The 118890-nt window shown below is 42.3% G+C and overlaps 1 protein-coding gene across 2 annotated transcripts; it reads right to left on the bottom strand.

The window, feature by feature from the left end:
* Positions 1 to 7439: 7439 nt before the first annotated feature.
* Positions 7440 to 63147, bottom strand: ELOVL2 (ELOVL fatty acid elongase 2). Of its 2 annotated transcripts, XM_073332061.2 has the most exons (8): positions 63083 to 63147; positions 57965 to 58129; positions 55222 to 55409; positions 33161 to 33238; positions 31617 to 31788; positions 23332 to 23456; positions 18735 to 18869; positions 7440 to 11298 (listed from the first exon to the last, which is right to left on the bottom strand). In XM_073332061.2, exons 3-8 carry the CDS (start codon positions 55309 to 55311, stop codon positions 11170 to 11172), a joined length of 729 nt encoding a protein of 242 aa, XP_073188162.1. In that variant the 5' UTR covers positions 55312 to 55409; positions 57965 to 58129; positions 63083 to 63147; the 3' UTR covers positions 7440 to 11169. The 2 variants fall into 2 exon arrangements, with proteins under 2 accessions (XP_073188162.1, XP_078707748.1); XM_078851622.1 differs by lacking the exon at positions 57965 to 58129 and having other exon boundaries at positions 63083 to 63142.
* Positions 63148 to 118890: the final 55743 nt, after the last annotated feature.

The following is a 118890-nucleotide window of genomic DNA, read 5'->3' as shown; positions in this document are numbered from 1 at the left end:
CTGCATTTTCTGTCTTTGTTGTTCTTTTCTTTCCCCTTTTGTGTGTGTTTGTCTTGTTTTGTCTGCTAGAAGGGACTGGCCTCTTACAACAACAGCCCATCTCTGCTATATTCTTCCTCAAAAGGACAGTTATTACCATCTTGAATGCCATTTAAGAGACTGTCAGGCAATGGGGACAGGGGCGAGAAGGAAGGGCTCTTTTTAAAAAACCTCTGTCCAGCAAAAGGGAAAGGGAACAAGGGTTGAGCAAACAAAAGCCTTATTCAATACTTGACATTTCAAATGCTTGAACTGATTTTCCTTCTTTATCTTTAATACAAGGTTTACAAGATTTTTTTTTTTAATGGTGTAATTGCCATGGTAGTAAGCAGGCTGAGGTCTCTCTCTACAAAACCCTGAACCTTCTTTTCAACTGTTTTAACGTTGGACAGTGACTAGGTCGCATTAACACCTTTCAATCTTATCCCATCCAAATTAATACAACATATTCTGTTGGAATGTTTCTGCTTCCGTTCCCCTAGAGACTTTAAGAAATTTGGGAGTGGCCCTCAGTGGGATACCAAGTTATCCTCTGGCTTTACTGACAGCAGCTAGTGTGAGGGTTTCAGCTGGCATAGAGACAAAGCGGGAGGTTGATATTAAGAAAATTGCCTCCAATCTATCTTAATATTTTGTGTTTCACTAACAAGAGAGCTAGACCTGCAATGGTCTTGTGTGTTTATACAGCTTAAGTTTTCACAACTTCTGCCAAATGACTGCACGCACATTAAGTTCAGCACTTTTCATTTTCAAAATGACCGCACATCGAATATCTCTTGAGCAGTTTCAATGAGACATTTTGAATATGCACCCAATGCCGTGGAATTTGGCTTGTCATGTGCAGCTCAATACAAGCACCTATTTAAAATAATCGCCTTGTTCTTATGTATAGAAAGCTCCTCAGTTGAGTTTGTCAATATTTTCATTCTAAATGGAGTAATGTTCTCATGAATCGCTACGATTTAAACTTTGAAACTAAAAAAATGTATTTGCATCAGATCACCTTCAAATGTATCTTCACAAAAACATTAAATGAGCTTGATTTGGGGCCTAAATAGTAATAAAACTGCTAGAATTTTATATGAATTGAACAATTCTCATGGCTAGTTTTCATGTTTAATTTAATTTAGTGCTGATTTATAAATGATTTATATGAAGTTCAAAGCTTTATAAAACAGATCCTGGCTAACTGTGAGCGTTAGAATCAAGGGAATATTTCGCTGTAAATTACATAAAAAGTTCATAACAAACTACTTTTGGTATGACTCAAATCTGTCAGTGTCTAATTTCATCATAGTTTGCCTCCTTGGAGATCATGCTATTCCTGCCTATGAAGATCATGTAACATAGCGTCAAAGAGCAGGGCAGTGTGTAGTCTGTGTCTCTTTGCACATGATCATTTGCTGAAGATCATGCCTACATTTTGATAGCTTTAGCTGATGCTCTGGAAGCATGATTTCTGTTCCAGCAGGAAGGGGGGTGGAGGGGAAGAGGAAGCAGCTACAGATAAGCACTGTACTTGCTGTTACGGTAAAGGTTGATTGGAAAAATTAAAACCAAAAATGCCCCTTTTCCACCTGGGGGAATGTCAGTGCAGCTTTGTAAGTTCTGGTATTGTATTTTCTGGCAGACACACAGCGCCCAATATATTGTGCAGTAACGCTTCTGTTTGCGCATAAATGCTGTGATATCTCTTTTAGAATCATTATCCAATGGTCCAATTTCATATGTATAATAGAACAATTTGGAGATGGGTTTAATCAAACAGAGCAGACCTCTGAGAATAGATAAGATGTTGGTAACGAGCTTTTGTTTGCCAGAAGGATGGAGTAGATTGTTGATCATTTGTACCATCAAGTGCTTGACCACGCTCTCTAGTTTATTATGGAATATACTGGATACGAAATAATCAGTGTCAGTCAGGTTTATTTCTATAGCCCAGTAATAATATGGTACAGGAAAATGGTTTTATGTGATACCAGTCTCTGGGAAGCTGTCTCATGAAGCGATGTTGCATTCACCTTACACAGAAGTTGCACTTCCAAAGTTACACCTCACAAGTAAAAGGTACCATGCATATCTGCTGAAGCTAGGTTCAACGAATCGGCTCTCTCTCTTGTTTTTCTGGTACGATGGGTTACCCCTTACCTCTTTGTTCTGAACACAGGCATTTCAGGTGCCAAAGGATATGAAGACCCCTCCTAGGTTTGTTCTAGGGTAGAACAATCATATGCCTTGTCCTCTTTCTTTGGGACATTCCAGTACAGGCCTGTGAGGGTAGCTCTCTTTGTTGCTATGGTAAAGAATTGATCTATCCTGATCTTGACAGATTCCCTATTTCCTTAAGCCAAAATTTACTTCAGTGAGTGCAAGGGATTATGGGATACTTAGCATAAGTGAGCAGGGTTATATAAAAATCAAAGGCCAATTTAGGCTATATAACTGCTATAATTGTGCTTAATGCTACTTATGCTTAATAAATGCTAATATATATAGTGTGAATAATATTATATATATTATATGTATCTATGCTAGCCTGAATATATTCGTCAACAAGATGTAACTTGCACTTTCCATAACTTTTCATGTGATCTATATTTTTAAATGTCTGGTACTAAAAATAATCCTGGTCAAGAGGTGAACTTTATTTAAGGAACCAGCATTCGTGTGATTCAATGAGGAGAATAGCACTTCTGCTAGTATCTAGGCATAGTTGAACTTCATGTAGTCTGAGGGGTTGTTGCCCTGACAAAACTGAGCATGGGAACTTGATTCTTTCTGTGTGTTTGCACAGACCTGACTGCCTGAGCATCACATTTAAAAAAAAAAATAGATGCGTTAGTTTTTAAAGGAAAGTACAACTAGAGGGGAAGAAATCCTTCATGTGACTGAAGGAGCAAAAAGAGCAGTAAATGCAACTGCGTGCAATGAAATATGTACATTCTGATGTGAACAGAGTTGCTCTAGAACCGTGTAACCCACTTAAAAAGATCCCTTTCCCTTGAATCATCGTTTGATATTTCTGTTGCCCGTTTACATGGAATATGGGGGATGATAATGATGGTAGTGGCAAAATTGGGGGAATAGAATATGGTGACTATAAACCACTATGAACTATATCTTTTGTCCTAAGAAAAGTAATCCAGTGGTGGTCAGTCTTTAATCTGCTGCTCACGGGCGCATCGGGACCTCTCCTATTGGAACTAGAACTAGGCTGTCTTCCACCCCACCCCCAAAACAATCATTACCACGTTGCAATCATACAGTGCTGAGACCACTAGCTGCAATATGTGTGCCTACGAAACCCTGCAAAGCTGATCTTAAAGGAGGACGACGATCCCCTGAACAGTCTGATTTTTTTTGTGTGTTTTGTTTTCTATAGGACCCTAATAAGTGGAGGACCCTCTTCTCTCTCCTTTCTCCCTTAGCCTATCCTCACAGACTTGGCATGCAGAAGGTGAATGTGGCCTCTGGGTTGTAGTTAAATGTTAAGAAGAATTAATATTTAGAATAGAGTATCTTCAGAAATGAATGTTTTTAATTTCCCTGAAGGCTGGTAACATGTGAAAGTGATGTTATACGGGGTTTGCCTATCCACTATTTTCTCTGTCATGTCCTTTCCTTCTCTTGCTCTGCTATGCCCCCCCACGGAGAGGTTTATGCACTTCAGTGAAAGATAGGAGAGGCACTTGCATACCTGCCTCTGTTTTAATTTTGAATCTGAAGTTGTTGATTATATTTGATCTGGTTTTCTTACCAGACACCTACTGGTGGAATTCCTGGGGTGGGGGAGGAAGAATGGGAAATCAAAGCAGGAATCAAAGGATCAGCCAACAGACAAGGACCAATTTAAATAAAAAAAACTAACTAAACATTTGTAAAAACTTGTCCTCTAAACGAGGCCTATAATCAGGGAGTGTTTGGGGAATTCAAAGTTCCTGTGAGACTGAAAGTGCCTGCAGAGCTACAGTACAGTACAATGTAAACTCAGATGTTATTGAATTGTGTAGGCAGGAGGACAAGACTATCTTATAAATATTATAAATGACACTGCACCCTTTTTGGTTCAATGACTTTTTTTGATTGGGACTGTATCTGAGGCTAGAAAATGCAAACTGACCCATTCCCAAAAGTTATAGAAACCATCCTCTGATTAAAAACTTGCCTCTTAAAGGAGGATTTAGTCTTTTCAAGTACACACCTAGAAATACCAAAAGCCAGGAGTGATAAAGTTAAGACTGTGGTTCCATGTGTCTGTTTCTGGTATTAGAGGATTCTCCTTCAAACCACAGCTTTCAGCCTGCTAGGGTTCTAGTGGGTAATGCTGCCTGTCAAGAGGCAGTGACAGAAATATTTGATGTGTTGCATGAATTATTTCACAGTAGATACAGCAGGGATAGCTTAAAATAACCTCATCTATGTTTATCAGATCATATGTCCACCTTCAGAGATTGTGTTCGATTAAAGGAGCTTCAGCAGAGTTATAGCAAGCATTGTTTGTGTTCAGTTTAGTTGTGTCTTGTATTGGTGGATGAGGGTAACTTTTTTTTAAAATTTCAAGTTCCTTTACAGATGGATACATTTGGCCATTTTCCTCTGGGAGCTTAGAAGAAAAACTGGGCCAGCCAAACTTGAGGCTTTTTTTTCCCCCCAGCAATAGCTTTGTTGTTGTTTAAATTCTTCCAAGACCTTTCAAGTGTGCGAAGAGTTACACTAGAGATTAAAAATATAAGTGAATGCACACCAGGTTTGCTTGGCTTGTTTGATATGTTAGTGGATTGGAGTAATTTAACTAATTTTTGGCAATGTGTATCATAGCAGGTAACCACAAATGCAGGGGGAAATGATTGTAGTAAATGAATGGCATAGATTACAAAAGACTTATGAAGTGAGTTGAAAGACTGTCCCACTGTGGTACTTATTCCTAACTGCAATACACTGAGGTATGCTATGGCAGCTGTTTATCTAACCAGGACACTTGTCTACTCCTGAGGCTCATTCAGTCTGACAATAAAAAAGAAAAAGCAGTTTCTTAGACCCAAATCCTCTGTAGGAGGGCAGGGCCTCAGACATAGTGGGATCATGGCAGTTCCGTTGTAGAGGGAAGGCTGGATGGGAAGAGCTCATGCAGGTGGTTGGCATCCCCTGCACACCATGGGAGCTCCCAGCAAGGAAGCCCATTGTTGGATCTAGAGTTGTTCCTCCATGAGTGGAAAAGAGAGAGAGGCTGTAGAACCTTTAGGCTAGGTTAGTGACAAGAAACAACACTGTTACTGCTCTGTAGTGTGTTTGGGGGTGAGGGGAAGATCTCCTTCCTTTGTTCCCATGGAGCTGAGGAATGCACTGCCAAATTTAAATGGGTCTGGGGTCTCTTTGCTCTTGTCAGACTTCACATTCAGCTGGTCTGAGGTGGAGAACTTACTTAATTGCATATGAATTTACCATAATGGGGGTGGGGGATGGGAAGGATGTTCAGAGACTGACAAGCTTTGAGCAGATGACAACGTTGCAATATATCACCGCTTTGTGTGAAAATGGCATTGTGTGTCCCATACCGTACTAATGGAGACATGTTCCATTTTTATTGGTAAAGCCATTTTATGGTTGCTGGCAGGGGCAGTCTGCCAAACTGAATCCTCTTTGTAACCAGTGGTGGTCATGGCACTGATTTGTTTAGCTCTTTCCAGGAACACTATTGAAGTACTTCTTTCATGACCCAGTCGTCGGGGCTCTTCCTGCTTCCCATAATAATTCAGAGTCTTAGGGTAGCATTCAGAGCTGTTGTAATTAAGCTTGAGAGCACTCTCAGACTGGGTTTAATCCTAATGGGTGTTCAGCATCAATAACTGCCATGGCCTTTGAAAACTGTAACTACTCAGCATCTCTGAGCATTAGCGCCCTCTTTTTGAGTGCTCACAACTTTGACAGTTTTCCTTTGTGGCTGAAACTTCCCATGCATGACTTCATTTCAGCCACTAAATTAGAGTAGAATGAAACCGTTTGAAATGGGTGTTCAAGCCTATGTACCCTTTACCCTTCCCTAAGGAAAACCGTGACTATTGAGAGAACTGTTATTGGGTACACAAAATCCAGCTGCTTGTGTCGTAGTGGGGGGGGGGGTGGTTGGAGTTCCAGAAACTTCTGGCTGTTGGTTGGTTTGTTTTGTTTGTAAGTTAAAATTGCCTCAGCCTTAAATCGGGTAGGTAAATCTTCAAATAATGGAACTGTGGGCACAACTAATTACAAATGCAATAAAGGAAGCTGGATTGAGGCCCATCTCTGTCCAGCTCTCTCCAAATGAATGCATAAACTAGCATAACTCTCCTTTACCAGAGTATGAATTCAGGGGGAGGATCAAGTTCTGTGAATCCTATTAACCGTAAGAGAAACTGTAAAGCTATATCACCATGCTGCAAAGTTATTCCACAGCACCCTCAAATTCTAGTGCCTGGCAAAATATGCTTGTGAGCTCTGTTATTTAAATGGGCAAGGAAGATTGTAGTTAGAATAGAACTTGATTCAGAATACATTTCTCCCCCCCCCCCCCCCAAAAAAAAAAGCTACAACCCTTCAAATAGGTGCTAGAATAAGCTTGAACAATATGAACTGGATTGTGGTGGTTCACCTTCTCCCTCCTGTGCAATACATAATGTAATTCTCACTGAGACCATCTCAAGGCTGTTCATTTTTTGTGTGTGTCATGTCATCTGGGTCAGATAGGTCCCACTATCTCCAACTTGAGAGAATGCAAGGTGGGGAATCTATAAAGCAGGGAGACGGGTTAGGGAACGTGAGACAGCAGGGAATCGAATGGAAAAAATTCTGGAAGCAGTCCAGTTTGGGTGGAAGTTCAGCCTAAGAAAAGGGAAAACTCCAGGACAGGGCTGCTGGGGCAATTTTTATAGTGGGAGTGCTGAGAGCCATTGAACCAAACTGCAAACCCTGTATATAATGGAAACCACTTCAAACCAAGGGGTTCAGCATCACCCCTAGTTCCAGCACTTATGCCCCAGCAAAGGCTTAACTCGGAATGCAGGGTGTTGAGATGCACTCTCCCTCTGTTTGGACACTCGCGTGCGTGTGCTTAGTTTGAATGCTAATTCATGTGTGCAGAGTGGGGTTGGAAACTCCACCCATTCACAGTTTCAATGGTAGCTTCCCCTGAAAAACTGACATCAAGGGGAAGCATAGCCAGCAATTGCCCTAAAACCTTTGCTCAGTGAAACTTGCTTGAGGGCAGGGGGTACTTGAAGCTGTGGAGGGTTTTTTTCAGACCATCTACACCCAGGTGAATGTCCGTCAAACGGTTCTCTCTGTCCAAGTTCCAGGAAAAGATTGCCTCAGATAGTCTGACCCCCCCCCCAAGCTATTTATGCCTCAAATAACAAAGAAAAGACTGATTGTAAAACTTTTGTTTATTTACCATGTTAAGTGTTACAGGAAAATCAGTTTAAAAAGTCGACACCTTTTTTGTTTTTCAAAGTTGCAGCATTTTGGTGTTAAAATACGTGTGAAGAACTCGGAATATACCTGATTCCAGTCTTCCTGGTGGTTTGGATTGGTAAGGTGACGCATTTATGTATATATATTTTTTCAGCCCTTTAAACATTTCAAGTAAGGTAATCCTTTTTTTTTTTTTCCCCCCCTTTTAAAATTAGGCTTCAATGAAACAAGACAACCTTTAAACTTATCTGGGTTTGGTTTTCTGAGTAGACTTTAACCATTAGAATGCTGATGTTTTCCAGACTGCCAGTCAAATGAATGTTTAGGAACATATTCCTGCTCTCTGCACCCAAAGGTTATGGATTCTATTCAGACTAAACTCGGGATTCCATGTTGGGCCACAAAACCTCTTCATTGCCCCACCTGTATATCGTGTGTCTGAGATTAACTTGCGTGACAACCCAATTAATAATTATGCCTTCTGACTCTGAAATCTTGCTCCTGATATGAGGCTAAAATGACTTCTAGTAATGTGTCTGAGAGGCAGAGTGACAACTGACTATATGAAAAATCATGGGATTTCCTGTCAGCTGCTTTGGTGACAGGTGGTGCCTAGGCACTAGCTCCTAAGTCTAATAACCCATCATTTCAATTTACTTCTAGTCATTGACCAGCTGCCTCCTCCCCCATCTAGTCAGTTGACCTGCTTTTGTCTGTGCCCGTCACAGTTGGAGACGTTTCTCATACAAAATCTACACCTGCAAGGTCTTCCAAAGTTTTACACGCATTTAAAGAACTTTCACTTCCCATTTGAGGTTTGCAGTGTTGTTGTAGCCATGTTGGTCCCAGGATATTGGAGAGACCAGATGGATGGGATGATGTCTTTCAGTGACCTGAAAAAGAGCTCTGTGTAGATTGAAAGCTTGTCTCTCCCACCAATAGAAGATATTATCTCACCCACCTTGTCTCTAACTTCCCATTTGAATCCGATTGTCTAGTTGCTCACTTCTTGGGATTCTTACAATGTTTATTGGAGAGAACTGCCAAGCAAGGTCTTTCTGAAGAGCCAACTTAAGCTATTCATCGATGCTGATTAATTCTGAGTTTAGTTTTTTTGTATTTTTTTTAAAGGTGTCTGGGAAGGGTGAGACTTGCATTGTGGACAGAATGAAGACATCAGCTCAAGGAGGAGCAAGAATGTGACTGTGTGATGCAATGAGCAGGAGTTAGAAGATATTCCAGTGTCATTTATTTAAATACTTGACTACTGCAGCTAGTTTTGGTAATCTGATGTATTAAGACATTGCACAGTAACAAGGCTGCTTAAGTGAGCTGTCTGTGCTGCAGTGGGGATTTCAATCTTCTGCTTCAGCATAATGGTTGCATTCAAGCAGTCAGTCATAACTAGAAGAGGTTCAAATCAGGGATCTGCCTCTCTTCAGACAGGTCCATGGGCTTACAGGCACGCATTCAGACTGAACTCTGAAATGACCCCTTCCCATTCTTCCCACTGATCGAAAATGTTCATCCTCTCCTGTATTATCCCATCACCTCAATCTGCTCCTATTCTTATTGCTTCCAAGTCCCTAGTGTGTCTGCCCCTTCTTCCTTCTACTAATATTTCTACTCACTTAACCTGGTGTCTGCCTGCATACGCTATTTCCTGAGGCAGTTGGCCGTCTCTTCACATGTGCTACTTCTGGGGCCATGGGCTTAGTCAGAAGAGAGAGTGGAGTCACCAGGCAGTCTGGGAGAATTTGTGGCCAGGGATTTTGAAGTTCTTTCATCCCTTCGGTACCTCTGCTCTCTCAGGTGCTCACCTCAACAAGCCAATGAGAGAGAGGGCCGGTCAATAGCAATTCTACAAAGCTTTTGGAACTTGTGGGAGCTGCTGGGATGGGATTTATGTTCATTATCTAGTAAAGGGCAGTAAAAAATTACTAGAAAGATTTTTTTGAGTTAGCAGTGTTTCCATATAAGAGGGGTTTGAAGAAGCTAGAACTACTTAGTTTGAAAAAGAGAATTAGAGGAGATGTGCTCTGCTCTGTCTCATAATGCAGGAATAGGATGGGACTAGGCAGGTAAATGCAAAAATAAATAAATGAAATGGATATGGGGAAATACTTTTTAAAAAGGAATGTCCAGTTAACCTAGGGAACTCACTGCTGCAGGATGTTACTGAGGTGAATAGTTTGGTAAGAGTAAATAAAATTGACTAATAGCATTTATTTGACTAAGAATAGTATCTGTAAGGATAAAATTACAAGGGCCAATGATCTTCTTACTTCAAGGCACAACCAGCTCAATAGCTATAGATAGGAAACAATTTCTCCTCCATCCCTCTTTACAGAATACAGTAGCACAACCTGGTACTTTTTTACATCTTCATATGGTGCACTCTCCATAAGTGACTGTTGGAAACTGGACCGATGGACTACTGATCAGTTCTGATATGGCAATTCCTATAGGATGTGTCCTGGATTCACTCCTTTTAAGGTTCAATTGCTCTTCCAGAGCCCTTTCTCATATAGCATGTGAATTTGATTCTCACATGTTGCTTGTGCATTGGTATTTTCTTTCACATGCATTTGAGACTCTTTGTGGCTTTTAAGGGCTTGTCCTCACTAGGTTATGTTTTTAAATTAAATTAAAAATCATGGGATTTCCTGTCAACTCTGCTTTGGTGACAAGTGGTCAAGAATTTACGCAGAAATTTCTCCTAGCTTTAACTGGACCAACCAGCACCCTCTAAAGTACAACTGCTTTGTCTCAACTAGAGTTCTCAAAGGAGTTAATTAAATGGAGTTAGGTAACTGCATCTAACATCACACCTTTAAATCCTAATCTAGACAAGGCCAAAGAGACTGTAAATCTGTTCCAAAACCCACCAAAGTCAACAGACTCCCGTTGTCTTCAAAGAGTTTTGGATTAGGCATAAAGCAAATATGTGTGGTGCATATTTCTGTGCATGCTGAAGTTGTAAATGTGGGGCACAGGGACTATGACAATAATTCTGCCATTAGTTGCATTATTTTCCAGAAATGAAAATAATTTTTACGATGATGGAGGGAGGATTGATGTACACAGGACTGACACATGATGGAGTGTGTTTTGAGAGATGCATTGAAGGGGCTGAACAGGGGTGCTAATGGAGTTGGGCATTGATATGAATTATCTATCCTGTTTGATTTCCATAGGTGGTCTCGGCTAAATTAGTCAAAACAGGTTGACCACTCAGCTGCCTTTTAGCTTAAGTCAGCGAAGGAATATGACACTCTGGAGACCCTCCATGTACACAGGATGTGCCAAAACCTTTTAGTCTGAATAAAACCCTACCTTTTGAAGGCTACCACAAAAATGTGACCACTCTTTGGGTTTCCCAGTGAAATGTTTTGTAAGGCATTGTGTCAGCATTAGAGACTGTTAAATGTACCTTTGCATGTGGGAAGGGGATGATGTCTCTCATGGCCTCTCTCATTTTGGACATTTTGGATCTTGGACAAAGCACTTAAAGCTACACGCTGTTAAAATCTAAATAGCAAAACATTAATAAATGTTTGGTACAAAGACCTGACAAATGTAACCAAACTGAGTCAGAGTTTACACTAAAACTGTCTTGTAACTCAGTCTCTTTTTTTTATTTAGAAAAAGTGAAAAATACTACAATGTAGTATTGAGTTACTGTACTTATTGTGCTTTCTTATTGTTCAGAACCCCATTGGCTGCAGCAACGTAGTCTTTATGGAAACCATTCCTGATTTCTGTCACAGGAGGGACCTTCTTCAGATCGGTTCTTGAAGGCCTTTTCTGGTATGTCTATAAAGAGCAAAATCCCAAGGTAAATAATTGATTTAATTTAGTAGAAGCATTCCCCTCCCCTCCCACACCAATGTACTTCTTACAGTTAATTGTAAAAGTTTGACTAGAGCTCTCAGCTGTTCTCTAGAGGCAAATATGTATCTGCTTATAGGTTGAACTAAGAAAGCTGTCCTATGTACAATATAGGATGTATTTATTGGTATTACTGTAACACCTAAAGATCTCGACTGAGACAAAGGACCCATTGTGCTAGGCGCTGTATGTACACATAGAGTAAGAAACAGCCCCTACCCCAAAGACTGAAATAAACAACACAGGCAAAGGAAGTGCTATTATCCCCATTTTCCATATGAGGAATCGAGCCACTGTCCAAGGTCTATGGCAGAGCCAGATCATCTGAGTCATAGTCCTAATACTTTACTACCTCACAAGGCTATTGTAAGGGTTAATTTAATCAATGATTGTGAGGAGCTCAGAAGCTGGAGTGATAAGAACTATATAAAAATCAAGAGGGGGGGGGAAAGTAAAACATTTCACAAAGGCCACCAAATGACTGTAACATACCACCATGATGAGTGCAGGATAGGAACCCTAATAGAACAGGATGATGGGTCACTTCTGCTTAGACCAGAACCCTTGAGCTACTGTGTTCTGAGTATTAGACAAATCACTGTGTCTTTCATTGACTGTACTTTGTGGGTCTCATTTAATTTTCTTCCCTTTTGATCTATCTAATCTATCCATCCAATCTATCTAAAGCAAACATGTATTTTAACAAGTATCAGAGGGATAGCTGTATTAGTCTGTATCCACAAAAACAACAAGGAGTCTGATGGCACCTTAAAGACTAACCGATTTATTTCGGCAAATCTCAACCTGTTTATTTTAACAGACCTCAACAGGCTCCAAATCCCATACTGTAGAGCTGATATTTTAAAATATGTGTTAACTTTCCTGTCACCTATAATTTCTAAAATTATTTTCCATTTACAAACTTGAGAAATGTAAATTGCACCTGACACTTCTTCAATTTGATGCTCGCTTTTAGAGCTAAGCACCAATGCCTGTTGACTTTTTCTAATAATGCTCTTTCTATGTGAGCCTCCCCAAAATATTAAAAATTGATAGAGGTTCCTTTTCTTTCATCCTCCTCTACAACTTCTAGCCAGAGTCCTTTACTTACAACTAGTAATGTTTGCCGATGTATGGCCATATTTCTTTGACTCACATAAAACAGTTTGTGGTCTCGCAACAGGCCTGTTCACATCCCAACTGGTAAATGAGCAACTAGACGTTAATGGGCATGCATCCTACTGAGGAAAATGCAGACAAGTTGAAGTGGGCATCTATGTTGATCAGTAGTTAATCTCTTTTCAATAATTAATAATAATTGATCAATAATCAGTCTAAATACTGATTTCAACAAGATCAGGGGTGGTTATTCTTTGACTTGCCTTACCTAATCTCTTAAAATAAGTCTAAACTGGCAGAGTTACATTGTGGGCAGTTACAGCACCACTCGGAGAGCTCTGAGGGGAAACCGCTGTGTTGTGTTCACACTGACAGCTGCCCGCACAATAGCGTGTTCACACTTGTGGCACTTGCAGCGGTATTCAGAGCAGTGCACTCTGGGCAGCTATCCCACAGAGCATCTCTTCCTCTTCCGCCACTAAGAGTTGTGGGAAGATGGAGGGGGTCGCGGGGCATCCTGGGTCCTGTCCCAATGACCCGTGATACATTGCTTCGCATCCCAGCAATCCCTGTACTTCCGTCCGCATTTGGCACCATCTTTCAACGGTTTGTGTACTGCGCGCCCTGTCTCTTCGGGCTACAGGAACGGATCCCGCACTGCAGACCAGTCTGCTGCTTGCTCTGACCAACATGTCACGAGGGGCAGTGGAGTTATTCCTTACACTACAAATGCAAGAGGAGTTCAACATTGATCTCGCCACACATAGTAGCTACAACACGAGATTGCTTGTGGCATTCACGGAGGTGCTGACCGCAATGGAACGCCGCTTCTGGGCTCGGGAAACAAGCACTGAGTGGTGGGATCACATCATGATGCACGTCTGGGATGATGAGCAGTGGCTGCAGAACTTTCATATGAGGAAAGCCACGTTCATGGGACTGTGTGAAGAGCTCACCCCAGCCCTGCGGCGCAAGGACACGAGAATGAGAGCTGCCCTGTTGCTGGAGAAGCGCGTGGTGATTGTGGAAGCTGGCTACTCCAGATTGCTACCGATCGGTTGCTAACCAGTTCGGAGTGGGAAAGTCTACCTTTGGACACGTGTTAACGGAAGTCTGTAGGGCCATTAATCATATTCTGCTCTGAAAGACCATGACTCTGGGCAAAGTGCATGACATTGTGGATGGCTTTGCACAAATGGACTTCCCTTACTGCAGAGGGGCGATAGATGGCATGCATATTCCAATTCTGGCACCAGACCATCTAGCCTCCAAGTACATTAATCGGAAGGGGTATTTCTCAATGGTTCTCCAGGCACTTGTGGATCACTGTGGGAGTTTCACAGACATTAACGCAGGCTGGTCCAGAAAGGTGCATGACACAAACATCTTTCGGAACATTGGCCTGTTCAGGAAACTGCAAGCAGGGGGTTTCTTCCCAGATCAGAAGATCGCTGTAGGGGAAGTCAAAATGCCCACTATGATCCTGGGAGACCCCGCCTACCCCTTAATGCCATGGCTTATGAAGCCATATACAGGGAACCTTGACAGCAGAAAGGAGTGGTTCAACAACAGGCTGAGCAAGCACAGAATGAATGCTGAGTGTGCTTTTGGCCATTTAAAGGCCCACTGGTGCTGCCTATATGGGAGGCTGGACCTGGCCAATGACAATATATAGCCATGTGCAGTATGCTCCATCATAATTGTGAAGGGAAGGGTGAAAGTTTCACTCAGGGCTGGACCACTGAGACTCAGCGCCTGGAGGCTGAATTTGAACAGCCAGAGACCAGGGCTATTAGAGGGGCGCAGCACGGGGCCATAAGGATCAGGGATGCCTTGAGGCAGCAATCTGAAGCTGAAGTCCACTAATATTTGTTGCTATGCTTGGGAGTGCAGTGCTTGTAATGCTAAGAGGTGATTGTGATCGGTGCAGATGATTCATTGTGAAGGTTTAAGAAAATTGCCTGTTGCTTTTCAGGTCTCTGTTTGCTTTCAGTTGATGGAATAAAGACTGCTTTCAAACCAACACAATTATTTTATTAAAAAACAACTGGAGGAGAGAGACAAACAAAAAAATACATCCCTGCTGAGGAGGATGGGGGAAGGGAAGGTCCCAAGAGGATGTGGGGTCCCGGGACGGTTAAAGATTTGTGTATGTCCAGGTATCCTATGCAACCTTGTCCTTTGGAGTACAATGCAGCGGGTACTGTTCTTCAGCAGGGCTCAACTACAGAGGGATGGGTGTTGAGTGCAGTGGGTACTGGAAGTCCACAGGGCTGGACTGTGACGGGATGGGAGTGGAATGCAGCGGGTACAGACTGGAGCCAGGAGGTTGATAAGAGTGTGTTGGCAGTGTCCAGGGGAGCATAGGAAAGTGTTTTGTGACAGCAGCTGCAGGGGTGGGCAGGCGCAGAGCTGCTAATAGCTCCTGGAATGTGTCCGCTTGGCACTCCATAATGTTTGAGCTGCTCCGTGGCTTCATTCTGGCATGCCACAACATTCTCCTTCTGTCCCACCACTCCTTCAATTCACGTTTTTTGGCCGCAGAGTGCATCATGACATCACGCAGAAAGTCCTCTTTAGTTTTTCGTGGCTGCTTTCTAATTCTGTGCAGCATTTCAGCTGGCAATAACAAAAAGGGAATATGGGCTCCCAAGGTCATCTCTGTGAAGCCAAAATGCAACGTTTTACAGAAGCAGTGTTGTTTGCAATACAGAGACCACTGATTCGGTGATTTAAAACACAGCAACTATTCACATACCTGTCACTGGCTGACCCCAGGCAAGCACACATGAGCCACAAAACCCCCAGGTGAGTAACTGCAGGGGCAGGGGAAATCACTCTTCCTGGACCCTGCTGTACACTGGGCATGTGGCTCTTGGGGAGAGCCAGCACTGTGTGTGGGGGGCCTTTTAATCATTCCTGTCCCCACATTTTCCACAGGCTATATTCCTTATGGAAGATATCTTGAGGCTGAGGGTGAGCAGGGAATCAAGGGAGGGTCTTCTCCAAGACTGTGGCTCCATGAGGGTTTTGTGGAGATCCGTGAGGCAGATTCCCATGAAGTGAGCGAGTCAATCAACACCCTGTTCCGCTGCTCAGACTAGGCATGTGGTGGTACGCACATCATACAAACACAAGACTGCTTTCTTCAACCCTCCAGTCCCCAACAACTCGCTTCAGCAATTCCCAGAATCAAAGCCACTTACCCCGGGCCTCCTCTCCTGTTTGCGCTTCACCAAGCTCCAACTGCTGTGACTGGCTAGCCTCCCCCGGGATAGAGAAGAGCTCCTGGCTGCATGCATCTCTGGCCTCCGAGTTGTCCTCTGCCTCTGGGTCCCCCTCCCCCTCCTCGTCCAAGATTTCCTCTTCCTGGCTTGGTGCACTCTTGACTGGCACATGAACCTCCGAAGTATCCACAATGGTCTTCACAGTGGAGGTAGAGTTGCTGGCAGGTATTGCATCCAGCTCTCTGTAGAACCGACAGCGCGTGGGTGCAGCACCAGAGCGGCGGTTTGCTTCTGGTGCCTTGTGGTCGGCGTTCCGCAGCTCCTTCACTGTTACCCTGCGCTGCAGTGTGTCCCGGTCATGGCCTCTTTCTGTCATGCATCGTGAAATCTGTCCGTAGGTATCTTAATTCCTATGGCTGGAGCACAGCTGGGACTGGACAGCCTCCTCTCCCCCAAATGCTGATGTCCAGAAGCTCGGCATTGCTCCAAGTGGGGGATCACCTGGCGCGTGGAGCAGGCATGGCCACCTGGAAAGATGCACTGAGACCCCTGCACGCGTCACTGAGCAAACAGGAAGGGGACTTTCAATATTCCTAAGGAATTTAAGGGGCGGGGGGCTCATGGTTGGCCACCTGAGGGCAGGGCAGTAGAGCTCAAACCGATGACCAGAGAGGTGAGAACAGGCATTGTGGGACACCTCCCGGAGGCCAATTGCAGCGCTGTCATCGATCAGGATGTCTACACTGGCACCGCAGTGCTGTAGCCCTGGTGCAGAAAGCTGCACGCCTCTCGTCGGGGGGGGGGGGGTTATAGCACCATGTGCTGCGACTGCAGTTTCTGCGCACTAAGTGGCTTGGCCGTGTGTACACCTCGGGAGTGACGCTGAAAAAAGCTGCTTTATTGCACAGAAACTTGCCAGTGTAGACAAGACCTAAACGTAAAGCTTCCAAAAACAGATACTGCTACTCGTTTGTGTTAAGACTGGGGAAACGTGTAAAATTATATCAAAATTCTACTTTCTTTTCTGGAGTTTTGTACCCTGAATCAGCATATCAAAATTTAAAAATTATATGGGAAAATGTAAGGATGGGAAAAAATAAGAAATTTATTTCAATTCACTTCTACAGTAGGATGATATTTCCAAGCATGCATTTAGAAATGAAAGTGAAATCAAAGTAATGCCTCAAAACCTGTTCAGTACACATTGAACACTGTTTAAATTGTATGGATAGGATGTGAGACCTACTAGGGAGTTGAATTCAACTATTATCTTGCATGAAAGTCTGTCCAATTTTTTTTTTATCTGATCAACTGGCTACAAGGATGTAATTTGAGACACAGCTCATTGTTGGCCCCATCTGATGCCCCATTCTTCCATGGGTATTGGATAAGGCATTTTAATATACACATCACTTACTCTGCCTGAATTTTTCTTAATTTGCAGCCATTACAACAGGGTTATCCAGTGATAAAAGGCTCATTGTATTAAAACAGCACCAAATTCAGTCTTTGAGGCTGGAACTTGCATTTTGCAGTGACTGCCTGTTTTTTTGTTTGTTTTGTTTGTTCTTTTTTATAAGCAAGGATATATTAAGCATAACTAACTCCTTTTGGCCAAACTCTGCTTTTCTGCATGGTTGAAAATGCAGAGTACCCCCCTGACCTCCGTAGAATTGCTCTGAATTTAAAATGATGATTAGTGGAATTGAGAACATAATTTGGCCTCTTGCATTTAACCTAGTTGGACAGAATACATTGAAAGAAGGTCTGGTTTAAATCCCAAACATCTGTTAAAAGTTGTGTTAACAGTTTAAAAAAAAACACAAACAAAAACAAATGCAGGGGTGAAATTCTGGCCTCACTGAAATCCATTGGGAGTTTTGCCATCGATTTGAATGGGGCCAGATTCCATGATAGATACTTAGACAATTTATCAAGGTAAATCTGACACTTTATGATTAACTGATTAACATAAATGGTTCGGTTAGGAATGCCTATATACTTTTTCTGTTTTAAAATGTATTTTGCAGTTTATTATACAGAATTCTCCATTTAATGCTACTGTTTTCACGAGAATTATCTTCTGTTCTCCATCAATAAAGTTGTATAGGGTTTTGGATATTCCTGCATATTTTCTACATCTATTCTAAATAAGTCCTACTGCTTATTTGCATGTACTTGATTTTTCTTTATATTTAAAAAAAAAAAGGTAATAAAAATGAAAAAAGGTACCACTCCACCCCAAATATAAAGTTTAAAAGAAAATCCATGACCATTATTCATTACTCTTAGAATTGCCTATGACATTTCATATTGCCTATTGCATCTGTATTTTTGGCTTGATAGTGCCTGCCTTCACTCTTGAGAATAAACCTTATGTTAGTAGTTCTGATGGAGTCAATGGGGCTAACTGCACAAGGAAGGCTGGAAGGATTAGTTCCTTCTAGCCTGATCCAGTGCCTGCTGAATTTGCTGAGGTCCTTCTACTGACTTCAGTTAGGCCCCTAATGCTCAAAAGTTAACACTTATTATCTGTCACTGTATTTCCTTTGCTATTTTTCTTGGCAGTTGAGGACAGAAAGGAGCTTGCAGAAAGTGCTCAGAACACTGTAGAATTGGGCACTTAATGAGAAAGGAAATGGCATCTCCCTGAACTCAGGATCACTTAATTTTTGAAGGTATATCTTTTTACATAGTTTACAACATCCATATTTCTCAACTGCTATAATAGCAAAAACAAAACAAAACAAGAACAACAAACACCCACCCACCAAAACCAAAAAAATCTGGCATTTTCTTTTAATAAAATGCTACCAAAACTTGATTGTATTAAGATTTCTTATATCATATATCAGTCCATTTGGCAAAACATTCCAGATCTCTGATTTCTGGTAGCACAGTGCATGGTGGTGTAAATTCACAGAAAGCTGCACTCATCAGCAAATCAGGAGCTTGATAAATAAATATAACCTGAAATCAGACCTCAGTGTATGATTTTTACGTTCCCCAACTTACCTTAATATAAAAGTTTATAAACAGAATAACCAGTGTGGCCATGTATGAAGACTGGAACATGAGGCAACCAAAAGGAAATCCACATGGCTTCACAGCTGCACTAAGAGTGTGGATAATGGTGAGCAGAAATTGAATCTGTAAAAGATAGATCAGACATTTTATTTATATAAATTTAGATGAGATTATTTTTGGGGGGGTTATTACTATTTGAGCATTTTCAGGAAAGAGGATGGTGATCATTTAATCAGGTATTTCCTATGCATTCTCCATATTATAATTTTTTTTAGTTTGTGAGCGTTATGTTGGGGGCATTGTTCTGAGGCTGTAAGAATTATTTTCATATAAGGTCTAAAGAATTAAGGGTTGGCATTTTATAGATACTTTTGAAAACACAAGTTTTCTTACAGGACTGGCTGGCAAACTGGTAGCTATTCTCTTTTAATGGGGCTGTGATGTCCCCTAGAACACTTTGTGCCACCTACAGCATCATCTTTAAAGCAGAACCTGAGAGAAACCTGAGGAATATCTGAGACCTGAGGAAGCCATTTCAGAAGACTGAGCTAAAAATGGAACATCCATTTTAAAAGCGAAACTAGAAGTCTGGGTCAGGTAAAGAACTGTGTTTGTAGGTGTAAGAAGACAGCAAATAAAGCAGAAATGAGATGGGGAGGGGAGCTGCAAAAGATCTCACTTTTTTGGATTACCAAACACGGCCTAATTAGCTGGATCATATGACCCTGTTCAACCAACTGAATTATGGGGTACTTCCTGGAACCAATGTACTGCATATAGTTTATTTAGAATGAGGCATTCTTCTGTTTTAAGTGTGCAGGAAAACAAATATTGTATGACTTGAAAAAGCTTTGCATCAGCTACTTAGACCTAAGATGCACTCCTGATTCCAAGAATACACATTTTCACAAGACCATTTTAGAGCTTTTTTGCTAGTGTCTGTTCCCAAAATAAGAATAAAGAAGCCTTCTTTAACATGCAAATGTGTAGAGAACATGCTTCTACCAGTAAGGAGCACAGCATGATATGTTTTTGAAACAGCATAATTCTCGATGTATTAATGCTGACTACAAAGGGCACATGTCTGGATCCAGTACACAAAGCCTAAAGCAGATTTTTCTAAATCAGAGAATGTTTGTCTTGTGCTCTTGCATCTTTCTGTGATTCTGCATTTTCTTCTTGTACTATGGTTACATTTCCTGCTTTGGAGAAACTTTGATGCATCTCAGTAGCTGATGCAAAGCTTTTTCAAGTCATACAATTTTAAAGCTCTATAGGAAAGTTGACTGAGCTGTATATCATCTTAATAATTAATAGCTTTTATGACTTTTTAATCAGTGGTGCATTTCCCATGATTTAGTAGTGTCCATTTTCTATGAAGAAGGCCATAAATAATGGGGGGGAGGGTTTACGACCTATTGAGTGTCTCCTAGAATCACTACTGAATACTATCTTCCCTCACTGAGTAATATGGTGTACTGTTCATGACACAGAAGCCCATTTGTGGTTCGTTATCCTGTGTTAGCAACTCTTACAGGCAAAGTAGGTGAAATAATAAATTTTTTATTGGACCAATTTCTGTTGGTGAGGCAGACAAGCTTTTGAGCTTATACAGACGAGCTCTGTGGAGCTCGAAAGCTTCTCTCTCACCAGGTAAAAAGATATTACCTCAACCACCTTGTCTGTCTAATATCCTGGGACTGACACAGCTACAATAACACTGTAGAAAGCAACACTTGTGAGGCCTGACATACTTATTACACCTCACACAATGGTATCATGATATTTATTTAAAAGGTAGCATGTAATGTATCATTCGAAATCTAATATCTTACTGATACATCATTAATATTCTTGAGTAATGTATGTGGTGTGTATTAAGTGTGATGGCTATATGCTGAAACAATGACTAAAATGTGTTTAAGCCAGGTCTGGCAGGGAGAGTTGGCAAATAGGTCTGCCCTATACAAAGGAATGCTTGGTCAACAGGCAGAGAGAGTGAAGGTCCATTTACATATTAGGTAAACAAAGCTATCAAGCTAACAATCGGGTGCAGATAGTCTCTAGAAGGAAAGAGAAACTTTATCTGAGCTATATGGACGGGGTCTGAACCTCAAGTGACCAGCAATTGAATCAACTAATTAATAATACAGTAATGTATACAAAGTTAATCAAATAAGCTGTTTTATGAAAGCCTATGACACACTGGTGCTTAATATATTTATATAAACACTGTAGGGAATTATGGATACTCCTTGATATTAGACTTCACAGTCTGTGTCCAATCAAAGGGAGAAACAGGTCTCTGCCAGACAGGTGGGATCAGCAGAGCTATTTACCTGTCTCCTATGTAAATTTAAGAATTGTAGAATCAAAACAATGGAAACTCTCTACTTCATCCTGCCTCTTGAAACTAGGTCACTGAACTTTGAAAGATCTAAGCAAAGACCGAAACCATCTTTGGCATCCATCGCTAGACAGACCCAAGCTCTCTTGCAAGCTGATTAGAAATGGGTCCTTTGACCAGCAGGGTGGTGAATTTCTGGGAACTGAATATAGGTGAGAGAGCTGCTTAGGCAAAGATCTTTCACCTGGGGAGACTACATCTTGTACTTCTGTGGAAAGTCCTGACTGAGGAAAAGTCAGCCATGGCTGGGAAGGAGGACAGTTTGGTGAGATCAACTATCTTGAATAAAGTCTATACCTAACTAAACTAAGTTCTAGAGTTTTAGATGCATGTTTTCACTATTTGCATGTAACCATTTAGATCTGTTTTATTTTTACTATAAACCAATTCAGTGATTTGTTTGAAGGGAAGGGTTATTTACCCCAGTTAAATTAATCTACAATGTGCTTTTGTCTGTCTTTAAAGGATCAACTAACTTTATTTCTCTGAGTGGTTCTGGAAAGGGCCAGACGCTAAAGGGTACATGGTTTTGGGAAAATACAGGACTGGGAGTGTGTTCGGGTCAGTCTGTTAGTAGTAACCAAGGCTGGTGGAAGCCATGGTGAGACTGTTGTGCTGCAGGCTGGCTGCGAGAGTCAGAGTTGCTGATCCAGGCATGTATGGCACACAGACGCTTAAGATGTGACCTGCATGCTTGTATGCTAGCTGCTGTCATCCAGGTTGTGAGGCACAACAGTAGGGCATTTCAGGCACCCAGGGTTACAGGACAGGTGGTGACACAGCCTCACACTGGTCTTAATTGTGCCCCCAAACATGAGACTGTCAAAGTATACTGCATTGCACTGTTGCTACATTTGAATCTTTACTGGCTCAATCCTGGAAAGTACTGCACACAGTGAACTTCTATTGATAGCAAGAATTAGGCCCATTGTATTTACTTCCAAATGAATCCTAAGATTTTTACCCTTAAACAAATACAGAATATAGGCCAGATTTTCTTTTAAATGAAAGAAGAGATTGGCAGCCAAAAAAAGTGTGCAAATCTTTCTTTTATGCTGACAAGTTAGAGTCCACTTTTAAAAAGCTTGACTCTGACAGTAATCCTACAAGGTTAAAACAATTAAAATCAGAATTAAACCATAAGTAGAATCAATGTGCTATGTTAAAAACAACAATATCAACAACAACAACAAAAAACTTGGAATGAAAATGGCTGTTAAGGTAGGTGCAAAACTCAATTTCACATCCTTAGCCTTAATAGTAAGGTTTTGTATCTCTTAAGTCAAGTTAATATGTCTGCCTTTTTGCATTTATGAACATGTTTCACTTAAAGAATGGTTCTTCTCTTAAAAGTTACTCTCTAAAAATGGCACAAGAGGAGGAGGGCACATTGACTGTTTCTCAGTGATGCCAAATAGTACCTGAAAACTTCACAAGTAAAAGGATGTTTGTTCATTTGTGTGTGTGTGTGTGTGTGTTTAACTTCTGTTAGTACAGATAGGTCAAGCTGGATTCTCACTGGCTCATGTATCACCAACAACAAGGATTCTACAGTAGAACCTAGCTAACAATCCTAGTGGTCTTGTGTGAGCCAGAGCTGTATTGACTTTGCAGCTCTAACGGGAGTAAAAAGCAATAAAAACATCATCAGTGAAGTAAGCAGTTGTAACTGAATAAACTGAGGGAGTAAGTCTAATGTATGTAGTTATTTTGCAGAGAAGAACCACACTTTAAAAGCCACAGTAATTGGATATTCTATCCTCATGCTTAAATAACTTGCTAAGTACTTCAGTCCTGTTCCACTCTGTGAGTTCAGTTCAGATGAATTAAGATAGTATTGAATAAACATATTCCTTATGAAAATTGGCTCCATAGACCCTGTTCAGATCTTGATCCACATTAAGTTTATTCTAGTGTTTGAGGCTGAATTTGGATTTGACAGCACAATTTGAATTTGATCATACTGAACCCCTCTGAGGTTTTTTCCACCAGATTGCTGCTTTTGGATCCGATCTGGAAACAAAGACTTTGGGGTTGAATTTGGGTACAGGAATTTGAATCAGAGGTCCTTCCTCTCCCACATTTCAAAAGATTTATATTCAAGGTTACAGTTTTATGCCACCTCTTTGGACAAAAAACATCTATTCGAAGTAAAGAGAAAGTGAAATATAAATGTACCAGTTGTGCCTGAGTGAGGTATTTCTTCCACCACAGATACTTGCGCATGGAAGGAATGACGGAAAATCCATAGTAGGAGTACATGAGAACATGGATAAAACTATTCAAGGTGGGTCCAAAGAAACCTGTAAGAATCCAACAAAGAAAACATTTTATTCAGTGGTATCACTGGGGGTGGGGTGAAGGACTTTCCCTCCCTGTAAATTGTAAGAACATGTTTCCTGGTAAACTTTTACTGATCACTAGCATTCTACCACTGCATCTAGTAATAATCCTCTGTACCTTTTTCTTTTTCTTTTCTCACTTCTGGTCTTGGACTTGCACTGGATTCAACACTAGGGATTGCTCACCTTCCCTTCCCCGCCCCACCACAAAAAAGTCTTACTGTGACACGTTCCATTGGTACCAGCTAGCAGAGCGTTCACTCTTCTTTGCAAGCAACTCCTGTCTCAGACATGGCACACACAGTGCTTTCATTGTAGTTATCCATGAAGTCTAGCATGTGCTATCGGTACTGAAAGCCTGTAATTTATCGATACTCATAATCATTGTGGGATGTGTGTACGGGGAATAGTTAAGGAACAATGTAACTATACTGAAAATTACACCCTTATGGTCTTGGAATGAAAGTGGTTTACAAGGAGAATGTCTCAGTGATGACTAGTTTAAGCAGGAGGGAATTGTTACCACTGTTCCCTCTAAGCTGTGCGTGTGAGCGCGCGCACACAGATCCTAAACCCTGCGCACACGGCGAAACACCACACGCACAAAAATTTGCACAGAAGCACAACAATTTGCACAGAAGACCTTTTTTGCACACACGGCCTGTCCAAAATTTGCACAGAAGAAATTTTTTGCACACACGGCCTGTCAAAAATTAGAGGGACCATTGGTTGTCACCCCTCCCAGGCTAATATGTAATGCATTGCTTCATTGTCCATCGTTGCACCAATACAGAAAAGTCAATGGAAGCCATCAAAGATAAACTATAAACATTGAAAGCACTTGGAAGTGAAAAGGAACAATGTGACAGCCTGGGGATCACATTCTCTGTGAATAAAAACTGATTGAGTATATCACAGGATGGAGAAAAATATGCTGGATCCACTCGCTGAGGAGGTACCTTTATGAGTGGGGGTGCTTCTTGAAAGATTGGGTCGTGGCTCTTTGGAACTAGCAAGCGTTGCAAAAGACTGAACTTTAGGGTGAGAATCGACTCTATTAAATAGTAAAGGGGACTATTAATAAATGTAGGTCCTAGTTTGTGTTTTATGATTTTGTGATGTGTGTAACCATTTGTTTCCATGGCTTATACTTGCTTCTGATTTGAATCTCTATCCTTTCTTAAACCAGTTTCCTTTTGTTTTACTGTAACTGAACTCAAGTGCTGTTCTTGGTACAGAAGCAGTTTTCTAAGGTAAAATGGGTAAATTGGGGCACACTGCTCCTTTGAGAATGGAGGCTCTGGGATTTCTGGGGGTATCCAGTGACTGCTTACCACAGGTGGACACTTTGAAGGGACTCAAAGGCTGGGGTACATCTATTGTCAACCTGCAGGGCTGGTATAGAGGAGAGTGCTAGAGTGGCTGACAGGCTGGTTGTGTTGGGGAGCTAATGCCTAGCTGGCACAGGCAAGTCTCCCTCATGCGGGAGGTGAGTGGGAACAAGGTGACTCAGCCATGGATGCCCTGAGAAGTGCCTCATACACCCAGCTTTTCTTCTTTCCTTAGTTTCTTTTTATTTGATGTCATAGGCTGTATATTTTACTCTGTGCTTCCTCTCTCCCTTCTTCCTTTTTATTTTCTAGATTGTAGGCCATCCCTTCTTTGTTCTAAAAATCCTTTGTCTTGTCATTCTAAGCTCTAAATACTCAGCTATTTTAGATTATTATGTTGTAATAAACAGCAGCCTAATGCCCCGGGAAGATAAAAGAAAATGCACAACTCCCATTACTAAACACAGCTGTGAGAGCTTTACTCTGTGTCTGACTACAATTCATGTACTCGAGCAAATTCTGTTGCCTTAATTGAGGAAAAACTTTCATTGACTTCAGTGAGTGCTTTGCTTACTTAAGGACTGCAGAATTTGGGTCTAAACAATATTTCACCATTACAATCAATTGCAGTAACTGAATATTATTCTAGCATTCTGTATGATGTGGATAAATTACCGTGTACGCTTTTGCCGAGATAGTTGAGCGGGAAGTAGCAATATTGCTGAGTTACATGTGTTCATTCTGTTAGTAGAATGTTCAGCAGCTACAGAACAAGTTAACATTTGGTCAGAGATCCTATCGGTCTGATTCTTGTGACACAAGGCCCTCTCAGTGCCTACTGACCACGGGTGCAGGGGCTACATAGGGTTTTACAGGAATTCCCTTAGTCATGTATGCGCATAATAATTCACTAAAGGATGACACGTAAGATCTTCACCGCGAGCCAGTAGCCCACTGGTTGACGTAATCGTTGCAAAATGCATGTAGGAGTAATATTTAAGGACTTATGTCTCTATACTGAAAATTGTGTTTTTAAGGCCTTGGAGTTAAGGCAAGTCTCCAGGAGGTGACATGCATCGGACACGTTCCTTTCAGCGAGGCGGTAACAGACACTCGCCTCCCTGTCTGGTGATGAGTGTATTGTGTGTTGTCTACCTCACAATGGAGACCTATTTGCTGACTGAGGGCTTCTCTGAGGGATGTAACTTGCGTTGCTCTGGGGGGTGTCCTGTTCACATCCCTGAGCGACACAAGTTACAGTGACATAAGCAGTGTCCACACTGCACTATGTCAGCAGCAGAGGCTCTCCTACCGACATAGCTTCCGCCTCTTGTGGCGGTGGAGTAATTATGCCGACAGAAGAGCCCTTTCCCGTTGGCATCGCATGTCACCAGACACGCTACAGCAGCACAGCTGCACCCACGTAGCATGGTAGTATAGACTTGCCTTGAGCTTAGGTTCCAGCTGTAAGTTGTAAAATCTACAAGACAGAATTTACAGGAAGAAACAAAGTACCAATAGGTGTCCTGTTTATGAATGAAAACAAAGGATGTGACTTGGATATCTTAGGAAGCAAAGAACACACTGGGTCCTTCACCTAAGAGACCTGCTGCGCTGATACATTGATATCTATGTAAGCAGGGTCTCAGTGAGCTGTCCCCTGACATCCAATGATGAACTGGGGGAAAAGCCTTGAGGAGCAGACCATATTTGCATTGACACACTCACTCTCCCTAGGTATTCAGCAGACAGCTGCTTTGCTAAAGTGATCAAGTTTGGCTGGTTTGGGGTTACAATTCACTTTACTCATACAATAAGGATAATACTAAAGGGCAGCAGAACTGTACTTCGCATGCCCTGATTAAGGGGGTCACCCTAAACTGAAACTCACTTGCTAAGCAGGGGCTAAGGATGTCAAATCCCAGTGAAAATGAGATGGGGGTGGGATGGGTGTTCCTATCTGATGGTACAGATTCTGCCTAAAAAGTCCTAGACACCTTTTGAGCCTCTCCTCTTCAGGGTCTAAGGACAGAGCTGATTGGACTCAACTGAGAGTTCTTGTTTCTGTGCAGTAGTTACTGGAGTTGAAATCACTAATGAGCAGATCTAGAGGCTAAGCCTTAGACCTGGTGTGGAGACAGTGTTGCAATGAAAGATAATGGAGAGAGAGAGCAGCTGAGTTCCCCCTACTCGGTAAGATCACTAAGAGCTGGGTTTTGTGGTGGACCCTCAGAATGCAACACTGCAGAGGTAGTGAGTGGCATGTATCAGCAAAGACAGCAGCAGCAGAGCTGAGTGGTGGCAGACGACAGCAGCAGAGGTGGGAGTGAGCGGCCAGTTGCGGCAGAGATAACAGTAGCTGACCAAAGACAACCAATTGTGAGCGGAGTGCAGTAGAGGACAAGGGGAGTAGTGTATTAAAGGGACATTTGTTTCCTGTTAGGTGGGAAACTGAGGAAAAGGACATGACCCAACATACTGCGGGGTGGGTGTTTGCTTAGGGTTAGATGCTTTCAGATTGTGGTTGCTGTGTTTTCCCAAATGAATGCTGGGTTGCCGTTCCCTTTTTAATAAGTTTTTTCTTTTGTTACACACAGACTTGGCATTTGCGAGTGGGGAAGTACTGCCTCTTAGGTGGGGTGGTTAGTTTTTCCAGGTTACTGCGTGGGGCTTGAGCATGGTTCTGGTTTGTACTGGTAAGAGGAACGCCCCTATATGTTAAACCTTGTCTTGTTACAGACTCCACTTGGCAGAAAAGTTACAGCAAAGCACTGTGGGTTAAGCGGAGAGGGGATCTCAGCTGGAAGAGTTAAGCAGTGAATCTGAATATGGTGAGTGTCCAGCGGAACGGGCTAGACATTCCAGAGAGATGCTTGGGGTGGGGGGCTCAAGGGTTGCAATGTGCCCCGTATGAACCTGTAAAGAGACAGCAGAACCTGTGAGGCTTAGAGGCAATTGCTTGTGTTGCATGTGGCCGGTGGAGCTGGGGAGCTGACTTCCAGCAGGCACGGACAAGGCATCCTCACGTGAGGGGCAGGTGGAAGTGAGGTGCCTCAAAACCTGGGGTAGCCCGGGAAGCATCACCATTCTCCTCTGTGTTGCAATTATGCTGCTGTAAAAGTGAACAGAGTGGAGAATCAGGTCCTGTGTGTTAACCATAGAAGAGAGCACAGAAGCTGGCATGTCCATTGCCTCGCCCATGAGCAGTCCTTGATACCTGTACAAAGCATGTGTAAATCACTGCCAAATCACAATTCTCCACAGGGTCTGTGGGAGCATTTTACACCTACTTCAAACAATCAAAGTGACTGCACTAGGCAGTGGAGATTTGGATCCTACACTATTAAAAATAAGAACTTAACACATTACTTTAAAAATAGAGCTGCTGAATTTTGTATAGGTTGAGATAACTTTTTCTGAGGGATGTGGGAACCAACGCTTAAAAACTAAGTTTAAAACATTAATTTTCTTTTCAACTTAGATGACAAGGCTACAGAAAAAAATCACTCAATTTACCCACTAACAAGATCGTACTTGATTTGATGCTAGAAATAATTCTCCACTTTCAACTCTAATCCAGAATGCAGAGAGAGCAGTCTAACTATCACTATTTCCCTTGGGTATGGGAGGAGACGGTGACAATTTCCAGTCAAGATGAACATGATCTGATAATAGCAGATATATTCCACAACATAATTATTATACCTGACTTTTGATGTGCAGTGAGCTAGAGAAGGCCAATTTTCTGTCACAAAGACGTCTGGTTTCACTTGGATAAAATGCACATTACTCTGCATCACTGTGACTTCCTACCAACTATGTAGTCACATTTCAGGTCTTCAAAATAGGACTTTAAAACAAGCCAAATTCATGAATGTAGGGTCTGTGATTCAAAGAGAGGAATGTTTTTAAGAGACCGTGAATGTATTAGGGCATGGCTACACTGGAAACTTCAAAGCGCTGCCATGGGAACGCTCCTGCGGCAGCACTTTGAAGTGCGAGCGCGGTCCTTTTGTTGTGTTGTTGATTGTTCATGCTCCTGAGCCAGCAAGTTAGAGCGCTATAAAATGTAAGTGTAGACAAGCCTTCACATTTACACTTCCAAGTACAGGGTGTACTCTGATACTGATTTCTCATCAGTTTCATAACAGTGTGACTCCATTGCACTTCAGTAGAGTTAATTCTGATTTACTTTTGTATAAGTGAGAGCAGACTTAGTCCCCTTCTCTCCTAACAGTCCAGACCTCATATGAGGTTAAGGCTGAATCCTCTTCCCATAGAAATGGGTGGAAATTTTTGCTACTGACTTCAAGGGGAGCAGGATCAGGCCCTTACCTATTCAAAACAAGGACTTGAGAATGATAGTTCTTGACTTGTCAAAGGTTGGGTGACAAATGCAATTACGATTCCTCAGGAGTGTGTGAAGTTGAAAAGTTAAATAACTTTTTAAAATATTCACAAGAAATAGGAACACTTGAGAGGGAAGCATAAACCTTCACTAAGGTAATAGCAGCTCCTCATCGGCAAACAAACTGGGCTTTGCCTACCCTGGATGGAGTTTGAATATTCTCTTTATTGCTATATAGTGGTTTTGAGTACACTTTTTTTTTCAGTTTGGCCTGCGTACTTCTAAATGTCTTCAAATCAGTTATGCTGGTCACAGATGCTTAGTTACACATTTATAAATGAAAGATCTTGCTAGTGCAAGAAGGCAAAAATTTATAAGCATTTGAACGTTGTGCTATACAGCAGGGGTGAAATTCCCATTGACTTCATTATTTTGCCTTAAGTATCTTATGGGACAGATTCTTCTCTCAATTATACTATTTGAGGGAGATACACTTGCATAAAACTGGTTTGAGGAGAATCGGGTCCTATCTATCAGTCTAGGCACTTTATACTGTGCTCATTACTAGGGCACCGGGTCTGTCACAGATTCTGTGCCTTTCCATGACCTCCATGACTTCTGCAGGGGCCAGTGTGGCTGAGCTCTGTGCCGCCCAGGCAGCTGGCTCCAGGGCCAGCTACTTGGGCGACCCTGGGAACAGCCTTACCAGCTGCTGCTCAGGAGGCCCTGGGCAGCTGATCCTAGGGACCACCTGAGCAGTGGTCCCAGGGGCAGCCAGAGCAGCTGCTGCTCGGCAGCCCCTAACAGTGGTCCTGGGGCAGCCTCTGACACCTGGTGCCGCTGGCCCCAGCCCCCTGCCCAAGCAGCACCCTCCTGGCCCCCCCAGCAGCGGTCCTGGGGGTGGCCAGAGCAGCCGCTGCTCAGCAGCCCCTAGCAGTGGTCCTGGGGCAGCCTCTGACAGCTGGTGCCGCTGGCCCCAGCCCCCTGCCCAAGCAGCACCCTCCTGGCCCCCCCAGCAGCGGTCCTGGGGGTGGCCAGAGCAGCTGCTGCTCAGCAGCCCCCGTCAGCTGGTGCCACTGGCCCCAGGGTGCCCCCCCCAATCAGTGGACCCCCGCAGCAGTGGCCTCCTAGGGAATCCCCCTAAGCAGTGCCTCCCCAGCAATGCCCCCCGCCAAGATTTAGTCACGGGTATTTATAGTATAAGTCACTATAAATACACTGGAGGGCAGGGATAGGATACAGAGGGACCTAGACAAATTGGAGGATTGGGCCAAAAGAAATCTGATGAGGTTCAATAAGGATAAGTGCAGGGTCCTGCACTTAGGACGGAAGAACCCAATGCACAGCTACAGACTAGGGACCGAATGGCTAGGCAGCAGTTCTGCGGAAAAGGACCTAGGGGTGACAGTGGACGAGAAGCTGGATATGAGCCAGCAGTGTGCCCTTGTTGCCAAGAAGGCCAATGGCATTTTGGGATGTATAAGTAGGGGCATAGCGAGCAGATCGAGGGACATGATCATCCCCCTCTATTCGACATCGGTGAGGCCTCATCTGGAGTACTGTGTCCAGTTTTGGGCCCCACACTACAAGAAGGATGTGGATAAATTGGAGAGAGTCCAGCGAAGGGCAACAAAAATGATTAGGGGTCTGGAACACATGAGTTATGAGGAGAGGCTCAGGGAACTGGGATTGTTTAGTCTGCAGAAGAGAAGAATGAAGGGGGATTTGATAGCTGCTTTCAACTACCTGAGAGGTGGTTCCAGAGAGGATGGTTCTAGACTATTCTCAGTGGTAGAAGAGGACAGGACAAGGAGTAATGGTCTCAAGTTGCAGTGGGGGAGGTTTAGGTTGGATATTAGGAAAAACTTTTTCACTAGGAGGGTGGTGAAACACTGGAATGCGTTGCCTAGGGAGGTGGTGGAATCTCCTTCCTTAGAAGTTTTTAAGGTCAGGCTTGACAAAGCCCTGGCTGGGATAATTTAATTGGGTATGGGTCCTGCTTTTGAGCAGGGGGTTGGACTAGATGAGCTCCTGAGGTCCCTTCCAACCCTGATATTCTATGATTCTATTCTATGATTCACGGGCAAGTCACAGGCCATGAATTTTTTTTCTTGCCCTTGACCTGTCCAGGTCTTTTACTAAAAATACCTGTCACTAAATTGTAGCCTTATTCATCACTGTAGTATCTGAGCATGGAGCAATAGTTTGGTGGCCTGGTAGTCTGTGATCCTGAGCACTCACAATTCTTTATTATTTCAATGCTCAGCACCTCTAAAAATAAGCCCATATGACTCTATACTCACCTTGACTTTTATAGGGATTTGTGAATAATTCTGCAGATAGCTATTATTACTATTAACGTGATTGACATGCATAGCTGTGTGCAAATTCCCTACATCTACCCCCTTAACATACTGATGAGAAAATGACAGAACCACTTACTTTGTCCACAAGGGATCCAGTTCAGAACACACCACCAGATGTTAAACATAGTGGCATGATGATATACATGAAGGAAAGTAATTTGACTGTTTTTCTTCCTCAGTACAAAGAAAATAGTGTCCATGAATTCAATTACTTTGGAAAAATAATACCACCACAACACCTTGGCCACCTGTATGAGCAAGAGAAAGAGAAATAAAGGTCTGTCCGTAAAGGGCTAAATTCTGCAACCCTTAATCAGTCCTTGCTCTCACAAAATTCCCACTGAAGTCATTTTCCCATTGATGAAAGATGGCAGGATTTGGCCAAAAGTTTCTTGTTCCCTAAGTACACTTAGACCTCTAATCTGTTTTGCATGTAATAAAGATTTTTCTGAACAGATGTCAGTTAAAAATACCTTCTGATCTAAACTTCCACAGTAAGGCTTTCTAATTGCTCTTCATCTGTATCAAAAAGTTACAATAGCCTTTTTCTAGGGGGCTTTACAGGCAGATACTGGAGTGGGAAGAATGTGAAGCACAATGAACTAGTGGGATACTTGGGGACTGTTGCTATTGGAATACTTTTCAAACATGATCTGAAAAAAAAATGACTATTTTAAATGTGTTGTAATATACAAGTTCTCAAAAGAGTAATTAAAGTAGGCAGTCAGCATAATCCATTATTAAAGCCCCCTGGACACAATGGAGCAGATCCTCCATAGGGAGGTATGCCAATTAATAATATTTTAGTTTCACAGGACCCTTAAAGCAGGGTATGGCAGTGAGATTCACAGAGTCTATAAAACAAGGGGGAGCAAAAAAATTTTATAGCAGTAGTATCTCCCAGTGAGGAACAGGAAAAACATCACATAGGTGGGAAAATGTGTCTGAGTGACCCTTGCAAGCCAAAATGTGGAAAGTCCTAGAGAAGGAGAAAGGGGGCCAAAATGGAGGAATGGAGTGAGTGTTGGGGTGAAAAGGAAGAGTGATTAATTATATCAGGTGAGAGAGTTCATGGAGAATTTGGAACAGTAGAAGGACAAAACTTTGAATTTTAAGGTGTGTAATAAGAGTCAAGGCTAGAGATGAACCGAAGATGCAAAATCTGGATCCAAGCATTCCCGGAGTTCAGGTTGGTTCAGGCACTGGTTTGGACCCATAAGAACCCAAATTTGCTTGGACAATTTCACCATAGGTTTTTAATTAAAGGATTTATGTTTTCCATAGAAAACATTTCCATTTTGTATTGGCATCTGTTCTGATAATTAATGATGCAACGCCAGATGAGCCAGAAATGTTGGAAATAAACTTTTGTAAAAGCCTTTCCAGACCAAAAATATACTTCTCACATTGTTCTCTACCCTATAGAGGGGAATGAGGACACATCCAACCTGGATCAGCACATACATATCCCACTGTGTAACAAACAGAAATAAAATTGTTTTAAAAAAATCCTAAAGCCTAAAATCTAAATAGGCCAGTGATGCAAGGGAATAGCACCTAAGCCTATAGAGAAATAGACCACAACATCTTTTCGTTACTGAGTTGCTGTTTCTGCCTCACCCGGATATCAGCTTCTCCTGCGCTGGCAAGGTTCTGACACTGTAAGTTATAGCCTCCTTCCCAACTGGAGAGAATAAGCTGGAACAAAACAGACAGAAAATCACTCAACAAAAGTATTCATTCATATTCCTCTGTGCTTCTGCTCAGCATTGCAGTGGAAATGGCACAGAATTTGGGCCACTGCCGATTCATCCCACGAACAGATGCTATTAAAATAGTCTATTTCCATATATCAGAATAGGGTTCTGTTCTGGAATTAAAAGGTTAGAAGGTGGTGATGGAAATACACAATGCAACAAACCCGGCCTCTCTCATTTTGTTGGACTTGAAACTTCAAACCTATCATAGATAGGCTGTCATTTCTAACAGTGCTGCTCAACCTGCAGCTCTTTAGGAAGTCATGTGCATCTTTTGTAGAGATCCTACGTTTTGAGTAGACCTGTTCTATCTGACACACGCAGGGCAGCAGGAGAAGTGCTAAACAGATTATTGGTGCAGCCAATATCTTTCCCTGTTCCTCCAAATAAACTGAAAGTGTATTTGGGCTGGGGAAGGAAGGAGAGAATATATGTTTTCCCATATCATTTATTTACATATATAATCTCCCAGGAGACGAGAGTACATATTGTACTAATGAAGTGGCAAAGAGTCTTAAAGTAATTCCATAGGAGTATCCTGATGCTGCATTAAAGTGTCACATGAATACGTGATGGGTTAACACCATGCAACGCTACAAAACAAATTCAGCAATGCAAAGGGTATCGCTGTGATTATTTTGTGGGTCTCTGGAAGTCCACGCAGGGGAAAGTAAGCACAGCTCTTCCAGAATCAAAGACCAATGGGGGTGACTAGACAAATCCACTCAGGCTGTAACACCTCCAGGGAGGTACAGCCACCTGTAGAGGCTTGCATGTACTGGTTCAAACTGGATTCTCCGGAGACTATCAAACAAAGGACTTTGGGATAAATAGCCTGAATTTAAACTGATTTAAGGCCTTCTTTCTGTTCCAGAAAATGGTCAGAACCACCTGTCAAAAGGAGGGGGTCCAATTCTTGTGGAAGGATTAGAAGGACTGTCACTGACCAGAGCCCTTGTTAGATTTACTGGGGTGATCTCTGTTAAGCTTATTAGCATGCATGTAGCGTCTTCTATTCTTACTATGTTTGCTCTGTAAAACTTTCATCTTAAGAATAAATGTACTTGTGTGGTAATTTATAACTGTGGGCAACTGTGCTGTTTATAGCCTCTGAGGAGAAAGCAAAGTGCAAACACACAAACCTGTTTAGGTGGTTTGGCTTTCTGGGGAACTCGCAGTGTTGGCAAGGAACTATGCAGTCTGGAAAAACCTTGCTCAGTGGAGAGAGAGTCTTGGGTCTGAATCCAAGAGAGGTGATGGCTGAGGAGCCAGAAACCTAGAAAGGGTGTCCTTACTGTACTGCAGAGGGGGGATACCGGTGTGGTTGCCCTGACTTGTGACACAGTCTACAAAATCTGGCCCTTGGAAAAGCATCTCTGGTTTTATTTATATATGTATTTGGAGGAGGGGAGGAAGGATGAGAAAAAAACAGTAGCTTGTCTCCTAAAGGATTGTTTTTCTTCTTTCTGAAGAGCGAGCTGAGGTAAAGTCTGCGTCTTGATGCATGTTGCCATTTACTGAAGGTCATCTCTGCCTTTGATCAGCTTTAGGTGCTGTTCAGGAACCACCGTTCCTGTACTCTAGTAGGTAGTGCAATGACAAGAACTGCTGAGTACTGTATTGACTTTTGCTGCCACACCTGACCTTGACATGCCCCATGAGAAACCCTCTACTCAATGATTGCCAGTCTCTCTTTTCCCCACCACAGAAGGCTTAAGACAATGTTTCCTACAGTGTGTATACATACAAGTGTATCATACTTATTAAACAGAAATACATATACTGTGCAGCAAACCTACAGTGGTTTCATAGTTTACAAATTAGTTTGCCATTGAAGTTTAAATAGCTATTCTATCTGCAACCCAAAGGTTGTCTGTGGATGAAATCATTGCTATTCCCATTGGACATTCAAGCAACTGTGACTTAATGTCCTCTTCAATCAATATGCAAAGAAACAAGATATCTCAACCTTTTAGCTGTACTGTTCCATGATGTTCAGTCAGAACAGATCTTTGTGTGGAGAGTGAGAATGGGTCACTTAACATCCTTCTGTAAAGAGTTGTTAGTTTGTGAAAATGTCCTTTTAAACTGTTTGTTTCATCATAACGCGCCCATTTATGCATGAGAAACGCAAGTGGCTCGTTCTGTGTACCTTACAGGGGGTTAAAAAAATACTGGAAAACATAAGGGGAAAAAGAGATGTCTTCATTCTCTGGCAAACCCTTCATTTACATTTCTTGGCTCTGCAGGCCAGTGTTCTGTATGCTACAGTTTATCCCTGAAGCAGAATAGGTGGAGCCCCAAGTTCTTCTACAAGGTACTGTTATTTCCAGTACAGAACTGTAAAAATGCCTAATTGAAGAAAACAAACCTTAGACCTTACACTACATTCACCTTCTATCTGAGAATCTAAGTTCACAACAGCTCCGGAAGGCAGATGATGAAATAGACCAAAAGGGAGATTAGTTCCTTGATTTTCAGAGGTGGCAACGAAAGACATTGGCTTAGGATAGATGGAAATGTCTTTCTTTAGTCGCAGGACCCAACAGCTAAGCAGCTTGCTACTTTTTCCCCAATTAAAGCATTTCTGCTTTAACTCAAGTGATCGCGGCTTGTCCTCCTTAAGCCACAGGTTTCATCCTCATTGTCCGCTGTGTCTGTGGTCACAGTTATGAGGTCACATTTCATTATCCTGAGTCCCTGCAGGTCCCATTGATTTCACCTCTGAAAATCTGTCCACAAATGACTTGTCTATGGTCAGAGGGAAGTCTGTGGCAGAGCATGGAATGGAACTCAAATTGATTGACTTCTGGTCCTTGGCTTAGCCACAAGCAAGCTCATCTTTTCACCTGAAAAAGAGAAAAGCACTCTCTACTGCTTTGGTTCAGGCAAACTGAACTTTTAAATCTCTTAAGGATACTCTCAGCTGTCTTAGTTCACACTTTTAGGATATTTTATTTTAAAGAGAGAGAATCGCTTTCTAAAATTATTAAAAAAATTATTGAAATATCTTAATGACTTGTCAATGAAACCAGAGTGTCCCCTGCTCCACCAACACCTTTTTGAGTTAACTAAAGCCTCCAGCAGAGTTTGCAACCCAGGCAGTGCCACCTTATGCTTTGGCTGTGAAACTCAGAGAGGGGAACTAATCCAGTTGCGTTGTTCAAACTGAGTGAAGTTCAAATGTAAACCAGTGCCATTAATGGTGAAAATTAAATTAGAATTATTTCAGTTTTAATATATCTAAAGCACTGGCAAATAGAATAGGACATATTTTTTTATAAATACATATGAAAAGAAGTCTCATGCTGTCCCTTTAATTTTAAAATGTCAGGTGCCTACAGCCAAAACAAGCCTTAGAGCATCTGCGGTGCTGCAAGGATGGGTGTTAGAGAAGTGGATTTATGAAGTGACAATAATTAAATACTTTTCCAGGTCAGTATTGTGTTTAAAAAAAGGGGGGGGGGCGGCGGCGGGAGAGAAGATTTCCCCCCCCTCCTTTAGAACAGTCCAAATACCACTGGTTTTGTTTACAATGTGTGCTACAGGTCACTAAAACTGGCAGAATGGGACCATTGCCTAGAATATTCATCTGGAGAACTCTTTGCAAATGCCTGGTGCAGCTGAGGTCACACAACATGCTCTGCCAAAGAGCTTCAGTTCCCATTTCTTGCATTCTACCATGAACCTCCAGGATTTGTGTTCTCTGGCCTGCGTGTACTCACTTCCTCTCCTGTGGAAGAGAGGGTGGAAGAAGACCCCCAGGTCTCAACAAGTTTAGTCAACCTGTGGCTTTGCATTTCCCCCTTAAAGTGGAGGGGCTGGCGGCACCATAGAAAAAGCAGGGGCATTTTCAGCACAGCTGTGATTGGGCCACGATCTGTGGGAAAACTAATACCAGTAGAAGACCTTTGACCCACCCTCTACTGCAGCGTTCCTCTCTCCCATCACAGCACTCTGCCCTGGCATGCTGCTACTGGCTGGCTTTCCACCACCTTCCTGATCCCACCCCCTCCTGGATTTTGTGCTAAACAGTACAGGGGGAGTTGCAATACAAAATGGATAGTAAATTAGAGTCCTCTGAACAGAGCATTTACTGCACTGAACGGAGGTTCCCTAACTCACCAATCATCCCCCCTGCTATGCATCACTTTGACCATGCAGAGCTGAGCTCCCCTGTGGCATTTGGCAGAGGCAATTACTTGGTGCGGGAGGGATGCTAGTGCCTAGTTGCCTTTCTGTCCAGCCTCTCTCAATGCCCTTCCTAACAGTTTCCCATAGCTTTGCCTTTCTCTGCAAAGCAGAGGGGAGCATAGGAGCCTGAATGGGTACTTCCGTTTTTTGTATAGGCAAGAAAGTCTTACTAACAAGCTTTCTTAGATCAGCTGATTAGTCATTACCTTGTCATTTCAGACATGCTGGAAGAACCTCAGTTTGTCATCTTGCCATTGACTGGCAACAGATACAGAACTGGAGTAATAGGATCTCATTTGAGCAAAGCATTTTGAATAGGATATCGCTTTACTGACGGTGACATTAGGAGTTCCAGTGAGGAATGTCTTCGGCTGGGTCAAATAAATGCAACCAGCTTTGCTAAAAGCTTCAACCACTAATATTGCTAATGAAAACAAGAAGGAAGGAAGCATTGCTATTGCTCATAATAGTAGTTTTTCTCTGCCTCTCCCTCCCCCAGCTCCTAAAATAGTGGGATCTTGCAACTAGAGTCAGAGGGTGGCCAACCAGGATCCAGTTGCAAGATTTGGCCCGAAGATAAAGCTGCAAAAGGAAGAAAGCTCCTACTGCTGCTTACATTCTTTCCCCACTTAGTTCTTCTTCTGCTTCTCCCAGTTGCTCTATTCAGACTCTGGGCAGTTTTTTCATCAGCAGATCTTTTTGTTAGAATTATGCCACTTTGGTAATGCCTATGTAGCCAACTCTTGTGACTTTATCATGAATCTTGCATTATTTGAGGTTTACTTAAATCCCCGCCTCCTGGAGACAAGTGAGAATGTGACAGTCTCAGCTTTTGTCAAATAAAAAAAAAGTAAAAGTAAATTTCTAGCCTTGTTGATGGTAGAGAAAATCTTGCAAATGTGACTCTAGTGGCTCAGAAACCACTAGGGAAAGACAAAGAACCCAAGAGTTAATTTTAAAAAAACCCTCATGATTGTTTGGGACCTAACTCATGATTTTTGAACTTTTGGCATTGATACTGTGAATCCCCACAGTTCCTAGAGGGCAAAGGGAAAGAGGGCCCTATTTCTTACTGGGCTCAGATTCAAAACCCCTCTAATATTCTGCACTATGCAGTAAGATTGTCATTCTTCATGTTCTCAGGGGCTTTTATTTGCTCTTACTGTTCCTTCTTGCAGAATTCACCATATTATCAGTTTTCTAGATTAGTGGTTCTCAACCAGGGGTATGTGTACCCCAGGGGGTATGTAGAGGCCTTCCGGGGCTACATTAACTCATCTTGATATTTGCCTAGTGTTACAGCAGGCTACATAAAAGGCACTAGCAAAGTCAGTACAAACTAAAATGTCATACAGACAAAATGAGAAAGGAAGCAATATTTCAGTAATAGTGTGCTGTGACACTTTTTTGTATTTTTGTCTGATTTTGTAAGCAAGTAGTTTTTAAGTGACGTGAAACTTGGTATGCAAAACAAATCAGACTCCTGAAAGGGGCACAGTAGTCTGGAAAGGTTGAGAACCCCTGTTCTAGATCATATCATATGCTCTTGTCTCTCCAGCTGTTTGGTTCTGGCCTAAAGTTTCAACATAGCATCACCAAGCAATCTTCCCATCCCCAAGTCCAATTTCAGCTGCACTGTCCATGTCACCTAGGTCAGCCTTTTTTAATAGCCAGCAGCTTGGAGTGAAAATTGGTTGTGAGTGCCTTAATCTCTGTTAAAAACTTTGTCATTTTAGCTTTGGTAGCAGTGATGATCTCTTCATTCTGCTTTTAGGTTGCCTGCCTGCCATCTTGTCTCCTTCAGGGAATGGACAAGAAGCCTCCTCAGCTATGGACTGTCATTCTGCTTTGTGACATAGTTTTTAAGACTGGGACTCCTTTTGGGGAGTACCTAATGGATCCTTTCTGGATATTTTAAAAGTTTGTATGGTGGGTGAGGGGGATGTGGGCTGAATCTGCAGCTGCCCACGCAGAGTTGGGGGTTCAATTAACCCTCCCACCCAGGGTTATATTTATTTGACTTATCTTATGTGCCTCGGTATCCTCCTATGTGATGTGCCCAATGTTACAAAGTGAGTCAGCAGCAGACCAGGTGTCCTCACTCCACCACTAGATCTAATCCTTTCCTTCCTGTGTAGCTGAGGCCACACATTAATATTACTCCTGCCTGTTTAAAAAGAGTAATTGTGTTGTTACAGTTTGAAGTTAGGTCTGTCAGTACAGGCTCACTGTTGAGGCAGGTCAAGCCATGCTGGAGACTGATGCTGAAATTTCTCCACTGGCTGAATGCTAGAATAAGCAACAAAGTAACTACTGGAATTTAATACATCATCGGATCCCCCTTGATGGGATTACAGCCACATAATCACAACTTTCTCGTGCATTATCCTCTAATACTAGATTAGAAGAGAGAGAATCACATGTTAATTACTGAACTACAATACTTGTGATTTTTATATGGACTTTAACACTGGATTTCTGGACCGAAACAGTTGCTTTTAGCTGTGAAAGTAAGAAGTGGAACACCTTGCAAGCCTCCCATGTGTGGCTTCGTAAGCACATGTCCAACAGCCATAGATTCATAGATATTAAGGTCAGAAGGGACCATTATGATCATCTAGTCTGACCTCCTGCACAATCCAGGCCACAGAATCCTGCGATAAACCTCTCACCTATGTCTGAGCTACTGAAGTTCTCAAATCATGGTTTAAAGACAGGTTGCTTCCCCTGGCCCAGAACATAAGGAGAGGAGAGAGGCATTACATCCAAGCACAATAATTACTGGGCCTCCCATCAGATGGATTCCCCATTGACTACTGACTCCAGATTCCATCTCCAGCACAAGTTTTCTTGTTTTCCTTGCTACAGCCCCTCTAAAAGCCCGGGCTCCTGCAGCATGTTCTCAGCTGTGATTATGAGCTAGGACAGATGTTGGATTTGGCATTTACACTGGGGACAAAAGGACATCTCAATTAGTTTAATTTAAGATGACTTTAGCACCATTCAGCTTCCTCTGAAAAGGAACATTATGCATATTTATATATATATTTGACTTTTTTAAAAAAGCCATTAGGAAACCCATGGGGGGGGAAGAGTACTGGGGAAAGTGAACAGGGATAGAGAGAAAAAAGGTTGAGCAGGAGAGGGATAGGAAGAAACAAAAAGTGGAGGAGAAAAGGGAAGGGAGTCTGGGAAGAAGGGGGTGAGAAAAGAAAGCAAAAGGTGATGGGGAAGGGGAAGAGAAGCAGATAGAACAAAGGAAAGAGAAGAAGAAGAAAATAAAGAAGCAGGGAGACAAGAAACCCTCCCTGCCCAAAGCAGCAGCTCATGTCAGTTATCAACAGGAAGTGCTGCTGCCAGCTAGTTTGATCCAAATGATGGGATCCTGCGTGTGAGGAGAGTCAGGACTCTAATGAATATAACTGTCATTCTTCATTGAGGCAAGAGGACACTGTCACTTTCCCTGGAGTGCTAGCTCCCCCAGGCTGAGCTAGCTGGTGTCACCACGCTGTCTCTAATTCCAGGTCTGGATTAAGCAGTCACAGAAGAGTGCTGTCTATTGTGACAAAGTTCCTGCTCTACCTTGGTGGGTCTTGAGCTTATTGGTGGATTTACTCGCCTTGGAGCTTCACGGCAGCCCTCAGCTTGGCCGTTTTTCTGAATTCACAGTCCAGGTCGACTCCTCCTGTGTCTGACCAGGAGTTGGGAGGATTTGGGGGGAACCCGGGCCTGCCCTCTACTCCAGGTTTGAGCCCAGGGCCCTGTGGAATGCAGCTGTCTAGCGTGCCTCCTGGAACAGATATACGACAGCTACAACTCCCTGGGCTACTTCCCCATGGCCTCCTCCCAACACCTTCTTTATCCTCACCATAGGACCTTCCTCCTGTTGTCTGATAATGCTTGTACTCCTCAGTCCTCCAACAGTCCGCGCTCTCGCTCTCACTCTCAGCTCCTAGTGCCTCTTGCTCCCAGCTCCTCACACGCACACCACAAATGGAAGTGAGCTCCTTTTTAAAACCCAGGTGCCCTGATTAGCCTTCCTTAATTGATTCTAGCAGCTTCTTGATTTGCTGCAGGTGTTCTAATCAGCCTGTCTTAATTGTCTCCAGAAGGTTCCTGCAGCATGGAACCTTCCCTGTTACCTTACCCAAGGAAAAGGACCTACTTAGCCTGGGGCTAATATATTGTTACTCTCCTATACCCATCTGGCCCAACCCTGTCACATATACCCCCGCTCGGCTCAACACTACGGGGTTGGGCAACTTGGGACATCGGGCAGTGTACTCGTGACAAGCCATCTGCATTGCCATGGTGGCTTCCAGCCCAGTGTTGTATGGTGAATTGGAAAGGTTGTAGGGACAGGAACCAGCTGGTCACTCTTGCGTTCTTCTCTTTATTTCGCTGCATCCACAGGAGGGGTGCATGGTCGGTCACAAGGGTAAACTGTCGTCCCGGAAGGTAATAACATAGTGTTTCCATGGCCCATTTCACAGCTAGACGATCTCTTTCAACCACGGCATACTTCTGCTCTCTCTGGAGGAGTTTCCTGCTGAGGTAGAGGACTGGGTGTTCTTCATCTCCAACCATCTGCGATAGGACCACTCCCAATCCTACTTCAGTTGCATCTGTTTGTAAAATGAATTCTTTGTTGAAGTCTGGGGCTATAAGCACGGGGTTACTGCAGAGGGCTGTCTGTAGATCCATGAATGCTTTCTCTGTGGCATCTGTCCACTTCACTATGTCTGGACCCTGGGCTTTTTTCAGGTCTGTCAGGGGACTTGCTCTGGTAGCAAAATGGGGAATAAATCATCGGTAGTACCCCACCACACCCAGGAATGCCCAGACTTGCTTTTTCTGATTTGGCCAAGGCCAATTTTGGATAGCCTCTAGTTTATTTAGTTGGGGCTTGACCATGCCCCTTCCTACAATGTAGCCAAGGTATTTAGCCTCGACTAGCCCTATAGCACACTTGGCTGGGTTGGCTGTGAGGCCAGCCTGTCTTAGCATGTCCAGAACCGCTTCCACCTTTCCTAAGTGGGTTTCCCAGTCGGGGGTGTGAATAATCATATCATCCAGGTATGCCGCTGCATAACTGGTATGGGGCCGAAGGAGCTTGTCCATAAGACGCTGGAAGGTGACAGGTGCCCCATGCAGTCCAAAAGGAAGAACAGTGTATTGAAACAGACCCTCTGGTGTAGAGAATGCCATCTTTTCTTTTGCATCTGTCAAGGTTCCTCCCCCACTCTGAACTCTAGGGTACAGATGTGGGGACCTGCATGAAAAACCTCCTAAGCTTATCTTTACCAGCTTAGGTCAAAACTTCCCCAAGGTACAAAATATTCCACTCTTTGTCCTTGGATTGGCCGCTACCACCACCAAACTAATACTGGTTACTGGGGAAGAGCTGTTTGGACGCGTCCTTCCCCCCCAAAATACTTCCCAAAACCTTGCACCCCACTTCCTGGACAAGGTTTGGTAAAAAGCCTCACCAATTTGCCTAGGTGACTACAGACCCAGACCCTTGGATCTTAAGAACAATGAACAATCCTCCCAACACTTGCACCCCCCCTTTCCTGGGAAATGTTGGATAAAAAGCCTCACCAATTTGCATAGGTGACCACAGACCCAAACCCTTGGATCTGAGAACAATGAAAAAGCATTCAGTTTTCTTAGAAAAAGACTTTTAATAAAAATAGAAGTAAATAGAAATAAAGAAATCCCCTTGTAAAATCAGGATGGTAGATACCTTACAGGGTAATTAGATTCAAAACATAGAGAACCCCTCTAGGCAAAAGCTTAAGTTACAAAAAAGATACACAGACAGAAATAGTTATTCTATTCAGCACAGTTCTTTTCTCAGCCATTTAAAGAAATCATAATCTAACACGTACCTAGCTAGATTACTTACTAAAAGTTCTAAGACTCCATTCCTGGTCTATCCCCGGCAAAGACAGAATATAGACAGACACACAGACCCTTTGTTTCTCTCCCTCCTCCCAGCTTTTGAAAGTATCTTGTCTCCTCATTGGTCATTTTGGTCAGGTGCCAGCGAGGTTACCTTTAGCTTCTTAACCCTTTACAGGTGAGAGGAGCTTTCCCCTGGCCAGGAGGGATTTCAAAGGGGTTTACCCTTCCCTTTATATTTATGACAGCATCTTTGGCAAGGGGAATCTGCCAGTATCCCTTTTGTTAAATCAAGGGTGGTCAAAAATCGGGCATTGCCCAGGCGGTCAACTAACCCATCGATATGGGGTATGCATCAAATTTGGATCTCTCATTCAGCCGGCGAAAGCCATTACAAAACCTAGTGGTGCCATCGGGTTTGGGCACCAACACAATCAGGCTTGACCACTGACTGTGGGACTCTTTGATGACTCCCAGCTCCCACATCCTTTTTACCTCTGCTTTGATCTCCTCCCTTTTTGCTGCTGGGACCCAATAGGGCCTTAAAGTTACCTTTGCCCCAGGGTCTGTGATAACGTGGTGATATGCTTCAGTGGTTTGGTTGAAAACACGTCCTGGTATCGGTTGATCATCTCAGTTACCTCCTTCTTCTGGTTTGGTGTCAGATCAGTGGATATCCTGATCTGCTCCTACATATTATTTCCCTGGATCGGGGTCTCTTGGGCTACACACACCTCTCGTTGGTGCCAAGGCTTTAAGAGGTTAATGTGATAAATTTGTTCTTGTTTCTGGCGTCCTGGCTGCCGCACCTTGTAGGTTACTTCCCCCACGGGTTCAACCACCTCATAGGGCCCCTGCCATTGGGCCAAAAGCTTGCTTTCTGCCGTGGGTACCAACACCATCACCCGATCCCCTGGTTGGAACTGTCAGACTTTTGCCTGGCGATGGTAATGGGTTCGCTGGGCCTCCTGCGCCTTTTCCAAATGTTCCCGTACAATAGGGGTGACCCGAGCTATCTGTTCTCGCATCTGCAACACATGGTCAATTATATTTCTCCCCTCATTGGGTTCCTCTTCCCAGATTTCTTTTGCAATATCTAGTATGCCACAGGCATGGCGTCCGTATAATAATTCAAAGGGGAAAAACCCAGTTGAGGCCTGAGGTACCTCCCGGATTGCAGACATAAGGTAGGGTAGTAGGGTGTCCCAATCCTTCTCGTCTCGACTTACCACTTTCCTTATCCTTGCCTTGAGGGTTCGATTAAAACTTTCTGCCAGCCCATCGGTCTCCGGATGATAGACTGAAGTTCTCAGGGTATGTATATGGAGCAGCGTGTGGAGCAGGTCCTTATTAGCTTCAACATAAATGGGGTACCTTGGTCTGTTAATATTTCCTTTGGTAGCCCCACTCGGGCAAAGATCCCCACCAACTCTTTAGCTATTATTTTAGAGGCCGTGTTCCGCAGGATGACGGCTTTTGGGTAGCGAGTAGCATAATCCAGAATGACAGGTATATATTGGTGGCCCTGGGCTGTCTTCTCCAGGGGTCCCACTAGATCCATGGCTATTTGCTCGAAGGGGACCTCTATGATGGGAAGGGGTACTAAAGGTGCCCTCAAGTGAGGACGGGGACTGTGCAGCTGACACTCCGGGCAGGACGCATAGTACCTCTGCATTTCTTCAGGTACTCCAGGCCAGAAGAATCGTCACAGAACCTGTGCCAGGGTCTTCTCTACCCCCAAATGCCCCCCAAAAAGATTACTACGGGCCAGACTTAGTACAGCATTGTGGTGTTTTTGAGGTACTAGGATCTGCTGTACCTTCTGCCCCTGTACTGGTGCAACCCGGTATAAGAGATTCTTCTTCATTATGAAGTAGGGTCCTGGTCTCTGGGTTTTCCCTTCCACGGGGACCCCATCTATTTTGGTCACCTCCTTCCTAATGTTGTCGTACCTTGGGGTCTTCTGCCTAGTCCCGTCCAAAATTTCCTCTCCTGGGGCTAATCTGCCCAAGATCTAGGGGGCCAGTCTCTGTTGCCTCTACTGGTTCGGAGGCATTAGGGTGTGGGTCCGACTCGGGTGCTTCTCCCTCCTGGGTGGCCTCTTTTTCAGCTGCTCGGGTCCACCTACCTACGAGAGCAACCCTCTGGCTTTGGGCAAGTATTCGGGTTCCCAAGGCCTTAGCGGCCCTTCTTTCCCTTTTCGTCTTTCTACGCTGTCTGGGAGTGAAGAACAAATTTGGGGATAGTTCAGAGAAGGTTTGGGGTTGACAGTCTACTGTGGATGCCTCACTACTTTCAGGGCTTCCCCCTTTCTCCAATTCCCCTACCGGGAGTAAGTCTCCAAATCCTGGGAAGTCCCTCCCTATGAGCACCGGGTATGGGAGTTTAGGGACTACACCTGCTGCTACCTCAGTAGTGTTCCCCTGAATCTCGATTTTTACTGAGATGGTGGGGTAATAACCAACTGTCCCATGGATGCATGTTATCCCCGTACGCTTAGCCCACAGCAGCTGACTACGCTTCATGAGCTTCCCCAAGACAAGCGTGATAGCACTCCTCGAATCAACTAGTGCTGTGGTCTCCATCCCATTTAGCTTCACTGGTCTAGTGTACATATGTGGGGTTAGTGAGACCCCCACAAGGTGGATTAGGGAGCATGGGTCTGCCCAGTTCCCCAGGTTACACTGCATAGGCTCCTCTGCATTGGGACACTGTGCAGCTATGTGTCCCCACTCCCTGCAGGCGTAACACCTGTATGGAGCTCTAGGCATTCCCCGGTCTCTTGGTTTGGGTAGTCTAACATCACGATCCTCTTCCCCCTCAGTGCTCCGACTCTTTGTGGCTACTGGTGGGCCTTCAGCCCCTCTCTCTTTCCACCTGGGCTCTCCTGGTGGCCCAGTCACCCGAGCTCTAGGGCTTGGTGCTGCTAGTTTAACTCAGGGTGCTTCTTCCTTAACTGGTCGGGTCAGCTCCCTCACTGTCCTTTGCCTTTCTACCAGCGCGACAATCTCGTCGTAAGTGGAGGGTTCGTTCTGGCTTACCCAGGCACGAAGGTCTGGCGGTAGTCCTCATGTACCGGTCGATGACCAGAACCTCTAGTATTTCCTCTGGACTCTGGGATTCAGTTCGTAACCACTTTCGTGCGAGATGGATGAGGTCTTATAATTGGGACGGTGAGGTTTTGTTTTCCTGGTACCTCCACTCATGATATCACTGGGCCCGCACTGTGGTCGTTACCCCAGATCTGGCCAGGATCTCTGCTTTCAGCTGGGGGTAGTATGCCGCAGCCTCTTCAGGCAAATCATAGCAGGCCTTTTGGGCCTCCCCAAACAGGAATAGAGCGAGGATGCCAGACCACTGTTCTCGGGGCCAAGCCTCCCGCAGGGCTGTCCTCTCAAAGGCCAGGAGGTATGCCTCTACATCATCCTCCTGCATCATTTTCTGCAGCCAATTGCTGGCCCGCATGATCTGCGTCCCATCATGGCCGTGGTTCAGCTCTGTAAGGGCCTTTACCTGGTTTACCAGTTCCCGCAACATAGCCCGGTCTTGAGCAGCCTGGTCCATCAGCAGGCAATTTGTCTCTTGCTGCAGCCGCACTGCCTCCTGTTGGGCGGCTGCCTGGACACGAGTAGCCTCCTGCTGGGCAGCTGTGGCTTGTATCAGTGCCTGCAGTACCTCCTCCATTGTGGTGAAAAAAAATAAAAATAGACGCTCTTCCCTTTTTTTCTTTTCCCCCCCTTCCAAACACCCTCCTTCTTCCACCGTGCTGTGGACACCAGATCCCACTTCCGACACCAGTTGTGACAAAGTTCCTGCTCTACCTTGGTGGGTCTTGCGCTTATTGGTGGATTTGCTCGCCTTGGAGCTTCACGGCAGCCCTCAGCTTGGCCGTTTTTCTGAATTCACAGTCCAGGTCGACTCCTCCTGTGTCTGACCAGGAGTTGGGAGGATTTGGGGGGAACCCGGGCCTGCCCTCTACTCCAGGTTCGAGCCCAGGGCCCTGTGGAATGCAGCTGTCTAGCGTGCCTCCTGGAACAGATATACGACAGCTACAACTCCCTGGGCTACTTCCCCATGGCCTCCTCCCAACACCTTCCTTATCCTCACCATAGGACCTTCCTCCTGGTGTCTGATAACGCTTGTACTCCTCAGTCCTCCAACAGTCCGCATTCTCACTCTCAGCTCCTAGTGCCTCTTGCTCCCAGCTCCTCACATGCACACCACAAACGGAAGTGAGCTCCTTTTTAAAACCCAGGTGCCCTGATTAGTCTTCCTTAATTGATTCTAGCAGCTTCTTGATTGGCTGCAGGTGTTCTAATCAGCCTGTCTTAATGGTCTCCAGAAGGTTCCTGCAGCATGGAACCTTCCCTGTTACCTTACCCAAGGAAAAGGGACCTACTTAGCCTGGGGCTAATAGATCTGCCTTCTGTTACTCTCCTATAGCCATCTGGCCCGACCCTGTCACACTATACAATTGGATCTAGCAGGTAAGGTCTGAATTATCTCAGTAGGAGTACACAGGGTCTCCAGGAGGTTCATACTTAGGTTGCTAGCCAGGGCTAAAGCTTGTGGTGCTGCATCATGTTACCATGCTAGCTAGATTAAAGCTAGCAGGAGTATGCCTATCCATACTATAGCCACACTGTATGCAGACATACTATAAGGTAGGAAAGTGACAGCTGGCACATGCTGGCTCTTTGGTGAGGAAATATCTGTTTTTCTTGTCTTCTGAACAGTAGTTTCTCATATTGGTTGTGAATACATTTTAAAAAAAAAACTTTTTTTTTTTGTGTGGTTCCTGAACAAAGAGAGAGCTCAGATGGTGTAGCCATCAGCTGATCAAAAACTACAGGAAAAATAGTTCAAAATGAGATATGTATTGTTCAACATTAATCAACACTCTTGTGAGCAGTGCCTGTATACAGGGGCTTGAGACTGACTGCGCATGGAGACTGAACTACCTTCCAACCCTGAGACATAGCATCATCAGGATGAGGTTGAGACCTGCTGGTGGGGCATGGAGGGAAGCTTACATTTTACTAATAAGCCTCTTCAGTAGATAAACAGGGAAAAGACCTTTAATCCCTCTTTTGTGATTAAGTAAATCATGAACAAAAAATGTATTTTATGGTCTTGGATATGCTTTGTGGGTGCAAAATTTACTTGTACAACACCTGCAGACTTGTGTAATAAAATCCCTGCATGTCTAGATGAAAATTTACCCTATGCTATCCATGGAAGTGTGTCTATGTAGGTTGCCTATTTTTAGACGAGTCTCAAAGAATCACACTATAATCCAAGGTTTTACATAGGCAGCTGAGAAGCAGTGCAGTCAGGACTTAAAGATTGCTGCTCATGTGTCCTGAAGACCTCAAATACTCTATTGTCAGGAGAGCTGTAAACTGTCTAGGGAGGCAACATTGTGGATCAGCCTCGGACTGGGGGACACGGATTCCTGAGTTCTAATCCCAGCACTGTCACTCACTGACTGTCTGGCCTTGACAAGTCACATAACCTTGCTGTACCTCAGTTTCCCCCCATTTAAAATGGGTTAATATTGCCTTAACTAAAACGGGGGGTGGAATGAGGATTAGTTAGCTGATGTTTGCAAGTAACCTTGAAGATGTAAAGTGCTTATATGAATGTTTACATCTTCATGGTTATAGGAGCTATTCAGAGTAGCAGATCTTACATGCAACTCTCTGGTACTGGTAAAGTAATAGCAATTCTGCATTTGAAAAGCTAATTGTATTTGATTTAATATCAAATCTGTCCTTGGATACCTGATATAATTCCCACTGAAATCAATAAGAGCTGGTCTGTAAATCTGAGCATTGCCTTATTGAGGAAAGGGGTAAATATCATGCTCTACCTAAAATATGGAGCTCAAAAGGTCAGTAGAAAAGACACAACCCATTTAATTTATTTCACATGGAACTGCGAGAGAGAGAGAAATAAGGACGGCATGTTCGGCTAGAACAACGGCTACTGAAAACAGCAAAGTCAGCCTCTGAGATCTCCTGACTCAGCTCAAGAAAGAACAGCCCCTGAGAAAGGAACCGTAACCATGCAGGGTTCTCATCCCGATAGAAACATTCGCATGTCGTTGTTTTGTGCTGTGTCCTCAGTGACCTTTCACTCACTATGGGAAATGATTTTAAATGCAGAATTTTGATTTTTTTTCCAAATTACAAAAGACTGCTCGATTGGCTTTCTCCAGGTTCCCTCTTCCCTTTCCTGCTGCTTCTCCTCTTACAAGACTGAATAAGGCCTTTCTGCATTAATTAAATGAGAAATTAGCAGCAGCTATGCTTAGCACACCTAGTAAGCTTTCAGTTTATGTGAGCGCTGGACTCAGGCACAATTGAGATACAGATCTCTCTTGGCCAGGTGTTATTACCCACTTCACTACTCCCCACCTATGTGTTAATCTGTCCTGTATCATTTAATGGAAAAGGGCAACTTTTCATAGGGTTTTTTTAAACCATCCTGTAGAACTTAATAAAGACATCTAGACCTTTGCTATAGAATTTTATAGGATTCTTGGGGGTTAAAACCGTCAAATACTCACAACTTCAATTAAAGACAATAGCAGCTGTAGCTGCTCAGCACTTCTGACAATCAGACCCCTATTGGATATTAGCTTCCTCCAAGTTCTATAGGACTGTCAATAACTTTTGTACAGCCCCATTAATTTTATCTCTTAAATTATATAGGACTCTTCCATAAGGCTCTGATCTTCTTCTAAAGTTCCAAGTACCATCAACTCCCACTTCAGTCAGTAGTGCTCAGCAGCTTGCAAGATTGGGTCCTCGCACAAAGAATTGCAGTCATGTAATGCATACTGGAATTTTCCTTTTTGTGACAATGGGACCTCCATTTCCCTTTCCTCAGACCACTCTAGAGTCCGTGAAAGCTGCTTTGGTCACCTGCTGTGGGGAAGGGATGGCCTCTCATTACTAATAAAAGAAAAGGAGTACTTGTGGCACCTTAGAGACTAACCAATTTATTTGAGCATAAGCTTTTGTGAGCTACAGCTCACTTCATCGGATGCATAAAGTGGAAAATGCAGTGGGGATGTTTTATACACACAGATCATGAAAAAATGGGTGTTTATCACTTCAAAAGGTTTTCTTTCCCCCCACCCCACTCTTTAGCTTATCTAAAGCAATCACTCTCCTTACAATGTGTATGATAAACACCCGTTTTTCATGATCTGTGTGTATAAAACATCCTCACTGCATTTTCCACTTTATGCATCCGATGAAGTGAGCTGTAGCTCACGAAAGCTTATGCTCAAATAAATTGGTTAGTCTCTAAGGTGCCACAAGTCCTCCTCTTCTTTTTGTGAATACAGACTAACATGGCTGCTACTCCGAAACCTACTAATAAAAGGTTTCACCTATTTCAGGCTCAGTGCACTTCCACAGAGATCCGAATTCTGATCTCTAGAACTGTGCTTTCACTGAAGTGCCAGGAGAGCCTGCATCGGATCTTTTATACACTAAAACCTCACAGATTTGCCCTCTTCTTAACTTGCTGTATTAAAAATGCTGTCCCCTGCCCTGCTGCTCAGCAAAGATTTAACAGGCTAGGTGGAGTAGAGGCCTCTTTACTCTTGCAAAATTTACTACAGCACGTTTTGAAGCAAATAATTAAAATTTCAGCTACCAAAATAAATGAACAAAATATATTTTGTGATGCAGTGTCCCTTTTTTGTTTTTATTTATCTTGTTCACTATTGTGCCAAATTCAAATATTTTAATGGGTTTTCTGCTCATTAGTACCAATTGGTGAGGTGTCATCGTAATTCCAAAGTTTGCTTGCAAAGACCAACACAATCCAACTAATAAGGCTTATGACTTGACTGCAATATCGTGATTGTTCTGTCTCTGCTCTGCCTCTATTGGGTAAAGTAATTGAAAAAGTGGTTAGGAGGCAACTCCTGGTGCTATTGGGAATCCTCAGTTTGTCTTTATACCTGTCAATCTGGGTTCAAGCTTGTCTGTAATACTGAACCTGCTGGTTGATGACCTCCTTCTAGAGAGGGTGCTCATAGTGCTGCTTTTAGCTATACTGGCAACCTTTTATCTTGACTTAATTGTGAAAATTGGCAAGACGTGATAGGCTTGCTCAGGTGTGTTTTTGTTCTTTCCTCTCAGATAGATCCCAAGAGGCTCTGTTAGCTGTTACTCTGAGGACAGGGTTCTCATGCATGGTGGTCTAGTCTATTACCTCCCCTCACTTAAAATTCACATGCCTCACTGGTGCAGGTGAACTAATAAGTGTATGAAGCCACAGGGTAGATAGGCTGCAATGGCAGCCATATACTGATGACACACCTCTCTGCTCTACACGTCGTCTTGATTTGACCCAGGTGGTGCAGTGTCTCGGTTTTCTCAGTGCCTGAACAAGATAGGATGTGGATAAGAGCCTGCTGGGTGAGGTTTAATCTAAACAGGAGGGAGATGGCACTGACTGCTGAAGGAAACAACTCAAGAACTTGATAGATTTCATGGCTGCTCCCATTATTAAGGAAATGTAGCTTCCAATTGTTAAAGTCACAGTTCAGGATTCTGTTTTGAGCTTCCAGGCTACTGGAGTACCAAATGTTGTCTGTAGTCAAAAGTGTCTTTGTTACTGTCTTTATGTAGCATGAGAGTTGTAACAGTTTCTTTCTGATGTGAATTTTGCTGGAGTTATCTATGTCCAGTGCAACGCCCGGGGACTTGACTACTTAATGGGATTTTCCAGAGACAGCATGTCACTGCAGTGCTCCCCAGATTGCTCTGGCGCACTATTCATTTCTGGGTACAATTTAGGATGCTGGTTAGCGTTGGGCAGAGGTTTTGCAGTTTGGTTCTCCACCGTCACCACCACCACCACCACCACCGCTGCTCCTGAAAAAAATCTTTCCATCAGCATTTGGATTTTTCTTCAAAAATCAAAATCTTTTGGGAAGAAAAAAATAAGCCAAGTGTTAGTGAACTGATGAAATTCGGACTGTGAGCCAGATATTCAAGCTGGGTTACAAGCCTTGTGCACCACTCAGCAAGCACCTCAGAGCCACAATCCAGCTGCAAAGGCCCAGCACAGAATTCTCCCGTTGGAGGGAAGCTGCCTCTGTTGCATCTCTGTACCCTCTCCACCTGGAGCAGGGAGAAGGGACAGGTGGGGAGGGGGTGCAGTGGAGCTGCTTCTGGCGTAGTATTTGTTAAGGACCCTATAGCAGTGACACAACTCAGAAGTGGCCAGGTGGAGTTCTGAGAGGCATTGGGACCAGGGTTGGCTAGAAGGTACGGGAAATGATTTAAGCGGTGTCCTCAAACTGATCCATAACAGATGTAGAACATGGAACGGTAAGCTCTGTCACTGTAATGAACAACAGAAATCATGTGTGTGAACGGGACACAAAAGCTGATGAGCCATGGGTTGCAGAAGTGAGGCCTGGCTGAATAATCAGAGGGGCATTGACAAATTAGTTTTGTGTACAGCAAAACAATCTTCAGAAAGTGAAAGATCAGGCAACCTAAAGGAAGTCTGTGCAATGCATTTACAGCAAAGATACGTGCACTTCATCTGTATAACTTACACCTGCTAAGTTCTGATATATTCAGCTGCTCAGTGGAGGGCTGAGCCTGCCTGCAGGCACAGGAGAGCAGGGTTCTGATTTTTCTGTGTATTATGCTGCATTTTCTTTGAACCTTACTATTTGGATAACATTCTGTGTGCCTCCACCACAAATTAAATGTTAACCCTGAAGTGTGACTTTTATTAAGGAGCCAAATTGTTGTGTAGAGACCAAACCATCCAGTAAGGGGGATTGTGCTCATTTCTCCCATGTTTTGGGCTTGATCCTGCATTCCTCAAGCACCCAGAAGAATTGCTGAAGCCTGTGTGAATTCTGAATGGGATGAGACTCTTCATGTGCGATTAGCCCCTTGTGTGTCTGCACAAGCCAGAACTGAGCCCATAGTTTTGATCAGGAAAATTGCCTCTTGTTAAGATCAAAAGAAATTAATTCCCCTAAAACTTGAAAGTTTTCATGAGGCCCTGCTTGACTTCTGAGCAAAGCAATGTTTTGCCATTCTGTTGAGAGAACAAACAGTATTTGTTTTTCTCTTGTCGATGACTCGATCCTGGTACCCTACATGACACTGGGAAGCCTGGAATGCTGCGCGGGTAGTCTAAACAAGGAATGTCATCTAGCACCTCCAGAAGTCACTCCAAAAACAAGCACATAATTCAGCCTGCCTGTCTCATCAGGCTAGGTTATTTATCAAACAAACATGGGAGGATTATTTTTAGCATGCTAACGCTAAGGTCAAGTAACTGGAATGATCCATAACAATTAACTAGTCGGAAACCCAACACATCTTAAATGCGGGATAGTTTAGAACTGTGGTTACTAAATAACACCAGTTTTGTTATTTCAGACTTATGACCCTTCTCCTATCCTCTATCTTTCTGATGAACTCAGGGCATAGTGTTTCTGCAGGGGCCACTATGCTGCTGTTGCCATTTCTCATCAGTTGCACATGTTCTAACCGGCAAGGGAGGACGAGTTGCTCAAAATCTATCTAATTGCTCACCCAGTAGTGTCCATTATGGGCACAAGCCTGAGCAAGCCAGGGTCAGCACTAGGTGCTAAAGCTAAGATCTTAATTTGTTCAACTGACAGACATTTGGGAATGGAACCACACATATGTTACTATGAAGTTTTCTAAACCAGTGTAGTTTCATAGGATCAGAGTGAACATGGATGCAAGAATGCAAGGCTGCACTTTCTCAAAACATCACCTAAATGGCGGAGTAAATGCCCTTGTGGATCAGGCTTACTTGGGTTCTATCCCTAGTTCTGCCACAAACTTCCTGTAAGACTCTGGGCAAGTCATTTAATCTGTAAAATAAGAAAACTAATGTACTTCACATCAGAGCTGGTTGAATTATTCATTCTGACTAAATCATCAGACAAATTGAACCCTCTTTTCTTCATTAATAGCTTATAATTTCTGAGAGTGTATTCTTTACTGATAAGTAGTCAACGAACAGTCAGCCTAGGGGTTCTTAAACTCTCACAGTAAGCTGAACTTTTGCTTTTCATAGCATATGATTGGATGCTAGAACCCTGTTAAACATGATTGTAAACAAATGACAGTGAATAGCAAATAATGAATGATTAGCACATACTCTTCTAAATAAATCTGTTCAGTCACATGCAATTATGGGTATTTGAACAAACAGCCATTCCAGAGATGTACATGCAAATAAAAAAAAAACCAATTCACGGGAATTAGAGACACATGGTGAGTGAGGTAATAATTTTTTATTGGACCAACTTCTGTTGGTCCGAGAGACAAGCTTTCAAGCTCTCTCACCAACATAAGTTGATCCAATAAAAGATATTACCTCACCCACCTTGTCCCTCTAATATCCTGGGACCAACATGGTACAACTGCACTGCATAATTCATGGGAATGTTCACAAATGGTGAACAAAAAGGCACAGACATAGTTGAACAGAGCAGTCACTGAAAATTCAAATGCATATTTGCAAAGTTTCTGTTTTAGCAGAAATTGACTAACTCTAGGTGTGAGGAATAGCTCATTAATGATGACTTTGAGATCCATGGCTAGAAGGTGCTATACGAGTCAAATTATTACATAGTCTCACAGATCAATTGTTAAATGGGCTGAAAGAGGTTGCAATTTGAAAGCCCAGATTACCTTGGAAGTATGTTTTACTAAAATATTTCTGTGGTGAAAAATGACTTAGTACTTGGCCTTCTCGGATGTGGTGCTGCATTTAAAAACAAAACAAACTTACCTCTATGAGCATGTACAAAGAAAGCACTGTAACTCCAAGGTTATACACAATGAGATGACCCCTGAGAGAGAATGCAGGCCTGTTCTTCATAAACTTGGTACCCAGCCATATGGAAAGTAGATATACTACAGTAAGGAAAAACGTGGGCAGGTAAGAATCCAACAGGAACCATCCTCTGACCCTGGAATCTGAACAGAAACAAATGCAGTGAGCAATTAAAAATGGCTTGCTCAGTACTGCTAAAAGGAGGCTGCCCATATTCAGAAGAGTGTCTGCTAAAAGCACAAGTGGGAATGTGCCAAGACTTGCCTTATCTCTGTCATATCCTGGGACCAATATGGCTACTATAACATTGCAAATGACCTGAGGTAACATTCCAAAGGATATGCTATGTATGGTAATGGGTTGACAGATGCTCTATTCATTTCAACATAGATCTGTGGTTAAAATTTAAATACAAAATGAAAATTAAATTAAATACCAAATCATAGTCTGTTCAATGGACAAATAGCCTGCATTTTTAATAGTATTATACATGCAAAAATGCACATTTGAAAAACTATTACTTCACAGACAGTAGCAACTTTCTTCACTTTTATTACACGTTTGTTATTTATTTACTTACTGGAGGGCTTTTGAAAACTTTCAAACACATTAAATCTATTCATTTGTCATTACTTTTTCAGTGTTTTGCTGATTATCAAATATATTTTTTTGTTTAAACCAAAGGCTTGCTCCTTCATTAGCTCACATGGTACACTTGCTTGATCCTGAAATAAAGCATTCAGGCCAAATCCTGCTTGCCTTATTCACACAAGTAATCTCATTTACAGTAATAAGAACACTTGTTTGAATAAGAAGAGCATGATCTAGCCTCATATGCCAAATCTGCAGCATCATTCTTTTCCAGGTCAACAAAGGGATGCCAGCAGCAAAGAATTATAATTTCCCTCCTGCCAATGGATCTGCAAATGGAGAGACTGAGTTTCCAGGGAAAGCAATCTTACTATAGCAAAATCCCTTCAGCAACAGACTTTATGGGTAAATGAAATTGCTTCATCATATATGCTATTCTCTTTCAAGTCTGTCCAATTTTCCAAAAGATATTCTCTATCTAAAACATGAGTTATGGTTTAAAAAGTCATACAGTATGTTAAAACAACCCTTAACTGCATTATTAATCATTTGGATTTGTTTAAAAAAAACTACCTCTGTTTCACCATTCATGTTTACTTTTTCTGTTTTGCTAAATTGGACAGTGAAATACTACGTGAGTTTACTGTTTCACTTTTTCACTCTTGCACAATACTTCAAAGCTGGGCTTAAATTCTTCAGGGGGATGATTAAATCAAACATTAAAAGGTTTTCTGGGTGGGGGGGGAAGATATTGTCTAATGTTTTGTTAAATGCATTTTTTCATCAGAAAATCTTATTTTTAACAACAAAATTTAAATGACTTAGAACTATCCTGTTGCGAACAGCAAGCCTATGGAAATATGTGTTCTTATTGTTCCTATCACCTTCTGCCTTCCTCCCTGCTTCCCTCTTATTATTTTATATTCATTCGTTGAATTTTGTCTTCAACTAGATTGTAAGCTCTTCAAAGCACAGACTGTGTCAGCCAGATCTATTAAAGCTGGAAGACTCTGCATCTGTCTTCCCCCACCCCCAACTGGCTCCCAAGAAGCATCTTCATTCTCACTATTGAGAGAGCTGCAGAATAAATCTGCCTAAAAAGTAATAGAGCTGCACACTTTGTGATTTCCTTGCTTTTGTCAGTTCAGATCACTCTGTGTTAGCAAGCTAGAATGCTATTTCCTTCCTTGGAATCTGAAAATGTGTTTATGATCTCTTAGATGTGGTAATTAATAAATATCCAGCATGTCTCCTGGCACTAGCATTGTCTGTTCCAAGACAGCATATTGTACGAAGACACAGTACCATCTATACAAGAACATAAGAGTCTTAACAGTTAGGACGGTATTGGAAAAAGTTCTCTGTCCTTCTGGAAGATGACCAGACATATTCAAGATGATCTTGGGCCATAATCCAATGCATGGGATGAGAGTACAAACAAGAGAGATAAGGCATAAGAAAATAAAGATAAATTAAACTCAAGCCATACAAAGCTTGACAGAATGTACCTTTAGAAAAAAGAGAAAACACCAGTCTTGCCTGCTTTGGAAGACTGATTTTGAAAGAGAGTTTACATGTGCATACAGTCTCCAGAGCAAAGGCGTTCCACAGGAGACTGTGAGAAGGTAACCAGAAACTGCCTTTGCAACTAGAGGAAAAGTAACTGGTAGAAATCCGATGATGAGCTGAGCTAAAGTGGAAAATTAGATAAGTGATGAAAACAGCTTCTACTCTAAGCACAGAAAGCAAGTTTTCCCATTGTTGCTAAAAGAGCACAGCTCATGTTCTAACACTTTAATAACTGCAAAGTGACCTATGGCTGGATTAACAGGCAACTTAAACATAATTTTTAAGTCTTACTATTGGTTTTAGGTGCTCCCTCTTGAAATTGAAACTTGTTCCTTTCTCCCACTGCCTCTCCTTATGCGCACACAGTCACACTTGTTACCTCTTAGTAAGGGGGCCCATAAATGCGGGGCTCTTGGTTTTGATTGATTTTGTTTTCTTTTTAGAAAAACAGCACAGGATTATTGGGGGGAGGGTTGGTGGGAACTGTATGGATTTGACAAAAAGAATAAGAGAAAGAGAAGTTAACATTAGTGCCTACCGTCTGTCAGACTCCCAGTGCTCCTTTATGTTCAAACAGGTTCAAATGCATCCACTTACGAGGGAAAGCGTGACATACCATTAGTTTGACAGTTCTGAATCATTCCAACGACTGAATCCCAGGTGAGAGCAGTGAGTGACACCGCACTGCGAGAACACTGGAACACTATATGTGGTGAGAGAGAGTTGTGCACAAGCTCAGATTCCATCTCAAACTAACTCACTCCCAATGAAAAATGGTGATGAACCAGAGCCATGGAGGGAAATCCTGACACCACTGAACTCAGTGGCAAAACAATGGCACTGAGACTTTACCCAGGTGGTTAGATGTTCTAACTCAGTCACTTGCAGTGGGGGCCTGTTTGTATCTGGGAAGAATCTGAATCGCTTAGTGGCTGGGGGTATGGATTTCTGGAGTGGGTTTTTGATGCTGTTAATATTTAATGGCAAAATACATATCATAAAGGGTATGTTAGTATGACTTCATCATACTTCTCCAAAATTATATCCCCTCTCAATATGTTGCCAATTTAAATTTGTTTTTGTCCATGAATAAAACAAACTAAACCACTGGCTGTAGTTCCTGCAACCAGTGTCATTCCACAACACATAGCTATGTCATGATCCTTTCTTTTTTTACTTTTCTCGTCTCCTTAACATAAAAACTAATAAATGCACCTGCAGTACTAGAGAGGCATGGTGGAATCCTGTTTAAAGGATCAAACTGAGCAAGCCCCATTTTGATCCTTATACCTGAATGATCACTGTGTCCTGAGCAAAGAGCCTTTCCTGTTTTGATATACATCAAAGAAAATCTAAAGCAAATAAGGGCAAGCACCTCACGGTAACAGTGTGGTATACAGGGATTGAACTAAGGACCTCTGGATCTAAAAGCATGGCTGTGCAGTTTAGTGGATGGGGAACACATGGCTGGGGCTGAAGATATTTGGGTTCTATGCCCAGTTCTGCTACTGGTGTTCTGGGGACCTTGGGCAAGTCACCTTTGCCTTTCTGTGCCTCAATTTCCCCCTCTGTAAAATGGGGATAATGATACTAACCCTCCTCTGAAAGTGCTTTGTGATCTGTGGATGACAAGTGCTATATAAGAGCTAAGCATTATTCTACTGCTTGAGTCAAAAGGGGGGTTAATTCAGAAGCTGCAGCCAATTTAAACTGCTTTGTGAGATGTAGCCATCAGGAGACAGAACCACACAGGAGCTTGATGGTACTCATTGCAATTAACGGCAGAGCTTCCATTGCCTTCCATTGCAGGATCACAGCCTGTGTTAGCTGAGTTTCAACGTCACCAATGGAAATTGCTTTTAGAAAGTAATGTTTGGTCTATAAAGGGCAAAAAACACTTTTGGTGCATCAATCCTGCCCCTCCAAATCCAACCAAGCAGGAGCAGAGCGGGGGGGGGGGGGAGGCTGAGTGGCACAGCAGTTCAGCACTCCCTGGAAGTTGGCATCCAGGGTGACTGCCCTGCTTGCCTGCCCCTAGAACTGCCCTGGTTGTCACCTAAATAGCTATTGTCTAAAAATAAAGCAAAATAAAAAAGATGGATTTACAGAGTAGTCGTGTATTTCAGATAGCCTGCTGTCAAACCAAGAGCAGATAATGGTGGAAAATAGCTAATAGAAAGAAATCTGTAATGCTTTGTTATTTTAGCCTTTTTAGGTAAGCTCACTAGAATTCATCAGAACTTCTCTCTCAGGGTCAGTCCAGCAACTTCTTGTGAGTCATCTGTCTATATAACCATTTTACAGGGTGCCATGTTGTTCTGCACTGTGTCATTATACATACACAGGCCACTAAAGCAAAAGTGCATGCTACTGTGTGGGACCGTAGACAAACAAGATTGTATTTTCAACGCTAGTGTTTGAGATGTGATGGAATTGATAGTATTGTCCTCTGAGTATTTTAAAACACAATTTGCCATTTGTAATTCCACTCGTTTCTAGTTGTAATTGTACTAGCATAGCTACGTCCAGTGGCTTAATTGGTCTGATGATTGCACAATTTAATGCCACAGGTAAATTCAGAAATACAGTATAAAATTGCACCACTTGGGCTGCCGTTTCACTGTTGAACACACTGCAGTTCTGTTCTTGCCAGCAGATGTAAGTAGCAGAGAGAGAGGAAAAGGAGATGAAAAGTAAGCCTGTTGCCAGCTGAGAAGAAAATAGCAACATGGAAGCATTCCTTCAGTAATATGGTGCTTCAAAATAACTTGTAACCTTACCCTCTGCTGGGTTAAACTAGTACAACAGGGAGAGATACCAGTTTTGAAGGGATTTAGAGGCAAATAATTGTTTCAACTTAGAGGTGTTCATAACTGAAGGCCTCTCAGCACATTTGTAAAAAAACAGCTAACAGCATATCTGTCGGACACAGGGTAATATGTCCAAGTCAAAGGGCTGTGTCTTTGGCTTTGGCCCTTCTGCATCCAACACAGCCAAGGCGAAGGAAGGCTGTAAACTACCTTTAAGCTTCCCTGATCGTGGTGTCTCTGGGTGCCAATCTGTGTCCAAAGATGCAATTTAGAGCAGTGGGATCAATGAAAATTGGTCATAGTAAGGACCAGGATCAGCCCCAAGAGCTAGAGTAAGATGCCACTGAGGTCCTGCTCCCAACTGATAAGAGGCGATTCAGCAATAAATGAGGGAAAAGGAAAAGTCCTGACATTTGAGCACAGGTGAACTCAGGAAAGTATTTGAAGCAACTGACATGGAAGTAGAGTGACACTAGATCCTGTCATGCTGAGGGACAGAAGTCCCATTTTATTTCTCCTCCAATACGTTCCTTGGGATGTGTATCTGTGCATGAATGTCTTTAGACCCATCTCTCTGAGCACTACACATGTTTTCAAAGGGTTTTGTTTCTCTGGTTGACTTGGGCCATTAACATTCAATTCCTTTCAAATGGCAGTCATTCCTGTGAGACTTTGCTTTTCAAATGCCAACCATGAATCTCTTTGAATGAGTTGGTACAGGCAGTACTTGTTTTACTGAAGTGCATTCTGAAGACTCAGTGGAGCTATAGTATTTGCTATGCAGTTATATTAACCGCAATTCATCCATCTCAAAGACTTGGCTCTGGAGGCACTGGAAAGAGAAGGTTGAAAAGGCATAGCCTTTATGTATGTAAAAAGGAACGAAACCTTCACACATATGGTCATTGGACTGCATTAGCTTGCTAGTATTAAAGACCTATTTTACAAGTATTTTCTAGGAAGCCATTCTATTCATTTTTAAAATAGATTCAGGTAGAAATCCAGAAATTGTGCAAGCCAAAGTTTTGCAAAGATCATATATGCTTCACAGTTGATGGAGGTGATTGCCACTCTCAGAGGAATAAAAAAATACTACTTTCCAGTTTTTAAGAATCCTGTAACGGTTTTCCCTTTAAGGAAGAAATGTTAAGATTTGAAGAATCTGATGAAATGCAAGCATGAGGCATCTGAAAACGTATTATAATATAATTTATACTTTATGATTACACTATGCTATAGGTCTTCATATTTTGATTCAGGAAGCAAGTCTGACCTCCTCAGGTGATAGTAGAGCAAGTAGCCAAAGACCAGAAAGAAGTGACCTCTGAATCTACACCAGGTTTGCTGAGATTTTGGATCTCATCCTGAGGGGTTCTGGATGCCCATAACTTTCACTGCAGTCAGCAACTCTCAGGATTCATCAGTTTGTTAATTAGGTGAACCACATGAAGATGGGATTATTATTACAGATGGTCAAAAAATGGCATTTCCTTTATGCAGAAAATTTGGAGATTTTGAAGTCTGGTTTCATACTGATTCAGGATGAAAAGTCAAAATCTTAGAATTTTTCATGAAAAACATTCCAAAAATATTTTGTTTTGACTTTATCAAAATGTTTTGAGTTATTTTATTACAAATAATATGACAAATCAAAACAAAGTGGAAATGAAACACTTTGACCGTATTGAAACCAAACATCTCATTAATTTCCATGAAACTTCAGATCAAATGCACACATTCTCACAAAACATAGTGATTTTGCCATGCTGGCATTTTCTGATGGAAAACTATTCCGTAAGAAAATTTTGGACCAGCTCATATTATTATACACATTTTTGAGGCGATATAATCTGAGTGACCAATACCATGCAAGTATTAATGAGACAGGAAAAACTCATATGTAGTGTCTGATTTGTGTTTATACGGCTTTCATTACCATAGCGTCTGAGTGCATGAAAACACAGCTACATATTATATTCTGTGAATACTTAAGGAGCGCTGTCAGTAACAGAAGTACGTTCTGTTTATTCTATAATCATTTTTTCCCTCCAGATTTAGTTATCTCTGGGCCAGGTTGGTCCTAGGATGTGTTTAGGGGTGGAAGGAAGGTGCTTTTCACGCCTGCTTACCCTAGGTATATGGCCAACGTATTAGATGGCTGAAGTGAGGGAAACTTTGTAGTGGGGTCAGTGGCCCAAATGTGATAACTGGAGAAGTGGTTTGTAGTGCAACACTTCGGATATTATTTGTGGGCTAGAATGGAAATGCAGATGATGATGACGTAATGGGATATATCTGGGTGTAAACGAGTGGTGTGTGATTAGCTAGAGGATGAGCTAAAATTAAGGCTGTTTTTGACACTGTAACTTAGAGTTCCTGAATTTAACAGATTTTTGGTTTTCTTTCTTAACTACACTATGTGCTAAAGACTTTTTTCTTAAATAACTAACTGGTGATTTTGGGAGACAATTCTGGAATGCCTCACTTGAGACACCTCACAGGGCTTGATAGGGTTGCCAGTTTTGGCCAGACGTGTTCCTGGAGGTTTTATCACATGACATAATCTAAATTCCCGGAGACTCCAGGACAATCCAGGAGACTCCAGGGCTTGATTTTCCAGAAGGTGGGTGCTTAGCACTTTCAGAAAATCCAGCCTGGCCTCTTTACAGCATTTGCAGTGAGGCATTCAAAATTTCTAGTCAGCTTTGAACATCTTGGAGACTGTCTTCAGGAAAACAACTGCTTTTCTTATTTTCAGTTATTGAATCATCTTCAGATGCAATATAAACAGCTTTTGTTTGCACATTAAAAGATCATGCATTCTGAGTCCTGAAAAGCACACTTACCTCGAGATCCAAACATATAATCCACAAATGTGTTTATTTCCCAGTCCAAAGCCTTCAGCTGCTCCTACAAAGACACATGACAAATTGTTATCTCATGCCTCACATAGAAAATAAACCTGCAGAGAGCCTTTTTACACACAAGTGTCTCAAGGTACCTGACAACAATCATCCCCATTTTAAAAAAGTGCTCTTTTGACATGAAAGGATTTAGGACTCTATTCTGCTGTGGCTACACCCACAGCTCCCATTAACCCCATTAGTGGAAGTAGCAGTACCTACCACAATCGACCCCTGAGGAAAGCAATTTAGATGGAGATTTTAGAAATGAAAATGAGCAAGTCTTTAAATGAACCTAATCTGTAGCAGGTGCCTTTTTTTGTGTAGAAAGCATACCTTGGCCTTCTTCAAACCCCAGCAATGCTTGCTTTTGTAGTTTTCCCATTAAAATCTGTATTTGAGAAAAGAGCAGTCAGTATCCCTGATCTGCTTTATGAAGCCACCTGCTGTCAGCAGCAATGTGATTGTGTACTAGTTAAATGTACTGATGCTCTGTTTTGAAGAGGGAAGATTTTTTTTCCACCTGCAAAATCTCTGTACTCCACATCCTTAGTCCCTCATCACCACAATGTGAGCATCTGAGTTTCATTATTTCTACTTTCCAGGAGAGGGACTGAGGCAAAGAGAGACTAAGTGATTTGCCAAAGGCCCAAGTTAATAGAACTACTCTGATTTATCCCAGGTGGTCCAGAAGTCTTTGGCAAAGTTGGGAATTGAAGAGTTCTCTCCTGAGTTCTAGTGCATTGCCTTAATTAGACGGCCATCCTTCTCACACCGATTGCTTCATATACTCCCATGCAGTGCAGTCCAATTCCTTGCAAGAGATCACAATCTTGAAAGAATAGGGGACCAGCCAGCCAAAATGCCCTACTGTGCCCTCTGAATTCTCCTGACTGTTGCGTAGCAATACTGTACTGCTGCGCAATTGTTTCACTCTGGAGGAGAACTTCCGAAGTTCTCTACCCGCCAATGCATTTGCACATCACCGGGCAGGATTTGGGTTACTCCAGATGTTAAAAACGAATTGGCTGGTTATTGGGAATAAATGTGTACCTCTCTGCACCCATCTTTGCACATAACTTGCTCCAGGTCTAAGGAAAATGTCTCAGAAGGGGTTAAGGGGGTGAAGAAATTAATCTCTACAGAATGCTGCGTGGTTCATCTGATCTCAGTAAAACAAAACCAGAACAAAAACCAATTTCATTTTTTAGTTTTATATTTACAAATGACGGGAAAGGTTCCAATCAAAGGGATCATTGAGATAAGGCAAATGTTGTTGCTGAAAAGTTTAGCCTTTTTGAAAGGTGCTTGATGATGGGGGGCACTAGAAACTGGCATCTCTCCCGAGAACAGATACCAATACCAGCAGCCAAAGTTTTCCCTGCACTGAGCTGGAAGCGACCTCTGAAGTTGGAGGATAGTTCCAGCCTGGGCTGGGGCTTTCTGCTAAGATTGCCAGCAAGATACCTGCTGTGCTGGTGGGTTGTGAAACAGAGAGATGTCTGCTAGAAATTTATTCTGAGACCAGCAAACTAATTTCAAACAGGCATCACTACTGAGCCACCACAGTTTAGTCAAATGACGCAGATTGGAAACTCTCGCCCATCATCGTATCTCTGAGCTATCCAGTCCCCTATTTGTTTAAAGTTTTATGAAAGGGAAGACTTGGCCCATTTTCATTTGGAAAATGCCATGCTAGCTCCCATCAGTGATCTGTACATCTGCTGTACTACCATGTCAAAAACAATGAGGAGTCCTTGTGGCACCTTAGAGACTAACACATTTATTTGGGCATAAGCTTTCGTGGGCTAAAACCCACTTCACCAGATGCATGGAGTGAAAAATACAGTAGGTAGTGTATATATATTACAGCACATGAAAAGATAGGAGTTGCCTTACCAAGTGGGGGGTCAGTGCTAACCAGGCCAATTCAATCAAGGTGGAATTGGCCTATTCTCAACAGTTGACAAGAAGGTGTGAGTATCAACAGAGGGAAAATTACTTTTTGTAGTGACCCCTCCACTCGCAGTCTTTATTCAGGCCTAATTTGACGGTGTCCAGTTTGCCAGTTAATTCCAGTTCTGCAGTTTCTTGTTGAAGTCTGTTTCTGAAATTTTTTTTTTGTTGAAGAATTGCCACTTTTAAGTCTGCTATTGAGTGCCCGGGGAGATTGAAGTGTTCTCCGCCTGGTTTTTGAATTTTACAATTCTTGATGTCTGATTTGTGTCCATTTATTCTTTTGCGTAGAGACTGTCTGGTTTGGCCAATGTACATGGCAGAAGGGCATTGCTGGCACATGGCATATATCACATTGGTAGATGTGCAGGTGAACAAGCCCCTGATGGTGTGGCTGATGTGGTTAGGTCCTATGATGGTGTCCCTTGAATAAATATGAGGACAGAATTAGCAATGGGGTTTGTTGCAGGGATTGGTTCCTGGGTTAGTGTTTTTGTCGTGTGGTGGGTAGTTGCTGGTGAGTTTTTTCTTCAGGTTGGGGGGCTGTCTGTAAGCAAGGACTGGCCTGTCTCCCAAGGTCTGTGAGAGTGAGGGACCATCCTTCAGAATAGGTTGTAGATCCTTGCTGATGCACTGGAGAGATTTTAGTTGGGGGCCATCAGTGACAGCTAGTGGCGTTCTGTTACTTTCTTTGTTGAGCCTGTCCTGTAGTAGGTGACTTCTGGGTCTCACTCTGTCAATCTGTTTCCTCACTTCCCCAGATGGGTATTGTAGTTTTAAGAATGCTTGATAGAGAGCCTGTAGGTGTTTGTCTCTGTCTGAGGGATTGGAGCAAATGTGGTTGTATCTTAGGGGTTGGCTATACACAATGGATCGTGTGATGTGGTCTGGATGAAAGCTGGAGGCATGTAGGCAAGTATAGTGGTCAGTAGGTTTCCAGTATAGGGTGGTGTTTATGTGACCATGACTTATTTGCACTGTAGTGTCTATGAAGTGGATCTCTTGTGTGGACTGTTGAGAATAGGCCTCTTCCACCTTGATTGAATTGGCCTCGTTAACACTGACCCTCCACTTGGTAAGGCAAATCCCATCATTTCATGTGCTGTAATATATATACTGTATTTTTCACTGCATGCATCTGATGAAGTGGGCGATAGCCCACAAAAGCTTATACCCAAAAAAATTTGTTAGTCTCTAAGGTGCCACAAGGACTCCTCGTTGTTTTTGCTGATACAGATTAACACGGCTACCACTCTGAAACCAACTGCCATGTCAGTGGCAAAGTAGTGCAATTCAAGAGCAGTTCCATTCAATAGAATAGATCCTACCCTTGACAATTCTGTGTTTCACAAAGGTACTACTGTCTGGAGATTAATCTGTTTTTAAACACACACACACGGATTTACATGATTTATAGCTATTGGAATTAGACTACAAAGCTGCTTGCATTCATGATCAGATTATGTAAATATGTACACATTATGAGTAATATCATTAATATAAATTCCTTATATATTTGAATTTTGTAGGCAAGTCTACTTTAGGCTGCAATTTAATGAGAATTGCTGACAGACTGAATTCTTGTAACTACTTAGATGAAAGAAGAGGAGAGTAAAAGGGAGATTTTTTTTAAAAAAAATATACCTGCCTACTTTCTGCAGAGGGTGGTAAATTCATTAATCAGAATGCACCACTACATTTAACTATCCATGCCTAAAAGAGGGGTTATCATGCATGGACGATGTATCAAATAAAGAAAAATCATAACTGATATGTGCATTGTAAATTAAATACATTTGTAGGATCATGTGTGTTTTTTGCATTCGTATGTGATACTGTGTTCTTGTACAGGTGCAAAAGTGAATGAGCTAACTATGAAAACATCAAGAAGGAGCTTGGTACCAGAAGCTAAACACGCCAGAGGCCAGCTTAATTTATGAAGGCTGTTAACAGTGGCTGTCTTCATTTACACAGACCATCGTAGTGGAAGAGGCAGAACAGGAGAATTATGCCTCTCTTTGTCTCCTGGTTTCCACACTTCTTGACCATCTTACCCCTTAGCATATCTCCAAGCTATTCAGAGACTGATGTTTTGCTGACCAAGTCCTATGCATGCATAAGTTAAACAAGAAAATACATTTATTTACCTACCACGATGACTACTTTGAAAAATTACTGAGAAATTAAAATAAAACTTTCTAAAAAGAAATTAGTAGGCCATATTATGCCACTGGCTTCTGGAAGAACTCTTCAGTGATTGCCGTGGAGATATAGTACAACATAGCCCATTGTATGTAAAAATACAAGAAAACAGAAACAGTCCGCAGCATAAACATTTTTGTTGCTTGTCTGCATTTCTGGCAAATCATTTCTCTGTCTCTTATCTGTCAAGAAGCTTGAGTTACCAGGCTCAAGATTAATATAGACTTTATTTTATTCCCTCTCTTTATAGGATACGGCTCTGGATATTGGCACCGTCATCAATTTTCTCACCCATTTCTCTCCCCTCTTCCTGCCCCTCCCCCCAAAAAAACCCCAACCCTTACTGGTGTGAACAACTGAAAGGAGGAAAAATTGCCATCATATGACAAAATGCAATGTACAGATTTCTCATAAGGTATTTATTTTTGCAACAGAAGTGGAAATGAATGAGTAGCAACAAAATGTGCTTATGTGATATGTTCATGCTGATTATATTTGAAACATTGCTTCAAGGTCAGTTGATATGGGGGAAAAAATCAGTCTTATACTTGCCTTACACTTACACCTCTGTCTCCTGGTTGCCTTGGTTTCCTGTAAAGGCAACATGAGCTATGCAAAAATAATCCATATACTGTCCATACAGTACAGGTTTTTATGTAGAAGAAGCAAAAATAGGAACAGTTTGCCAATGAACATCTGTTCCGCAAACATTTTACCATCAGATGCTCTAGATTGGAAACTCCTTCTCTGCCTCTCTGGCAGGGCAAGCGGGAGGGAAAATATATAGAAGTAACTATGTCTCGGGTAAATGTAAACACAAAGGGTTCTGTTTGCCCATGGATGCTCGGGAATAGAAGTATCCAAATTTGACCTGTCTGTCACTTCACCTGGAATGGTCCCTTAGAATATGTTTAGCATTAGTAGTTAGGACAATCTGTTTGATCTTGTATTTAGCTGTGACACTCTGAGTACCTTTCCCAGACCTGAAGAAGAGCTCTGTGTAGCTCAGAAGCTTGTGTGTCTCACCAACAGAAGTTGGTCCGTCCAATAAAAGATATTACCTCACCCATTTTGTCTCTTGAAGTTATGAGAAGCATTCTAACAGGATTGACCAGCACAGATATATTGGATAGCTTGATTATGAACTTTATTCTTAGTTCTGCTTTCTCCTTTCTCTTATGTAAGTTAAGTATTACATAAGGAAGTCAAGAAATACAATCATGAGCAGCATCTAGTGTTGCTAAGTCCTTTTCCTCTCACCCTGGCATTGGTTTAGTAGTTCTCTAATGTATGGTTTAGTTCATGTGGTTCGGTAGTTTCCTAATGCATTTACGTCCACCAAAAAATAATCCATTGCCTCCTGCTCAGCTGCATTAGATCTAAAAACATAACCTTGTAAGAATGTAGTATTTCAGATGGCCTGAATTTCAGAATATATTTGAGCTTACTTTGATTCACCTTGATTTATTGTTCAAATTTGCTGTATATGTTTTCAGAGGGTGCCATTCAGTTTTAGCTCAGAAGAGATTACACTGCCACACAACTTTTTTGCCACCAGCCAGCTGTCTTGATCAGTTTTTTAAAAATCTAAGTTAAAATGTTGATCATTTATGTCAGCTTAAATTGAGCCCTCTTACAGCAGCCTTAAAATCTTTACACTGGACCAATCCTGAGCCTAAGCAAAGGCTGAATAAACTGGCATATGCCTCTGGGAAATAGGAGGGAATTATGGAAATATATTCCTCAACCCAGCATGGAAATAAGGCCAAGGTACCTGTACAATTGGGCTGCATCCAGTTACTTCTGGATATGGAGATATGCTTATATTCCCCTGCTCTGTAGTGAGCAATAGAGACCCATGTTAGGGATACATTGTGCAGCACACTCCAAGCAGTTTGTGGAGTCTCTTTGTGGGAAGTATCTGCTGCTTTTGTCCCTTATGCAGTAGGCCCACCATTTTCAAGATGTTATTGGCCCATCAGTGGGCATCTCAGAGTAGGCTGTAAAGGAATCTGGGTTTCTATTTTTAATGGCAAATCTTAAAGCAATGCCACTAAAGGTATATTGATCTCCAGGGCTCATTTCACAGTGAAAGCAATATTCTATTAAATGCCTGGTGCTCTGGCTGGTATCACATAACCGAGAGGGATGGGATCTTTTACATGTTCTTGTTTTCAGTGTTGGTCTCATAAGGTTGGTAAACACAAGAAACTAGTGCTCAAAGCAGGCCACCAACCCTATCACATCTAGTGCAAGCAAGAAGAGATTTAGGAGCACTCTGATTCACTCACACTGGGCTCAGAACTGAGAACTGTTACTCATAGGAGTAATTCCTACCTATGTGAGAAGGTCCACTGCCTTCTCAGGGGAGTGAGGAGTACTTATGCAGCCACAGTCATGAAATATTGTGAAAGATTGCACTCCCTGCTAGGAGCACAAGCTGGAAGGGGTTTCTTAGTATAGATCTTCTGATGTGCTTTCTCTTTCTTAAATTAATTTGTATCTGCTAGTCTCTGTTCTCCAGAGCCTCTTTTTGCTGTGTGAGTTTTCTTCATTATGTCACATGGTCCCACTCTTGTGTTCCTTCCTAAAATGATCCAGGTGCTACCAAAGTCTATGGTAATGAAATAGTAGTATTCCTTCCTCTTGATAAATGTCGCCTCTTTTCCTTAGAGAATTAGAAACTTGCCTTACTATGGAAATGTGCTCCTTTGGATTAATGCGAACAAAATCATGTTATCCCTGCAGATTTTTGCTACAGGGCTCCAGTGACTGGTGCTACATTTGCAACTTCATTGTTTCAAATACCTCTTTTTAAATTAAAATTGGAGTGGCAGAACAGTAAGCATATTGGACTCACACAACCTTTCACATCTGCAAGCCAAAGTTTTAGACTGATCTGGAACAAAACTTGTGACCACAGGAAAAAATCCCTGTGCAGGGTTTCAAGGACTAATCACTGACCAGAGCCCTGGTGGGAGTGAGGGGGTGATCTCTAATACGCTTATTACCACATGTGTATGTTTTTAATATGGTTTCTCTGTAATGCCTTAAAGACTAAACATGTTTGCTTAGAAAGAGTTTGTGTGGCAACTTAGCTGTGACGAGCACACTGTGTGCCATCTCTGAGGAGAAAAGCAAAACAGACCTTCAAAAGTAGTCTGTCTTTTTCTAGGAATATCACCATAGGGTCAGGAAAATGTGTAGCCAGGAAATATCCTGGTCAGGAGGAAGAGGAATGGAGGTCTCTACACAAGCACGGTGCATGGGGGGAAGCTGGAAGCTGGAGAGCTGGGGTCCTTGCTGGACCATGAGTAGGAAACACAGGTGCAGTTGCCCTGAATGGTGACATTCAACAACTTCATCACCTAACTTGGGTCAAGTGACAGCCTCTCTTGAGAAGAGGTAAGGAATTGAAACAGGAATGTTGTTGGGAAGAGGCATGCTTCCCCCTTTTGCAGCCCAGCCCAGTTTCCACTAACCCTTGTGCCCCTCAGTCAGTGTAAGTGGAAGGGAGCACAACTCACCAGAGCTATTGGCTGTAGTCAAGTTAGTCAAATTCTGTAGCAATCACTTGATAAAGATCTCATACATTAGAGTGCAACTTCAATGGGACAAGGCCCATGTTTTCTTGAGAGTTTGGACGGTACCGAGCGCTACACGATCCCACCCTTGACTATAACTCAGTACATACATATAGCACAACTATAACACAGCATATTTGAAGAGTGAAATATAGCAGTTTCCTTTAAAACAACAGAAAAGCTCAAAGGAGTAAAAATACTAAACCAGCACCTTTACTACTAGCAACTGAATGAATGTATAAATGAGTTTAGTTTCTGAAAATGGCTCAGCATTTCTCATAAAAGCTCAACACTTCTATTTCTCCCCACCCACCCCATATGCATGAAATTGTCATAAATGTTGCGTATCTAAGAAGGTCCATGTGTTTTTCTTTTGGCAAAGGAGCAACAGTGACCGCCCTCCTTGACACAAGCCTCTTTGGCTCAAAGCGGAGCCACACAAAGACAAACAATAGTGGCTCACGCAGATCACAACCTTCCCCTCTGCTGGGGGGTTCACTGTGTGCTGTGCGGCTAAGGAAAGGGAGTCAACACGTCGGGGGGGCACGTGGGTTCACATGTCCTCCCTCCCCCCCAGATTTCTGCCAGGGTTTATATGCCCTGCCCTGAACCCCACTGCATACCACCAGCACCTTTAAACTGTGCCATCCCACTATCAACAGTTATGCGTCATCTCTGCTGGTAGGATTTCTGTGGAATGCCTTTCAGAAGCTAAGCCTCCCCTTTCCTGGAATAACCTCTGAGGAAGAGCAGCAGTTGAATACTACTGGGATGTGAATTTCCCTCTAGATGTAGCAGCCTCCACAGGTGCAGGGAACTGCAAAGCGTAGAGCTCAGTAACAGTAGAGGTCTATCTAGCCATTAAGGATGGGTGTGAGCTGCCTCCAGACTGCTAACATTTGTTCATTAATTTCACAGACCTGAATCTATCAGGAGTTAGTGATATATTTTACCTGCTTTTCTAGAACAAAATCTTATATAATGGTAGAGTGCTCTTTCTAACATTTGATTTAACCTGTCATATTTGTGAGATATACAACAGCTGATGATAACCTAATGTAAGGAAAAAACCCAAACGTTTTAAAATCTCCTTTTGAGTTTCCCCACTGTCCTCATCCTAAAAGCTTGTCTCACAAAATGAAGATCAAACTATAAGTGCTTTTGTGCTGGTTTTTTTACTCTATCAAGAGCTTTTCCTAACCTTAAACAAACACCAACAACAAGGGCACACCATACCCCTGTTGTTGCAGGACTTTTGTTTCAACAGTGCTACAGCAGAGTATCACTAACTGCCACAATTCTCGCTTCCTTTGAACTGACAGAACCACTTTAAATGTATCAATCTCCATCAGCACATGAGTGGAGCCATAAAGTCCCACCTAAATTAGTGTACCATTAATTTTATACTAGCAAATTCAAACAATGACTTGCTACTTTAACGTGGTTGAACGTGTTAAGAGACTTGTGCAGCAATTTGTGTCATGAGTAAAACACCTGAAGCCATTCCCCTTGCAGCCTGAGGTAGCTCCTCCCTGGCTTGTACTGGGGCTGACCTCCTGTTGGCTCTGTAAGGGCCCTCTCCTAGGTGGGGAAGCAAGTGAGATCAGCTTCCAGCTACAGTAAAAGGAGAAACAGGGACTTCGGGGGTGGGGTGGTCTCTGTAGCTGGGAAACGCTGTGCAATAAATTTTCGGATAATAAAAGGAGGGATTTAGGTAGGCAGAGCCACAAAACAAAAATAACCCATGAGTAGCTCTCTCCCAGTTAAAGCAGGGTAGCTCAAGCTCCTCAGCTGATCAGAAGGATATCACATGAGGAGAAAGGTGGTTTTGCAAATAACCAGGACCAAATAATTTAGTTGCCCAAGTTGGAATCTGACCAGAACTATGAGGCTAGAATCCTTGATTTAGTGTCCCTGGATCAATTATGTCATCTTTCTGTCTTATTTACCTCATCCACAAAGTGGGAACGTAACACTCACCTACCTAACTAGGGGTATTGGGACGACTAAAAGAGTTTTGTGGTCCTTTGCCCAGAAAGCGCTATAGAAATGCCAATTATTGCTAACATTTATATTACATGTTTTAAAAGTAGCACAGGCTCTTTAGTTTCTAAAAGGTGGTCAGAGCTTCAGGTTTGTGGCTCTGCTGAAAGACCAAAGCTAATAACCTGGTATAATCATTGAGACAGATTAGATAATGTGATATATTGAAAATAAAATTACAAGCTATCCATTTTAATCAGAAGGGGGGTTTCCTGGCACTGCTTGCAGCCTAGGGTACTCTGTAAGGAAGTGTGAGATCAGAGTCAGTCTGCCAAGAACCAGCCTAGGGCAAGGTGTGTTGAGTTGTGTCTCTCTGCCTTAGGTAGCGGCCTGCTTTTTCTCTCTGTGTTAACGTTATGGATTTTAAGAACTAAAATAGTGTTACTGTTTCTGGAAGGTTGCGATGCATTTATGTTTTTATGTAACTGCTCTGAGTATGCCATGAACATATCACATAAGATAGATCTCTTAAGCTTCTTCATCCACTAATTACTACCAGGTGTAAAATTCCACCCAAATCTCTGGGTTTTCCTTTTTGAGCCACAAATAGAGTTCACACACTGCAACCTGTTGGAGAGAGAAAGTGCAACGTGCTTGTCTTCTCCTGTTCTCTTAAGAAAAATGTATTTAGGTTAGTTCACTCAAACCTGCCCAATTTGTGTGAGTTATGAATCTCCAAGTTACATACCCCATGTTCATAGTCCAATACTTAATTTGCAACACCAGCACAGCTGGGAAACTGCAGGCCATGCCTGTACAGTAGGGAGTGTGCTATGTGCAGATGACTTGTGAACCACTAATTAAATCACAAATGGCAAAATTATAACTTTTCACTACAGCTATGCATCGCTACTGTCTATTAGTGGGTATGCTGATGGCAGAATTTGGCCTTTCATGTCTCATAGGTCTGAGCTACATTCTGCAAAAGAAAATCTTGATGTTGATGGCTAAAGAAGGGAGCAATATGTGAGTAAGAAAAAAATGTGTTCAAATCTTCAGGTGATAATAAGAGGCCTAATTTTACATTCCTTTGCACCTTGTGCAGCCAACCATACATGCAAAAAGTGTGTGCAAGGTGGGTGTAAGAAGCGAGCCAATCACACTGGTAGCTCTTTTACACTCACTTTGCACAGGTGTAAATAACTATACAAGAGGCAAGGCCGAGGAGAATTAGGTCCTAAGAAGTAGAGCAATATTTTTACCTATGTGGTGAATGTCCATGTGCAGATAAGCTAATTCCTGGACACAAGGTCTTTGTGTTTACAGACTTCACTCAACCAACCATGAACCATTATAAACATTTGATTGTGTTAGTTCCTCACATTCAATATATCAACCCTAAGTTTTCACTTTATTATCCATGTCATTGTCAGATCAAATTTGGTAGGAAGAGCTATTGGTTTTATAATGTGACTAGCTGACTGATTTTTTAAATGCTAGAAATAGTAAGTTAGAGGATTCTTGTGCTATTGATTCATTGAATAAATGTAAGTAGCATATGAATGAAATATTTACTGTTGTTCTCAGTATCTAATTAGACCTTAAATCCTTGTAGATATGTGCCTTAGCTGTTAACTGTTTGTATTATCTTCCTAACTGATTTTTTTCAAAGACGGATGATATTTTCTCTTTTATGTTGAAAAAGTTACTTTCCTGTTGCTTCTTGCTTTTATTGTTTCTAAATATTGTATATTTGATGCTCTCCATTCCTATTGTTTTACTGCTAAAGTTAAGAAATGGAAAATATCAATCATTAATGTTAGACATAGCAATCCCATCACCCAAAATAGAATCTCGTCTGCCTTAAATCGCAAACGTTGACAAAACGAAAGAAAAGGGATCATCGTTATGGCCTATATATGTCAAATAAGTATTTACAGCCCTCGTAGCATATCTTCATAATCTATCCACTTATTATTAGTGTTGCAAAATGAAACGGCCTCCAAAGCAGATCAATACAATCCTTTTAAAAGTAATCCTACTCTATTCTACCTACTTCATAATGGAACATCAGCTTAACTTGTAATTATAGAAGATTTCTCTGGGAAGCATCTTTGATGCGGCATGTCAGTTCTCAAGAAAATGGCAGCAATTATTAACTTAAACAAACAAACTCCGTAACCACTACTTTTGAATAACACTATAACATCAGTGATTACATATAGCTGTGTCAGTGATCGTATTGTGAGTATCACTGCATTGGGATTAAATGGGGGGGAAAACAACAGTCAAAAAATGAAAAGGCAGGTGAAAATTCTGCCTCGTCACACCTGCCTGAGTTAGTGGGTCACTTTCTCAGAGAAAGGAATAGTCCTTTGGCACTCGCCCTGGTTAGAATAAGGTTGCATGGAAACTAAGGGAACCTGTGCTACAACTGAAGAATCACAGCAATGTTTTTACAGAAAGGATAATTGTATTATATTCTCTTTTGAATGAGTATGTTCAACTCTTGTTGACTTCACTAGGAGTTATGCATGCGCACCAAAATCAGAATATACGCATACATTTGCCTTCTGAAAGTTTAACCTGTTTCCAAGCAGCTGGGCTTAACAATATGAAACTAGCTAAAATGAAGAAACAGTACTTAGAAGTTATCATTGCACAGGAGCAATATAGACAACTGTATGTAAAGAAGTATGACATGGAAACAACTCTGTCGAAGTAGTGTAGATTAATTGCTCATTCAAGGGTTGTGAATCAGATTAATTGCATTTGGAACATAATAGTACAGTATAAAATATTTCCCTATTTATGCATGTTGCACCCAAAATGTGCTTAGTCCCTTAATGATAAATAATACACACAGTCCCTGCCCCAAGGAGCTCACAGTCTACATTGTGACTTAACATGAGGAATAATAGCAATAAACAGTGTGAGAGGTGAGATGGAAGAAAAGGGCTACAGCAACTTAGATTGGTGTGTGCTTAGTTTCCTGTGTATGCTACATTGTGTCTAAGTGGTTTATTTTTTTTGTTCCCCCCCCCATACATATAGAGAGATGGCTTTCTTGCTGTTATAATTTTATCCTATAGAATCATTAAAGTACATGGAATATAATGTACTTTTTGCAAATTGACATACACGATTCCACATTTAATTTCTCACTCTCAACCTTGAAAAGCAGGGATTAGGGGAGAGAGGACACATTAGTTCTAGCATAGTGTGTATCTTTTCTCAGTCTGTCACTGCAACACATTTCAGCCATAAGAGGCATAGTAGATGCTAAGCTTGTACACAGGACCCCTATGCTAGTTAGACAATGAACCTTCAAAAACAAAAATGAACAGCTTCAGTTTTCCCACAATTCCTAGTAGTGCAATTAGACAAAGGAGACTCTGTTTAAGAACTAGGTTTTTTGGTTGCTGTCCCAGCCATCTGTAATGTAACTGTGTGTCCCCAAGACTAGGATTAATGTACAAGAGACTACCCCTCCTGTTGCAGTCGGGGAGGATCATAAAGGATTTCCTACCACATGGTCCCTGACTCTAGCTCCATAGCTAGCCCTGCATAATTTTGTTGTGGGTACAGCTCTTCTACTGCAAGCAAATGGCAATGGAGAGGACAGAAGTATTTGAATTGCTGGGGCTAGAATTTCCAAACACTCTGAACATATATCTATGTCAGGACTTGCTTCTTTCAAGTTTCTGCTACACTTAATTTATGCTGACTGTAGTTAAACAATGTTTCATTATTCGTCATCCTGTATGGCAGACAAATTGCAGCAGCCATTTAAAAAGCCCTACACAACAACTGTTCAGAGACTTAATTACTAAAATGTTAATGAGCTGAGTTCACAATAAAGCAGTCACTTTCTATGTATACAATCAGCACTGGAACACTGTGAAAGTATCACCTTGATTTGGCCATATGTCCACAAATCCAGAGAATGATGCATTAACCCTGTGCACCAACCTAAGACTTGAGTTTTAAATTTCACTTGTCTTTTTTGGAGTATTTTAATAATCCAGAAAAGCCTTTAATCACTCACACAAATTGCTAGCTGCTTCATTAACACCTACTCCTACAATGCTAATTAGCCTTAAAGACATCACTACAGGAAAGAAAACAGTGTTAATCGACTGAAAACAACCAGTGGACCATATAATAAGAATTAAAAACTGGGTGAGAGCTGTTTCAAAAACAAAATGTTGAAAACCTGGGAAATATACATGCAATTAGCACCTTGCTTTTCTGTCTCAAACCCAATAATTATTATACCTTATTCACTTCAGGATTCATGAAAAATGTATTTTAACCAAAAGTAATGCAAATAATTGTACTTATTAAAAGGCATGCAGCATGACATACTGTTTGCTATATCTATCCACTTGAAAAAATGATTGGTCACGTGTTCTGAAGTCTAGATTTTACTCAGCACTATTTATTTTCCTGGTTATAATAAAAGATTTCAAAAAATGTACATCACTTAATATGTGCACATTAGAAAGGTTTAAGGCTTATTTAATTAAACAAGGTGCTTAGCTACTATGGTGATAGGCACAATACAAAAACCTAGACGGATGCATACTGTGGCAGACAAGATTTAAATTCACAAATAATAATAATGGGCCTGATAGTACTTTCACACTGGTTTCATACTTGTGCAAATCCACTGAGGTCAACAGAATTACTCCCTCATTAAACGGTATAAATAAAACCTGAAACGCACCTAATGTGCCATACACTTGCATTACATTCTAATCACTGTCTTTTTTTTTTCTAATAACATTAAGTTTTCTAAAAAGTCACCTGTGTGGCTTGAATCTGCAAACCCTTTGTGCACAGAAACCCCACTGAAACCACTAAGAGTCCTGTGCACGTAGGTCCTAGAGGACATAGCCCTTTTTGAGCTTCCCGAGTAACCACAGTAGTACTGCCAGTCCCAAGTGTGTGAAAATGACAAGCCAAGCCCCCCAAATTCATTAGATTTTACAAAAATAATACATGGGGGGGGAAGGGGGAAGGGCGGTGTTTACTTTCTAGTTTTCATGTCTCTAATGGTCACCCAAGATCACGTGTTCAAGCTTTTCCCTGAAACCATAATGGCTAGAAACTTATTTGTTTAAAAATGAAAGTGAAAATTCTCACCTAGTTACATCATAATGTCAGGAGCTGAGGTTTTAAAAATACACCAGGTATCAGGACACTTGTAATAAACCAGAAGAATTGGCAACACTGCAGCCAGCAGTAGCAAGTGTTGTAATTCCTGTGCGTTTGCTTTCTGGCTACTTTTTCAAACCCCGTAACAGTTCCTCAGTTAATCCTGTCTTAAAGCTACTGAGCCAAATTCTGTCCCATTTTATTCCTCTTGAAACCATCCTTGACTTCTTTGGGATTTGTATCCATGAATGGAGAGTAGAATTGGGTCAATTAATTTCCCCAAAAGTACCTTGGGTGAGATTCTCAAAGGTATTTAGGCCCCTACCACTGAGGATCTCACTCACTGGGCCTAAACCTGCCTTGACATACATCCTGGGCAAAACCACTGGAGTCAATAAATTAAATAGAGTGTAAACTAGGCAGAATCTACCCCAATATGTTCACTTCCCTGAACATGGACAAATATCTGTGGGTTACATGAAGCAACAGAAACATGGTACTAAGTTACACAACAGGTTCTTACTCAAAAATATTTAGGTGCATTTTAAAAGTGAAAGAATCACATAAACTCCAAAATTTAAAGAATTTCTAAAAATGCTTTGTTTTCATAGATTCTTAGATTCCAAGGCCAGAAAGGACCATTGTGATCGTCTAGACTGTCCTCCTGTATAACTCAATCCCAAAATAATTCCTAGAGGATATCTTTTAGAAATACATCCAATCAATTTCAAAATTGCCACTGATGGAGAATCCACCATGACCCTTGGTAAACTGTTCCAATGATTAAGTATTTATGCCATATTTTGAGTGTGAGCTTCAACTTCTAGCCATTGGATCATGATATACATTTGTCTGCTAGATTGAAGAGCCCATTATCAAATATTTGTTCCCTATATAGGTACTTATCGACTGTGATAAAATCACTCCTTAATCTTCTCTTTATTCAACTCAAGGAGCTCAATCTATTTAGTTTATCACTGTAAGACATGTTTTGTAAGGCATCCCTATAAGGCATGCTTCCTTTAATCATTCTCTGAACCCTCTCCAATTTATCAACATCATTTTTGAATTGCAGAGACCAGAACTGGATACAGTATTCCAGCAGCAGTCATACTGGTGCAAATACAGAGGTAAAATAACCTCTTTACTTCTACTCCTACTCCAAATTCCCATTTATGTATCCAAGGATCACATTAACTTTTTTGACCACAGTGTCACTCTGGAAGCTCATGTCAACCTGATTATCCACCATTACCTCTAAATCTTCTTCAGAGTCACTGTTTCCCAGGAGAGACTCCCCCATCCTGTAAAAATGGTCTACATTCTTTGTTCCTAGGTGTATACATTTACATTTAGCTATATTAAAGGCATATTGTTTGCTTGCACCCAGCAAATGAAGCGATCCAGGTTGCCCTGTATCAGTGACCTGTTCTCTTCAATATTTACCATTCTCCCAGTTTTTGTGTTTGCACACTTTATCAGTGATGATTTCATATGGTCTTCCAGGTCATTGGTAAAAATGTTAAATAGCGTATGGCCAAGAACTGATCCCTGCCAGATCCTACTAGAAACTCACCCGTTTGATGATGATTCACCATTTACAGTTACATTTGCGACCTCTCAGTTAGCCAGTTTTTAATCCATTTCATGTGTGCATGTTATTTATATCCTTCTAGTTTTTTTAATCAAAATGTCAAACAGTACCGAGTCAAACATCTTACAGAAGTCTAAGTGTATTACATCAATGCTATTACCTTTGTCAACTTAACTTGTAATCTCATCAGAAAAGATATCAAGTTAGTTTGACAGCATCTATTTTCCATTAATTATATGACCCACCTTGAATTCATTATTAATTGAGTCCCACATTAGCCACTCCATTACCTTGCCTGGGATTGATGTCAGACTGAGAGGCTTATAATTACTCAGGTCATCCCATTTACCCTTTTTAAATATTGGTACAACATTAGCTTTCTTTCATGCTTCTGAAAATTCCCCAGTGTCCAAGACTCAATGATAATCAACATTAATGGTCCAGTGAATGCTTTAGCCAGCTCTTTTAAAACTCTTGGATGCAAGTTATCTGGATCTGCTGATTTAAAAATGTCTAATTTTAGTAGCTAATTTAATGTCTAATTTAGTAGTAATTGAGAGCATTATCATCATCATTTGATATTATTACTGTGATGTTGGACCCCCACATTCTCCATAGAAATATTGTTATGATGTGAATATGGCATAACTAAGGATAAGCTTTATGCAAGATGGGTTGTGTGAGGTATCATTGGAAAGGTTATGATTTACTGAATACATTCATCCAATTTGTATGCATGTATTGTTTCTGTATCTGAAGTTAGGAATCTTGCATATATAACCATTACAACTGTGTGGATATGTGCTTGGGAAATGCCCACCAGATAGTAAGCAATCAGCCTTAATGGACCATTAGGAAAAGACAAGCAGTCTTCAAAGATGTGGATCTCCCATCTTCCCGAGTTCCTTCCTGTGGACATTGAAAATAAACCTTGTTTCATGATTGCCTTGACACTGCAAATCAGGTGAATAAGGTCACCTGGTACAAAATACCACTTTGGACACTGTTGATACTTTTCCACTGGAAACAAAGGCTTCCCACCTTATGTAAATTCTATTTAAGGCTGGGAAGGAAGGCATTCGGGACTCTCCTCCATTGCCTGCCCAGGAAGAGAGACTGTTAAAAACACTTGGAGGGAAAGGCAGGGTTGAATCTAGGCTGAGACAGGGGTCCAGTCTGTAAAGAGAAATAACTGGAACTCTAAGCTATAGAAACTCTGCAACTTGCCTAAAACAAACATTGAGGGTGAGAAATTACATTTTATAACTTGTTTCTTGAGTGTATTGAGCTTCGTTTGTGTATTTTGTTTTATTTGATCAGTAATCTGCTTTGTTCTGTTTGCTATCCCTTATAATCACTTAAAATTTACCTTTTGTAGTTAAACTTTTTTCTTGTTCATTTCAAAACCTAGCCTATGCAATTCATACCTGGGGGGAGGGAGGCAAAAGCTGTGCATATCTCTCTCCACCTTGGGGGAGGGAGGAATTTTTATGAGCTTGCATTGTGCAGATCTCTCTATACAGCACAAGACAGTATTATTTGGTGTTTACTCCCCAAAGGGGGTGTGCACTTGAGTGCTGGGTCACTCTCCGAGCTGAATCCTCTCACACAGAGCTGGCATCAGGCTATGTCTGCAGCTGGGTGTGGCCTTACCTCTGTGTGTGTGCTAGAGAAGGCTTGAGGGCCTGGCACAGCATAAACAGGGTGAGGAAGCCCAGGCTGGTGGAATGGGTAGGCTCAGTGAGACGCCAGCACATCACATGGCATGCTGGACAGGGGGATCCAACCCATCACAAATACATCATCTGTTTTTCCCCAAATACAGAACAGAAATATTTATTGAACACTTCTGCCTTTTCTGCATCTTATCTTTATTGATAATTCTACCATTTCCATAGCAATGGACCAATACCATTGTTAGGAACAAAATAAAACAAATCCTAATTTACATAAAGAACTCCTTAATATCCTCAACTTTGCTGGGCATAGATAGTTCCTTGTATCCCTTTGTTTCCATTATCAATTTTCTACAATTCTTAGGTTCTGACTTATATTTAATTTTTATAGCTGCCTTTGCTTACCCTCTAAATCAGTCCAATTTTTAACCAGCACGACCACTTTCCTCAATTGTGGTATTGTGGCTTTTTGGACCACAATAAGGGAGTCCAGATCTCAGTTGTAATCATTAAACAATTATTATTTGATTGTTTCCTTATAAATAATCCATGAATGTCTGCATTTGCCTAGAGGAGGTAATATTATATTTCACTGCAAAACACTGTTCATTGAGGTATGCTTAGTTTGTAAAAATAATTACTGGGAGTTATCAGAATCACACTTGGCAATGTCCCTCTCACTGTTAGCTAAACAGACATACTTACAGACAGCTCTTGACATATTTAATGGTGAAAGTTTTTATGAGAAAGATTTTATTAAAACTAACCAGATTATAGGATAAATTTTGGGAAAAGGGGAAGATACAGATGAGAAACAAGAGGATCAAGGACTACAAACTTTTATTGCATTATTGTAAGGTAACCATGTACCATTGCAGAGAACCACTGAAATCAGTGAGGGTCCAGCTGTCTGGAACCAGTGGCAGGATTGGGTCTCTTGCCCCAGATCCCAGACAACTGAATATTTTAGAGTACCTGGGCCTTAGTAATTATATATCTTTTCAAAACTCAGAATGAAATAAATCTGGAAAAGGGACACAGCCCTGCTAGTTACATTGTTATAATTAAGATATTAGATAAATGGACACCAGGTGATTCAGTGGACTGCTAATGTGATTATGACAGGATGTTTTAGATCTTCCCCCAAAAGTTGGCAAGCAAAAGGTTAACCGTCTCTCCTTCTGGCTATGGGAAAGATTATAATTGTCTGCCCTGAGGGCAGGGATTTGCAGAGTAGGGCCAACTGTGAAGAATTATTGATTTAGTTGGGGATTGGTCCTGCTTTCAGCAGGGGGTTGGACTAGATGACCCCTGAAGTCCCTTCCTGATATTCTATGATTCTATGAATTAATTCTCCCTTCCCTTTCCCTTCACCCCCTCTCCGCCCCCCCCAAATATAAGAGATGAGCAGTAGAGGAGCCTGGGGACTGACTGTGGCAATGAAAAGTAAGAGCAGAAAGTTGTATCAGAAGAAAGTGCAGCTGAGAAGAGAAGCAGCCTCCTCACCACTTTTCCCTTTCAGAAATTCTGGTGAGGTGAGTCACGCTGTGTGGTGTCACCTTGGGACCACAGCGGAAGCAAGCCACACTTTGTAACTTTGCTTTTTGGGTCTTTGGTTGAGGGAAGTCTGTTTATATTTATTTGTCCCTTAAAAGGGATAGGATTATTTCTCTTTGCTGCTTTTCACTACATCAATTCCTGCGAATATATAAATGTTGCCTACATTTATAGAGTCTTTCCTGAACTTTCTGAAGCCCTGTCTTGCTCATTATAGAAACAGATTAAATCTAAAACGAGCTGGATATTTGGGGTGTTTGGGACCTTCCTGGACTCTCAGGTATAGAGCTGAACATCTGAGGTTTCACCATTGATCTCCTACTATGTACAAAACCTTTCAATTTCACTTCTAAGGCACTAGATCAGAACAACCCAGTGTGATAGTCATTTAGTGGTCTATGATATGTAAAATGAGTTAATGGTCTCAGGAAAGCCCCTGTGTCACTGTATATCCACCATAACTGACAGAACCTGCCACAGGTACACACTCCTTGCTAAAGGAAAGTGGGACCAGGAGGTGGGGATTCAGATGTTTTTGGTGGGGAGGGAAGGTGGAGCTGTCATCTATTGCTGTTTGTATTTAAATTTAGTGTGCTACATACATTGTGACACATGATCTGAGACACAGTAGCACAATAAAATCATACAAAAGAGGCAGCAATATGGCAGGATGCACATGTGACAGGTAAAACAATGAGGCAGCTGGACTCACATGAGAATTGCAACACTAATTGGTGACAAAGCTTCCAGATCCCTTGTTTGAAGGGAAAAGAGATCATCCCCATAGACCTACAGGTGATCTTGGTGGATAGACAGCATAAACCAAGTTGAGACTGCCATGAATCTATTCTGTATTTCTTGCTACTGTTTATGATTGTCTTCTCTGAAGTTTTTAAAACTAACATCTTGTTAAATAGTTACAATATTTAAAGGTTTTGGTTTTTATAGATGGCAGATGTACCTTATCTGAAAATGTGTACATAAAGAAAGCCAGCTACCTAGAGAAGTTAGATTTTGATCTCCCTTGTTATGCATTAGTTTCTTCATTACCGCTATGTCCCAAACTCCCTTTTATCAAGAACTAACAGAAGGGAGCACTTTCTTTTTCTAAATCAAGTGTGTGGTGTTTACTGAAAGGTTCATCTCTAAGTGAGACCTACAAGATTCACTAATGGGTCCCCAGGAAGACTTCTCTCAGTTTTGACATGAAATGTTCTGTAATTCTGCCCTAATAATCTTTGGCCTCTAGACAATCCCACCAGATATGACTAAAGCTTTCTACATTTCCACATTAGCTCCAGCATTGGTCACTGGATTTGTTATATGTATGTGCACACACACACACGTTTGATTAAGGTCCTGACTGACACAATCTTAAAAGATAGGGGTCAAATGGTACATGGGGGGTGGGAGGATACAAAAGACCATATTGATAACAGAAATATTCACTGACAAACGGGTAACATATCCCCCACCCCATACCATCAGACAGATAGTGTTATGTCCCCATTCATCAAATATTTGTGCATCTATGGGATGACATCCTTATTACCCACATTTCCTACAGCCAATGGCTAAAAATATGAACTTTCTACTGTCCTTTGTATTAGTTTAATGAGAAATATAGTGTCAGAGCTTTAAACATGGGTAGACTTGAACATGCCAAAAATGGTTGTTTTTTTTGTTTGTTTGTTTAAGTCCCTAGGGTGTTTCCATGATAAGGATGGTTTGTTTTAGGTATTCCCTGGATATCTCAGATTTGAAAGATTCCAGTATTTTTGGGTGTTGATTAAACTCTTGGACACTGACTTCAGGAATCAGCGCAGAGAGGAAAACTAATTTGTTTGCCTGATGTCTTATCCCGTGCCAGCAGAGTGGCTCATACCATTGAAATTACATTTTGAAGACATTGATTACATTGAATATATTTTGAGAGAGCTATTCTTGGCAGTTCAGTGGACATTCCTGATATTTTGGAAGGTTCAAGGAAGAACAACAGCTTCTTTTTAAAACAATAAGGAAGCAAAAAAAGTAAACCCAAGCCCTCCCCTCCACCATCTTCTTCCTCTCCCCCTTTCCTTCTCAGGTTTCCTTTAAAACATACACAATTAAATGTGAATCAGAAACCACATTATACAAGCAGCTTCAGAAAAGCTGTTTAAACCCACATCTTTTCTCCTAAATGTATTTAAAAAATAGGGACCAGCCAGTCTAAGATGCAGAGGTTATTGTTTCTACAGGATTAGTTTGTATCCTCAAGTGACACTTCACAACATATGTCATCCAAGTTCTGCTTCTTCCTTTTCCCACCTCAGACATATATTTTCACAGCCAGCTTGAAGTAAAGCAACCTTGTTCCCTACAGTTCTGCTGCCAGCATGGATAGAATCATTCCAAAGAGTAATGTGCTTTCAAACTGGCAGAGAGTGAATGGCTGGCATAGACCTCAAGGAGGATTACTGTGTCAAGGCTTTGGCATTCCATTCATTGGAAAACCAGTTCCAAATAATGCCTTCTAGAGCAGTTTTGCTTCTGAGTGATCTGCATGTTCTTTTCCTGGATGGATGGATGGAATATACAAGTAACTTGGCTTGCTAGCTACAAAGCTAGATAGAAGGTCATGTGACTCTTGCATCAATAAAACAGTATTTGTTTTTCCAAAATGCTATTTTATTACATTATGTAAGTGTTCAGATGTTTTGTGTAAGCACTTCATTTCTGCAACAAAGATACTTACGATCCTCTTTATGGCTGATGGCAGTTTTAATATGATTAAACTTGAAATGAAGGGAATATATTTTTCATAAGTAGCTCATCCAACTTCAACATATTCTAACAGTTTTACTAATTTAACTTTAGTTATCCTTAAACTCCCCCCCACAAGTTTATATAAAGAAGTTATGAACAAACATCCTTTACCTACACACTTGATGGATATCCTAGACTATACACCAACTAGTTTGACTATTTAGTATTTGTTAGTGGTGTTATGTGATTAGTCACATTTTTTCTGCCTTTTAGTTGGATGACAAGCATTATGAAGAAGGGAGCACTCCCAGTATGAGCAGCAAATAACCTTTGTCATGGTTACAGCGCTACCCTCACCTCTGTCCCCTTTCTTGTCTCCAAGTGCCCACCACCCTCAGGTCTCATGCCTTTACCTTTCCAAGGGTGGAATTCCATAATTCTCCCACTCTTAGACCAGAGCCTGGGCTACAGTACCCTTTGAAGAACTGTGCTTACCCAGAAGGTCACACTGAATTCATGTCCTTAAAGTTCTTTCCTTTGGGAGCCCATAACCAGTGATACAGAGATCTTCCTTCTTAAAACCAAAGTATTGTTTATTTTAACAGTAGGAAGAAAGCATTTAGAGGAACATGGTTTTTAAAACAGCAGTCTTCACATAGCTATCTTCTCTAAAGGCTCATCATCCCCGATGGTAATTTAGGCAGACAGACTAGCACCCATTGGGTGTCTATCAGCCTGATTTCCCTAAACAACTACCTGCTCTCTTGAGACAGTGTCTTTTTAAGTCTGCTAAATCTCTCCTGTTTTCATGGACCTTTTCCTGCCCTGTTCAAACCAGTTTTGTAGGCTAGCTGGAGAGGAGGCAAAAAAATCTTCAGTTAGTAATCTTGGCATTGTCCTTTAACAACCATCAAGTGTTTGCAGAGAGGTGGCTTTTCTTGAGTTATTCTTATCCGTTCTACTTTTTTTCCAGACAGTTTCCTGTTCTATTAAACCAATATAGCAATACAGAAAACATCTCAATAACCAGGTCAATGTACAATATTCATAAGTTACAGAGCAGGTCCAAATCCACCACACCCTGGTTCATATGTGAATATATGCAGAGAACAGCCATTCGCCAGCTTTTGGCGAACAATAACCCTCTTCACATTAATGTCTTGAAAATGCAAAGTGAACATATCAAAAAGCAATTAAGTTTGAAGTGTTTGTAAAATTCCCGCCCGCCCCCCCCTTCCACGGACCCCCCGTTCGAGCTAGTGGCATTTAGAGTCCAGTTCAGACCTGTTGTATGCAATGCACCACAACTGAAATATGATGGGTTCAGCCACATTGATTTTACAGGAGAGGCACCTGCTTACCTGGAGTTTGAATTTGGTCAAAGACAGAAGCCTAAATGCTTCATGATAAAACAAACACAGGTTAAGTATTTTTTAAAGAACAACTTGAAAAAGAAACAGCCAGTCTGATTTTTAAGATTTTAAACCTGCTTTAAGAGATCTTTTTGCATGGTTCTTCTCCAATCAAGAGAGGTCATTCCATAGTTATGGAGCCAGAGAGGAAAAGATGTGGCCAATACCTCTCCTGCAAGTCCCAACAATCTCCTCCCCTCAGGCTTTAGCAAGCATAAAGATATAAACAAAGTTAAAGGCTCAAGAAGTTATTTGGAAGCCAGTCCATTAAGAACTATAATTAACCCTCATTCAGTCCATGTCTACAAAGGGCAAAGATGATTCCAGTATTTTATTTTGTATTTTTATTTATAGCTGTTCCCCTATGACATCTGCAGATGTCTGTGCTGTTTAAGGGGAAGAGCGTGGTCACATGGCCCAGGATCGTGGAAATCATCCTGACTGTTTTCTTGGGACGGTCACTTGTCTCACAAGCACAGATTGAGATGCTCCTGACCTCTGTCATCAACTGTGAGACTCAAATGGGAGTGACAGGTGCTGAACCCATTAGAAGATCTGTTCCAAGATCATTTGTCATTGATGAATTATGTTCTCTTAGACTAAAGGAAAGGGCATTGTGAACCACGGTCTTGGACTCTTGTTCCTGCTCAGAGTACAGCAGGTGTCCATTTAAGCAAGGGATGATATCCAAGGCCTTTTTTTTTTTTTGGCTGCACTGCAGGAGATATTTGATGATCCTGTATTTTAATAGCCTTTCCATACAAGCCACCTTTAAAAATCTCTGCTGTAGAAATACCATGGGTATGTGACCCTTACAATGAAACCTCGAACTGATACTTTCTAAAGGTCAATAACTTCTGCTAAGGGAAAAATTTCTGAACAGACCTTAACTCAGCATCTATTTTTTGCATTCACAAAATTGCCAGAACAATAACTTGCAGGGGCAGGTATGGTTAGAAATCTAAATGTTACCTGATTTGCAGACCTCACTACATTGGATGCATGTATATTTCCATGCAAGAATTCATGTATCATTTTGAATCAGGCACAAACTACAGCCCACAGCAGGTTTTGGATGTAGCCACATTCTAATCAAATTGAACTTACTTCATTATTAACATAACTGTTACTACAAACAAGGTTTAAATCTTTACCATGTAACAAGAGCAACTGCTTTTTTATTTTCTCACCCCTATACTTGTTCATCTAGGACCAGATTTACTCAGCCTGAAAAAGATGGCAGAATCTAGTCCACAGTGTATTTTGAGTGAAAGGGGAAGAGTTGAGACCTGTGCTGACCAAAATCCTGTCTAAGAGTAGCAGAGACAGAGATGATGTAGAGTGCGGAACTTTGCAATATCTACATGCCTTAGTTGTTGTCTGATGGAACACATGTAAGGGTGGATAGTAATTCAGGTTCCAGGCAGCAAAATCATTTGCTATTGGGCAGATTTGCTATTCATTTGCTATTCATTCAAAATCATTTGCTATTGGGCAGTTGCCCTCCCACCACCAAGAACTTGGTTTGCTTCGCCCACACCCCCTGACTTTTCATAAGTCTATATGATCCACTTTTGCCTCCCCTCTCCCCTGGTTTTGCAGGATATAATGTAATCGCATATAATGTTCTAGATGCTCATTCAACTTTGCCCCTCCCACAATTTTTTTCTGAAGTGATGCCCCTGGTTCAGTCCTTGGCCCTTGCTGAGAATGCAGTATTGCCCAACTAAAGTATTCAAAAATCTTAAATCAGGTTCCAGACTCATGAGATTAGTTTAAAATCTCACATCACGAGTTTTAAGACAATACTTCCGGGTTTTCCCTATTTTCCCTCTTGTTTTTGAGACTTTAGGGGCAAGAGGTTTCAGCTTTCCCCCACAATCATGAGGGCTAGAAACACACTTTTTTAAAATTGAAAACTGATTCTCATGTAATCACATGACTCCAGGAGCTGGGCTTCACAGATCTGGTCAAGCCCCCAATAATCCTAACAACATCCCAGTGTGAGAGGGCCAGAGGCTCAATGCTATCTGATAGTGAGTTTTACTTGGCCTGACCAGTCCAGTGTACCCCAGCTCGGTAATGTCATATCTGTATCAAAACAATGTCATGTAAGCTATCAATAGAAAGCAAATCACATACAGATCATCAAGATTGTTGTGTGGTGTAGGTATAGAGGACAAACTCAAAATTACAAAAATATTGGGAATTATGTTGTCAAAGTGTGTCTGTCAGGGCTAAAGTTACCCCAACCTACACAAAGGACTATGGTTCTGCCACCTGGAAGGCATCTCCAAGGTACATTCAGAGACAATGGGCATGCAAGGTACATAGATGGTAAACAGGACCATAAAGACAGCAGGAGGCAGAGACTTCAAGAAACAAATCAATTTGCACTTTAGCAAACACCAGTGGGGAAAGAGACTAGCATGAAACTTCCTTCCCCAGGAGACTCCTTGTCACCTTCCTCACAGCTTGAATGAACTTTACTTTGGGGGTTAAGCATAAGAAGAATCCATTTCAAAGGCTCATTGAACTATAAACAGAGGGTCAGAGAACCCCATGTTACCTTTCACCTAAAACAAAAGAGCAGAGCACTTTGGACTTTGTGAGAGATCCTGACCTGAGAGGTCGTCAGCAATCTTGCTGGAAGGTAGACTGGTAAGGAAACGACCTTGAACAAAGGCTCTAGCTTGTTTTGTTAAGTCTTAGCCTCTAGAAAATGTTTATCACTTTTATTTGCTTGTAACCATTTCTAACTCTACCCTACAAACTTGAACTCACTTAAAATCCTATATCCTTTTATTAGTACATGTGTTTTACTTTTAATCTAAACCAGCTCAGTGCTGTGTTTGATTTAAAGTGACTGTTAACTCTACTTCATGGAGCAAGCTGCTAGGTACTGTAACTTTAAAGGAACAGTCGATCTTAATAGCTCTCCAAATGTTCCAGGAGAGGGCTAGAAACAGCAGAATACATGGTTTGGGGAAAATTCAGAACTGAGAGGGTGCTGAGGTCACCCCTGCATATGGTGACTGATGATAAAGACTAAAGTGGGGCTGCTGTGTTGTAGGAAGGCTGCTGGGGTCAAAGCGGCAACCCAGCTGCACAGCACACAGACATTCAGGATACTTCATGTATGTCTGTTGGCTGGAAGCATCTAGTCAAGAGATCCACAGCAGCAGAACATTTTGAGGCATGTGGGGTTACAGGGCAGGTGGTGACAACCCCTCACTGGTCTGGATTGCACCCCAGAATGTTACACTATCCCTGCTCATCAGATTGCTGGGATGGGATTCAAAAATTGAGTTCCCAGGTATTAAGCCCCTTCCCTGCCCTGCAGAGTTGGAACAGATTCTAACCACTTTCCCTCTTGGGGTTCCTAGGCACACTCTTGGGATTCAGATCCTTTATCCAACATCCATCCTGAAAGCTACAAGCACCTACAACCAATGCTGACTCCTCAGACTCTCCTATAGCTAAAACGCACCCTTTCCCAGAATCCCACCCACGGTGTGAGCCTCCCTCTTTACATCTTCAAGGGACCATGTGGTAGGTGCAGCATATAACACATTATTGCTCTTTATTTAATCACACACAAAATACACTGATCTATACAAAAAGTAAACCCTACAGGCATTTCTCCTGCCTCAGTTTCCTCACCACTTCACAGTATTCCAATCCAGGTGTCAGAGCTCTCTTAGGCCTGGCCAAAAACCTTCTGTTCCTGTGCATGGTTTGTGTTCTGAAACATGGTGCCTTCTCTCCCCCAGCTCTTCTTCTCTAACCTTGGCCAGTCCATTCCCTTCCTTTCTGCTGCCCAAACTTCCAGTGCATCTTTCCTTTGTGAGTATTTTTTAATCCACTGCTTCGTGTGGCTGCTTCATCCTATGACTGAGAATTTTCCACTCTCCTACCAAACCCCATTCCCCTTGATTCTTCCCCCTTCCCCCATACCCCTATCATCAGATAGGAGGAGGAAGTATCTTCTCCTACCCAGCTTGAGCAAACTCCCTTAGGATATCTCTTGTCCAGTCAAAGCACAGTCCCAAAAGTTAACTACTCCTCATTGTCGTCCATCAGGTGAGACTACCTCCTGATGGATCTGTGGATATGAGTGCCTTTGGGCCCTGGGACAACTTGCCAGCCATAACTCATATCCGCAGATCGATGGGATCTGCACTTAACTTCCCATTCCTTGTAGAGGTCTTCAGTGAGGAAGGGCTCCAAATCCTGTGGCTTTGTAGGAGATTTCCCTGTTGTCTAGTCTGGATATCAAACTGACCAGCTATCTACAGAATTTTCCAGGAAAAATAGGATAGATGAGACCTGAATTTTTAAAGTAAAAACCAAACTAGGGAGAAAGAAGAAGGCCTGAATGTTTTTTCTATCATAAAGAACACAGGGCACAAACCCGCTTCTTCTTCCCTTTGCAGGTCACTTGTAAGTACAGGGTAGATATGTGGCACATAGGCATAATCATAATATATGTTGCCAAGCCATGAAGAGATGTGTCTATGTTAAAATCTATGTTAAAACCACCTGACACTATTGTGATGACTCTTGTAACAAAACATCCTTGTATCTGCCTTTTGGCAGTGATTAAAAGGAAATAGCATTTCCTTATTTACCTGATCAGTGTAGACTATGGCCCTAGCACTGACTGAAAATCTATTTCTAAACACTTATTTGGGTCTTTTGTAACACAAAAACTAAAAGAAGTAAGTGGAAAAGAAGCTAGGTTGGATATTAGGGAAAACTATGTCACTAGGAGGGTGGTGAAGCACTGGAATAGGTTACCTAGGGAGGTGGTGAAATCTCCATCCTTAGAGGTTTTAAAGGGCCAGCTTGACAAAGCCCTGGCTGGGATGATTTAATTGGAGTTGGTCCTGCTCTGAGCAGGAGGTTGAACTAAATGATTGCCTGAGGTCTCTTCCAACCCTAATCTTCTATTATTCTAAGTGTTGGACTGAAACCATCTCACCATCGATGAAGACAAGAAGTGACAGAGTTAAAGGAAATCAACCCTTCCCTTTAAAATAAAGTAACTCAATCAGATTACTTACTTTGGGTAAGTACTCTGTCTGTAAATTGCACGTGATAGCTTTCTTCCTTGGCAATAGTAATACAGACTAGCTTTTTTCCTTTAGTATTTGTGACTTACTCTTGTGTGTATTGGAGTATTCATTGCCTATGCCTCCTATTTCCTGGCTTGTATGTTACTTGAGAACACAATTAGCCATTTACACAGGTTAGAAGAAGACCTATAAGGACCAGTGAAACTACTGCCTTTGCTGAATTTTCCTCACTCTCAACTTTAAGTGTAAAATCCATGGAAAGCACTTGTACTATAAATGGAACTATTACTGGCTGTTTTTTTAAAGTCCTTATTTATTTTAACAATTATACAATACCGCACAAAAAATAACTACAGACAAGCAACACACTTTTACAAAACCAAAATCTTAGTCTGCCACACCATTCCCCCAACAGCTCCTTTGTAATATACTATCACTTTTACAACTGTCTCCCTTTGTATAAGAGGAAAAATTCCTCCCTAGCAACTGAAAATTCTTCAACTTTTGTCACTAATCTTATAAGTAAAATGCTCATAAAGCAATTTCTGCCGTACCAATGTACTAATCTTTTAAATCTGGGACATGTGAACTTTTTCATTTTTTGACAATTTGTCTCATTCCACTGGCAAATGAAATACAGTTTTAAGAGTTCTTAGTCCCATGTGTTGATTGAAAAAGCATAATTTTTGCCTTGGCTAGTAAGTTATGATTCCATGTTATTCCTATAACCCCTAGAATATTTTACCAGAAGCTTCCAATATTAATACATTGCTATGTATATGTCTGATTATCACAAAGATCACATGTCATTGTCTAGTAGACACCATTTGCACAAGAGTCCATTTCTTTATAGAATTTTTAGAACTGGTTAAAAAATTTCTGACAATGTTTTTTTCCCCAATCAGAAAATTCTATCCATTGAAATCTAAATGTTCCACAGGACCATGTAATTTTCAATTAAATTTTGTCTAGAAAAAAAAAATAGAAATGAAGCATTTTGAACATTATAAGATAAAGACACTGATTATTTTTTTCAAATTCTTTTATATTAAATAAAAAGTTTAAAATGAAACAGAGTTTAGATTGTCCCAAAAGAACTTTTTCTAAAATTTCATTTCATGATCAGTTTTGAAATTTGATATTTCATTCAGATTTCCAATGGGGAATGTAAAATGTTGGAATTGCTCATGGAACAAAATGTTTGGTTTCCAACCAGCTCCAATTGAAATAGCTGCAGTGCCATCCAAGATTCATTAGAAGACCTTATAATGTAGTCCAGCATAACTTACCATTATCTCTCATAAAACTGTATTTTTAAACACCTTCTTTTTTAAGCCCTTGTCTAAATTACAGAAGCTTTCAAAAGTTTCCCACTCCTGCCCAGTGCCCACAACAGCTGAACTCCAAAAGTACTAGCGAAGGTTGGAGCCCTAGTGGAAACTGAGTGCTCAATTCAAGCCCACCCATCTTACCATATTCAAAGCAGAGGTTTGGAAGGAGAGAGAGAATCCAAATTACAAAGCACAATATTTTGACACATTTGGTCTGATTCTGTACTGTTAAACCAACTTCATGATGGTGTGACTTCATTGACTTCAGTGGAATCCCAATGGCATAAGAGAGAGTGAAGAGTCAAGAGCAGAATGACAGCTGCTTCTGCACCCTTTAACAAGTTGCAGCTTGTGGCCCTCTACTCTCCCATTTTACTAGTGGCAGGTCCATGGGCTAGAGTAGGAAATGGAGATACTTCAAGGAGTTTATTGCTGCAGTCCTAGTGCCAAGTCCCTACACTGGCAAACAGTAGGAGTAAAGCTCCGGGCGTCCTCGCCTACACTTACACAACTGGGCTTTAAAACCTTAATCCATTTTTGGTTGGCTGGTCTTATTCTAAGTAGATGAAAAATAATAATCTACACAATAATATGTAATCTTTATTTTATATTGAACTCTTAAATATATCACTGCAATATGGAAATTATCCAATTCCTAGTTGCAGTGCAGTGTAGGAAGCTATAAGAAGCTCTCCAAGAGGCAGTCTGAGCTAAATACTGTGGTCCACATTTTTAGCAAATGAGGATGCAAACAACAAGGAGAAATATGCAAAAAAAAATGATTTAAAGCTGAGCTGTTGCTAGGCGTTTAGTGTTAGTTAAATATGATACAGTTGCAGTCTGAAGCATGAGACAAAGTAACACTGGACTGCAAATGAATAGGGGGAGGGGTTGTTTTGAGGATGGGAAGCCAGGGAAGTCCACTCATTTACTTATGCCCTCCTCAAAGGCCACCAAAAATAAACCAACACCTTTGTTTCCTGGCTCTAAATGGTCAGTAAATTCTAATCCCAGCCAAGGTGCATACCTTTCTTTCCCACCTCCGCTCCTTTACAAACTAATCCCTGACTTGCAGTTAACAAGTATTACTCTATCACTGTTCACATACTTTAGACTCCAACTGTATCAGTTCTATTAAATAATTCTAAATGCCTAGCAACAGCTCAGCTTTTAAACCAGCTTTATATGTACAGATTAATAAAACATTCTTTATAGTGGGGCATGACTCGAAGAAACGTTAAGGCAAATTCATCCCTGATGTCACTGCATTGAGTTCAACAGACTTGCACCAGGGAATAAAATGGTTCTTTATATTTAAGCAAACTCAGAATTTACTGCAACGTTTGTCCTTACAATAACTGCTGTATTTTTAACTGTTAGAGTCAGAAATACAGTTGAGCCTGAGTTTCTTGATTTCTGCCACTGTGCAAAGAGAAACTCCATGGGAGTAAGAGGGAATACACTGATGTAAAACTAGGAGCCTGATGCAAATTAGAGCCCCAGTTCTCCTTTTACTGACTGTGGTGCATTTTTATGGGAATATAGTGATTAGAGCTAACGAACCAGAGGATTTTCAGATGTCGAATGAACCCGCCACCATCCAGAGGATCTGGGTTTTCAAGCTGCTTTCAGAGCTCCGCACTACCACTTCTCCATTATAGTACTATTCTGATGGATCTGCTTCAGCAGGCATGAAACAGATAAAGAAGTTTAAAATAATTTGTGCTGACTACCTCAGTCACTCAGGTTATCGAGTCATTCGGCATACAACCCTGCAGTTATTTCACTTTAAAATACTCACAGATCTCCTTTAAAAGTCATGGTGGCTTATTCTCCACTAGTTTGATCTCTGCATAGCCATTGATACCTGTACAATGTGAGGTAGCTGATCAGAGTGGTAGCCTCTTTACAACCACTTCTACCTGTGTAAATAACTATACAAGCTATAAAGGCACTGGAGAACGGGGCCCATCACCTCTATGGTTTGTGTCAGGGTGCCACACTAGAGGTTAGTGGATCTGAAAATTGCTTTAAAACTACCGGTGAGATTTTTGGCCACCAGAGAAAGCATTTTCTATGACTACAGCAGAGACACAAGGACCAAATCCTGGCTTCTATGCGTAATGCAGACAGGCAGTATAAATGTTTTAAATGTGCTCAGTACTGATTCTGCCAGCATCTCTTCCTTCTTGTTTGTGAAATCCATGGAAAGTCTAAAATGTGATGTATTTAAACTTCAAAAAAGGAGTTTTCATACCCAAACATCATATCCTAACATATTAATACTCCTATACCATTGTGGTTTCTGAGTGTAAGTGTGTAAAAGATACATAGCAGTTATGTAACAATTTGTGTAGACTTGATACATTGTCTTGGACTTTGGGTTCCAAAGAGGATGGAGCTAGGCCGTTCTCAGTAGTAGCAGATGACAGATCAAGGAGTAATGGTCTCAAGTTGCAGTGGGGGAAGTCTAGGTTGGATATTGGGAAAAACTATTTCACTAGGAGGGTGGTGAAGCACTGAAATGGGTTACCTAGGGAGGTGGTGGAATCTCCATCCTTAGAGGTTTTTAAGGCCCGGCTTCACAAAGCCCTGACTGGGATGATTTAATTGGGGTTGGTCCTGCTTTGAGCAGGGGGTTGGAATAGCTGATCTCTTGAGGTCTCTTCCAACCCTAATCTTCTATGATTCTATGAATGGAAGGACTGGTGGGGCTGATTGCCTCATGAGATCAGAAATAGGCTGCGAGACATCTTTGTTTGCTGTGGGTCCTGTGTGAATAGTGGATTTCTGCCAGGATAGTTTCTGGCAAACAGAAACCCATCTCCTTCTCCCATTTGATGGCACATTGTATAAATGCCTAGGAATGCTAGTGCATGGAGATGGGATGTGCAGAAAGCACATGGTAATGGCCAGTTTACAGCACATTGTGGTAAGGTGACTAAGGCATCGTATTACAAAATACATACGACGCTATATTTCTGCTGCACTATTTACTGCAGTTTCTCAAAGCAATTTACAAACATTTATGGATTATGAGAAAAGATTTTTGGTTCTTATTATATTTGCCTCCTTCCTATAGAGAAGATGCTGCTCCTGTTCAGGAGGAGGGAAAGTTAAAGGAAAATAAAAGAAGGTGGTGTTTGCTTTTCCTGCCCATTCACAATATTCCAGTGTCAACAGGAGGAAACTGACACTAAAACAATGGGAGGAGGGGGATGTACCTGAAGCAGAAAAGCAGCAGGACTGCAGATTGCAAGGAAGGGAATGACTTCTTAGCTGGGGAGGAAGATGGACTCGCACTTGACAAGGCTTGAGTGGCTGAAAACTTTTATTGAGGGGGAAAGGGACGTGATTTTTTTTTCTTGTGGATCCAAGTATCTACAGGGCTGTCTCTCAAGCTGGTAACGTGTTAACGAGGGAGAGTTCTAAACAGCACAGAGTCGGGTGGTATTTTAAAGGTCCCTTCAAGAATGCAGCACCTTCTTCCTCATCTGTGGGAAAGACCTTTAAAAATGGCCTTAAATAATCCAAAACAAGAGCCACTGTTCAAATGAGACTTGGCTGGTTATGGCTCCAGCCTCACTGTTGAAGCACTGTTGAAACTGCATGCTGAGTTATATCCAGTACAATCCCACTGAGCCGTGTGTGGCAACCAGGTGTGTAAATCAGGGCAGAAAAAAACACTGGTGCCTGAATTTAATTCCTTTTCTTATTAAACTTCACATGCCAAGCACCTCTTTATTTTTCAGGATTAGAGGGAAATGCTCTATTTTAGGGAGAATGAAAGGCCATTTGGGTGTTGATGGCCCAGAGCAGTGGCAGGCAAGGGCCCGGATGAGAGCTGGGCTCAGCCACTGGTATCAGTTATTTCTTTTTTGTCATTCAAATGGATTTGGAGTCATGGCTGACATCCCAGCCATCATGTAAAAGGCTTCCCTGTGACCTTTTGACATGCACACAGAGGTATCTCACCGCCAAGTCCCTATCCTAGGAGGGGAGGGGAAAGCCTGCAGGGTGAACTCCCACCTCCACGCAGCCAGTGGCCTATGCTTGCCACTGCCATGCTGGAGCTTCAACATTTATTTGACAAAATTTTCAGAATTTTGCAATATTGTGCACAGAATTTAATTTTTTGGTGCTGAATTCCCTCAGGAATATGGGGTGCTGGGCGGTTGAGGCGGGCTGTGAGGGGGCGCTGGGCAGTGGGGGTTGTCTGTGGGTAGGAGATTGCTGCACAGAGGGACCTGTAGTGGAGATCTCTGGGTGAGGGGCCACTGGGCATGGGGGTTGCTGGGCAGGGGGGCGGTGTGGCAGGGCACGCTGGCAGCACAGGGCTGGGTTTGGGGGTCCAGGTGGGAGGGAAGTGCAGGGGTTAGGGGTGAAGACAGCACTGTGCAGAGCTTAGGGGTGAAGGAAGCACAATTAAACTGTTTTTAATAAAGTGCATGTGGCAAATTTTCCAATACTGTAAGCCTATGTCTGTGTTGCTAAGAGGAAGTCGGGCATAGGGGTATCAGTTTAATAATACTGCATAGGGCTCCATAAATCTTAAGAACAGCCCTGTCCTCAACTGATGTAACTTGCATATATCCCCTGAAGTCAGTAGGGCTATACTGAGTTATACTAGAGGAGGATCCGGCCCAGCATATCCTTTGCTTCAAACCAAGAGTTCAGTGTAGGCAAAATATAGCAAAAGCTCAAAGACTCATAGACTTTAAGGTCAGAAGGGACCATCATAATCATCTAGTCTGACCTCCTACACTTAGAGTTGCTTCTTCAACAAAATAAAAAGAAAAAATAAGCATTTCTCTACAGTGTGGGCCAAATTCTGCTCCATCACATCGACCCAACCGCAATGAGGTCAATGACACTGGACTCAAGTGAGAGCAGATGTGTGCTCCATGGCTGCAAGTTTCTTCCTAAGTAGGACACCTAATAAAATTGCTGGGCCCTGTACAAGTGATTACACTGGTGTAAAAAGACAGACTAACAGTGTTTCAGTGCTCACTACTCTCTGGGCAATAATCCAGATTCTCAACTGATTTTTTTATTAGCTTGGGTAGCACATTTAGCTTTGAGTCATTATCATTTGAGTTACCATGCTTGTCTTAAGGCACCTGTTCCCTATTACAGCATTGTCACTATACCCCTGACTCATCTGAAGTCTTCAAGACAGCATCACCACCAAAATATGGCTCAACAGTTCTAGTTATATTTTAGCCAACATGATGACCTTCTCAGGAAGATCCTAGGGTTTTTTTTCCCATTGAAGTCAATGGCAAATGACAGTTGAAGTCTTTTCTCTGGCAAAAATCCCATTGAAGTTACTGAGTCCGAAATTATACCAGGGATAAATCTTTTACTTCAGAAATAAATTTGGTCCAATGGGAATTTTTACTCGGGCAAGATTTCTGCCCTGACCTTGCTTCCATTAAAATTATTTTTTCTCACTCTTGATGAAAAAGCAAACCACAGTAAATTATTTTTATTACATTTTGCATGTACCCACATCTTGGTACAAACCCAGAAGTGTATTTTCATATTACTTTGAGTTTTTTCCCTGTCATTATCATGAGGCCGAGTCTTTTTGCAATGCAAGTAGCTCTGTGACAAGAAATGAAAATGGAACACCTCCTTACAGATCAATACAGATGCAGAAGAATAGATAAAATTTGCTTACAGAAACATACCAAACCCACATGTGACTCAGAGCTTGGCCTTCTGTATATTGATGACAGACATCCAAAGACCTATTCATTTTTACTCAGAGGTTAATTTAACCACTGTATGAACCAGAAAAGCGTTTCAGGATCAGTCTCTGATAGATTAGTGGAAATCCAGAGTAACTGCACTGATGTAAATGGAGTTACTCCAAACTTATATCAATGTGACTGGCCTGAAATCAGCTCTCCAATGAGGAAAAAAAAATGAAGCATTTTGACAGGTTCAAACTGCTCTGTTTAATTAATTTTGATTACCAAGAAAATCTCAGTGGGAGTTCTGTGACCTGATTCACCCGTTCTGCACACCTGGCTTTTAATTGTATTGTACATCATTACCTCCATACTTTCATCAAAACATGCTGCACAGTATTCTTTGGGACACGAGGCTCACTTGTAATCATCATCACTGTAGTCTAAGTAATGTATTACTGAGATATGGAATTGGCTTAATTTTGTTCTGCACAACTACAGGAACTTAGAATCAATAACATAATGTGTATATACTCTACAAGTATGGAGTTCATTATACATGGGTGCCATTGCAAAATGTATCCACCCATGTACATAATCATTTTCATGTGCCAATATATGGGCATAATGCTACTCTACTGGAGCTGATTTCAACATTTATTCCAGCAAAACTGGAGTAATAGTATGGTGAATCAGGCCCACTTTTTGAATGCAGCATATGCATCTGTGTCTAAAATATAGCTGATGTTGGATCTGATGCCAATTGTTAAAAACAATGAGAAAATTCCCATTGACTTCGCTGGGAGCAAGATCAGACCTAATACCTTTTTAAAAAGCTTTCTTGGAAAAGGGTTAATCATTTGTGGCAGGAGTGTGACTTTTAAGCCATGCTCTTCACTATTGTGAGTGCTGCAGTCGGAATTCCTCCAGCAAGCAGCATACACTACACTAAAGCACTGTCTCTCTCACCCATTTAGTGAACGTAGCATGTGTTTCCCTCCTACCTTCCTAGGTCTGAGTCAGGTACAATCAGGCCCTTAAGTGGTCAACTTAAACAAGACTCACAAAGGATAACTTCAGCCCCATTTTTAGAGAGACAACATGTAGATATATGGACCCTTTGAGGGGAGAACCAAGTTAGTTCTTCTTTAACTTGCTCATTTCAAGGGCCTAGACATTTTCAAAAGTGGTGGCTGTCTTTCTGGACCTCACATATGGCTGAAACACCTGCTTTCAAATTATTTTTATGCAGATGGCTTTTCATCAGATAACATGCATACCACTGAAGAGGAAGAACAGTCTTGTTGATAACCCACATGACCGTGTTCTGTTCTGAACCATGCCACAAATTTATGATAGAACCTTTGCCAAGTTACTGAACTTCCCTGTCGCTCACTCTCCTCATCTGTAAAATGGGTCATAGTGCCCTAACTCACAGGGCTACTGTGGGGCTGAATTCATTACTGTTATTAAAGTGCTTTGGATTCCTCTGAAGAATATACTCTATGCATACAAAATAGTAATATTTTATAAGAATATCCTCGGAGTTGCAGTGTGGGTGCAAGAATTACTTCACTTTGTAGTTCTCACACTCTTGCACCCCAAAAGTGAGTGTTAAAATTATTCTGTTTATAGTCATGAAAAAATTGTTCCCCTAAAACCCGTATTTATGCAAGATTAATGCAGAAATGTGTATTTACATACCTTCATGAATAATCAATAATGTGTGCGCATTAGCCTGAATACTTGGAAATAAAGAAGATGCAGAATAAAGGACTCAATTTCAAGATGGAATTAGTAGAAACTGAGGTTTTAGGTTTAAGAACTTTGTAAAATCAGATTAATAGGTTTTTATATTGCTGTGTTTCTTTAGAGTGAACCCTGTGAAATCCATATAACTGGAATTGAAGCTATGCATTATGTTAACCTTTCTTTATGTATAAAACCAATCACTTTTTTTTCCATAAAGGACTGTGGCATTGGTTGCAATATTCATATGTATTCATATGCATATTGGTTGCAATATTCAAACAATAGAATCTCTAACACTAATACACACTTGACAGACTCTCAGTCAAAGGTAGAGCAGGTCCAAAATACTGACTCTTTCACTTTCATAAAATTCAGGAACATTGTTAGATTACTTTTGGTAAGCTGATCTTTCCCTCCTGTCAATCTATGACTTACAGCTGTCACAGGTGAAAAAGCTAATGTCAAATGTCACTGAGGTAGAAGACTCCCTCCCATAAGTTAACTAATGACTTTCTATTTGGGCAGGTCTGAGGCTTTAACTAAATGCAAACCCACCACCATGTACCGGCGTTGTGACTAAGGCCTGGTCTACATTACATGGTTAGGTCAACATAAGCTGTCTTGCCTCAAGCTAGCTGTGGAAATGTCTTCACTTAAATTTGGCTCCTGCTGACATAAGTGCCTCACTATGCCCATCTAGTAATACCACCTCCCTGAGCGGCACAGAGTCAAGGTCGATGTAATTAGGTTGACACGACAGTGTGGACACTGCATTGCTTACATTGATTTGCTGACTTTCACAACCCATCCCACTATGCACCACACTGACAATACAATCGATACAAGCACTCCGGGTAAGGACACGCACCACTGACACAAACAATTTAAGAACTGCTGTGGCTGTATGCTGGTGTAAGATAGGTCAACATAACTTTGTATTGTAGACGTGGCCTGAGTCTTCCTTCTCATTTTGTTTCTCCTTCTGAATTCACTCCCTGAGATATTCATGAGGCATATTTACTGGCCTTTCATTTTCTGCTCAGGTAAACCACAAAAACAAGTTTGCATTCTAGGTTCAATCCAAACTAGTTTAAATACAATCTCAAAATGTTCTGTGGCACTTCATTGGAGAGAGTCACACTATATAAATAACCACAATAATAATGTCAAGTTTTCTACAGCACTCTTCAGTTTTAGATCTCAAGGAAGTTTTAAAAAGAGGTCGATTATCCTCATTTAACCAATGGGGAACCTGAGGCACAGGGAGGGACTTGACTGGTCCATGGTCACCCAATAGTTGCAGAGCCATGAATTAAACCCAGGTCTTCTGAATCCCATCCCACTAATGCCCTATCCACTAATGAAGATAAGGAAACCTAAATCCTCAAACCCTTCAAGAGATGTGGATATTGGAGTGGTTAGAGCCAGCGACAAATGAAATGAAGACATTGAGTGCTCCAGGAACTTAACTCGCCCAATTAATTGGTTCCATTTTAAGATGCACTCAGATCCCAAGTTCAGATCTAAACTTCCTCAGTTTGGAGCCCATCTGATCCGATCCGGGATCTTATTTTGGAGCGGGAGGGGGAGGGAAAGGGTGTTTAAAATGTCCTTTACTCTCCCTCAGACCCCAGCTATGCGGTTGCTGGGCAATAGGGATACCCCAGCCACACAGCCCTGCCCCTGGCCATCCTCCCTGAAGGCGCCCTAGGAAGGGGCTGAGGGTGGCGCGGGAGCTCTGCCCCACCCGCGCAATCCTCTCCCCGGGGAGCAATCCGGCAAGGCTAAGCCGGCTTTAGGGTCGCTTTGTGCCAGTGGCGCGGTGGATCAAGGCAGTAGGGTTTAACCGCCTCTCCACAGGGCAGGCTTCAATCGCAGGGGACCAACGCCGGGCTGGGGGCCCGGGGGAAGTCCTGGGCCCCTGACTCCTGCCGGGAGCTGGACAGGGGCTCGGAGCCGGGGTGCACTGCCCAGGCTGGAGAGGCTCCATGGCGTGGGTTGTGTGAACTGCACATTGCCAGCTCCGGTGGGGGGGGGGGGTGTAGCCCGATTCCCCCACGTGCCCCTCTGCAGACACTCACCAGCCATTTCCTTTTGTTCCCTTGTTTGCTCCTGGCCGCTTGCCAGCTGGGCGTGCGGGGAGAGCAGCGCGCCGGGGGGCGGGGGGGGGGTCTCTGTGTGGCCAGGGGCTGCGGGCACGGGCCGGGCCAGATGTGGGTGCGCCGAGGGTCGCGGATGGGGGGGCGGATTGGAGCCGCTGCTTGTGCGGCCCGAGCGAGTCCGGCTGCAGCCGGGTGCGCCCCCTGCTCCTTCCCTGCCCGCACGATGGGAGGGAGCGAGCACAGCGCGGCGGCGGCCGGGAGCTGCTGAGGCTGCCCGGCTCCCTCCTTCCCGGGCGGCTTCGGGGCCCCATCGGCTCGCCAACCCCCGCGGGGCTGGCGCCGTCACTCACCATGGTGCGGACGAGAGGGGTGCGGTGGCCGGGCGGGCGCTGTGGAGGGCGAGAGGAGCGATGCGCTGTCCAGGGTATCCAGCTCCCTTCCGCCCGCCGCTCGCTCCGCGCTCTCGCTCAGCTCCTGCTCTGCCTCGTCTTCCCCCTCCCTCCAGCTTAAGCAGGGCCCTGGCCTCCACATGCTCCCCCTGCAGCCGGGAGCTGGTGACTTCAGAGGGGAGGCGGATCCGGGGAACGTTCTCTCCCACCGACCTCGCAAGCCCTGGCTGGCTGGTCAGGCAGGTGCACAAGCCGAAGAGGGTGGCTGGCTATCGAGGCTGCTTAGGACAGCTCCTGGCAGCAGCCGCGTGCACGGGAGCATTCCCCTCAAACGTGGTCAGCTGTGTGGTCGTTCCGAGCCTGCAAGCAGGGGCGCTTTGGCTGGAGATAACAGCCTGTCTCGTGTAAGCTCTTTAGCCCCGGGAATTCCGCCTGTGTCGGCAGGGGGCTAATGCCTATAGTGACTAGAAAGCAACTACAGGTGCGTGGTTGGGCGTGGGTGCCTTTAGGTGACAGGTGACCACAACCAGGCGGCACAGCAGGGCGATGCACGTCGAGCGTGAAGAAAACAATATTGTGACTGCTGAGCTCTGAGAGCCAAAACACAGGCACTGCGCAGTCTTATCTGTGCTGCAGTTTTTAGTACAGCAAGGAGGTTTCCACAAAAGACAGAGGGGAAATGTCACAAGCCAGCAGAAACAAACGAGCCAGGCGTGAAGAGGAAATAATAAGAAAGAAAATAATTTTGCTACCATTTGTTACTCCTTGCCTGCGATCATCTCCTGCATTTAAAAGCAAGAAAGTGTCACCGCTGGATAGGGCAGGTAAGAAACAAGACCAAGTATTTTCTCCTGTTCAGAAAACTACTTAAGGTGGCGGAGACGAGAGAAAATTTGTAAGGCGTCAAGAAGTTAAAGAGTGAAAGTAAATAGCTGAAGGGAAAATAATGCAGAAGTCCAGCAGGAAAAGAGCCAAGGTTGGTTGGATGGTGTCAAATCAGCTCCCTGTGAATGTTTCTGCCTCTCAAAAATCATCATAATTAATGACAGGTTTCAGAGTGGTAGCCCTGTTAGTCTGTATCAGCAAAAACAAGTCCCTGTGGCACCTTATTGTTTGGGCATAAGCTTTCGTGGGCTAGAACCCACTTCATCAGATGCATGGAGTGGAAAATACAGTAGCAGGTATATTTTGAATTGTCTCATTAAACTGACCCCCCCCCAGGCAACTCCCATCTTTTCATGTACTATGTATAAATATTTGCTACTGTATTTTCCACTCCATGCATCTGATGAAGTGGGTTCTAGCCCATGAAAGCTTATGCCCAAATAAATTTGTTAGTCTCTAAGGTGCCACAAGGAGTCCTCATTTTTATCATCATTAATGTCATCCTTGTCATCAGTAAGTCAAGGACTAAAAAGATAGGAAGAGTGAACTACCTTCCTGAATCTAATGGTAGTCCCTCCAAATCAGGATTGAGACACTAGTGGGCAGCTGGGGAACAAAGAGGGGTGGTAGTACTCCTGCTGCTTGTGCTGTATCTGTTCCCTGAAGAGGACTTCAGTCTGCAGGACTGTCACTCCAGCACCTTAAAGATCTCAGTCCTGATATTCAAAATCCTCCTGTGATGGGCCCAACCTACCTGAGATCACATCTCCTTCTGGAACAATGATCTTCCTGACAGCTACATTCCACTGGAACAGGGAAACTGACAAAGGAGGCTTCTGAGTGCAGGAGACAGTGACCAACTGGGTAGCTGGGGAGGAGGGATAGTACAGGTGGCAAGGAGAAAATCTCAATGTCATGATACTTTGCCAGGATAATTAGACCTGTGAAGGAATTGGGATTTGTGTTTTTGTGCGATATTCCCATTTCAAACTTTGTTTCCATTTGGATTTAGACTGAAATTAAATTTTGAGATTTCCCACAAGACAAAAATTTAGAATTTTAAGTCAACAGAAATATTTTGGTTTGATTTTGACTTACAGTTAAAAATTGTTTAATGTAAAACAAAATATATTTCAAAACAAAAAGTGAGTTTGAAAATGAAAAATCTAAATAGTGTTCTGAAAATGCTGAAAATAAATATTTTGTGACTATTGAAATTTCATTGATTTGATTTTTGAAACAAAATTGTATTGACAGTGCTGCAGAAAGTTTTGACTTTTGACAAAGTGGTGTTTGCTGACGGGGGGGAAACAATGTTTGGTCTGAAAACTTTTGACCAGCTCTCAGGGATTCTCTTTTTTTTTATTATTTGTTTGTCTTTTGCTTTTGGTGGTGGGCACACAACAGAATGAACCTGCGTAATTAAAGTGTAGTTGAAGTATATATGTTCATACCATTATCCAAAGCAAGAACCTACCTGATCATTTCCCCAAAATGAAAGCCAACTGTTTTGAACAGCAAAGATCTGGGGGGGGGGATGGGTTTGTTACTGCTTCACTCCATAGTTCTTGCCGGAACCACATCCGGAGATCTGACAAGCGTACTGGGAGCAGTTATCTTCACAATATTGACTACCTGTCCAGAAATGGGAAGTACTAGTTATCTCTCAAAGACCTGTACTTAGGTGACTTCCAGCCCAGCTTTGCAGTCTGAAGTAATTTGTTTAACCAGCCATATTCTTGAATGCTCTCTATACTGAGCCAACTTTTTGAGGTTCACCCTCAATATCTTCATTTTATTCATCTTCACTTTAGATTATTCACTTGATTCCTGATGAGTTACTAAATGCAGAGGTTACTCTTGCACTGGAGAAAGGAGAGAAATGGTCACTTTTGGACAGCCGTTTTGGTCACAAAGAAATGGCTGCATAAGCAAAAAGTTGGCCTCTTCATTCCATAATGTTACTGTTTTGGTTCTTCTGTTGGAGCTGGGTTGCCCCAGGGTAAGTAGGAGATGACTGACAAAAAAGCACCATACTAACCACTGAATGTGATTCATCTACATCTGCTAGAGATGGGCCTGAGTCAGAAAGTTCTGATCCAGATCCCAATTTCCCAATAATTCAAAGGTTCTGGTGTTCCAGTTTAATCTCAGCATTTCTAATAGAATGGTGCCATATCAAATTTGCTATATGAAGAAGTATCATTTCTAATTTCTTGACTTGCTTTGGCTGAAACATAATTATTAATGTTCATTAACATTGTGGTTTTTTGACTTCTAATAATGGCTTGATTTTTTTGTTTTAAATCAGTAATGTCTCAGATTAATTAATCACACTTTCATAGCAAACATAATTGAAATTGCCCTTCAATGGAAAGAGTAATAAAAGTTACTGTCACTTTTAAAAGTTGAATTAGGAGTTGGCTGCTTTTTTTTAAGTACCAAACTCTTAAAATAGAAAAAGCTCCCTTAAGTGTTCATTTATTTTAAATGTAGTCCCAATCAATTGTGTATTTTACATAACTAGTCCAAGATTCAGTATTCTAAAAGTTACTGGGTCAAAGTTTGCTCTCACTTAAAGTTTAAACCTGAAATAATTCTATTGAAATTGATGGTGTTACCCCACTATCAATATGGAGTAATTGAAAGTAGAAATTGGCCCACTAAAGATATACATTTAAAGAAGGATGCACTGAGTATGTTCATGCTACCGGTGTTGCTGTTCTCCTTCCAGCAGGTAGCAAGACTTCAAGAGAATACCCTCTTATTTCAGCACAGTGGCGCTGGTGGAAGACAAAGTGTAGGTTTTCTAGAATGTTTTATGGTTTCATGTATCCTTTGGTGGACACTGGCTCTAATGGTTGCATGGCTGGCCTGAGCAAGATTGCATTACCCATATTCTTTAATTCAGGACTGCTTTCTAACCAGAGAGCCTGCCCAAACAGTCAGTGAGAGTCCAAGACCATTGTGCCAAATAAAGTAAGGGGTATTTTTTTTTAAATGATACCAGTGTAACTCGGACTGTTTAGTCTTAGGCTTTATCTACACTGGCACGTTCATCGTTAAAACGTTTGTCACTCAGGGGTGTGAAAAAACACCCCCTGAATGACAGAAGTTTTAAGGATGAAAAGTGCCAGTGTGGACGGTGCTTCATTGGTGGGAGCTCTACTCCTGGCAATGAAGCTACCACCCCTTGTTGGAGGTGGTTTTATTTTGTCGAGAGGAGAGCTCTCTCCTGGTGACAAAGAGCGGCTACACAACAGACCTTACAATGGTGCAGTGGCACAGCCATGCCGTTGTAAGGTGTGCAGCGTAGACATAGCTCAAAACTCTACATGCCACATGTATTGGTACACCGGTGTGCATACTAGGAGTTCCACTTTGCTTGTCTGAATCCTACAGATAAAACTGCACACATATCAGCAGTAAGGTATTGTTCAAACAAGGCCTCAATTTAGCTTTCTAGCCAACTATGTAAGTAAAATAAGAACATATATTTACATAGGGTCTGTCTAGCACTGTTAATTGTATCTCACCGGATGTAAACAGTAGAAAAATCTGCTGTGTACCTATGTTAAATTTTTAAATGTTACATGAGAATGAATGTCTCCACCACACTGTAAGCTAGAACCCGCCCCTCTGCTGCATGGATGCGTTAAAGGGAGAAGAGGGAATAGGAAACTTCTAATCCTTGTATGCCTCACAAAAGTGGGCTCTCTCCCTCATGTTGTTGAGCATTGGATTGGCTCTTCTGCTGCTCTGTACGCTATGGCCCAGATCCATAAAAGTTGGACGTAGGCACCTAAGTCCTTTTAGGCACCACTAAGATCCGCAGAAGCCCTGCTCAGCTGCCAGCTAAGCCTTGAGGTACCCTAGGTGCCTGAGTTACTGTCCGTGAACATGCACACAGCCTTATGAGATAGACACATATCTCACACTTAAGCCCAATGGGATCTTCAAACTAGGCATTGTCATGCCTGTTGTCTGCAGGGCTCAAGGTGGGCGATGTTCTCAGAGCACATCTAATTCCACACTCAATGGCCAGAGTGGAGAGGAGGAAGAGGTGGCTTCCCTTATAACCTTTAGCCCAGTGGCTAGGAGATATTCTGCCAGGCTGGGGGAAACCTGGATTCAATTCCCCCTTCTGCTTGATGTAGAGAAGAAATTTGGGTCTTTCACCTCTTAAGTGAGTGCCCTAACCACTGGACTATAGAGTCATTCTCTCTAGCCCACTGCGATTTTAATTATTTATACAGAGTGGAACAACTTCAACAGGAGAGATTGAGAGAGACCTACAACTGAACATCTCATAGTCCAGTGATGATGGCACTCTCTTAAGAGGTGAGAAACTCAAATTTAAATCCCTTCTCTACTTCAGGCAGTGGCAGTCAAAAAAGCAAACAGAATGTTAGGAACCATTAGGAAACAGAGAGATAATAAAACAGTAAATATCGTAATGCTTCTATATAAATCTATGGTATGCCCACACTTTGAATACTGTGGGCAGTTCTGGTTACCCCATCTCAAAAAAGATATTTTAGAATTGGAAAAGTTACAGAGAAGGGCAACAAAAATGATGAAGTGTATGGAACAGCTTCCGTATGAGGAGAGATTACAAAGCCTGGGACTGTTCAGCTTGGAAAAGAGATGACTAAGGGCGGATATGATAGAGATCTATAAAATCATGACTGGTGTAGAGGTCAGAGGTCACTTTCAGTAGAGAAAGTGAATAAGAAAGTATTATTTACTCCTTTACGTAACACAAGAACCAGGAGTCACCCAATGAAATTAATAGGCAGCAGGTTTAAAACAGGCAAAAGGAAGTACTTCTGCACATAATGCACAGTCAACCTGTGGAACTCGTTGCCAGAGGATGTTGTGAAGGCCAAGACTATAACTTGGTTCAAAAAAGAACTAACCCTGGTCTACACTACAGGGTTAGGTCAAACTTAGCCGCGTTAGGTTGATTTTATAATGAATGCGTCTGCACAAGCAACCCCGTTCCATTGAGCTAAAGGGCTCTTAAAATCGACTTCTGAACTCCTCCCCGGTGAGGGGAGTAGTGCTAAAATTGACCTTGCTGGGTCGAATTTGGGGTAGTGCGGCATAATCAATGTTATTGGCCTCCGGGAGCTATGCCAGAGTGCTCCAATGTGAACGCTCTTGGCAGCACTTAAGTATCTAAGAATGGGATACACAGAAGTCAGCACGCTGGTGGGGAGCCACCTAAACTAGCCAATAGTCAAGTCCTGGGGGAAGAATCTATCTCTGCTTGGGATCCTCAGTTGTGAACCCTGTCCAAGAGTTAGACATCTAAGTTGTTGGGGTTTTTTTTGTTTGTTTGTTTGGTTTTTTTTTTGCAAGAAATACCATGGAGGCAGCAGTGACCTACCTTATAACCCGTAGCCTGGTGGTTAGGGTACTGAGACTGGGGTTCAATTCCCTCCCAAGAAACTAAGAACAGCCATACTGGGTCAGACCAATGGTCCATCTAGCCCAGTATCCTGTCTTATGACAGTGGCCAATACTAGGTGCTTCAGAGGGAATGAACAGAACAGGATAATCATTGAGTGGTCCATCCCCTCTCATTCACTCCCAGCTTCTGGCAGTCAGAGGCTGGGGTCAGGCTTCCTATGCTCTGACTGTCCCCGGCATCTTAAAAGAATTAGCCCTGGTCTACACTACAGGGTTAGGTCAAATTTAGCCACATTAGGTCGTTGACACCCAGCTAGGGTAAAGCAAGGTGAGGTGTAACCCCAATGCCACTGTTGGCCTTTAGAGGGTTCATAGAGGTGGCCCATCTCCTTTAGTCACCTAAATATCTTTGAAGATCATCAGCAGGCCAATACCCAATCTGAGAAGAGAACTCCACTCTTCTGAGTGCTAGGCAGATGCACTATTCACTACTAGATCATTCTGCCTCTGTTAGTGTAACATTGACTGTGAACTATTTTAACATGTAATAACAAATTCAATAATCCTCACTTAGCTCTTAGGCAGAGTTCCCATTAATATTGAAAGGAGTGTTTTGCCTTAGTCAGGCTTGCAGGATTTATCCTACTCTTTTTTTTATTATTATTATTAAAGTTTTGTCAGTTAGCCCATATCTGTTCTTGAAATATACAAATCCCAGCACTTAAGAAAATGAGACACTGGTTCTGAGGAGTGGCATGAACAACTTGAAAGGTTTATAGTATGTCACCATGCAGATTCCTAAAAGGCAATAATGCCAGTTTTAAATCTGTTTGCAGCGTTGTATCCATGTAGGTCCCAGGATATGAGAGAGACAAGGTAGGTAAGGTAAGATCTTTTATTCGACCAACTTCTACCTTTACCTACCCTGTCTGTCTCTGTTTTAAATCTTGCATGTACGTACCTTCTACCCCAAATAAAAGTTTGTGCAGAAAGTTGTAATGAGACAAAACCTAGATACCATGAAAAAAAGAAAAGGAGGACTTTTGGCACCTCAGAGACTAACCAATTTATTTGAGCATAAGCTTTCGTGAGCTACAGCTCACTTCATCAGATCATAAGCTTTCGTGAGCTACAGCTCACTTCATCGGATGCATCCGATGAAGTGAGCTGTAGCTCACGAAAGCTTATGCTCAGATAAATTGGTTAGTCTCTAAGGTGCCACAAGTACTCCTTTTCTTTTTGCAAATACAGGCTAACACAGCTGTTACTCTGAAATTGAAATCAATGTGGCTCCAAATAGTGTGTGCCAGCAGAGACAGTTTTAGGGTTGGGGGGGCCCCCTCCAACTACCATTGCCTTTAATGGCAGTTGCATCAGACTTTTAATCCACATCCAGTCCCAGACCTTTTGCCTATGATTGCAAGCAATAGGAGCCAATTGTAATTAGACACCTATCCACTAGGAACTGGACTTGTATCACTGATTGATTTGACATGGGCCATCAGAAAGCTTCGGATGATTATGACTTCATATGATTTTTTTTAAAGCTTCTTAGTTTCAAGCCTCCAAACAAATCTTGCTCAATATAGTTTAAAACACATGTCAAACATCACTGAATGAGGAGGGCTCCTGTGGAAAAAATAGTATGTGATCACGTAATTAAAGACTGTCATCATGCATATGCACAAGGGGGTTGAATTAAACTTGCACAAGCTACCTTCATTCTAATATTTTCTAATTTTTGAGCACTTGACTTTGTAACCTTATTTCTCTTTTAAGGCAACTTATATATATATATACAAACTCCCCCCCCTCCCAAAATTAGTATAGTCTTGAGAGTTCTAATAACATTTCATGCTAGAGGTTCATTCATAGAACTATCGTAATAGAATAGCTTTCCCTGTTTGTTTTCTGATAGTGCTCATAACGTTCTCCTTGTCTGAATTCCTGGCCAGGGTTCCAGGGGTTGTTTTTACAGTTCCGCCCCAATCATGCTAGATACCTGGATCTCTGAGGTGCAACCAATGAGAGGGGCAACAATCAGGTTCCTTAGGGAATTAATAGTTAATTCACATAAGTCTGATGAAAATAATTGAACAAATAACTCCCCCCCCCACCTTCAGCCCTTTTGTATGAAGTAATCTATCCTATGCTGCTTTTTTCAAACTACAGCTGCTGTGATGTATATATGTATAGCTAGACCATAGCTATGTGTGTATAACATAAAAATGAAGTAAATGAATGCTAGAAGCAGTGCAGTTTTATGAGTACTTGGTTTAAGAGTGGCTTGCGGCTTTTCATATGTAAACTTGGTGTTTTAGCACCCTCTGTTGGAAGAAGATGGTACTGTATATATTTTAATTTTAGATACTGCAACAAATGCATGACAAGTGATGGAGCAATATCTAGGAAAAGTCCGTGGCTCAGATTGCAGATAGCTGAACTATTTGATACTAGGTATATTAAAACAAAAGACATTTTTTCTTCTCACTTTTGTCTTTTTACTGTAGGTTTTTTTACCTTGTTGGTCTAAGCCAGCCAAGAACTTGCTTGTTTCCAAAAAAATGAAGCTGATCTCATATAAAAAATTCTATTTTCTACTCTTTAGGTTTGCACACTCTTTTGTGATGTGTTGAACATTCTCAACCAACCTTGACTTGGGTGGATGTCTTACACATCTTAGTGACATAAATCTGGGTGCAAAATGGAACCCTCAGGTTTCAAAAAGCTGGTTGTGGGTTGAAGGTGGATTTTTTTTTTTTTACCTGGGTAACTCATCAACACTTCACTTTCATAAGAACTCAGTTACTCTGGCTCTGCACAGATAAAGTTAATGTCATCATCTCTTTGCAGTGGTGGTATTACAGTAAACCTTTGTTATCCAGCATGTTGGGGGAATAGAGGGTGCCGCTGAGTCAAAAATTCCAGTTAACTAAGAGGGAGGGAGTTTGGGTGTCAGAGGGGGCTTGGGGCAGGGGGTTGGGGTGCAGGAGGGGTTTTGGGGTGCTGGATCTGGGTGGTGCTCACATCAGGCAGATCCTCAGAAGCAGTGACATGTCTCTGCTGCTCCTAGGCGGAGGTACAGCCAGGTGGCTCTTCATGCTTGCTCCGCCCACAGGCTCCGCCCCCACAGCTCCCATTGGCCATGGTTCCTGGCCAATGGGAGTTGCGGAGCCAGTGCTCAGGGTGGGGCAGGGCAGGGTAGGGGCAGCCCTTGGAGCCCCAGTGGCCGTTCCTCAACCTACGAGCAGCAAGGACATGTCACCACTTCCGGGGAGCCATATGGAGCCAGGTAGGGAGCCTGCCAGCCCCATACCAACTGGACTTTTAATGGATATCAGAAATGCCAGTTTCTAGAGCTTTCTGGTTTGTAAAGTGCCAGATAACACAGCTTTTACTGTATTAATGATTATAGTAGCACACAGAGGCCCCAGTTAGGATCAGGGTCTTTTTGCGTTAGGCTCTGTACAAAACATACAGTGAAGGACAGTTGCAAAGAGCATACAGGCTAAAAGATAAGTGTAGCACACAATGAAAGGGGAATGGAATGGAAGCACGGGAGGGAAAGCATCTAAGTCTATTTCTTAGGTAAAAGGTGATATATTAGTATCAATCAAAGAGAGGGGAAGGAAACAAAAGAACAGACAAAAGGAAATATAAGTACTGCCATACTGAATTAGACCAATGGCCCATCTCCCGGTATCCCGTCACTGGCAGAGGCCAGTACCAAGATGTGTGTGCACAGAACAGGGAAGTTGGCGTGATCCACCCCATTTTCCCTTCCTGGGTTCTGCAGCTAGATGTTTAGGGTTGCTCAGAGCGTGGGACTGCATCCCTGATCTTCTTGGCAAATAGCCATTGATGGACCTGTTCTCCATAAATGTATCTAGTTCTTTTTTGAAACTGATACTTTTGGCCATCACAACATCCCATGGCAGTAAGTTCCACAGTTAATTATGTGTTGAGTTGAAAAAATACTTCCTCTTATTTTGTATTAATCCTGCTGCCTATTAATTTCATTGGGTGACCCCTGGTTTGTGAATTGTGGGAAAGGGTAAAGAACACTTCTCTATTCACTTATTCCATACCATTCGTGATTTTATAGACCTCTATCATAATAACCCCTTAGCTGTCTCTTTTCTACTAAGATGAACAGTCCTTAGCCTCTCCTTGTATGTAAGCCATTCCATCCCCTTGATCATCTTTATGCACCTTCCATGAACCTTTTCCAGTTCCACTATATCCTCTCTGAGATGGGGCGACCAGAACTATTCATAATATTCAAGGTGTGGGCTCACCATGGATTTTATATAGTGGCATTATGACATTTTCTGTCTTATCTTTCTATCCCTTTCGTAATGATTAGCCTTTTTGACTGCTGCTGCACATTGAACTGAAGTTCAGAGAGTTATCCACTGGGACTGCAAGATCTTTCTTGAGAGGTAACAGCTAAATTAGAACCCTACATATAGTTGGGGTTATGTTTTCCAATCTACACTACTTTGCACTTATCAATGTTGAATTTCATTTGCTATTTTGTTGCCCAGTTATGTCAGATCTCACTAGAACTCTTCACATAATTTTGTATCATCTGCAAACTTTGCCTCTTCACTATTCACTCCCTTTCCCAGATCATTATGAATATGCTGAACAGCACTTGTCCCAGTATAGATACTTGTGGGGGACCCCACTGTTTACCATTCTCTACTGTGAAAACTGATATTTTATTCCTACCTTTTGTTTCCTATCTTTTAACCAGTTGCTGATCCAAGAGTGGACCTTCCCTCAGGGGGCCTTCTCTTATTAGGGGGCTTACAAAGGCAGCAAACAGGAACAGTGGCACAGGCGTAGGGGCTGTTTCCTTTGTGTTTATTTTCATGTTTACTGTATTTATTGATGATGTTGATGCTGTTGTGCTTATGGAACATTTAAAGGACTTGGAACCTAGCAGAAGGGACTGGCTCTGACTGACTCTGTGGAACTTTTGCGACACAGCGCCTTTATAGGGGCTGCACGCCAGTCAGCAGTTGCTGTCCGTTAGAGAGGCAGCTGGTAACAGTCTATCTGCACGGGTTTCCTTCACCACAGATCATCATCATCACCGATCCTCACCATTGATCTGAGTCCTCTTATGCCTGAGACTTACCTGTCATGTGTGACCCAGGGAACCTACCATTTGTTCCTGTGCTCCTGATCTGCTGAAGGTCCTGTGCTCCTCCTGTCCCGGGCAACCACTGGAAGCAGTGGTAGGTCCAGGATCCACCTAGCCCAGCTGCAGATGACTGCTTACGTCCAAAAGCTGCTGTGTGCATGCATCATTATCCAGTGGGTCCATTGGGGACCTGCAAGTACAAACTTTTGGCTATTGTCTAGGGTTGTTTGGAGACCAGGCTTCAGGCCCACTGTTGGGGCAAACCACTGAGTTATTTTCCCTTTCCCCCTTGCATTCCCTGTTATTGTTAAATTCCCTAAATAAACCCTGTTTGTTTTGAAAGATATTTCCTTGTTAAGTCTTCTGTTTACATACTTACCTAGTGGGCTGAGGGAGGTTAACTGGCTACCAGCATCTATTGTCTGGGGAATAAAGAACCTGACCCTGTTACAAAACATCTGGGTAACACAGGTGCCAGCAAACAGAGCTGAACACAGGGAAGTTTGAGGGGGAGTTTTGTTGGAGGACGGCATGTGTAGTGTTCTGTTTTTGTTTTGGTAGGGGTTTTGTTTGTTTTGGGGGGGTTGTTTTTTGTTTCCTTGACAGGAGCTTAGGCAGGAAAGCTCTGACTGTACAAGGGCAACAGTGGTAGTGACCCAAGCAATGGAAGAGTCAATGAAGATGACTGGATGTGGAAGCTGCAGGATGAACACTATCCTGGGGTGGGCACCTGAAAAGAGCTTCATTTGTATGAAGTGCCACCTGATAGATCTGATGGAAGAGAAGATCTGAGGTTTGGTGATGCAGGTGGAAATTATGGTTGGGTTTCAAAGGGGATTCAAGCAGATGATCGAGGGAAGATAACAGAAGGCTAAAGGGAAAACTCAAGAGTCGCAGATACAAGCTATACTGCAGAACTGTGAGGGTAGACTGATGGGTGAAGAAAGTGGCCAGTGGAAGCATGTCACTACAAGAACCAGGCTGAGGAAAAGACTGGTTAGTGAAAGAGAAATAGAGCTCAGGAACAGGTTTGCTGAATTGGAAAATGAAGAATGGGCACAGCAGGCTGTAACAGAAGGGGGGGGCAAGGAAGAAGGGAAGAGCGGCTAGTCCTACAAGAAGAAAGCCAGACTTCAGAGCCTCAGGAGGATAAAGAATGACTCTCGGAACATTGCAAAGGAAAACAAAAGACAAAAGGACTTGCAGTCAGAAAAAACAATTGGAAGGCCAGAGAATCACACCAACACCAGGAAGAATCAGGTCTATGTGACTCCCTACTAAGAAGAACAGACAGGCTTGTCACCAGAGCTGTTCTTCAGAACAGAAGGGTGAATCATGCTGGGAGCTAAAATATGGGATGTGGACCTGAGGCTGAAGAGGATCCTAATGGAAGTAGGAAATAATCCACTGATTGTTGTTCACATGGGAACAAATGATACTGCTAGATTCTCACTGGAACACATCAAGGGAGACTATGCCAGGCTGGAGAAGACAGGTGACCTTCAGTGGCAAGGCAAGATTATGATTAACTGATGGCTCAGGGAATGGTGCTATAAGGAGGGCTTTGGGATGTTCGATCACTGGAAGGCATTCATTGACTGAGTACTGTTCTCGTAGGATGGACTCCCCCTGAGTAGGGAGGGAAATATACTTCTAGCATTGAGGTTGGCACAACTGATTAATAGAGCTTAAACTTGAAACTCAGGGGAGACAGATGGGAGATGCTAATGTATTCTCCATCCCTGATTCTAATATTGACCTAGAGGAAAATCAAGAAAGAAACAGCAGCGGGTAGGAGAATGGACATTAAGAGGAAAGATAATGCCAATACCAATTACAGTCAAAGTCAGGCGATACTGACAGTAGAATGACTGTACCCAATCGGGTGAGGAATCTGGGCGAAGCCAATGTCATAAATATAAAGGGAAGGGTAAACCCCTTTGAAATCCCTCCTGGCCAGGGGAAAGCTCCTCTCGCCTGTAAAGGGTTAAGAAGCTAAAGGTAACCTTGCTGGCACCTGACCAAAATGACCAATGAAGAGACAAGATACTTTCAAAAGCTGGGAGGAGGGAGAGAAACAAAGGGTCTGTGTGTCTGTCTATAGTCTGTCTATATGCTGTTCTCTGCCGGGGATAGACCAGGAATGGAGTCTTAGAACTTTTAGTAAGTAATCTAGCTAGGTATGTGTTAGATTATGATTTCTTTAAATGGCTGAGAGAAGAATTGTGCTGAATAGAATAACTATTTCTGTCTGTGTATCTTTTTTGTAACTTAAGCTTTTGCCTAGAGGGGTTCTCTATGTTTTTTTAATCTAATTACCCTGTAAGGTATCTACCATCCTGATTTTACAGGGGGGATTTCTTTATTTCTATTTACTTCTATTTTTATTAAAAGTCTTCTTGTAAGAAAACTGAATGTTTTTTCATTGTTCTCAGATCCAAGGGTCTGGGTCTGTAGTCACCTAGGCAAATTGGTGAGGCTTTTTACCAAACCTTGTCCAGGAAGTGGGGTGCAAGGTTTTGGGAAGTATTTTGGGGGGAAGGACGCGTCCAAACAGCTCTTCCCCAGTAACCAGTATTAGTTTGGTGGTGGTAGCGGCCAATCCAAGGACGACGGGTGGAATATTTTGTACCTTGGGGAGGTTTTGACCTAAGCTGGAAAAGATAAGCTTAGGAGGTTTTTCATGCAGGTCCCCATATCTGTACCCTAGAGTTCAGAGTGGGGGAGGAACCGTGACAGCCAAGCAGAAACAATTAAGATGTTTGTTAGCCAAGCTCTGTGCATTGGTGTACAAACTGGAGGAATTAGAACTACTGGTGCAGGAAGTGAAATCAGGTATTATAGGGCTAACAGAAACATGGTGGAATAGCAGTCATGACTGCAGTACAGGTATTGAAGGGCATGTGCCATTCAGGAAAGACCAAAATAAAGGTAAAGATGGTGAAGTAGCATTGTATATTAATGATGAGATAAACTGTGAAGAAATTAGAAGTGGTGGAAAGGATAAAAAAGTCTGTTCGGGTCAAAATCACTTTGGGGAAAAAAGTCTCCCCTGTGATAACGTTTGGGTATTTGGATATGAAATTTGGATATGAAAAGAGACCCCTTTAATGTTTGAATGAAATAAATACTACTGGCAATTGTGTGATTATGAGAGATGTTAATTTCTGAGATATAGAATGGAGGATAAGTGCTACTAATAATAATAGGGCCCAGGTTTTCACTGACTGTCCAGTTGGTGCTACCGCGCAGTGGGGCTGACAGGCTCCCTGCTAGCCTCCACACCGTGCGGCTCCCAGGAAGCAGCTGGCATGTACCCCCTCCACCTGGCTGCGCCTCTGTGTAGGAGCCAGAGGGGGGGATATGCCGCTGCTTCCAGGAGCTGCTTGAAGTAAGTGGTCCGGAGCCTGCACCCCTCACCCTCTCCCAGGCCCCAGCCCCGTGCCCCAGCCCTGATTCCCCTCCCACCCTCCAAACCCATGGATCCCAGCCCAGAGCACCCTCCTGCACTCTGAATCCCTCATCCCCAGCCCCATCCCAGAGTCTGCGCCCTCAGTCGGAACCCACCCACCCACACCCCTCATCCCAATCCCCTGCCTCAGCTCAAAGCCCCCTCCCGCACTCCAAACCCCTCAGCCCCAGCCCAGAGCCCCCCCCAACACCTCAAACCCCTCATCCCCAGGTCCACCCCAGAGTCTGCACCTCCAGCCAGAGCCCTCACACCCCACCCCACTCACCAACCCCCTGCCCCAGCCCAGAGCCCCCTCCTGCACTCCAAATCCCTCATCCCCAGCCCCACATCAGAGCCCGCAACTCCAGCTGGAGACCTCACACACACACACACACTCTCCAACCCCCTGCCCTAGCCCAGAGCTCCTTCCCGCAGCCCAGCCCCCTGAACCAGCCCAGTGAAAATGAGCGTGAGAGTGGGGAGAGTGAGCGATGGAGGTCTGGGGGGAATGGAGTGAGTGGGGCAGGGCCTTGGAGAAGGGGTGGAGCAGGGGCGGGGCAAGAGTGTTTGGTTTTGTGCAAGTACAAAGTTGGCAACCCTATGGGGGGGGTCTTGATTCCCTGGCCCC

This window comes from Lepidochelys kempii, chromosome 2 (genome assembly GCF_965140285.1).
Source record: "Lepidochelys kempii isolate rLepKem1 chromosome 2, rLepKem1.hap1, whole genome shotgun sequence".
NCBI classification, from domain to species: domain Eukaryota; kingdom Metazoa; phylum Chordata; order Testudines; family Cheloniidae; genus Lepidochelys; species Lepidochelys kempii.
This window is presented reverse-complemented; position numbering and strand designations above follow the sequence as displayed.

What these genes read in the sequence shown, in the direction of transcription:
- ELOVL2 (XM_078851622.1), bottom strand. An exon ending in CAGGAGAAGCTGATATCCGG is followed by an intron (nt 31,789 to 33,160) that starts GTGAGGCAGAAA and finishes TTGCTCATACAG; the next exon opens with GTGGCCAAGGTGTTGTGGTG. An exon ending in TTATAAACTTTTATATTAAG is followed by an intron (nt 11,299 to 18,734) that starts GTAAGTTGGGGA and finishes TGCTCTTTATAG; the next exon opens with ACATACCAGAAAAGGCCTTC.